Source organism: Manis pentadactyla, chromosome 6 (assembly GCF_030020395.1).
Source record: "Manis pentadactyla isolate mManPen7 chromosome 6, mManPen7.hap1, whole genome shotgun sequence".
Taxonomy (NCBI): domain Eukaryota; kingdom Metazoa; phylum Chordata; class Mammalia; order Pholidota; family Manidae; genus Manis; species Manis pentadactyla.
Genome location: NC_080024.1, coordinates 39,516,352 through 39,660,530, shown reverse-complemented (window position 1 = coordinate 39,660,530; position 144,179 = coordinate 39,516,352). Strand labels below are relative to the sequence as shown.

Below are 144,179 nucleotides of genomic sequence, written 5' to 3'. Positions count from 1 at the left end.
GTGGACTTAAATTCATTTTCCTAAGGCAGGTTTTTGACCAATTTATAAATCAGTATGACTTTTAAAATTTTGTTGTCTCCTTCCTACTCCACTCTAAGTATAGACATATATTTTAACTAAAAAAATAAAAACAGATAAGGATTAACTCAACAACTGGCCATGTTTGTTAGTTATAAATTAAAAAAAAAATAATGCCCATATAAATCTATGAGATAAATAGAACAATGGATTTTTGAATATTTTTAAAAACCAGGTTTTATTATCTCATTTTTATAAATTTACATTACATGCCATATTATTCCTGGGTTTTGCAAATATTGCTATATATTTATTTACCTGCTACTTGGCTTTATCACTATCTTCAGGAAAAAAAATAGGCTTGCTCACAATTCAAAATATCTTGATAATTTAAATTGTTACCTTTATGGATTAATTGGTTATCGATCTCCTAACCTTATTGGGTCTATAAAACATATCATTGTGAGGGCAAGAGGTGGCTTCTGTGTTTCTGATCATCAGCATTTCAACATAATATATTTTGACCTGGGGACAGGGGGGGGTCTTACATGCTACAAAACATACTAGGTATTTCCAAAGTAAATAAAATCAGATATGAAAATTTAAATCCTCAGTTATAAAATCATATTTTTTTCAACCCTATAGACATGTAATTCTGTCTGCTAGAAGCAAACTAAATCTTTGGAGAAAGATAACATCAGCTAGAGTTATTATAATTTTCCATAAACAATGTCCAGAATGTAGTAAAAATCACCAGGCATTCCAAAAAACAAGAACAATTAAAAAAAGAGAGAGAGAGAGAGTGAAAGAGAAAAATAGGCAGTAGAATGAAAGTCACAGAGATGCAGATACTGGACTTCTGTAAGTAGTTTAAAATAAATATGATGATGCAATTAAGCAGAGAAAATAATGAGCAATTTTACCACAGAGAGGCTATCAATGAAAAATAATCCAATGGAAAATCTAGAAATGAAAGAAAAACAATGGAATGAAGAATTATATAGGGATGTTAAAATATCCAATTAAATGCATGGCAGTAGAAAAGATTAGTCAGTTGGAAAATAGGTCATTAAAAAAAAATCCAGATTGAATTACAGAGGAAAAAAGAATGTTATACATGGAAGATTATAAGAGCACTTTTAAAAAAAATCTAACTTGTATGTTATTGAAATCTGAAATGGAGAGAAAGATAGTAAAGCAAAGAAATAACTGAAACAAAATTTGGCAATACATTTTCTATAACTGATAAAAGACATCAAGCCAGAGATTGAAGATCCACGGACTCCAGTCATGAAGAATACAAAATGAACCATGTATAGATACATCATAGGAAATCCACTGAAAAATTCAGTCAGAAAACATCTTAAAAGCAGCCAGAGGGTTGATGGGTGGGGGTGGTGGACATACATCACCTCTACATGAACAAGTACCTATGGTAGCTGGTTTTTCATAAGCCAGAAACAATGGAATATCAGAAAAGTTATGGAAGAAAATAATAGCTAACTTAGAATTCTATGCCAAGAAAAAATTATCTTTGAAAAATTAAAGTGAAGTAAAGACATTTTCAGAGAAGCAAAAAACAGATACAATTTGTTATCAGTCAACTGGCACTAAAAAGAATACTAATAAAATAGTCTTCAGAAAGAAGGGAAATGATCTTCAATAGAAGCACAGTAATAAAGAATAGACTGAAGAGCCCCAGAAAGAGTATAAATTAGCAGACACAAATGAACAATGACTGTTCAAAACAATAATAATTAGAGTAAATGAATATTAAAATATATGTGGAAGCAAATCATAAGATAATAGCATGGATGTCCAGAGATATTAAATTATTTGAAATGTTATAAAATTTTGCATTATCCAGAAATAATAAAAGAAATATATTTTATTAATATATTTTATTATTTGTTTTAATTTATTATTAATTATATTGATATAACAATATATTATATGCACATAATTTTAACAATATAAATATATTCATATAAAATATAATTGTATTTAAACTATTTTAATATAAATATGTTTACATTGAAATATGTATTTACAATAATATAAATATATTAATTTGAAAGTATATTTTATTAATTTTAGGATTAATGTTGTAAAACTCTAAGGTAACCATTCGAAGAATTCAAAATGAATATGTAATGAAATAATGGATGAGTGAAATACTAACATGGAGAAATGATAAATCCAAGAAAAACAATAAAAAATTTAAAAAATGGGAAAAAGAGATGAGACAAATAGAAAATAATCAAATTTATCAGGAATTACATTTAATACAAATTCACTCCTTCCCAAAAAAGACAAATACTACTTACAAGACTAAGATTACTACTTAAAAGAGGCCTACCCAAAAGGTATAGAATGAGAAAGATTGATGTTAAGATGAAAAAATAACTATAATATAAAAGCAACTAAGGAAGCTATTGCATTTGTATCAGACAAAATTTACTTTAAGCTATGAAACATTGTTAGATATAAGGGAACTTATTTCATAATGATAGCATAGTCAATTTGAAAGAAGAAAAAGCAGGCCTAAATATTTATGCATCTAATAAAAAGGATTGAAAAGTAATTAAAAGTTGACATAATTCAAGGGCAGATTAACAAATTTATAATCATATGTCATTTTTAACTAATTTCTCTCATTGATAAAGCAATCAAACCAAATATTAGTAAATATACAGATCACTTCAGCCACAAGAGAAAAATTGTTATAATTGTCATATAAAAACAATATGTTTAGAGACTAGAAAACACATTCTTATAAAGTGTATCTTGAACAATTATTGAATATATACATGATTGAAATAAATCATGTCTTGGGCTATAAAGCAAGCATCAACAAATTTGAAAGAATACACTCATGCAAATTTTTTTATGACCACAATAGAACTTAGCTAGATAACATCTTATGAAAGATAACAAAATCTCCAAGTAACTAAAAATTAAGCACTACATTTCTAAATACCAATTTGCTATAAATGAAATTATAGTGGAAATATGAAAAATTTTAACTGTATGCAAATGAAAATATGACAGAAAATTTCTGAGATTAAATAGAATTTTAGCATTAAATGCATAGATTACAAAAGCAGAAGGAGCAATAATCCATCATATAAATTTTGATCTCAAGAACTAAAGAACACTATACTACACCCTGAAAAAAAGAAATAATAAAGAGTGAGCAGATCAATAAATTTTAAAAAACACAAAGAAAGTTGACAAAGTTGTAAATTACTCCTTAGAAAAGATTAATAAAATTGGTAATCCTTTAGTAAGACTATCAATCAATCAATCACTAAAACAGGAGTGAGAGAAATTGAGAGACAATAAATTACCAGTGACACTGGAAATTAAGAGGACTGTCAATATAAATACTAATGAATGGCATCAATGAAGTTGAAGTATACAAATCAATATACAGAAATCTGTTTAATTTGTATATACTAGTAATGGACTACCAAAAGAGAAATCAAGAAAATAATTCCATTTACAATTGAATCAAAAAGAATAAAATACCTAGGAATAAACCTAACCAAGGAGGTGAAAGACCTGTACTCTGAAAACTATAATATTTGATGAAGGAACTGTAGATGCAAATAAATGGAAGCCTACCCTATGTTCATGCATAGGAAGGATTACTGTTGTCAACATGGGCATCCTGCCAAAGCAATTTGCAAATGCAATGAAATCTCCATGAAAACATGAATGGCATTTTTCAATAAAGTAGAGCAGATACTATGGACATTTTAAGAAAGGAAAAGCAATATTAACATATTGTCCACACATAACACTGATAAACTTGAAAATTTAGATTAAAGTGCTCAAAAACAACTTAGCAAAACTTATCAAATAATAAGTAAAAAGTCTCAATAGCTCTATATCTATTAAATAAATTTAATCAGTAACATTACCAAATCAGTAAAATTACCAAAGGGAAAATTTTCAACCCAGCTGCTTTCCCAAGTATTTCCAAATATGTAAGAAATAACATCAAACTTACATAAAAACTTCAGATAATTGAAAAAGAAAGAACATTTTATACTAACCACAGGGTAACATAACATGGTATTTTAAAAAGCAAAATTAAAGACCTTTCTATCAATACCATAGACGAACAACACTGCATAAAACATTAACAAATTAGTGATATGTAAACAGGAAAATTATAATGACCAAATGAGCTTTATTCCAATTATACAGTTCATCTAATATTCAAAATTCAACCAATATTAGGTCATATAACACCAGAGTAAAACATATGATCTCCTCAATTTATGTAAGAAAACTGATAAAATTGAGACATTTATGGTTTTTAAAAATCTCAGCAAACTTAGAATTATGTTATATTCTCCTTGTCATCATTATGAATATTTACCAGAAAACATACCAAACAATATTTAATAGTGAAATATTGAATGCTTCTTTCCTAAAATCTGGAATGAGACTACAATTACTGGCCCATTTTATATTCAACATTGTACTGGATGTACTATGTAATAGAATAAGCCCCTCACTCAAAAAAAATCAACAAAACAGTAATAATTGAAAAGAAAAGAGTAATTATTCTATGATAAAATAAGTGTGCAAGTAGGTAATGAAAAATAATTGATAAGCTATTAATTAATAAATAAATTTAGCAAGATCACAGATCAATGTAAAACAAATCTTGTATTTTTATAAACATGCCATAAATATAAATATGAAATTTAAGAACAATATCATTTTGTGATATTGTTAAACCAACATTAAAAAATGTCAGTCTAAGAGTGTCTGCACTGAAAATAAATAAAATAAAAAGATCTTTTTCTCACAGAGTAATAGACCATATTTATAGATTGACAGACTCAGTGTTATGATAGTATTTTCTCAAATTGACCTATAGATTTACTGCAGTACCTATCAAAATCCAAAAGATTCCTTTTGTGGAAAATTATAAGATGATTCTAATCATTTATCAGAAGTCTAAGACCTTAAACAGCCAAAGCTATCTTTAAAAAAGAAAAGTTGAAGGCATGCTGATTAAGAACTCTGATTTTCCATAAAGTCACAGTAATTAAGACATATGGTAATAACAAGAAAATTTACAAGGACAGACAAATACAACAGCAGAAGAGTCCAGATAAACCCATACATATGTGGTTACGTGGTTCGAGATAAGGCTACCAATGTAATCTAGTGGTCTTTTTAAAATGAAGTCATGACATTTCTATATACACATGGAAAGCATAAATTTTGTCCCTACCTAACACTGTAAATGAAAATTAACTCAAGATGAATAATAGGCATATATGTAAAGGGCAAAACAATAAATCTCTGGAAGAAAACATGAAACCATTTTCATTACTATGAGGTAGAAAAACTTTTCTTTAAAAGAGTACAAAATAATTCATCATAAGGAAAAAACTGACAAATTGGACTTTATTTAAACTTATAATTACCTCATCAGAATACATCAATAAGAGAGTAAAAGGTAAATTTCAGTCCCTAATATAAGAAAAGAAGTTCTAAAAATCAATAAAAAGTGTATCAAAATTTAAACTGAAACTTCATGAAGGAAAATACTGAAGTATCCCTAGACACATACACATGTACTCAGAGTTCTTGAACAGGAAAATGCAAACTAAATCCACAATAAATCCATATCACACCCACTGGAATGGCTACAGTGAAAAAAAAAGTTTTTTTTAAAAGAACCTATTAATACCAAATGTAAACAAGGATATAGAGCCTTTGAAGCTCTCATACACAGCTACCAGGAATGAAAATTGGCATAAATATTATGAAATCTGTTTTGTGGTATACTCCAAAGCAGAGCATAAGTAATCCCTCTGATGCAGAAATTTAATTTGTAGGTGTATGGCTAAGGTAAATGAGAACACATGTAGTTTTAAAGATATTCACAGAACTTTTAAAATTGTTTTTAAGATTTTATTTTTTATCAAAGTATAATTGATACAATATTACATTAAGTTCAGGTCTACAAAACAATGATTTGATATTTGAAAATAATGCACAATGATCACAGCAGTAAGTCTAGCTGACATACATCACCATACATAATTACAGATTTTTTTCTTGTGATGAGAACTTTTAAGATTACTCTCTTAGCAACTTGCAAACATGCAATACTATATTACTAATTATAATTTCCATGCTGTACTTTACATCCCCAGGACTTAATTGTTTTATAACTGAAAGGGTATACATTTTGACTTCCTTGCCCATCTGTTCTCTGTATCTATGAACTTTCTTCTTATTTTTTTAAGATTCTACATTTAAGTGAGATCATACGGTATTTGTCTTTCTCTTGCTGATTCAAGGTCCACTCATGTTGTCACAGACGGCAAGATTTTATTCCTTTACACAGGGCTAAACAATATACCATTGAATATATATATGACATTTTCCTTATCTGTTCATCTACTGATGGACGTTTAGATTGTTTCTGTATCTTGACTGTTAAAAATAATGCTCCAATGAACATGGGGATGCATATACCTTTTTTGAGTTTGTGTTGTAGTTTCCTTTAGATAAATACACAAACTGAATTGGTGGATAGTTCTATTTTTAATTTCTTGAGGCGTACCCATTCTGTTTCCATAATGATTGCACCAATTTACATGCCCACCAACAGTGCACAAGGAATCCCTTTTCTCCACATCTTCACCAACATTATCTGTTTGTTGTCTTTTTGCTAATAGCCATTCTAACAGGTGTTAGGTGATTTCATTGTGGTTTTGATTTGCATTTCCCTAATGATTACTGATGTTGAGCTCCTATTGGCCATCTGTATGTCTTTTTTTGGAAAAATGTTGATTTGGATCCTCTACCCATTTGTTAATCAGATTGTTGGTTTTATTGCTATTGAGTTATATGAATTCTACATATATTTTGGATATTAACCCCTTATTAGATACATGATTTGCAAATATTTTCTCCCATTGAGTAGACTGCCTTTTCATTTTGTTAATGGTTTCCTTTGGTGTGCAAAAGCTTTTCTGTTGAGTGTAGTCCCACTTGTTTATTTTTGCTTTTGTTGTTAAAGCCAAAAAGTTGTTTCCAAGAAAAATGTCAAGAATCTTACCATCTGTTTTTTTCTTCTAGTAGTTTTATGGTTTTAGGTGTTCTGTTTGTTTAATATATTTTGAGTTAATTTTTGTATATGGTTTAAGTTAGTGGTCCTTTTTTGTGGTAGAGTCTTTAGGGTTTTCTATACATAGTATGTTATATGCAAATAGTAATAGTTTTCTTCTTGCTTTCAATTTGGATAACTTTTATTTCTTGGGTGTGTGGCTGTCCAGTTTTCCCAATATCATTTATCAAAGAGACTTCCCTTTCTCCATTGTATATTCTTGCCTCCTGTGTTGAAAGTTAATTGATGATATATTTGTGAGTTCATTTCTGGACTCTCTATTGTGTTTCATTGATCTATGTGTCTTTTTTCATGCCAATGCTGTACTGTTTTGATTACTACAGATCAACAATATAGTTTGGTATCAAGACTGTGATTCCTCAACTTTCCTTTTCTTTCTTAAGATTGCTTTGGCTATTTGGAGTATTTTGTGGTTCCATACAAATTTTAGGATTGTTTGTTCCAGTTATGTGAAAATGTCATTAGAATTTTGTTTGGGATTGCATTGAATCTATAGATTACTTTGGGTAGTGTGGACATTTTAACAATATTAATTCTTCAAATCCATAAGCATGAAGTATCTTTCTGTCTTCTTCAGTTTTTTTCATTACTGCCCTATAGTTTTAGTGTACAAATCTTTCACCTCTTGGTTAAATTTGTTCCTAGATATTTTATTGTTTTTGATTCAATTGTAAATGGGAGTGTTGTCTTCCTTTCTCTTTCTAATATTTTGTTATTAGTTTATAGAAATGCAACAGATTTCTGTATGTTGATTTTGTATGCTGAAACTTTATTGAATTCATTAATTAGTTCTAAAATTTTTATGGTAGAGTCTTTAGGGTTTTCTATACATAGTATGTTATATGCAAATAGTAATAGTTTTCTTCTTGCTTCCAATTTGGATAACTTTTATTTCTCTTACTTGCCTTATTCCTCTTGCTAATACTTCCAATGCCATAATGAAAAAAGTAATGAGACTGGACATTCTTGTCTTGTTCCTGATATTAGAGGAAAACTTTCAGCTTTTTGCCTTTGAGTATGATATTAGCTGTGGGTTTGTCATATATGGCCTTTATTATGTTAAAGTATTTTCCTTCTATATCCACCTCATTGAGAGTCTTATCATAAATGAATGTTGAGTTTTGTCAGGTGTTCTTTCTGAATCTATTGAGATAACCATATGACTTGTATCCTTCATTTTATTAATATGGTGTATCATATCAGTTAATTTGCAGACCGTGAATCTTCCATGCACCCTTTAAAAAATTCCATTTGATCATGGTGTATGATCCTTTTAATAAGTTGTTGCATTTGGTTGCTAATACTTTGTTGAGGATTTTTGCATCTATGTTCATCAGGGATATTGTCTTGTAATTTTCTTGTGTTGTTGTTGACTGGTTTGGGGATCAGATTAATGCTGGCCTCAGAAAATGAATTTAGAAGTATTCTCTACTCTTCTATTTTTCAGAAGAGCTTGAGAAGAATTGATATTAATTCTTTTTCGAATGTTTGGTGGAATTCACCAGTGAGTCTGTCTGGTTGTAGACAGGAAAAAGAAAAAAAATTTATTTAAAAAGATGACACACACGGACTTAACAAGTCAGAAAGAGAACATAGGAGATGGCACTTGCTGGTCAGAACATAAAAATGGTGCATGCAGAGAGGAAGGAAATACCAAAAACAGACAGCATCTGCAGTTTAGCAAGGTAGAAGGAGAGCAGGAAGATGATATCTACCAGCCTCTGTCCCCAAATAGTATACCAGCAGTCCCCTGCTCCTAAGATTAATGCTTTAAAAATAGCAAATGAGGGTTTTTTTTCCACATAAAATCTGGACACTTTTTAAAGAGTTGCTTCTTTGCTGGACCCTGCGGTCAATGAGTCTGAGCCCTTTGATAACAATTTCTGTTTGCCACAGCCCTACAGGTCTTGTGGACATGAGCCCCATTGGTATTCAAAGCCAGATGTTTTGAGGGCTTGTCTCTCAGATGCTGGTCTTAAAAGTTAGGGTGCCCCATGTAATCTATGACTGCTTCACTCCTCAGGGAGGAACTTTGGGTTCACAAGTTCCCTTTGAATCATGGGTTGAAGTGCCAGGGCTGGGATTTATGGCAAGATTGTGTCTCCATCTTTACCAGCTTTTAGGTGGTTTCCCCCTCTTTTGCCTAATGTGAAAGGATCATTCCACCAGTTTTTAGGTTTTTTTCAGTGGTAATTGTTCCATAAATATCTTTAGATTTGGTGTGTCCATAGTAAGAAGTGAGTTCAGGATCTTCTTATGTCACCATCTTGAACTGGAACCTGTACAGATGTGTTAATAGCACTTTTATGCCCCTACTAGACAAAAACTGTAAACAATTCAAATGTTCATTCACATGAGAATGGGTAAATAAACTGTGGTTATTAATGTAATCATATGTGCAAAGAAAATGAATGAACTATTGGTACATACAATATGGATAAATCTCAAACATTATATTGAGTACAACAAGCCAGAAACAGAAAGAGTACATACTATATGGTTCCATTTATAAAAATCTAAACTACATATACATAATCCAAGGTGATAGAAGTTAGAGGTTACCTCCTGGTTATTTCCTGGCAATGTTCATAAGGAAGATTATTAGCTTCTGCAAAAGTTTTTTATCTTGATCTTGTTGGTTACATTACTATGTACATATAATACATATCTATACACACACACACACACACATATATGAAACACTTCAACAAGCTGTATATTTAAAATTAGTTCACTTTGCTGTATTTGTTATACTGCAAAAAATTGAAAAGGAAAATAATATTTTTTCAATACATTAGCCATGAACATAAAATGAAATTTCAAAAAATGTCATTTAGAAATATTAAAATGATCAAATACCTAGGAACATATCAAATCTATAAAGAAATGAATGAAACTAATGTAATGTAATACTGTGTGTCAACTACCCTTCAATAAAAAAAAATAATTATCTACAAAAAATAAATAAATAAATAAATAAAATAAAATAAAAAGAAATGAAAAAAATGTACAGCACATCTACAAAGAAATCTATAATGCAATACTTAATACAGATATATGTGATGGCCTTGGGTTGAAGGAATTAATATTGTGGGATTACAAAATATTCTCAAGTTAACCTATAAGTAGATTTAACACAATTACAATTACAATTATGGCAGATGTTTCAGTATGTATATATACGTGTATTTGTTTACTAGCTGATTCCAAAATATTTTTATGGAGACTTAATGGACCAAAAATAGCCAATCTAATCCTGAAGAGGAAGTCAAAGTAGGATAAGTCCTATCAAACTCCCAAATCTCAGTGAGATTTAATACACATGTATATATTTACTTTTCAAAATTCAGTAATATGAAAGGAAATCCAGGGACTGTGGCACCTTCCATCTTGTGGCTTTGCCATCCCCTGGAGCCCCCAAATCCCCTGCTGATGTCTCTGTCTCAAATGGGAGATTGGGAAAGACAGAGACAGATCAAACATGATTTCTTTTTAAATGAGCCTTTATCTTGCACACATTATTTCTGCTTACCTTATATAAGCCATAAGTAGATCTCATGGCCTCATCTAATTGTAAATGACAGTTGGAAAGTTACTCTCTTTCAACTCTCTTGAACAGAAGGAGAGCACAAATGTTAGAAATCACCAGCATTTGAGTTCATATAAATTGATGCTATTACAATGATAAAAACAATTTTTTTCTGGGAGAAATGTCATATCTATTAAATTTTACATCCCTTCAGCTTTTATATCACCACCACAGGTTCCTAAAAGTTTCAAAACTGATGCTTCAAAATGAAATAGAGTTGATTAGTTGATTTATCAGTGATTATGTAAAAGTTCTAAGAGCATGGCTATAGCCTGAACACTATGAAATTCAATTTCAGTGTAAGCCTGTTTTGTTTTGGTGATTGTCTACTATTCAGGGGAATCAAGACAAGACATCTTATGCAAAATTTGACAAAGCACTAGTAATACAATCTTTGTGAAAAATGAAGCAAGAGTCCCAAGAAGAGAAATGTTAATGCAAGTAAACTAAGATTTATTAAAAGTCTTGAGCGATTAAAATATTTTGCATATGAAAACCTTTGGAATATTTGCTATCATTATTGTAAGCCTCAAATGCATTTGTCATTCATTTTCTAAACTGGAAAAAGGAAACAAACAAATGAAACCAGCTCCTCTGTGTTTCATGCAGATGTGGAGAGATGCTTAGACTATGTGTTCTGTTTTCCCAAACCAGATGCTTAGGGATATGCCAAGGCTAGATGATTTCTTTTTTATCAAGATGTTGTTCCAGGCAGGCTGATTCTTTATAGACTGTTGTATACAGTAACAGAGAGCCATGTGGTAATGAACAAAAAAGATAGCCAAAGAAGAAAAACAAAGAAGATATCTTCTAATAGGTTCTACATTTTTAGCACTTAAAGAAAAACATACACAGAAACATTATTTAAAAAGGAAAGAGAAAAAGCAACTTATTCAAACCAGAACTGAGCTTATTAAATATATACATAAGTGTTAATTGCATTTTGATGTTAATTTCTTGGACCCTTTGAGTTACAGACTTGTGTTTTGTGTGATTACACAATGTAATATTTGTGCTTAATACTTTCAGGGAAAAATAAGAAACAGACTCAGGGGAGTCTTAGTCTCCAACAACTCAATGATAACAACTCAATGATATAAATATATTTAACAGAATAGAATATAAAAATGCAGTCCACAGAAATATGTCAGCAATTACCATATTCTATAAAGCCTTAAAGACTCCAAAACCAACATTTTCTGTAGTTGTGGCATTATTTTACACGCTCATTAAATCATATGATGTTCTTATTCACACTCAGTGACTTTCACATTTTTCTCAATTAGGCAACAAATGTAATGTTTGTGTAGTGTATGCCAGGAAGAAGATATGTATTTCGGTACACACCAGCTAATTGCAAGTGGGCTTCTGCTATTACTTTGCAAATGTATCTCAGCCATAGCCCAATAATTTTTTTCTTGTGTAAAAAGGTATTCAACAAATGGACTCTTCGGCTAACTAATACTTATTTTCTCTATAAATAGCATTAAGAAAAGTTACATTAATATGTGTTTGGTAAATAAACTATTATCTCATTGTGAACATTTTCCAGTAATCATCATTTCATGTGATGATGAAAATGATGGAAAACTCTATCTTAAATAAATTGAAAAATCCTAGTATTTACAATTCTTAATTTTAAATTTCCAGTGATATTTTTACTATAAAGTGGTTATAGAATTTAGGGAAAAACTATCCACTAATGGGGAATAGAATTAAATAAATTGTAATGCATTTGTAGTTTTTTATGAAACAGAGGTTTTAGAAAGATAAATTAGACATACAAATTCATCCGTAATATATTGCTGTTTGAAAAGAATAAAGGTAGCAGATACCAGTTTTTTGGTATTCACAGTACTTTTTTCTACCCTTTTTCTAAAACATGCCATTTTTTTTTCTTTTGGCTCCAAACAACTCAACCATTTGGATCTAAAGGGTGTGGCCAAGCATAGTTCCCTGACACCAAACAACATAGATCAAGACATTTAACAAAGACTGAGCTAATTAGAGTGCTTCCTTGACATTTATGTATATACGTATGTATGCATGTGTATATAATATTATATTGTATATCATATATTATGTATTATATATGTATAGTTAAGGAAATAGTCTTCCTTGACTGTAGAGAAAGTTTGGTGGATGTGAGCCATCGTGCAGTCCTAAGATAGTGAGACACTGAGGTGAAACAGAGCAGGATACCTTGAGGACATCTGAGACACTTGAGAATGGGTTACCTGTTTATATCTTAGGTATTGCAGAAGTAAATAAGCATATAATGATGAAGAAAATCAATTGCTAGTGGTGGGGGACAGGTCCCAAATGCAGGTAGAGAAAAATACGGCTTTCTGTGAACAGTTCAGGAAAATTTTCTTCAATATCCGGAATTTAAGCACCTATTCAAGCTATACACAGAAGAAAACTGCAAAGCATTAAATACAGTTTAATATAAAAAATGTTGACTCTTTAAGAGTAATTTGGGAAATAAGAAATAAAATATGGACATAAGAAAATTAATTCATTACATGAAGTTGTTTGCATTTACAATGAAATATTGCTATTTTGCATTTGTTCATGTTAGGTATTGTAACTGAATGCTAAGTATTTACACATCCATTTGAATTGCTTTTCAAATTAAAGATCATTAAGACTGGAAACTTGTTTTTTGATTTTTGGGTTTGTATGGGTTTTGTTGTTATTGATTTGAAATTGTTTTATTAAGGAATTTTTCAAACACATACAAAAGTATATAAAATGATATAATGAACCCCAGGTATTTAACTAGATTCAATTGTTATTGCCAATTTTGTTCTGTGTTTAACTGTACCAATTCCCTCTCTCTTTTCTGTCGCGTTATTTTGAAATAGATCTCAGAATGCCTTATAATTTATCTGTAACTTGTTCAGTGTTTCTATCTGTTGAAATTCCAATAAACAGTGACATGTAGGTAGCAATGAGCAAACCTAGCACCCTTATATTAATCTCTAAATGCAATGTCCTGTTTAAAGGATTTAGAACACCTTGGGGGAAGTATAAGCATATGTCGTTTTATTGTCATTTGGTTTATTGTACTTCTCAGATACTGCATTTTTCACAAACTGAAGGTTTGTGGAAGCCCTGTGACAAGCATGTCTATTGGCACCATATTTTCCAGTAGCATTTGCTCACTCCATGTCTCTGTGTCACATTCTGATAATTCTTGGGACACTTCAAACCTTTCATTATTACTATATTTTTTATGGTGATCTGTGATCAGTGATCTTTGATAGAACTATGGTAATTGTTGTGGGGAACACATATGACAGCAAACATAATCTATAACTGCTGTGTGTGTCATGTTTGATCTGACCAGCCATTTTCACATCTCTCTTCTTCTTCTTGGGACTCCCTGTTCCCTCAGGCACAACAATATTGAAATTTGGCCTGTTAATAACTTTACAGTAGCCTCTAAGTGTTCAAGTGAAAGGAAGAGTTGTATGTCTCTTACTTTAAATCAAAAGCTCTAAATGATTAAGCTTAGTGAAGAATGCATGTCAAAAGCTGAGGTAGGCTGAAAGCTAGGCCTTCTGTACCAGTTAGCCAGCTGAGCTGTGAATTCAAAGGAAAGGTTCTTTAAAAAAAACTAAAAGTGCTACTCCAATGGACACAGGAATGATAAGGAAGTGAAATAGTCTTATTATTAATTTGGAGAAAGTTTTAGTATTCTAGATTCATGATCCAATCAGCCACACCTGTTTTGTAAGCCAAAGTTTTATCCAGGGCAAAACCCTAATGCTCTTCGATTCTGTGAAGGCTGAGAGACATGAAGAAGTTGTAGAAGAAAAGTTGGAAGCTAGCAGAAATTGGAGGATCAGGTTTAAGGAAGGTAGCCATCTCCGTAACACAAAAGACAAGGGGAGGCGTACAGTGCTGATGCTGAAGCTGCTGCAAGTTATCCAGAAGATCTAGCTCAGATCATTAATGAAGGGGGCTACACCAAGATTTATGCTCAAGAATTATGCTAAATCTACTTTGTATCTGCTCTACAAATGAAACAATAAAGCCTGATGACAGCACATTGCCCCCAACAATAAATGACCACTACTATTAAAATGCAAATGTCAGTGATATTAAAGGTAAAGAAAAATCTAGGAGAAAATGGAGCACTACCCTCAGAAAACTAGACAGTGTAGTGACACACAGAAAGGCAGATTCTGCTTAGTTCCCACACTTACTGTAAATAGTGAGGCATAAAATTGCAAAACAAGTTCTGCCCCGCTTCTCAGAAGCAAGATTTCCCAGAAAGAGACAGAAATGTGTATCAAGAATTTGTGACAAAAAAAAACTGACTTCACAGTGAAGAAGATTGAATATATCAAGAACAAGGCATAATGGAAAGAAGTCAACAAACTCAGTTTGACACTTGATTAAGCTGAATTAGTGTTATCATGCTAAAGATAATGCTTAACCGCAATATTATGAAATAGGATGTCACATACTAATATGTTTCTTTATGAGTATTAATTAATTTTAGAATTTGACAATGGAGAAGATCATTATTTGAAACAAATGAATGAAGAGAACTACACACACAACACACAGATGAACATGGGACTAATGTTCATACAAGGACTTCTCAAATAAATCATTACAAAGATTTCACTAATAAATTAGTAAAAGGAAAAGAGTGATTCTTCTGATGGACCTTGACAAAGTACATTGAAAAGCTTCTCAAAAGGACTCACCATTGTACATGCCTCTAAGAGTTGGCAGCATCCAAAAATTAAGTAATAAGTAGGTGGACTGGGAATTTCCAATTTGCATATAATAGGAGTTCCATTAGTGGAGACCAAAGAGCATGAGAGCCAAGAGAGGTGACAGCAGAATAATTATTAAAGGAGATTTCCACAAATTGAGGAAATGACCTCCCAAATAGTGAGCAATAATGAGTAAAGAGATCTTATCTAGACTTAATATTAATAAAATGTAAGAACATCAATAATAAAGAAAAATTTTTAAATATAATTTGAAAGAGAGGGAAGGTTATAATCTAAAAAGAGGAAACAAAATTGCTGAACACTGGGGTTTGTAAAAAAGAAAAAAGCTAGCAACATTTTCAAAGCTCTCTCAAAGAACAGCATGCTTACCAATATCAGTTTTAATAATACCCAAGAAGATTCTAAGTCTAAGAGGTCCACCTATCATGTTTTGTCAGTGAAACCCCACCATAGTTAGGTAGTGATTAAGAGTATGAGCACCAGAGACAGATGAAATGGGTTAAAATCCTAGACCAAATGCTTACTAAGCTTAGTAAACTTGGTGGTTACCAATACCTTTTGCCTCAATTTTTTCAACAAAACTGGGTAAATAATAGTAATTATTTCATAGGACTTTTATAAGTACTCAATGAGTTGATAAATATGATGTCAATAGAAAAACTGTTAAGGTTCATAGTCTCTACTTGTAGTCAAGATGTAGTTTATTTTAGTACATAAAATCCTATAGATAGATGTGTCCTACAGAATAGGGTATCTGTTTGTTTTTCATCTAACTCTTTCAAAAATATTGGCTGTATTTGAGAGGTGAAATTTTTATTTAAAATGTTCTGTTTCAAAAAATACAATCTGTGTTCATCTTGAATTCCTAAAACTATTTAATGGGGGAAAGACTAGGAGATTATATAATTAAATAATGCTACAATGAATGACATAAACATTTAGTAGCCATTAAAATGATAAAATGTTGATTTATGATTTTTTAAAACAAGGGAAATTGCATATATAGAATTCTTTGGAGTGTGGCATGTGTGTTAAAACCTGAATGTAATTTATTTTTGAATCTTGTTAATGATATTAATTTCTTCTTATATCATGCAATTTCTAAATTTCATGATATAAGAAAGGTATAGTAATTTCTAAGTAATTCCTTGAACACACAGCCGCATACACAGATACATATATAAATTCTAAGGCTATGTATCTCCTGCTTACCAGTGTCTAATGGAAGTAATAAAATAAAGTCATCTGTGAACCACTGTCAGGAACATGCTTCTGGGGCTTTTACAGTTCTCTGTGAAATTTATTTAAATAATGTATTTTAATGTATTGGATTGTATGGTTATATGCAGTGAAGATATTAAAGTCACCTAAGTGATGTGGATTAATTGAACTAAGTCAGGAACAAGTCATAGTTATAAATATACAGCTAGCTTAGTATTTATATTCTTCCCCACATTTCTGTGGTACAGCATTAGTATTGCAACTCAAAGAGAAATTTAAATTTTGTTTCTGCACAGAATGAATTTCAGATATTTGCATTATATGTTCTACACAAAGTCAAATAATTTTGATTAATCATTAACCCATGTCCCTTGCAGCAAACTTGACTTGTTTTTTAAGATATGTTGCTTAAATGAATAAGATTGTTGGTCAGATATTATAGACAATCAATCTCTGTAATGGTAAACTAGAACGTGAACCAATACTTTAAATGAGTGATTCATGCAAATTCAGTTATCTTTCCTAAAAATAAATCTGTTTCCATTATGAGGTTCACTTTTCTTAGTACCTTTTGAGCATGCAGGAATTAATGTTGGTGGTGGTGACATTTCTGTTATATAATTAATAGAAGTGATTTATATATTTTTTACTCCAAAAGAGTTATGGTTTTATTCAAATTTGCAATAAAATATTATCCATTGTAAGAATTAAGGTGAAAAAAAAACTCAGAAGAGATAAACGTTTCCCTTAGACTCACAAATAGTCTTTATGTCATTATCCATTTATTAATCTGACCTATAAGTACATTCTCAAAGTTCAGATGAATGATCTGCTTGCAGTATTAATCCCCCCTGAATATGTTTAGACCAAAACTTTATGACCTCTATTTATTATGGGAGACAATGCTACCAGAACATATCCGCTTTTAAAATCTTATTACTGTCAAATTCTTTATCGAGACCAGTGACTTGACATTCCCGCATGAGTGAGCATTAAAGCTTTTGCCTTTTTAACCTCATGATCCTGGCACATGAATCATTTATAACAGATACAATTTTCTCTGCCTTTTCAGTGTTATTGGAGTCTTATCTTTCATTCTGGTCTGTTTTCAATGTTTTCAATTTAATGTTTTCCAAGCAGTTTCTTTCTCCCTTCCTCCTTTCATCCCTTCCTTCCTTCCTTCCATCCTTCCTTCCTTCCTTCCTTCCTTCCTTCCTTCCTTCCTTCCTTCCTTCCTTCCTTCCTTCCCTCCTTCTCTCCCTCTTTTTTTCCTCTTTCATCTCTCTCTCTCTTTCTCTTTCTTTTTAGAACAGAAAATGAGGATGTTAACATTTGAGGTGAAATAAATTACATGCGATGTTATTTATTTGGTTTATATTTGAATTTAAGAGGACACATACTGAGTTAGTGTTCATGTTTCTTTTATGTCACAGTGTTTGTGTTATGGGAAAAATAAATTAAAGTCTTTATTTTGTTTCTAGTGCCATAAAATGCCTGAATTTGAGGAAATAAGTATCCCTACACTTGAGAAAATAGACAATCTTACACAAAAGAAATATAAAACAGGGATGAGCCATGGCAGTTTTCAAACTGAGTGGCTAATTCTTAAGTGGAACACTGACACATCCAATTTGACCTTCATTTAAAAAACAGGCTTGCCAAAGAAAATGATTATATTCGAATGATTTAAATATAATCACTAGAAAGTATACATAGTGACTTTACATTTATGCCTTTCTTTACTATATAAATCTACTAAAATGTATTATACCAAAAGTGTTGATTAAAGAAGAAAATATAATTGTGTTAAATATACACTATTATACATTATATTACTATATATCTGTATTATGTATTAAGCTCTATCCTGCTTATATGACATAGTAAAAATGAACCTATTCTCTGATATTTGACTAATATGTGATTCACATTGTTCAAAATAGTAGCTATCTCACTTTTCCAGATAAAACCACTTTTTTTCCTTCTCATTTTTTTCCCATACCATCTATAGGTAGATAGAAATGTGTTGTTACTTTATCTTACATTTCATCTTGTCTATCATTATCATGTTATTTCTTGTCCAGAAATGCATTTTTACAGTGTTTCTCATGCAGACAAGCTCAACAGTTGTACATTCATTTCACAAAAATAAAAATCTTAGATAACGATTTTTCATGAAGTTATTACAGGATACACTTGACTCATTTTTATTTTAAGTTGGGGCTAGGGCTGAAGAGAAGAGTAGTAAAGCAACTGAAGTGCTTTTCTTTCAAACATTTCTCAAGGGATTCATAGAAAAACTTTCTCTTCTCATAATCAGATGTGAGTGGGATTCATAGAAAAACTTTCTCTTCTCATAATCAGATGTGAGTAAAACTATTAAAGAAATGTAACATTTCATGTAATCAGTGTCTCTTTTGATAGCTTTGTGCTGGGTAAAAAGGATACATTCATCAATATTGTAGATATTTGATATCATAACCAATTTTGAAAAATATGACTTGAAGAAGTAAATAACCTCTAAGTGCTCATCTCAAATTATTTTGATCTTGTACACATAAGTTAAACAACACTCAATATTATCCAAAAGCAAAAATTCCAATTTAGTTCAGGTTTTAGTCACAGACTCTTTCTCTCAATATTGATGAATTCAAAATCAATTTTTCTGAGTCAAATGTTTACATCAAAGTTTGCCCTAATATCCCTATGCCTATAGGATAGATACACTTGGCTTCTGTTTAATTAAATTCAACGTAATGTCCTTAATACATCTATTCATCACCCAAATACTTAATGAAAATTGACTTTTGAATAAGATGTTATTCAGACATTTTGATGAGTAAAAAGATGACTACATCACTTTCAAGGCACTCTTAGTGCTTATATCTTGTGGACTATAGAATTCTGACGACAGGAAACAGATGAGATGGGCACTATTGGTGCAACTTCAAAGGCATATTTTTAATTAAAGCTGGATTGTCATCAAGTGTTTTAAAATAATTTTTTCTGTTCTCTTAGCTTTGAGTGTTAATTCCTTCCTGCAACTTTTGGTGTGTATTCCTAATATTTGTATTTCTCTCTCCTTCTCTCCTCTCTCTTTTACACACCACACACACACACACACACACAGACACTAGCCTTGCAAGAAGACTGTCATATTTATTAATATTTTTTTCAAATTTCATATTTTTTAGGTTTGTTGGTTCTTTTTCATTATTTTCACTTCCTAGATCTGTTATTTTTCTTTCATCTAGTTTTTCTGGGTGGGAGTTAAGTTGATTTTTTGTATAGATTCCATAGTTGAGAGTCTCACTTTTTTTTACATCATAATGTTTTACATTGTTTACACTATTTTAGTAGATTTCGAGACTGTATATTTCTATTTCCCAGTTACTTGTTGCTATTAAAATTTATTTTGCTGATTGTTAAATTTCTCCTATTCATTGATGTTAATATTTTCCAATGATGTAAATGTTATTTATTCAGATACCTTGTCAAATTTCATTCTTTTTGGCATGAAAACCTTTGAGAATTTTTTTAGTGAACATTTTCAGAGTCAGGAAAGAGCCCTTCTGCAACGAAGGCACATGCATTCTTTTTCTCTAACACACACAGGCTTCTTAGACTAAACATTTTTCTTTCATGTTTGTTTTGATTAAGAATACATCTTGGAGATTTTTCTACATCAGCTTATACACATGTCTCTCTTTTTTTAAGCTGCATTGTTGTCCACTATAAGAAGTACCATAACAAATTATCTTTCCTCTAACCAATATTTTGACATAGTTGTTAGTACTGAAAAATAAGAGATGAACAACATTGTGTATGTATTTATAAACATGAATGAAACTATATACACTGAGTAAATTACAAGCAGTAAAATTGCCAAATTATCCTGTTAAATGTTTCAAGTTCTACAGCAATATGAGATGCCTAGCTCCAAACTCTGACAGGCACTTAGAATTATCAAGCTTTTAAATTTGTGACTATGAAAAAAAGTCTGTGATTCTATGGCCAATAAAAAAATAGAACTACTTTATTGTTTGAATTTTGAAATTCATCAATTAAGGGTAGAGTTGAGTATTTACATGTTTCATGGATTTTCTATTATTTTTTTTTTGCAAAGCGTCTATTTATAAAATTTATTTTTTAAAGTTAACTTTTTTTTCCAGAAAAGCTATGGAAAAAAATACATGAGTTTCCTATATAATTACTTCCTTTTTTCATTATTTTCAAATATAGCAACTATTGTACCAATTAAGAGAAATCTCAACATTACTTGTTTATTTTTTGGTTATCATGCTTTTAGGTTTGTGCTTTGAATTCACTTTAGACTTTCATAACATAGAGACATAAACAAATGTTTCACCATTTATAGGAAATCATAAGGAGCAATAATTTCAAATTTCCCATCATTATGAAGTAAGATATGATTCTGTCTTTTATACATATTAATCACAAATGCATTTGTTTTAAAGGTGAAATAATTTTAGTAAGCAATTTCCATTCCTTAAGAATTAACAACTTTATTTGTAACATTTTCCCCTCTCTTTGATAAATTGGTTTGTCTGTGACATACCATGTCATCCATAGCCATGGAATAGATGTCTCGTGGAATGACATGGCATATCATAAACAAACTAATTGACCTAAAAGCTTTTATATATACTAGTTAGCAGAAATTTTTCATTAAAAATGGATGACATGGTTAGCTTGAAAATGGAGGTTTTTGTATTTTTCTAGTAGTCAAATCTATATATCTATCCTTCAGTCTGAACTGTCTTTCCCTCTCACTTGAAAGAAATTTAGTATTTTCTTCATCATAAAAACTTCTGAATCTGAATACAGAACATCAATACTTCCCAAATAATTTAATTTTTTCCCATTAATTTTCTACTTAAAGAAATTTGATAGACTTGTGGAATGCTTTGAAAATTTATGAACAAATAGAAATCATTCCTTATGGATGTATCTCCCAATAAAAAATAAAAGGATATCACTCTGTCAATGAAAAAAATAATTTTTATGGTAGCTCGGTATAGGATTTGATCTCTAAAGAGTCCTCTCATCAAACTGCAGAGAGCGCTAAACTAGAGCAAGCCAAACCAAATATTCTAGGATGCACTCTAATTCACTGGTTTTGCTTAATAATAGTGAGCAGTATGATTCAACATCTTTAGAGTGATGAAAAGAATCTGTCAACACACAATTTTATATCTAGTAAAAATATTCATCAAGGATAGAGGTAAGCATCCTCCTAAGTGTTCAACATAGGTGTCCAGGAATGGATGAATCAATAAGGAAAATGTGGTGTATGTATATATGTTTATTATGAATATAATATAAATATATAGTAGAATATTATTCAGTCATGAAAAAGAAGATAATTCTACCATTTGTGACAACATGGATAGACCTTGAAGGCATTATACTATGTGAAATGTTAGACAGAGAAAGGCAAATACTGTATGATCACATTTATGTGTAGAATCTATAAACAAAACAAAACAATGCAACAAACAAAAACAGAAATTGGGAAGTATTTCTGTTGTATATCCATAAACTCAGAAGTTTCTGTGTGATGAAGAAGCTATTAAATTTCTTTCAAGTGAGAAGGAAAGACAGTCTAGACCTATGGATAAGTATATAGATGTGACTACTTGAAAAATGTCAAAATGTCATAGAAACAGAACAGATTAGTGTTTGTCAAAGGGGTGAGAGGTGGGGAAATTGGGTGAAGGTGGCCAAAATGTACAGACTTCCAGTTTTAAGCTAACAAAGTTCTGGGGATGTAATGTACAACATGGTAATTATAGCTGACAATTCTGTATAGCATATTCAAAAGTTGCAGAGAGAATGGATCTTAAAAGTTGCCATAAGAAAAACAATTGTAACTATGTAAGGTGATGAATGTTAACTAAATTTATCTCAGTAATCATTTTGTAATACATACACATGTCAAATCAATATATTGTAGATCTTAAACTTACACAATGTTCTATGCCAATTACATCCCAATGGAACTGGGAAAAACAGCTACAGAAATCAAATCAATGTGGTTTTAGTATATGGAGAGATATGTAGAGAAGTAGAATGGAATCAAGTCCAAAAATAGATCCACACTATATGGTTAATTGATTACACTGTCAACTAAATTAAATGAATAAAAGTCAATCTTTTCAACAGGATGATGGACAATTTGGTATACATACAGGAAAAAAAACCAAAAAAACTCAGTAACTACCAATTATAACCAAATATAAAAACTATATTTGTTATATGTGTAATTTATGTATAATTATTTTTATATAAAATATAAAACATAACTAAAAATTGATCATGGACTTAAACCAAAGAGATACAACTATGAAAAATACATTAGGGAAAATTTTTGTGATATTTATTTGGGCAAAGACCTTTTAATTCAGCAAAATTCATAACCATGAAAGAAAAGCAATGAAATGGACATCCCAAAATTAATGGTAACTTGGAAAGGTAACTTTGAAAGGTAAAAATATGAAACAGAAAGTGGGAAAATTACCTTTTTTTAAACATCAGGAAAATTCAAAAAGTATTAAAGGACATGTGTTTTAGGGAGTCAAATAAAAGAATGGTTAGTGCAAACACATGTGACTGTCCTACTAAGCCAGACATTTGTCCCAGAGCCAGGTGGAAGTGTCAATACCTTAATGGTTAAGCAACCCATAACCATTCACTAATGTGCAGTTAATAGATACATATGCAGACTCTTTACTTCTTCCTTAGGATACTTGAGGTATTTTCTATATTCTTCCCCATAATTCTCCAGTTACCCACAATGGTAACTGGATTAATAATAAACCCTTCATTGCCTTCCTCCATTCCCTTCTCTCACTTGCCCAAACCCAGTTGTGTTTCCCAAGGTAACCATCCAAGTTGTTTGCACTTAGATCCTTGTCTCAGTATCTGTTTCTGGGAGAGTTCAAACCAAACACATATCACTTTCTCTCCAAAGTCACAACGATGGGAATAGTAAATGATAAATTTCAGAGAATAAAATCTAAAGCAAACTCAAACAAACAAAATGTTTCTATCAAAGTGCCAAGGACTGAAACAACATAAGGTACTAAAGCTCCCTGAGGTCTAGAAAATAATGGTGCCATTTCTGAAAAACCCTTGGGGAAAATAATTTCTGCTCCATAATTCAATACTGATTTAAGATATCAGTTAAGTTGCAGGACCAAATGCAAATATTTTTCTCACATGCAAATATTTTCTCACATCCTTTTTCTGGGAAGATAGTCCTTTTTTATAAAGATATGATGCAAATTAGAAAGGACTGTCTTCCCAGAAAAAGAATGGAGAATATTCTTCATAGGAGAACATAAGGAGAAAACTGAGTGGATTTCCCAAAAGAAAAAAAAGTCTGTTAGAGTATTTTCAACAATGTTCATACTAGTGTCCTAAATATCCTACCTGAATCCCTGGTCCCTTTAATACTCATATAGCTATAATAGTGATGGATTATTCAGATATCATGATTTGATAAACTCATCCATTAAAATGATCCAACTACTCTTTTTAATGAAGAGTATGTCAAGTAACCTTTACATTTCCCAGAGAATGTGAGCATTACACTGCTTAAGTGGTTATTTATAAGTAATTATGAGATAATTTCACAATCTGTTTTGTAACAATAGCAAATTTCTTTGCTCTGTCCTTCACACAAGCTAGAGAATAGAGGTCTTTATTCTAGTGTAGCAGGAATTATGAAGTTCTCTCATGACTATTATTCACCTTAAACTCTTATATGCTGATATCATTTGTTTGCATGCTTCAGCTTCCTGATTTCCAACAGAGAAACAAGCTATGAGGTGACAAATGCACTGATTTTTGTGGCACCACTCTCCTCTCAGTTTTGCCTACTAGGTATTTCCTCACTAGTTAGTACAGGACTACAAACACAAATCATCGTTAGAGCACAGCTTGCACAGACGTATACACTGAGTTGTTTATCCTGCACATCGGCATGAAAGTCAGTATTGAGTTCAGAGTTCTTCAATTTCTCTCTAAGTCTAGAGGCAAGGTCAATGTATACAAGTGATTATAAAGGATGCCCCATGTTACTCGGCAGCTTAAGTGTGAAAATTAGAAGTCATAATCTAAGAAATCATGATTTAGAGATAGAGTCTAAGTGAAGATGGGAACTGATGTGAATTTAATAAATGTAATTTTGGCAGCAATTTGGCTATCAAATTGGACTGGGGAGAAATTGGAAGAAAGGAGATAAAAGTCATCAGGAAGTAATCTATTTGGAAGATGATGTGAGCTGAACTATTAATGGTTTTGGAAAGGTGTTTTCTAGATACAGTGTGAAAGCCTTCTTGCTGACTGGCAAGGAGTGCATTAGGAATGGCTGCAGCAGCGAACTGGACTCCTGCAAGGAAGTGACCAGGGACTGAGTCCTGACTTTGATACTTACCAGCTTTAGACTTTGCACAATATTCGTAGTATCTTCAAACCTGAGTTCCTTCCTTCCAAAAATGAAATAATGTTTCATATTTTTTAATGTTATAGGATTTAATAAATAAAATAATGAGTGTCTGGCATTGAACAGACATTCAATAAAGGTTGCTGGAATAATGATCAATAGAGAGGGAAAGAAGCAACTATAGTTCTGAGGTTAGAGGCCATTAGAGTTTTATTTCTGATTATTTGTTATTGGCCCATTTATCGGATCTTCATTAATGGCTTACCACACAGCTCTTCCCATTGACTGCATAAACATATATAGATCAGCCAAATGGTCAGTTCCAGAAATGCTAAGTCTGCACTTCATGTAATCATTTTGTTGTACTTTATGCTGAGGATGCCTCTTCTTTGCTATATGTCTTCATTTTTGGCTCCCATTTTCTTAGACCAAATAGTTTTTGGAATCAATTTCTTGGATTTTGTTCTGCTGTTCCCTTTGACTTTGCTTCTGCTCCCAACAGACGTGGCAACTGGAACTAATTCCTAAGTTGTGGGTAGAACATTTCTACATACCATTTAGCAGAACTATCCTTTCTTCACACATAGCCAAAACAATTGAGGTGGAGATTAGGTGAAAGCCATTTCTGAACTTTTTTCTTGTAGAGCTGGATTAAAAAATTGCAATGGAGAGTACTGAACTGGGTCGGCTTTTGATAAGCACTATCAAACATCTTAGGTGTCAAGCCTTTCATCTACTTCTCCCGTTATATTCTATCAAATGAAACTACTAGCAGAGGACTAGAATTCGCATTAGCATCATTTTATTAGATTAATACATAATGTCAACTCCATGGTGTATGAAGGAGAGGATTAGCCAGGTGCGGTGATGGGGAGAGGAAGAACAGGGTATCCAAACTTTTACTCTTGTTATTAAGTTATGTTCTTTGAAAAAGAAAATATTATTTAGTAACTACTGACCAAATGCAACTAACATTTCTGACAAAGGAAATTTCTTGTATACAAGCAAAAGATATTTTTGGACTGTAATAAATAATGAGGTCCAAATGAATTATAAGATGTTATGTTAACATATAGAACCACACTGTAGCATTCATATTTTCAGAGGAGTTTTGAGTAAGCATAATGGTTATATGTACATGCTTTTCCCCACGTCTCCTTTGTCATGTTTGGAAGCTGTTTTATCTAAGGTATCTCCCTCAATTTAGTTTCCAAGAGATATGTTTTAAATGTTTATTTTCACTTTTCAAATAACGCAACAATATATGTTTATTTTATGTCAAATTACTTTAAATTTGGAATTAAGACCCTTAGCATCTAATTCTAACTGAAATTTCCCTTAAACCTACCAATTCTCCTCATTTAGTCACTGTAAAAAATGATGTAATACTTAATGTATCCAATCATGGAGTTTTGTTCCTCTATAAATCAAACATGCAAACGCAATGAATAAATAAGCAGTCAGTTGGTAGATTCATGGCAATGAAAGGGGTGTAGAACATTTGTTCAGCTTGACAGGTACAAACATTTCTTTACTAATGATTTATATCAATGTCCAAGGTGTATTCATTTTACTGAGAGAAAAAAATTGCAGAAACCATAAAGTGCAAGGGAAAGTGTGTGTTATTGGAAGGTCTGATATTATATATAAGTTATAACATGAATATTTCAGAGTGACTTTCATAGTCCTACAACTGTAGTTTCTCAAAAAGAGAACCTAGAATAGTTTCTGTGATTATTTAAATATAAGTCCAACTCAAGGTTGCAATACATTATTTTTATAGTTTTCTGGTGTTAGAGAGTTTAGTAGAAATATTTCTAAGCCTATCAAATTTCTAAAACCACAATATAAAGCTTACAAAGATCTATGATACAGAGGAAAATATGTGCAGTCAGGTATCCTTGATCAAATCCAGGGAAGAACAAATTATACTTCCAATATATTGACCCCTCAGAGGAAATATCCCAATTTCTTCAATAGAAGTGCAGAAAGTGCTGAAGACAAAAATAGCTTCTAACTATCAAATGTGTTACCTATTCGTATTGTTAATAGAAAGTTTGGTTTCTGTAAAACTAAGAGTAAAAAGATTCCTATTAAACATAAAAACAAAGAAAAATGCACTTTGTGTATATTAGCTTGGGTTCCCTGGAAAGCACAACCTGAGACAAAGGCTTCAAGATATGACAGCAGGACACAGAATTGAGGGAGAGGGGGAGGGTGAAATGAGAAAGGAGAGAGAGAGAAATACAAGGAAGTGATAGTAAGTTGGTCACACTGAAGGAAACTGGTGTTGATTTCTTTTAGGTCCTTATGACGGTTCTCATAAGTCATTTCAGAATTTCCTTTCCCAAAGGGGAAAAGTGTGGGGGATTGTATCCATTGGCTTCAGTCCCTCAAAAGTCAGATGACTTCTGGGTTGTGTAGGTTTGTTTGTGGCTGTAGTGGTTTGGAGTAATGGGAACTAAGTATGATGTTTTCTGCATGCTTCTATGACACCTTTTTTGGGATTCCTCTCTGGTCGTGGGAGAGGGAGAAAGTGTAAATAAAAGGTTAGGTTTACCCATTTACTAGAGTAAGTTACAATCTCCTCTTTGGTTGACCTATGTTTATGGAATAGATGTGGGTAGAAAATGGTTCATTCTTGTATAAACTCTCTAGAAATTGGTTTTCTGTGTGATATCTGACAACCATGTTCAGCTTACCCACACCTATCTGCATGTACACAACACTTTCATACAATACCATACACAAACAAACATTGTTTGAAAAAGATGGAAGTCCCTGATCTCATCTGCTCTCTTCAGTCAATTCTTGAACTCTAGGGCCCATCATTTTTATCATTTTCAGGCCTTAAGAAGTGCTGAGATCAGCAGTAGAAATTCTGCCTTTTCTCTGTGTGGGAGTTCTCCATCACATCTCTTTCCAAGATTTAAAGGGGTAGTGAAAACGGTGCTGTGCTACACTAGCCAGATCACCCTCAGAATGAAGTGCTTATTCCTACTGTTGCTGGGAGTGTTGCTATAAAATGATGCCTACTTATCAGCCTGTTTTGGAATTTTCTGATTAAATGCTTTATCCAAAGCTGTGCTTCCTCCAGGTATAGCCTACTTACAGTACCTTCACCATGTGAGGGCATAAAGGTCTGACCTTTCAACTTAACTCAAGTCAACACTGAAGAACTATCTAAATCTAGAGCCGTCTATAGGGTTGATGTTGATTCGATCATTCATCGTCGCTGCATTGCACTACAACTCAACTTCTCCCTCTACCCATCCTTAATTCCTTGCCCTTACTTCCACAGGTGTTCATCTCCAGGATGCTCTAATAGGTATCCTTCTACCTGCAGAACTTGATTTGAAGAAAATGACAAGGGCCATCTCTTGAGACAGGAAATACCCTCTTTCCAAAACACTGAACACTCTAAAGAGATGGCCTTCTCTCTGGAGGGGGTGTAGACTAGGGACTCACGAATTTAGTGACAGTTCTCTATCTCTTAAGAAGTCTTAAAGAGTGGACTTTGTTACTCATCTCTAGTATCTCTCTGAACGTAGAATTGAGTAATTCACTCCCTGTGTCTTCAGCTTGTGGTTAGCCCCAATTGCTAGATTAGTAGGAAAATATTTTTAACATCTGTTTACATTTAATTTTCTCTTATCTTTTTATGAGGGAACCAATTCTTCAATACAAGTTCAAGCTTTATCTGTTTTTCCTTCTTCAAGACTGTAAAAAAAAGAGAAATACTTTAATTACAATAAAGATATTGCAATAGCTAATTAAGATGAGCATAGCTTATCTAATACATGACATGTATAACATGCTACATTAAAGTGTGTTTATGTAGTTAATGATATCCACTAATGGCACAATTTAATATGCCTTAACTTTCACTAAGTTTGAAAACTAAATCAGTTTCTCATATTTTTCTTTAATAAGCAAATAAAAATACACTATTTTTAAGTGATCTTCCAGATTTTCATTATATTACTGCTCTTTTGCCTCTTTTTTGTATGTTTTATATTACATTGCTTTGTCTTCATTTACCCTTCAGTTACTGAGGTGAAAATTCTGACCTAGAGCATACTAATTATTTGGCTTATTAGCTTCATATTATATCAGTAATGGGGTCATACCAGCATAATTATCATGATTTGAAAATTATTCTTTGCTTTACTATCATGAACTCTGAGATGTTTTCAATTTTTTACAACTCTTCTAAGGTTGTTAAACAGAGTTTTTATGTTTAGCTTTTAAAAAGAGATTTAAGAAGAAATGTCTTTTTGATATTAGAATAAAATCTTTATAGAATAATAAAAGTAATACAATAAGTAACATCATTTCTCTTTTCAACTGTATATATTTCATGTGGTTTAAAATTTTCTCATGTAATAATTTTTTGGTGATCATTAGGATGTTATAAAGCCAATTGATTTTAGAAATAATTTGGATTTTTGCATATTAAATGACATATGTAATACAATGTGAAAGTGACCAACTTGGAACATACTACTACCTATTGATTTCTAGAACTGATCCACCATCTGGCTAGTTTTAATTCATCAATAAACCTCACGTCCCTTCCTAAATCTGCTTGCTTGCTTACTTGAAGGAGATGGGATACATGGTAAAAATTACCATTTTTGCCTTCCTAAAAATACCAAACCATTCCTCCATTTTTGGGAGTGAAATCATAAGTAAGAGGCAGGAATTTAATAAAAACAAATATTCAATTATCTTGGCTGTATGAAACTCATAATATTTACTAGATTCTTAAAGAAAAAGTTGAGAAAAAAATCAGGAATTTAATTTTTCTGATAAGTGTGATGCCTGAATCTCACTGGGGAATAGTTATAGTTTTTGTTTATGAGAACAGGGTTTCATGCATTCTTTCAGTGGCTCATGAAAACCACTCATGTATCCATTTATGTTATTCTAACTGTATAATTAATATGTTGGGTAAAAACAAATCTGATAGCTGCAACAGAATTAATCAAATGAGGAGCAAGGGAGAGTGAGGAATTTAGTTATGAAAAGAACTAAATATTCCATAGAATACAAAAAGTTACCAACATTAATTAACTGATTAATTAAACAAATACTTATTACTTGTCAATTTTGTGCAAGACATTTTTTATGTGTTGGAGATAACGGCAGAAAGCAAAGCAAAATAAGATCCTTGTTCACGTGAAGGCATTATTCCAATTGTGGAGAGGGAGAACTTTATAAAATAAAATATAAATATATATATATATTGCCAAAGAGGTACAAAGAAATCTGGAAAAAGGGAATGATGGGACAAAGTTTGTGAGTAGGAGTTGCTATTTAAAGTAGGGTCATTTGGGAAGGTCTCACTAAGAAGCAATTGCTGCTTAACAAACCACTTCAAAAATTAGTGGCTTAAAACAACAGTTATTATTGTTCATGTGAGTTTGGTCTAGCCAGGTAATTCTGCAGGCCTGTGCCATAGTCCGTTGATACTGGTTAGATTATTCATGCATCTACACTCACATGGCGGGTTGGCTTTGCCAGCTGATTGAAGACAGTCTCTTTCACATACCTGGAAATTTTCAGGCCATTGATCAGGATGACAAAAATGACTGGACCATGTGTCTACCATCTGGAAAGCTAAGTCAAGATTGTTCACTTGGCTGCTTGATTATTTCAAAGGTATAATCAAAGACATGTAAACCTGTTGAAGTTCAGGCTTGAAACTGGCACATAGCCATTTCCATTCATTCTATTGACCATATAAGTCACAAGAACAGCTCAGATTTTAGGGGTATGGGAATAGATTCCTCCAATCAATGGAGGACCTTCATAAAAATATTGCTAAGTGGCATGGATTACAGTCAGAAAAGAACTCATGGCCTTTTCATTTCAATCTGCCACAGTGAAATTAAAGCAAACCCTGGAAGGATTAAGAATACAACTCATTAAGCAATCTACAGATTCAATGAAATCCATATCAAAATACTGACATCATTCTTCAACGAACTGGAACAAATAGTTCTAAAATTCATATGGAACCACAAAAGACCCCAAAAAGTCAAAGCAATCCTGGGAAGGAAGAATAAACCAGGGGGGATTATGCTTCTCACCTTCAAGCTCTACTACAAAGCCACAGTAATCAAGACAATTTGGTACTGGCATAAGAACAGACCCATAGACCAATGGAACAGACTAGAGAGCCCAACCATATATGGTCAATTAATATATGATAAAGGAGCCATGGACATACAATGGGGGAAATGACAGCCTCTTCAACAGCTGGTATTGGCAAAACTGGACAACTACATGCAAGAAAATGAAACTGGATTACTTAAACGAAAGTAAACTTGAAATGGATCAAAGACCTGAATGTAAGTCATGAAACCATAAAACTCCTAGAAGAAAACATAGGCAAAACTCTCTTGAATATAAACATGAGCAACTTTTCATGAATATATCTCCCTAAGAAAGGGAAACAAAAGCAAAAATGAACAAGTAGGACTATATCAAACTAAAAGGCTTCTGTACAGCAAAGGACACTATCAATAGAACAAAAAGGCATCCTACAGTATGGGAGAATATATTCATAAATGACATATCCAATAAGGGGTTGACATCCAAAATATATAAAGAGCTCACATGCCTCAACAACCAAAAAGCAAATAACCCGATTAAAAAATGGGCAGAGGATCTGAACAGACACTTCTCCAAAGAAGAAATTCAGATGGCCAACAGGCACATGAAAAGATGCTCCACATGGCTATTCATCAGAGAAATGCAAATTAAAACCACAATGAGATACGACCTCACAGCAATTAGTATGGCCAACATCCAAAAGACAAACAACAGCAAATGCTGGTGAGGATGTGGAGAAAGAGGAACCCTTCTACACTGCTGATGGGAATGTAAATTAGTTCAACCATGTGGAAAGCAGTACGGAGGTTCCTCAAAAATCTAAAAATAGAAATACCATTTGACCCAGGAATTCCACTCCTCAGAATTTACCCTAAGAATACAGGACGCCAGATTCAAAAAGACGTAAGTACCTCTATGTTTATTACAACACCATTTACAATAGCCAAGAAATGGAAGCAATCTAAGTGTCCATCAGTAGATGAATTGGTAAAGAAGATGTGGTACATATTCACAATGGAATAATGGAATATTATTCAGCCATAAGAAGAAAACAAATGCTTCCATTTGCAACAACATGGATGGAGCTAGAGGGTATTATGCTCAGTGAAATAAGCCAGGCAAAGAAAGCCAAGTACTGAATGATTTCATTCATCTGTGGAGTATAAGAAAAAAGAAAAAAATGAAGGAACAAAACAGCAGCAGACTAACAGAGCCCAAGAATGGATTAACAGTTGCCAAAGAGAAAGGGACTGGGAATGGTGAGTGAGAAGGGTCGGGTAGGGGAATTAAGAGGCATTATTATTAGCACACATAATGTAGTGGGGTGGGGCATGGGGAGGGCTGTGCAACACAGAGAAGACAAGTAGTGACTCTATAGCATCTTAGTATGCTGGTGGACAGTGACTGTATTGGGTTATATGGTGGGGACTTGATAATGAGGGAAATGTAGTAACCACAATGTTGCTCATGTGATCATGTATTAATGATGCCATAATAAAAAAAAATACGACCTGATTTTAGACTTTTAGTTAATAAATGAAAAAGATGAAGTCAATGTGTCATTTATTTCTGAGGTGAATCCAAAATATTCCTCAAATCAAGTCTGATTTATTCAACAACATATTTAATATCATTGAGGTGAGATGGAAGAGGAATCTTACAGGGCATTTTTGTGTACACATTCATTCATTCAAAATTATTCAGTGCATTCCTACTATAGGTCAAGAATTCTGCCATGCAACTGGGGTATAGAGATGAACAGAATAGTGTTCTCATGTAGCAGGTAATTTTATTTACATAATTTTGTTCAAAGTTGGTCAAACACATTTGCTTCATTTTTTGATACCTATGGATTGCCTTTGTCTTGCTTTCAAAGCTTTGTATATTTAATGTAATGAAAGACAAAAAGTAAGTTAATAAAAGTATACTAAGTGACATGCTATTAGATATGTAATACACATAAGCACAGGCAACTAGTCTAGTGAAGATGGTCAAGAAAAATATCTAGAAATAAGTGCTGAGCTGAGTCCTGAGTAATATGATCAGAAGTCATAGAGACACAGACAGTGAGGCAGGAATATTAGTGGCCTCACTCCTGTGTGTTTGTCTTTAAACTGATGCTACCCATTTAAAGGCTATGAGTGACTTTAGGGCTTAAGCTTTAGTAAATATTGCCTTTATGAACTTTCTTACATTTGCATATCATTACACCTTATGTTAGCTTTAGCAATCGCTGGTTACAGAGAAATTAACAAAAACAGGCTTGGGGGAACAGGCAAGTGGCTGCCATGGAAACCTTGGTAAACACAGTCACAGGAGCATCTCTGCCTGGGCTGCAGCAGAAGACCTAGAACCATGTGCTTTTCCCTGAAATTTCAGATGAGAAATCAACTGGGGAAAAAACCTTAAGATCCAGTGAAACCACGATATGATAGGGCAGGAATTTTGTAACAGTGTTTCCTGTTTTTGCTGTGATGCTCATCCCACTCTGCAAGCTACATCTTTAAAGATCAAAACAGCTGAGTTCTACATGAGCTATGGGAGAATAAGGATATTCTGGCTTTAAAATGTTTGTTCAACATGTAGGTAAGTTGTGCTAGGTTAGGCAGTAAAATTCCATCCCTATTAGTGTTTTACATTTCATTTAGTAGAATAGGGTAATCTTAATCATATAGTGAAAAGTCGCTCTAGATTTGTTAATTTTAGAAGTGATGATCATGAGCTTTTATATCAGAGCTTTATGCATGGAAAGATGGTTCATTTTTTTTTAAAAAAATAAAGGCCTATATTATTTTGTATAAGTGTATTCCCTTTTAATGAATTTTGGTACAGAAACAAAGCAATGAAATTTATAAATTACTGCAAGCCCAAAGGCAAAGGACATTATAGCCCTATGCCTTGAAAATTCCATCTTTGGGGATTACATTTATTCAGAAATCAAAAAGGAGCTAAAGCTCTTCAGGAAAAAAATGATTCAGTGTTAAATATTAGAAGTAGTCATTAGCTAGAGAAAGTGAGGAATATTTTCTTTTCAGAGAGGTACAGATCTTAAAAGATAATTTAAAGAGCTATGAAGGAGAAAGTGTGGTCTGGAGACCATAGTAGATGAATGTAAAAAGGAAATGGATATGCACCCAGGGCTTTTCTTAAAGATGGACATTGAAAAAGGTGGAGGAATGTTTGGCTGTTGCCAGATCAGAACTGGTGTCTGGGCCTAACGCATAGAATGAAACAAAATATCAAAGAGTAGAACTGCAGTGACTATACTGGAAGTGAACTAAGATTCAAATTCTCTTGAAGTTGACAAAGAGTTCTTGAAGAGCTATATAGATAACAATCCCTAATTAGGTCAATAGAACCAAGTGGTTAACAATTGTGTTTTATTATTAACCAACCAATAGCTGCCAATTTCAGTCAAGGAAGTGTATGTGACACTCAGGGAGATGTTTCAGAGTGCAAAAAACAGAGTTTACAACAGTGACTCCAAAATTTTCGGTGAGTTTACTGGTTGAAGCACAGTCTAAATGCTTCACTTATTTGATACTTACAACAGACAGTCCTTTGAGATGAGCACTACTATTATGCTATTTTACATAAAAATTTAGTAAGTTTCCTAAACTCATATTGCTTATAAAATGTCAAATTTGAGAGTTAAATCAAGCAATTTAGAGGCACTAGAGCATATACTATTTATTTCATATTCTAGAGAAGGTCCCTGAGCAGAAGTCTAATGAGCACTACATTTAAGGGATTGGAAACGAAAAGGACATGTAGTGACTTTTAATATATGTTGAAGATATAACCCTAAAATCAATTCATGCAAATGCAAAGGGCAAGCATTATGTGATCAAAATACATAGTCTTGGATAATCTAACAAGGAGCTCATGATTTAATTCTAGGTTTAAGTAAAGTGTATAAATAGCATATTTCTTGTGTTAACTTCTCTAAATTTTTCTCTATGTCGTTTTTCATGAGAGTTGTGGATAGAGCAGTAAGATTACATTATATAAGGAGATTCAGCAGGAGTGTAAGCCCGCTCATTAAGGCAGTACTTGTTTTATAAATTAAACAGAAAGGTATTTACATTGGAATTCCATTATGAAAACTAAGTCTTATACCTTAATTTATTATTGATATAGGCATCTCATCTCTATACATAGGTGCTATGCAAGGATATTTAAAGTCCAAACCAGGAATTTTTTCAGGAAAAGGCTTTACATTTGCAAAACTACCAAGTTTATTGCACCTTTTGGAGATAACTTGAGCCTAATATTTGCAAAGGTAAGTGTTAGAGTGATTAAACCTACCATGGTTTGTCCATTTCTAAGCAATATGTCTTTTATTTGTGTGTGCTATATAAACTTATACTGCATTTGTTTTAGAAGTGATCTGAAACCTAATGCCATATAAACATCCTTTCCCCACCTTGAAATATGCATTCTAACCTATCATGCCTGTCAAAGTAGTTGGCAGGTGCTATATAAATATTCAGACACATAGAATCTATGAATATTTATGTGCTAAACTTGTATTTATTTTTACATACCATATAAATAAATAGGCAAGGACCTGCAAAAGAGAACAATTTAGTTATGTCAGGTGGTCTATAAATAAACTCATCTATGTGTGTGATATGAATTCCAAATTAATTCAAAGTAAAATACTGAACATTTTTATCATGAAAAAAATTACATAATTAAATTATTTCTAAAAGCATGAACCTAAGAGTTTACTTGGTTACCTGAACAGAAATGGATATTTTATTTTAAAATTTATGAATCCATGAATTAAGAGATTATTGCTTTTATCTATGCAAATAATTAGAAAAACAAAGTTTTTTGTTTTCTTTTTTACATAAAATTAAACAGTACTTAGACAAAAACCAAATAAATGGAGGTCAGAAGGGAAGAAATTCTGTGGGAATATCACTTATGTGCAAAGATGATTGAATCATTATTCCTGTGCTCCCTTTTCCCACATAAATTGATGGAATTATACACTATCGGCTCATTTGGGTAGAAGATGTTAATGATGATGATGTTCACTTCACTAATAGGATCTCTGTGTGGGATAATGAACATCGCTGTAAAGCTAACATACTTTTGTAATGTTTAAGGACTTTGTTTCACAGTGTTTAAAGACTTTGGGTTTCTAATTTCAAAGAAGACAATGATCAATCTGATTTCAATAACCTGGGAGTCTTTATTTTTCTGAATGGGTCAAAATATCAAGTGGGAAACCGGAAAGGTAACTCCCCAATTCTCAGACTCAAATGTGTCTGTTTCTGATGAAGACAAATATAGGCCCTAAGAAATTCCTCTAAACTTTCCTCTAAATTCTATAATTCAATCTTCATCTGCTTTCATTCTCATCTGAATTCAAACTACCCTCATTAAATGCTGTGGACAGTGAAGGAATGCTAGGGTATGATAGGACTAATCTTGACAAAATGAAACATTGAAACATACATCATTTTTCCAGGGAAACACCTTCCAATAACTTCTTTGATATCCTCTGTGCCTTATAGCAGCTAATCTATAAATTCTACCATATTCTATTAGGTGTTCCAGCAAGTGTTTCCCCTCTCTGTATTAAACATTAATAGATTTCCAAATTATGCACAAAATTATATAGATGTTATTTTATTTTCATATGGAAAAGTGGTGGCTGTAATAAACATTCATTAGAAAATGGTATTCAGATAGCAACTTTTAACAGTGAAGAAACAATTTCTACTTCCAGACATCTTAAGAGAATAGTGCCTAATTTTGGTGAAAATTACACTAACATTAGAGACCTTGAGCACAATTGCCAGCACTTGTGAGTCTCATAAATTATATATAATTTTTTTGGATTTTAATTTTTATTTCTCTGGGCAAATGATCTGCACACTTTAATAGATTTTCAAAAAACATATGGGCCACAGAAAATTAAGAAACAGTAACAAGGATAATATTCACAGCACATGATATTTGGAAAACTAAATTAAAGCCTATTGATATAATTATCATACTTAAGCCAGCATATCTTTATTGTCTAGTTTCATGCACATAGTTTAGAATTTGTTCAACAAGAATTTATTTCAGATTAATTCAGGATATAGTAATTTTGCCACAAACAAGTAGAATACCTGCTCAAAACATTTTAACTTGATTACACAACAATTCATAATAGAAAGATAGAAAGCTGTCTTTATTGATATTTGGCCTAACTTTTACAGTAGAAAACCACTTTATTAAAGGTGATGAGGTGGCCCGATATATTGTTTTTGCCTAGCTGGTGCCAACATCGCTTCTAAAGGAAACTACAATTCTGAGTATAAAATAACTAACTTAAATTGAACTTTCTGAAGAGTCAGTCAGTTCACTGGAAACTGTTTATTTCCCATGACTTAAATGGTGTTCTTATGGATAATAAACCACAGAATGAGAATAGTTTCCCTGAAATGTTTGAGAGGGTCACTGAAACCACATAAGAGATAAATGCATTACCTTAAGAAAATGCTTCGTTTAGTCCTTGAGAAATCTGCAACTTTTAAAAGTACACATTTACTTTAGAGCTTAGAGTATGGAAGCTTTTGTTTGGTAGATTCTAACAGGACACTTTATTGCAAGTGGTATTTACTTTCGTTTTAGCAACAGGAAAGTCAGGACAAACCTGTAAGGATTCCTGAGTCGTGAAACCATGTCCCCCCTTCAGTCTTGCTCATAACATCAGATCGAAGTTAGTATTTACTCTTTGCTCAAAATGTTATATATTTATAATAAGTAAACAGTTTCTTAAAATGCCTTTTAATGTATTAAATATGGGTTATGCTCCAAAATGTATTTTGAGCTTTGAAAACTATTTTATTCGGACATGGTAAATTCTAGGTTTATCAGGATGATCTGTGTCAAGTATAGATTAGTTCAGTAATCTTTCAACTGTGTTCTTGGAATTCTTAAGATATATGTTAAAAGATCTTATGCAGAAATAATATTCCCAGTAAACAAAATTTGAGAAAAACTAAGATAAACAAGATTAAATGAATGCTATTTTTTCAGTCTTTTAAATTTATATATATATATATATATATATTTATGCAACGTATGCAATACATACTATATATATTATGTATTATATACATACATATATTGTGATATACAGTGTTGTATTTACATTCAGGTGGGAACTTCTAACAATGTAGAAAACATTTTCAATTCCTGTTGTTTTAAGGGAATAGCCCCAAATTTTGGTGAAAATCACACTAATACTAGAAGTCATGAGCACAATTTTCAGACTGATGAGTCTCCTAATTTAAAGTATATTTGTTTTGAATTTCGAAATTTATTTTTCTTGAATATGAACAGAAACTTTGACTTTCTAAGACATTTTTGTCACAGGTCACTTATTAGCATTTATTAGAACCAGGTTTCCTTTGGACTTTATTTGTGAGCTTTACTTTGCACCTAAAAAGATATTTTTGACAGTTTTTATTGTTGGATATGGGAAGTGATTCCTTAGAAACATGGGGATGGACATCAGATACTTTCTGTAATCCAGTAAGTCTTCAAAATTTACCTGTGGGGAGATAAATTTGTAAAATAATTAAGAAGATTAAGAATTGGTTTAATTTAGAGTATGCCGAGTGAAAAAGAAATTTCAAAATCACAATTATTTTGTAATAATCATTAAAAGTAAAAATAGGTAAAATGAGTAGGCAAGAAGGAATATCTTTGTTATTGAAACTATACGATACTATATGAACTGTGACTAGGCTATGCACAGAATATATTTTTAGAGACCAAGAAGCAAAAAGTTATCTTAGTGGTAAATTAAATCTAGCAGAGAATTAAGGAGACCTGTCTTGGGAAAAAAATGATGAGAAACAAATATGTATTGTGTATTAATATGTCTTTTTTATCATTTTAAAAAATAGAGCATGATAGCTTATATTTAAATGTATGGTAACAATCTTTTTGAAACTCAATTAGTTATTATTTTTGATGAAAATCAAATTAAGTATTGAACAATAGATGTGGTAGAAATGTGTACATATTATTACACATAAATAAATAAAAACTGTGCACATTAATGAACAATGTGTCTTCTCACCTTCAAAAGTGGAGAAGATACATATAGATTAGTGAGAGATACAGAATTACATATAAGCTACTTTGTTAGGAGTCAATGTTGTACTGGAAATTAAACCTTAGTTATTAATCACATCAAAATAATCTCTTTAACTAAGTAAGATCTAAGATTTCTCTGTTAATTTTAACTTCGCTAAGACCATGTGCTAAGCTACTATTCAGTTTCTTTTGATAGGTTGAATTGCCACTTCAGACTTGGTATATAATTCAGATTGAGCACAACAGCCAACAATAAAAGTTGAAATTTAATTGTTGACTTGAGAATGTGAGATGGTAGCTTATCTTTGTATATCCAGGATCCTTGAACCAAATTCAAGCAATAAAAATATACCAGTTTGTTCTCAGGGAACATAAAAGCACCGATTCAAAATGAATATGATTGATAAAGATGACTTATGGCTCAAGTTAATGGAAAAAAGTAGACTTACTTTTTAAAAGTACTGAAATCCATTGTTGCATTCATACTATTCATTGCAAAAATAAATAAAACCACTTTAAGTGTCAAGTGTATGTTGTTATGCTTCTATGAGTCTTAAATTTGATAGAATAAAAAGTTTCTGCAAAAGCCTAGTAGATCTCAATAGAGCAAGAATAAATGGCATTTTCAAGTACCAATATTTACATTCGATAAGGTGCCATTGTCACATTTTGATCTTTTTATAAATTTAAATTTTCATAGCATATAGAATATTAAAATGTTTGTTAAAATTTTTAAAGTTTGTATAAGTATGAAACATTCAGGAATTGTTTAAAAATAAACTACATTTTTTTTGTAATTTGTGAAATGTATGTTGTGGATAGTTTTTCTTTTAAATGTACTTTTTAAACTTGACTACTCTTTGGTTTCAAACATCCAGCTGGTACATTTCTCATGCCTAGTGATTTTTTTTTTAAAGAAATGCATTCCCAGAGTAAAGTTAATTAATACAATATACTGGATTTAACATAAATGCCAAATTACAAAGGAAAAAGATCACTATACTGAAATTACATTTGTTATCTTATAAATACTGTAGGCAAATTGTGAGGAGACCATGTAAGGAGATGCAGTCCTTGAATAAGTTGGAAATAAGAGAAATTGGGTTGCTCTTTGAGCTAACTCATAAAATAATCTATGATAAAATCATTCCAAGCCTTCTTGAGAGAGAAAGAGTACTGATGTAGAAGAAAACCTAATGGTAACATATATAAGTAATATGTTGGTCAAAAGTGTGGTTTCATAAACTAGAAAAAACAAAATTCATAGAGGACATTTTGACAGTGCTTCTTTGACTTGGATATAAACAACAAACTTCATAACAAGCTGTCCAATTTTTAAGAAATTTATAAGAAACAAAGTCACTTGAATAGCATGGAGAAGACGGTTTTGTTTAAAGGATGTAGCTGTGAGTACAAACTCTCTTACTTTACCCCTCTGAGTAGCATGACTTCATTCTCCTCACTGTACTAACATAATCTCTACTTTTATCCTTTATATTTACATTGGCCTATATATGGTTTCATTTTCCTTAAAATTTCAAATTCACCATTCCAAAGTAATGACATTATTCCTGCTCTCATTCAGAATCCTGGGACAGAAAACTGACCAACTCATCATTTTGAACTAGGGCATAAAGTTTGATCAGAGATGGCCAACCAGCCTGGAGGTAAGTTGTTAAGGGTGAGGTGCTCACTTTGGGTCCAAAATAACTGAGGCCAGTGATGGGTGCAGAGACATAACCACATGGCAACAGGAGATGTGGTCAAGGCAGATATCCTTCAGATTTATGAGGGCATGGTAGACAAAGATCAACATTTCTAGTTTAGTTTCAATTCAAGTCCTGTCCTGGGGAAAGTGTACTCTGTCTAAGATCATGTCCCTTTGATCTGAAAGGCAAGAATAATTCATGTAATTGGAAGTCTGTGATTAAGAATATCAAATCTAGAGGAAGAACTGGTAACAAGTCCTGGGTAAATGACTTAGTATCTGCGTGACCTTAAATAAGTTCTCCAAGCTTCATTTTCCATATCACAAAATCAGGAGAGTAACGATATGAACCTTGTAGAATAAAATATGAGGGACAAATGAGATAAAACATGTAATTACTTAACATTGGGTTAAGTAATATTAAGACTTTAATAAATGTTAACTATTTTTTTTTTTTAAAGTTCCCTGTTTTTTGGTGAGAATGTTTAAGTTCTACTCTTATCAAATTGCAATTATACAATACTGTGTTATTAACTATATTATACATTAGATCCTTAGTCCTTATTCTTTTAAAGTTGAAAAATTTTACTGTTTTACCAATGTCTCCCCATTTCCCCATCTTCCAAGCCTCTGGAAACCACTTTTCTCTGTTTCTATGAGTTTAACTTGGTTTTTAGATTCCATGTATTTATCTTTCCTTATCTGGCTTATTTCACTTAATGTAATGCCTCAAGGTCCATCCATGTTGTAATAAATGACAAAATTTCCTTCTTTATCATGGCTGGATTATATGCCACTGTATCTATCATCTATCTATCTGTCTATCTATCTATCTATCTATCTATGTCTATCATCTATCTGTATCTATCTATCATCTATCTATCATCTGTCTATCTATCCGTCTATCTATCCATCTATCTATATCTATCTATCTATCTGCCTATCTATTTATTCTTTATCCATTCTTCTGTTCATGGACACTTAGGTTGTTTCCATATCTTGGCTGTTGTGAATAATGCTTCAATGTACGGAGTGCAGATATCTCTTTGATACCCTGTTTTTTCCTTTCTGTATATAAACAGTAATGGGATAGTTGTATCAGAATAGTAATTCTATTTTTAATTTTGGGGGGAACCTCCACAATATTACTAGTGGTAGCAGTTATTTCTAAAACCACAAATACCACTTCCCATCTTCTAAAACAAATAATAATATAAAAGTGTAAGAAATTCTGTGAGGAAGTAATCTTCCAGATGAGCTGTGAATCCTTAACTTCAAGGTTGTTTCATCTAACGCATATGCTGTGCAGATGTTTCTGCAAAAGTGGTAATCAAATGCTAAGGCATGAAAATAATCTAAGGAATCTGCTCAGTCTTGCATAGCATAGTAACTGAGACCTTGTTGTGTGTAGATTATTATTCTAAGTGGTTGTGGTATGAAAAGTGTGTTCTGGGGATGTCATAAGTAAAAATAAAGAATGAGTTTGCCTAGGACATGTTCAAATTGTAATAAATATTTAGTTTTTACCATAACCAAGAATGTGTAGACACTGTGATTGAGAACAAGACTGGGAAAGGATTTGCGGATCATGCTCAATAGTCAGCTGGCTGTTAACTCAGCCAACATCTTACTGCCTGACTGACCTACATCAAGAACTGTCTAGCTAAGCTCGGTCAATTCAGTGTCATGAGAGAGAATAACATATCGTTGCTCTAAGGCCCTGAATTTAGGGTGGTTCATTACAAAACAGTAGATAACTAGAGCACCAAATGATCTTTTGATTTGTTTCTTTGCAGCAGAAAATAAGCACAAGTCAGTAACCATGGTGGTATTAATATCAACAGCAGTGATAAGACGATTTACTTTTTGTTGAACCTAAATGTATTTCCACCAAATTTTATTGAAATAAAGCCAATAAACCTTTTTAAAAAATTTTTTTTAGTTTTTTTATTTTGGTATCATTAATCTACAATTACATGAAAAACATTATGTTTACTAGGCTCCCCCCTTCACCAAGTCCCCCCCACATACTGTCCATCAGCGTAGTAACATGCTGTAAAATTACTACTTGTCTTCTCTGTGTTGCACAGCCCTCCCCGTGCCCCACCACCACTATATATGTTAATCGTAATGCCCTCTTTCTTGTTCCCCGCCGTTATCCCTCCCTTCCCACCCATCCTCCCCAGTCCCTTTCCCTTTGGTAACTGTTAGTCCATTCTTGGGTTCTGTGATTCTGCTGCTGTTTTGTTCCTTCAGTTTTCCTTTATTCTTATACTCCACATATGAGTGAAATCATTTGGTACTTGTCTTTCTCTGCCTGGCTTATTTCAATGAGCATAATAAACTTTTTAGGAATAAAGTTTTTGTTAAAATATCCACTTGAGCAAGTAACCATCAATTTAACTTGCCAAGAAGTTCTGTTTCCGTTTTCTATTCATTTAAATTCATTTGTGGGACAGATTAAGAAAATCTCACTTGGAGGTTCTCTACCCAATTTGTTGTCTGTCACATGTTGCTACAACCTAGGCACCTGCTTGATGTGGAAACTTGTGAATGGATTTCCACTCAAGAGTGTCAATTTCTATATTTGGTTAGTCTGCCCCACACCATGTCTATAAGAGATGCACGCAGTTAGCCTCTCAGTGTCTGCCTCTCCCCACAGACCTCCTGATAATACAGCCAGGGGATGTCCCTGATGAAGTGATGTTTTCCCCCAAATAGCTCATTACATCAGGGAAACATAACAATCCAGAAATAAGAAGAAATTATTTGTATTAAATGTAGCTTTAAGAATTTTAAAAGTATAATTGGAGTCCAGGGACTGTCTGGAGGAATTTTTGAGTAACGAGGGTGTTTTGTTTTAAACTGTGAAAATTTTCTATGTTCTCTGAGGTAATAACAATACACTGTATAGAGCTCTCTTTCTCTTTTTTCTTTGTCTCTGTGTATACAAACACACACACAAATACATTTCTAACCATTTATCTTATTGGACATAATATATTTTTAAAAACAAAAATCATAAAAGAGAAAACTTGATTAGACTGCTAATGGAGAATATTTTTCTTTATTTTAACTATGTACAGGCTCACTAGCTGATACCAGTGACAGTTATTTTGTGCAAAGTTTGTGATATTTTGAAAGTCAAAGCAGGATTTGAAACTATAGAGTTTTACAAAGAAAAAAGACAGTTTTATGTTAGGTGTGTCAAGGTGAACACCTAACACAGGTGAATGAACTTGGATGTATTTATTTCTTCCCTGATTTTGGGGAGCGAATCTTATTTCCAATGGTTCTGCTTCTCTTTCTTAGCTTCTATATTTTATGTTGAATTATTAAGGAATGTTTGCTAACTTTGATATTTCATTATAGAAAGCTTTGCTTTTTTTCTAACTAAATGTATAAAAACTTCTAAACAACCTTCTGACTGATGTGCTAAATAAGGGTAACAAGAGTGTTTTTTAGTAAAGTAATGAAGTACAAATGCATAGATGGTCTTGAAGACTTTAGTTCTGTGTTTCTCTCGCTCTCTTTCCCTATTATTTTTCTTCTCCCACCCCATCTCTACCTCCCTGTGTAAGAAATAGGGTGCAAATCTTTCCAGGTAATTTGTTTTTTTTTTTGTACTAAGTAACAGTTATGATAAAGTTCCATAGTGCATTAATAATGGTATATATTTTCTGTATTAACACTATTAGACATTTATGGCAAGTTTACTTTCCATGGTGAACTTTAGTTTTCTCATGCTAGAATAAGGAGGAGAAAATCAGTTTCTCATAGATACTGTGCTTTACTCTCTTCCTCCTGGCATCAAGAAAGGATTAGGGAAACCATTACAATGAGAAGAATGAGTAGAAGAGTTAAAAGAAAAGATCTTAACTCAGAATACTTAGGATTAAATACCCCATTTTATTTTTCCCTTATACTAGCTCTTTAGAAAACTGGGCTGAACTAGAACCTCCCACTGTTCACACCATATCTGTGTAGAAATACATATGTATACAGACAGAAATGTAATAATATATAGAAATAATACATGTGAAAAGAAAGATTTCTTTTTGACCAAAAAACTAAATTTCCTTAGAACTTCCTATTCAGCTCAAGAACAAAAAGCATAATCTTATTGCCTCCAGGAAATGTGTTAGCCAGATCAAGAAGCATTTTGGCTTGGATATTACAAATATGATTAGTCCTTTGAATTCTAGTTCAAAGTTTGTTCTTTGAAATCTCTCCTCTTCCCTCCCACCAGGTGAGTGACAAATGTTGAGGCTGCTGTGTGGTATGATCACGTACCTAGTTTGCCTCTGTGCCTGGGTGAAGTACGGAGACAGGACCTCTTCCCCTAATGTTTACTTCTAGCAAATGTTCTACTCTGTTTGTAACACTGGGTGGTTACTGGAGTCCATAGCTAGCCTTAAGAAATACTTGCCTAGAACATCTCCTGAATATAAGAATGAGCAACCTCTCCCTGAACCCATCTTCTCGAGAAAGGGAAACAAAAGCAAAAATGAACTCATGGGACTACATCAAACTAAAAAGTTTTTGTATGACAAAGGACATCATCAACAAAACAAAAAGGCATCCTACTGTATGGGAGAATATACTTGTAAATGACATATCTGACAAGGGATTAACATCCAAATTATATAAAGAATGTACATGCCTCAACACCCAAAAAGCAAATAACCTGATTAACAAATGGGCAGAGGATATGAAGATACAGTTCTCCAAAGAAGAAATTCAGATGGCCAACAGACACATGAAAAAATGCTCCACATCACTAATCATCAGGGAAATGCAAATTAAAAACACAATGAGATATCACCTCACACCAGTAAGGATGGCCAGCATCGAAAAGACTAAGAACAACAAATACTGGTGAGGATGCAGAGAAAGGGGAACCCTCCTACACTGCTGGTGGGAATGTAAGCTAGTTCAACCATTGTGGAAAGCAATACGGAAGTTCCTCAAAAAACTAAAAATACAAATACCATTTGACCCTGGAATCCCACCCCTTGGAATTTACCCAAAGAACAACTTCTCAGATTCAAAAAGACATATGCACCCCTATGTTTATCGCAGCACTTTTTACAATAGCCAAAATATGGAAGCAACCTAAGTGTCCTTCAGTAGATGAATGGATAAAGAATATGTGGTACATATACACAATGGAATGCTATTCAGCCATAAGAAAGAAACAAATCCTACCATTTGCAACAACACAGATGGAGCTGGAGGACATTATGCTCAGTGAAATAAGCCAGGTGGAGAAAGAAAAGTGCCAAATGATTTACCTCATCTATGGAGTATAACAATGAATCAAAACTGAAGGAACAAAATGGCAGCAGGCTCAGAGACTCCAAGAATGAACTAGTGGTTACCAAAGGGGAGGGGTGTGGGTGGGGAGGGTGGGAGAAGGGGACTGAGGGGTATTATGTTTAGTAAACATGGTGTGGGGGATCACAGGGAGAACAGTGTATCACAGAGAAGGGACATAGTGTATCTCTGGCAACTTGCTGCACTGATGGACAGTGACTGCATTGGGGTATGGGTGGGGACTTGATAAAATGGATAAATGTAGGAACCACACTGTTTTTGTATATCAATCTTACCTTAATAAAAAAAAGTTAAAAAAATAAGAAAGAAAAGACTTGCCTAGATAATTTAAGTTCCTTAGATGGGGAAGCTTGGTCTCCTCACTTTGGGCTGAGCCAGTACTCAAGGCTGTCCTCCCTCAAGCCTGAAAGCATCAAATACTTCTGTAGGTAATGCAGGCGACAAACTCCTATTCTGAAAATCAAGACTACTCTCTGTGTTCAGGAATGATCTTCTATTGTCTTGACAGCCTTCCACACCCCCGCTACCTAGGGAGACCACAGGGCAAGCATTTTTATTCTTATTATTCACTCTGCAGTTTTTACTTTTCATTCTTTCTTTAAGACCTCTTTAAATCGGTTCACATTTCTCTTGTCTACTTTGGTCTCTAGTCTCTCAACAGGAAGTTGGAGGTCTGGGGAAAAGGATTTAGAACTACCTGTGGCTTGCACATATCCTCAAATACTTTTGTTTTCTATGTGGCAAATCTCTAGTGAATCTTGCAATTTATTGTCTTGACTCTTTATCTTCATTGGTTTATCTGTGCAGTGAATGTGTGAGTGAAGTGGGGGTGGAGGGACCCCAGGGGATTTTGAAACAAAAATCTTTGTGCTTCTCATTCCATATCTAACTTATTGCTGCTAGTAAACATTTTCTCTCCTATTGCTACAAAAATATTCTACTTGGTAATAAATATGCTCTGGTGGTACACCTGAAAGCAAAATATGTCACAGATATTTCACTTCTAGACCACCTATAATTACTTGAGCAAGGTGAACTGTGTTTGGTATTCTTTTAGATGACTATTTATTGTACTATTCCCCCAAAAAATGTGGTTCCCATAGCAACCTTGTCTGCAGATAGTTTCAGAATAGCCTTTTACAGCTTCAGAATCATGAATATATTTTATCCACTTGGAAAAAAAAGGAAGCAAGGCAGGTTTTACAATTAATTTGTATTCAATATCAGGGAGAACTGTTTCTCCCCAAGCTACCTTTCACATACACAAAATATCATTAACAATAATGTTTGCAGTTTGTGTGTATGTGTGTGTGTGAGAAAGAGAGAGAGAGAGAGAAACAGAGAGATTCTTTCCATTTCTCCCAAAAGATGGTAGATGCTTTCTGATGAGGAATTAGAATTTCTTTGTCTATTTCCTTAAAAAGCACACTGTATCTGATTGAAGTATATTGAAAAAAAGATTGTGATATCTCAAGTCAGTGTTCTGAGTATATGCTTATATGTGGGCATGTCTGAGAGATTAACATTTTATTTATTTTCCTTTTGCTTAATGAAGATGTATTAAGCATCTTCTAATAACAAGCACCTGTGGGTCCTGGAAGTAAAAAGATACATATGATATGATTACTGCCCTCTTACAACAAAAAACCTGGGAGTGGAGTAGGCAGTTTGTGGAAAGGTAAGATAACATGGTGAGTGCTAACAAGACAGGATTCAATGGGAACAGAGAGAAGGAATAGCATTCAGTCTGAGTGCGGAGGGAAAGCTTCTTGGGAGGAAGAGCACTATAGCTGAGTAAGGATGAGTCAGAATATTTCATCCATGAGAAAGAGGATAGGCAAGATGTTTCAAGTTGAGGGAATAGTATGAGACAAGAGAGGATACGTAGGGGAAACTAAACAGGAAAGTATATACTACTACTGTAACATGAGATGTCAGTGAATTAGCAGATAGGGCAGAAGGAAGGTTTGGAAAGGTAAAGACAAGTGCATATTAATGTGTTATAATTGAACATATATAAGTACCTTTATAGGTTTTTTTGAATTGTTGCTGGAAACACAAATTTAGTTACATAATTTAAGGACATGCCAAAGGAAATTGTTTTAGATTCAATGAACCATTTCTGTGAGACTCCTTTTAAGTTGACATAAAAATATTGAATATGATAGTTCAGGCATCCTTTAGGCAAAACATCATAAGAAAGTAGAAACATTACTTTAGTACCCAAGGCCCCCATAGACTTCCAAGGTGAACATGTGATGCACTTTCCCAGCATTAATGTCAAATTCCACCAGTAAGTGAGATTGTGGGGTGTCCCTTTCAGTTTGAAGCCTCTCCTAACTTGCTGAAATATGCAGCAATAAGAAGCTTTGATGTTTATGGTGAGAAGTTTTGTATGTGTGTATTCCTTGACATTATCTCAATAGAGGTAAAAATACAAAGCACAAAATACTAAACAAATAAATAAGAACTTGCCATACAGCTCTACTCAGGACTGTGACTTGAAGGACAACTGCCTATCATCTCTAAGACTATCACTGCCCAGGTCCATTATAGTTAAGCCTGAGTTCTTCACTAAGACTCTGTGATGTCTCAAGACTGTGCCAATTTTTTCCATCTGAACTACAGGGTAAATCTTTTTATTTAATCAATATTTATTTAGTTCTTATTGAATGGATTTGGGGATTTGAATCGCCAAATTGTTAAACTTTTGCTTCACTAGCTTCATTTGTGAAAGGAGGAGTTAAAAAAGATAATTTACAAATTACACAGAGGGTAATGAAAGATCTGAAGTTCTTATAATTCGCGGTAATTCAAATGTCTTACCAGTGCATTCCATTTCTTGAGGCCATTTTTATTGTGTGCCCTCATTCATTCTTTCTTAAGAAAACATTTTGGCCTTTCTTTTACCTTCGTGACAACCATGTTTCTCATTACTTTAAGACATCAAGACCCATCAATGGTTTCTCTTTTCCTTTGACTTTTTAATTAGTTCATTCAATCTTTGAACCATCTCCCTAGAGCTCAGAAATTTCTGCCTCTCTAGTTTAACGTTTCTTTGTCAATTACTTGCTATCACCTTTATTAGAGTGTCAGTCTTTGGGTGCCTTAAGTCTAGTAATGCTCATTACTAGAAACAACAAATGTTATCCCTAAATTTATTCCTAGTAACTACATTTGAAATATTTTATTAGTTAGGACACAGAGAATAGCGAACAAGATAAAAGAAAGATACTCTAGATAAATAACTCACAATTATCTCTTTGGAAAGTCTGTGTCAAATAACATCTCTGGATATCCTGAAAATCAGGCATTCATACACACATAACATAGAGCAACAAATGTGTAGATACTTTGCATGTCACGTATGTTATAAGTAATCCTCAAAATATTGCTGGTGATATTAAGTGCAATCTAAGTTTCTTGTTTTGTTTTGTTTTGTTTTTAAGGAATGAAGAAACTGCAATTCACAGAGAGTGACTAACTTACCCTATCTTGTATATCTAATAGGTGGCCAAGCAAAGATTCAAATAAAAAGATAATTCAAACTATAAAGCTTAAATTTACACTTTTTACTATTTTCACAGCTGCATTACAACAGTGAGGAAATTTTGCATGATAAAATTTTAGTGGGTTTCTCTGTCTCCTTACGAGATTTTGCTTTAATGAATGCCCATATGTTTACTACAAGAATTGAGAAAAACAGAATTTTTCATGGGAGATTCATCCTTAGGCTCTGAAATGATCTGTGGCCACACGATTCTCCTTCAGGGTTTGGTTCAAGAGCCATTCCCATGGTAACACACTTTGATGTACAATAAATTTATTCTGTTTTTAATGCTGTTTTGTGATTTAACATTTCCACCAGTTCTATTTTAATTAATTGTGTTTAGAGTATTCTCAGGGTTTCTCTAAGTAGGCATCCTCACAAAGTCATGTTACTTTGTAGGTCATCAGTTACAAGGAGGAAGATGTGTATTCTGATCCTGGACTGTTACTAATTAGCTATGTGATCACAACCTTGGAAAGCAAAAATCACTTAACCTCTGAAATTTTCCAGCTTCATTTATGAAATAGTGACTGTATATATACAAATTCCTAGCTTCCTTTCCAACTCTAGTATTATGTAAATCTATTCTATTTTCCTTATACTCAGCCTCCTCTAAATGGTGTCACATAACCTTGGTCTAAGCCTCTGCCAGTATTCTGAGGATTTTCCTCTACAGAGCTCAGTCTTCTTATATCTACAGGAGATAGTCTCAGCATGATTTCACAACCATCAAGCCAGCCCCCTTCTCTCAAAGTTGCTCTTATTCAAAGAGCTGGAACACTGCCAGCAGTAGTTATACTGACTCGTCCTAGTTCAGCAGAATAGTTGTGCCACAGCGGACAAATTGTATTTTCTCAACGAAAGGGATTTGGGGTTGGGATTCAGAGAAAAACATTGAAGTGTAAACATTTTAGATGTTAAGCATCATTTTACTCCTCTCATTTATTCTTAAAGACAAGTCACATCTGTCTTCTCGCTATTTCTTGAACATGCAAAGTATACTAGAGCCTTAGAGCCTTTACACTTGTGAATACCTCTGCCACTAAGGCACTTCCTTCTAGTATGTATGTGGCATACTCCTTTTTTCAGAGAGACATTCCTTCACCATTATTTAAAATATCACTTCATTCTTCAAAAAATCCTTTCCTGTTTCCATGTGTTATTTTTCTTCATAGAACTCATTAGGATATTCTCAGAGTATCTGCCTCCATTCTTTATAATCTAAGCTTCATGAAGGGGGCTAGCTCCAACCCTTGTGGTGTGTGCCTGCATCTTGCCTTCATCTTACTAAATAACAACCCTATAAAAGCCTCTTCAGTACCCACTCAATCTCTACCACAATCCTGACTATGTTTCTGGCCTTTCAATTCCTTTCAGCCTAGACGCCTTTGAATATTTTTAGTCAACAAATAGTGAAAAATATTAGAATTGCTCGAATACTGAATCCAAGAATTCTGGCAAGTGCATCTATATGGAAAGAAAGCAGTACTAATTAAAAACTACATTGTTTTCTTCTAGATTAAGATCCTTTGGCATCTATTGCCACACATATTCTTCATATTTTTGTTGATCTAAATTAACAACTTCACACAATTCTTAGTGAGTAAATGTTTGGTTTCAAATTTGAAAGCAGCATTTTGCTTCTGAAACTGCTCACCTCATAATTGTGGTTTCCTGCAAAAAGAGAAGGAGTTTGAATCTGCAGGCCAAGCAAAGTGGGGAAGACAAATAACCGACTACCAGCTAGAGGAATGCACAGACTTATTCAATTTGACACCCCATACAGCAGCTGAACCATTAATCGTTGGGCTGTCCACATTGCGAGGTAATGAAAGATAGATCTTTCCCCTTTTTCCCACTCTGAAGGACAGGACCCAAGGCAGGAGGTCAGGAGAACTGTGCTTTAAATGTCTCATAAACCAGGGTTGCTGTGACTGGCCTAATATACATTTGATCAAATGATAACTTATTTCTCTTTTCTTTTCTTTCTGAGATTCTAAGTAAATGAGCCAAGATAAAAGTAATATATATATATAGCTAGTCATATGTTAAGAGAGAAAGGATGTGCAAAGCCTCAGGAGCTTTCTAGCATGTATTTGGGATTGAGGGAATGGAGTAAGAAATGGTTAATTATTATCACTTTAATTATTTTATATTTAAATACACACAGTCCTTTCCTTCCCTTGCAGAGTTTTGAAATAAAAAAAAAAAGGTGCTTAATCTTTATGGCTATCCAGGTGGATATTCAAAAGTTGAATATAATTCACCAAAATTACTTTAGTAGTTATTTTGCCATATGCATTATCAATTTGGTTGTTGGCTATATAGTAAAACCACAGTCCTAAGTAAATAATATTTTTATTTAGCATTTCCTCACTCAGCTGATAATCAGTAAACAATAAGGAAAACAATAGAAAAGCTAATACTGGATTTAATAATTTTTGTGGCTAGTAGACACTTTTTCACCAGTAATATACCTATGACATTAGATTAAAACACAAAAAATTACCTATGAATACAGATAATAGTTAAATATTTTAAAGGATTGTGAAAATAATGGAACAGAATTTGAGGTTCATGGAGAATGATATCAGATGTAGTGTAAGTCCTAGCTTGGCCACCTATTTATTCTGTGACTGGACAATCACTTAATGTCTTTATGCAGAGTTTTATCAACTTGAAATGTAAAGGACAGCTAGTAGTACCTACAGCATAGGATTGCTATGAGGAGTAGATGAGAATGTGCACATAAATTCCATATCACCCTGCCTAACCATAGAAGCACTAATTATTTCTATTATTACTGTTTTGTTGTTACTATTGTCTTGGTAACATGTTGGACTTTGAAGATTCCTATATAATAGGTTTACAGAGTCATAGATTTTTCTAGACAATAGATTGAGGGTCGAGTATTTGGTGAGGAAAACAAAGACAATTATTTTATAGAACCTTTTCTAAAATATGACTAAGAGAGAAGTAGAAAGGATAATCACTAGTTACTGTGGTTTTTGAAGGTTTTGCATTGTTTTGCTTTTATTGTCATTTATTTATTATTTCTTTAAAGAGTGATAAGCTTAAATGAAGGAGAGTTTACGCAGAATTTGGAAAATCAATGAATCAATGGATTAGTAGAACAACTTCATTGTATATACTGCAGAAGGTAATTGTATGCAAGTTAAGTGAATAGCCTTAGAAATGAGCAGAGATATATTCATTATCATAAAAGGAAAGTTAAAAGAAAATATGGTTGCCAGTGAGATAAGTTCCTAAGTTAAAAAAAATGCATGTATTTTCATCTTCTCTGTGAAGAAGTAGTAGTAGTTGTCATTTGCATAGACTCTCAAAATAGTAATAACCGGAGCAAAGTGAATGCACATTTCTAATCCACTCTAGGCATATAGGCAAATGATTTTCAGGAGAAAAGCACTAATTCACACCCTTTAGTAGTGTAATCACTGAGTCTTAGCCATTCCCCTACCCTACAGTCAGACAGTATTCAGTAATCATCAACTTACTCAATAAGAATTATGTGTGCCAAATAATGTTTTAGGCAGTGATGAAGGATATAGATGTATTTTCTTCTCTTAAGGGTTGTAAATAGAGTGCAGGAAGAAAGACAATAAACAGGGCACATACAGGGCCCATAATAACCCATAGCCTTTCTCTTTCTTCCTTCCATCTTCCCCCACTCCTTCCTTCGCTCCTTCTCTTTCTCTATCATTGACTTGTCTGTATATCTATCTATCATCTATCTATCTATCTATCTATCTATCTATCTATCTATCTATCTATCTATCTATCATCTATCTATCTATATCTATCATCTATCTATCTATATCTACTTCTAGATAAAAATATGTATAGAAAATAGATATCTATATCTATGTAGTCTATATATACTGTAGATATATGTAAATAGATATATAGAATAGATAGAAGATAGTTGTAGATATCTATCTATATTTATATAGATACAAGTCCAGATATTTTTTACTGCAACAAAGAAAATAAAATACAATGGTTTACTATAGAATGAAAGCCTACTTTGTGAAACAAAATAGGGGGGAGAGGTTTCATCTTTTAATCTCCAAAACCTATGGGAAATAAATGCTATTTACTTGATTGGCATGAGTTTCCTCTCTAGATTCTTTACTGTTGTTTTATGGTAAGAGAAACATATGTAGGTAGACTTTTCCCTGAATCTAACAAGTTGCTTATATAACTATAGTTTGCTAATTTATCAAAAGCTGTTACACCCAAATTAACATTACTTGTTATTTTTAGAAAAATAATTTGTAGCTAGGATAAAGATGAATGATGGAGGATCTGAAAGAGCTGATAGAGCAAGAGGTTTAGCAAGATCTCAAAATTGGAAATAGAAATGATGAAGGACCAAAATAAAGTATAGGATTTGGGAACTGGAAGAGAAGATGAGCTGGAGAAATATTTTGGAGGTAGAAATTATTACTATTAATGCATTTAAATATTTAATTTATTTGTACCTAGTATCTATGAGCAGTCTTTGAAAGCAGTTGTCCAGGCATTGGCTGGGCATGGGGCATGAGCATTATCTTGGGCATACGCGTGGTCACCACTACTCCAGTCTGAGAGCAGTCTTCCTCAGCAGATGCAACAAGTCTATTTCCTTTACAATTCCAAGTTCAGTTCTATTAAATGGGCCCAGGAACTAGGAGCTACAGCTCAGAATTCTTGTTCTAGTTAAGTATGGTTCTATTTAAGAATTAGAACTAAATGATGGACTTTAAACTTTCCAAGAGTTCTATTTAGAAAGTCTGTAGAGAGTTCTGAAATTATCTTCACGTATGTTACCATTGTGATTTGAGTTCTAAATCTCTAAATTACTGAAATTCAGATTCCCTAAAAATACTTTCTCTGCATTTCATTTAAGGTTATAACTTTTCCTTGGACATCTCCTCTATATTAAATTTTCATTTTGAATTACTCTTCAAGGGTGCATATTCATTGGTAAATATCCTGTTACTATTTAACTAAATGAAGAGTATAAAGTAACAGTAGGGTTGTCTATAGAATTGGTAAACTCAAAAATATTTATGAAGTTTCTTTCCTTTTTTGATTTCCATCACAATAAATTTTAAAGTAATTGTTACTCTGTTACTCTAGTATTTATAAGTTTAAAATAAGTTTCCCAAATTTAAGAGTCCCTTATAAACAGGACACAAATCAAATTATTTTCAGTTAGCATATACTTAAATAATTTTTTTCCAATTATAAAATAATATATACTCATTATATAAAATTTTGAAAATAGAAGCATTATTAAAATAATTTTAAAAACATGCATAATACTATACAAAACTATTTTCTTTTAAGCAGCAAAATGTCTGCACAATATGACAGTACCCCAGACGTGGCTGGGGCAGGCAAGTGATAGCTTAAGCATGGGTTAAAGCAGAGCAACACACAAGGACAGAAACAACGGAGAAGCTCCAAGAGCAGAGTTAGTACAGAGGCGTGCAAATCTGACCTTCAAGTATTAGGAATACCTCTTGGGGCCGGGACTCCCATGGAAATATTAAATGAAGTAAAACTTCCAAGAAGCTATGTCAGCCTCAGATGTAGTTTACTAAAGTCTTGAAGAATTTCATATTTTACCAATAAATTGACTTCCCTTTAATCCACATGCTGGGAGATTAATTAATTTGTCTAAGAATGGAATAAACTGGGAAAAGAAGAGATGGCAAACACCTTAGCACCAGTGGGTACCTTCTGATGAAGTTAAATTTGATTCACTCAGAGATGGCCCTGAAATTCAAGTATGGGGTCTGCCAATGCCCACAGTCCTCTGTAATTAAAATAACGATAATGATAACAATAACAACACAAATATAACAATAATTGAACTTCTATTCCACCTATTGTGAAACCTCAATGCCAGGAGAGTTGTTTTCAGGTTCTATAGGTAACGACAGGAATTACCTTTCTACAGCTTCTGGGAGTGAGTGACATTGATTTATAATTCAGTTATTTTTCCTTCTTTCAGGACACCCCTTTATTAGAGGTGACAGACATTTATCTCTTTTGTCAAAGTAGTACATACAGCTTTCTTTTTCAATACTTCACTGTCCCAAACTTCAATTACTTCTCTACTCATTTTTTAACAACTTCTCAAACATGTTTAGATAAAGAAAGAATTCTAGGTATCTAGCTAGCAGGACAGATGTCACCTTATCCTCTTGTACTTGTTCAAATTGTGCTCAAATAGGGAAATGAAGGATTGACCCTTCTCTACTTAATTTGCTTTTGCATTTTCAAATTTACTACCCTTATAAGTAAACTTGTAATAATTTGAGCATGGCCTGTTAGTTTGTGTATGACTGTGGTTTAAAAAATAATTTGTCATTTTAAATTAGTAGTTTGCAATTTATTTATTCATTGAAATGCATCTATATATTATAGGATGGCTATTACTGAAATATCATAATCAACACTGGAGTCCACATTCCTTTTATGATATATAAGACTGATAATTCTCTTTAAATATTCAACATATTCATAAGCAAATAAAAGCTAACAAAATATAAAATATTTAAAATTAAATAAAAACTTTGATTTATTAGAGTGATTACATAAAAGAGTTGTTAAACAATTTGTTTTAAATATGGAATGGAAGAAGAATGTTTGATTACAAAGAAAATACAATGGGGCGATTTCTCTTTTATATCCTTTAAGTTGTTGAAGCATCATTAACTTCATAAAAATCATTGTTGAGCAACTTCTTTGGTTCAATTTGCTAATGGTGCAAGTTCATAAAAATCATTGTTGAGTAGCTTTAATTCAATTTGCAAATGGCACAGGAAAATCCTGTAGCTTGAGTAAAAAAGATTAGAAAAGTGTTTTTCTCCTTTGAAGATCTCTGAATGGATGGTTACTGTGATTCATCTTCTAAATGGTTTCACATATTTAAACAAAAACATGGGACTGGGGCAAATTGCCATGATTAGGAATCTTGTTTGTAATGAAATTGGGTGACACTGAGCAACGTCCCTTTGCTGGGAAGGAGTGTGACAGATAAATGTAGAGAAGGACCTATCAAGCCAAAGATAATGCTTGCGGCTATAATTCATCACCTATATTGTCTATGTTTTAATAAAATCAATATGTTATACCATTCCCACTAGTTTTGTTTTCATGTGATTTGGAAATGTTTGTGATTTTTCGTTTCCAACCATCAGCCAATAGCTTGGCTCAATGAAAGGTGACTACAATTCTCATGATTAGGTCTAGTTCAAAGGCTTGCCAAAGATTTGAAAAACATAAGAATATATATAATGAAAAATACATATTGAAAAATTTACATTGAAAAATTTCTAGAAATCATCAGGCTTCAATGATGAGTTAATATAGGGCTCTGGAAAATACTTTCACAATCACATTCGCAATTCTTCATAGCAGTCTTCAGCATGCTAAAAACTTAGACAACAGCTATTGTGAATTCCAGAAAATACTTATTTTTTTATGTCTGACAGCAGAGGAGTGTGTTACAATGGTGCATGTAAGTCTATTTAAAGTGAAGTTAAAATACCTGGAGGAAATACCTGATTAGATTGATGTAGATTGACCAGTGGAGGTTATTATTTGACAACATAGAAATACTTCAGTTAATATGAGTATGTCTTGCACTACTGGTACCACAAATCCTATGAGCTAGTTCTTTGGGGAAATAAATTAAAAAATAAAATAAATAAAACAATTAATGAGCAGAAGATTTTCAATACTACAGATACAACTGAAAACATCCAATTCAATGGAGAGAAATTGACAACATGAAAGGGTAACTAAGGAAAGAATCAACTTCAAATTACATGCAGTTTTCTTTTTTAAATTTAAAAAGTGCTTGACCATATAATGTCCTTGATGAACAGACAAGTGTACATTTCCTTTTTTGCACCTGAAATTTTATTATTATTTTATATGAAATTCAAAATTTTAAATGTCCATCGTAACAAAAGCCTATCTTCCTATTCTTCCTTTCTCATTCTCTCTCTCTCTCTTCCTATTTTTTTTTTTTTTGATCTGCCAAAAAGTAGAACAAAAAGGTAAATCTGGGAAAGGAAGAAAATTATTTTTTTCTGGAGTCCAGATTCTTATGAAACAATAAGTGAGAATATATTTTTCAGCAGGATTCATTTTGTAAGAACACTATTTCATGGTCATAGACAAAAAACAATAACAAATAGCAAATGAAAGGCTTTGGAGGATGGAATATAAAATTTTCCTACCATTTCTGTAGTAAATTTTAGCATTTCTAATGTGTAAGGTCCCTGTTTGCTAAAACTTCACAAGATAAAGCCAAATCATGATTTAAAAATGAAAAAAACATGAAATGACTTCAGTAATAATTACTAAAGTTTGTTTTATGGAATTGAATCCAGAGAAGTATTACAGATGTTTAGGAGAATATGTTAGGTAATTATCACATAACAACTTTACAACTTATGCATTGTTAATTATAGTCAAATCATTCCAAACATTATTGAACAAAGACTAATAATATAGCAGAATCCTTGATTGGTGAAAATATATTTAGAATTCTTCTAGTTTGCTCCTTACAGGAATATTCAAGATATTTAAATCATATCTACCAATACTGAAAAGCTCCTGAAATTCATCTTGTATTAATTTAAAAATATATACTTATATATAATCTAATGAAGATAATACACATGAGCTGTGCATTACTTTTGACTAATATTGCAAACAATTAGTATGTCATTTGTTGTAAATGGATATGTGAATTGATATGATTATATATGCAAAGAAGTTTACAGATCTGATATTCTTCCTTTTAACATTTTCTTGCTTTTTAAAAATCATGCCTAGAGCAATGTGATGATATATACTTTTTCCCTGAGTTTTTGAGTAAAACCATCAGTCAGTCATTTGAAAGAGATTTTCAGCGTTACTGTCAATGGTATCCCTACTCACTTAAGTTGTAGATAAGCATGTATTCCCTCAAATATATATTTTCTAAGAGATGTGTTATGAATAGATGTGACACTCATAAAGAATTACTATCTTGGTAAGAAACAGCAGGCTACCTGGGTGGAGAAATGAGCTGCCTGGAAGGGACATTTGGCACAGAGATTCCCTGCAACCAACTGCCACAAAGTTGTCTGCAAAGGGTTAATGTGAGGACTCAGGACTTTTACCCTCTGTCCTCTGCCCCAACTCTCACTGGGAAGTAATGGTTACAGAGTAAAATCTAAGTGAAGCCCTCAAAAATTAGTCCCTCAGCATCTGCCTCCAAAGATCTTTCATCTCTTAAGGACATTCTGCAGAACACAGAGGAAACCAGACTCTGGCAGAAGGTAAGGAAATGACAGCCACGGTAGGGAAAATATTTTAGGAAAACAAATAAAAAGGTACTCAATAAAAGAAAATAAAAGAAATGAAGAATCATAAACAAAAGACATGAAAGCAAAACACATTGAACCTAGAATATACAAAGAACTGAGTGAAGGATGAGGGAATAAACACATGGAAGTATAGTGAAAAGTGTGAATTAGAAATAAGATAGGTGACAGTATGTGAAATATAATGAAAATTGTGCACTAGAAATAAGAATGGGTGACAATTATTCATTTACTTTGCATTATTTTGGCAAACCCCACTGCTTTTAAATTATTCTCAGGTAGATATGGATTCAGGAAATATTTACAGTGTAGCACACCATTGTTTTTATCCTGACAAATTTAAAGTTTTTAAATTTATTTCCTTTAATTTTGAGAATAATAATCACTGGCACTTATTGATAACTTACTATAGAATATATGCTGTCGATATGCTTCATATACAATAGCTAAATACTAATGCATGTAGTCATCATTACAACCATCCCATGAAGTGGACATTACTATTATCTGTATCCTACAGATTAGAAAACTAAGGTCTTGATAGGTTAAAAGTTTGTCAAATATCATACAACTTGTAAATGTCTATACCAGTTTTCCTTGACAAACCTGAGTTTAATGACAGGCTGACTTTAAATAAATGGTAATTAGGACACATCTATAATTTTCTTGTCACCATATCATTTTTAAATAGTTAACCAGTTATTCAACAAGTTTAAAATTATTATATTTCCAAATACATATTTTACATTTGTAAAGATTACATGGCTAAAATCAGAGAAAGATATGTGGTATTTTTTACTAAGAAGCATATACAAAGCCTGAAGATTAAGTAATGTTAAATATTAACATGACCTGAGTTGGAATAAATTGATTTTATATGGGCATTTCAGATATTTTCTTATGAAAGTTCATTGTTAATAATAATTCCCATTGGCAAAAAAGAAGATCCTTTTAAAACATTTATAAATAATTCTAAATTAAATTTCATCATATCTGCAAAGGATGGATTTTATTTCTTTAAATTTTCACCAGTTCTGACCAGATTCTAAAGATGAAAGAAAGGATTTTTTTGGTAACTATTATCTGAAAAAATTCATCATCATAGTAAGATCTTCCAAAAAATTTCTCAGTCTATGTGGTGTGTTTAAAATGTTTTGTTTTCTTTAACAAGGAGAAATTTTGAGCTACTGCAATGTGGTGTCAGTTATAAAAACCATCTTTTTATTTTGTAACTCTTCATTTTGATATAAATTTAAACTTATAGGAAATTTTGCAAGCATAATATGAAGAATCCCATCTACTCTTTATCCAGTTAAGTATTGTTTAAATTTTACCTCATTTGCTTTAATATTTTACATACACATATATGTATATATAATGTATACATCTTATTGATACATATATTGTACATGTGTAAAAATATTTTTTCTGAACTTTTTGAGAGAAAGTTGAAAATATTATATTCCTCTATATTTAAAATTTGCAGTGTATATTTACTATGTAAAAGGACATACTTCTACCTAACCACATAATTATCAAAATCAGACAATTTAACAATGATACAGCACTATCTAATCTAAAGTCTGTATGTAAGTTTCATAAAGTTTCCAAGCTCATTATCCAAAACCAGAATCACACTTTTCATTGAGTTGTCATAACTCTTTTGTCTCTTTAAATGAGAAGCAATCTCTCAGCCTTTCTTTGTATTTCTTAAAAATGTCTTTTTTGAAGAGAACAGATCAGTTATTTTATGGAACAGATTTGGGTTATCATATTTCTTCATGGTTAGAATTAGGTCATATACTTTTGGCAAGAATATCACAATGGCCACTGTGTCCCCAATGAATCTTTTCAGAAGGGGCTTGATGTAGGTTTGTCCCAATATGGATGATATTAGTTCAGATCATTTAGATGGTCTAAGTATCCCCTAGATTATTGACATTAAATTTACTGGTAAAAAATCTTGTTTAAATGTTAAAGTTACTGTGTTATTGTTTTCCTTTCTTTTTCAATAGTAAGTATTTTGTTGGGATATAATTTGAAACTATGACTATATCCGGTTCCTATTCAAAATTTACTCTCTAGTTTCAGCATTTAGTTTTTCTTTTCTTTTTTAGTCAATCAAGCCATCAATCCTCCTTTATTAGGTGGAATTGTGTCCTAAGAAAGAACTTTTTTCTTCCCTGTTTATTTATATTATATAAAAAATGAATTCTCATTTTATTTAGTAAGTTGTAATCCCTTATTATCATTATTTATTTTAATGGTCAGATTGTCCTTGATCTGGCCTGTGCCTGCTCCTTTAATTGGCTTCAGTGTCCACTTCACATCTCCCCATGATTCTTTAAGCCTCCCCAACTTGCTGGTACAACAAAATACACCAGGCTCATCTTGTACTTTCCCTGCCTCAGCCCTGGTTATGTTTAATTGTGAATGGTTTTTAGAAAACAAGGTCTGAAAAAAAGTCATCATTCCCAGGAGAAATTAGAGATAGGTTCCAACCTCTACAGCTTCTGATTACAACATTTTTGTCAACCAATTAATTATACACAACCTTGCTTAATGTGGTTTTTGAACAAAGACACCTTATTTACTTTATATTTCTTACAAATAATTAATTTTATTCAGTGTTCATTTAATAAAACACTAGCCAAGAAGGGTTTAACATTTTACCAACCCTGGTAATGTGACCATAACTTTCTTTGGCTTTGAGCCTCACAACAGTGCCATCTACTGCACTGGTTTTATTTGTGTCACCTCAGGAATCCACAGACTTCTCTGCTTTTCTATTTTTTCCATGGCTCCATCACACACTGTTACCTTAGCACTTTGCAGACTGGCTTCACATACAGATCAACAAACTTCTTTTCCCTTTTCTGAATGTCCCGTATTGTCGATTTATTAACATTAAATCCACACCAATAGCAACCCAGATCTGAACAAAGCTTATCTAACACCTGTATTTTCTCCATAAGGCACATCACCACCTCCACGTGCTTATGCACACTAGACAGCACTTCAGCACGACATGTGGGGGCCGTGTTAAGCAGCAAAATCACCAACATAAAGCACACAAAAAGTATGAAAAACATGGCACTAAACACACCACAAAAAGGGCACTTACATACAGTATAAAAGCTGAAACAAGGAGGCAGTGTCCTCTTGTGCATTTCAGAGTGCAACATATGCTTCAGGCAACTCCATTTTCTCACTACTTGGCATGGGTCTTCAATGACTGTGAAAGCACTGTGACTACTGATATTGCGAATATATTTTAGCAAGTAGGCAAATTGACAAATGGGTAATCTATGAATAATAATGATCAATTGCATATTATAAATATAAAACATGATATAAGTGTATATGAAATACACAAAATATAGACACATAAATATCTGATGCATAAATATATAATAATTATATATTATAGAAAATGTGTAATATATTTGGAGAGATGTATAAACACAGATATTTCTTTCTAAATGTGTTTCTCTTTCTGAATTTCCATATACGTATTTAGGTAGATAGTAGATAGACATAAATGTAGATATAGACATAGATGTTGATATCAATACTGATATCCATATAAATGTCATATTGATACTGTCAAGTGCAATCCAACTGGAGGATACATGCCAGGCTTTGTTCTTTCTGTTTGCAACTCTCTCTAAATATATGAAATATGGCTCCCACTATCTTCACTATATTCATTAATTAGCTGAAGTCTAAAATACACAGAAAACAATTTCGATATTGCCAACTTATAACCCTGGAACAAGCAAACCTACTTACTAGTGTTTATGTTCATCTGCAATTCTTTATTACATACATTTATATAAATTCACAAGTACAAACTTGGATATTTAAAATAAATATTCCAAATATGTGGAAAAAAGTAGACATTTTCTAATTCTTAAAAGTTTAGATTACCACTGTTTCCTATAATAAACTACCTAATAGTCTTCTACATCTAAACACTTCTGAAATAAAAATATTAATGTAAAGCTAAATTTGAACAGTAATTCCTAAAAGAGACTTAAAATCTTTTAAAATTGGTGTTGAAATGATAAAATGGGATAATTAAGCTAGTTAATATAAGTGTTAGCACTCAGATTTTAAAAGGTCAACCATTACAATGAGAGAGAAAAAAATCTTGAAACTAATAAAATCCTTATCTTTACAAGCAAAGTTTATGTTTATTTATTTATTTTTTTTTAAAAAGAATATTTGTTTCCTTCTCAAATAAAATGTAATATTTAACCATTAAGGAAAGTTAAAAAAAACTGTTCCTCTGTACCCATCTGTTCTATTCATGTATCCATTGATCTATATGACAAGAATTGGGAAAAATCAATCCAAAAATCCAAGCTCCAATCTGATACTGAATTTTCAGAAGGAGCCAAACATGCAGGAACCCAGGGAAAGAATATTTCTGGTCAAGGAAAAAAATGTGTGTGAATACCTATTGTAAGAAAGTTTGGTGTGTTTCGGAAACCCAAAGAAAGCACATTATGCTCACCAGCATGGCTACTGTTTTATAGTGTCTGAGACACTGTTGTAGGTGATATACGCTCCTCTGACTGCCAAGAACACAGTCAGGCCTTTGCTTGCTTTCAAGATTTCTCAAGCCAGGATTCAGACCCAATGCCACAGTCTGTCTAACTCCAGGAAGTAAATTTTTTTATTCAGGCCTTAGATAAAACATAAACATAACTTTCTTCCCATTGTATTTCAGTCAAGTGAACAACATTCTCCCCTGAATGACCCAACAAGAATCCCTGGATGTCATCCTGATGTTCTTCTCCCCTTTATCCTTCTTCATATTTTTAGTTCAGCCTCTTCGAAACATTCACTGACACCACTGATAATCAAATTCACACCAGCATACTTCCTCCCCCGGATGAAAATAAGAGCTTCCTAATTGTTCTGTTTCTGCCAGTTTTATCCTCATCTAATTCTGTCCTCATCTTTCTTCTATTTGCTCCTGGAATGATTTTCTAAAAAATTCAAATGTATTAGTATAAAATGTCCCTCTATAACACAGGCTTCAGCTTAATTTTCCATACTCATTATCCATCTTCCCCCTCATCACAGACGTCACTCCCACAACCACCCCTTTGTGCTGAATCATCTACACATAGTCCCGTGAGACCAATGCCCTGTATTTGTAAAATAAAACAAAGTTAACTTGTGGCAAAATCCAGTATGTGACATGACAAACAGAGTTTGAATTGGGCATATATGAATTTATATCAAAGCCCTGTCTTCCGGTAGCTCTGTGACTTGGGCCTTGGTTTTTCTCATGTGTGAATAGGGGTAGTCTCCAGTGTTGTTGTGATAATTACATTTACATAAAATATTCAGTCAATCTTGTATTTTTCTTTAAAAAAGCAAAAAGGCAAAAAAAAAACAGGCACAGTTGGAGCCTGCAGGCGCGCTATGTGATTTCAGGTGTGCGGGAAAGTAAGGGAGGTCCCGATGGAGGGGCGGGGCAGAACGGGCTGGGACGTGCAGAAAACACGACGAGCAGCACAGAACAGGTGCGCTCAAGCCGCAGCCCGGACCACGCTTTCCAGGAGCCGGATCTCGCGGGATCGCGGGATTTTTACGGGCGTTCTCAGGGAGTTCCGGGGGAAGAAACGTAGCGGCGGTGCTCCGGGGCTCTAGGCCTGGCCTCCTTCGCTGGTGCATGAGAAGTCTGACGCGCCCAAGCAGTCCCTGTGCGCCTAAACTTGTTGGCCTCTGTGCCCCATCAAGTCAGTTCGCTGCGGGGCCTTCCCCAGAGGCCGGGCGAGGCGTGGGCAGCACGCTCTGGGCCAAACGCCTGTGCGCGGCAGAGACGCGCTCTCCAGCCTCGTGCTCTCCGGTAAGACTAGAAATTACTCTTTGAAACCCAGGTCCATATCACCAACTAGCAGGTGCTTTAATACATATTTCTAAAAAGCTCTTTTTACATGAAACTCAGTTGTGTGTCTATGCACTGGCAACGAATAATCCAAGAGAACAATTTAACTTACAAAAATATCCAAAAGAATAAAAATCTTAGGAATAAATTCAACCAAGTAGGTGAAAGATTTGTGCACTGAAAACTGCAAAGCATTTCTGAAAGAAATTGAAGACCTAAACAAATGGAAAGACCTCCCATATTCATGAATTGGAAGGTTTAAAGTTAAGATGACAGTACTCCCCAAAGAGATCTATAGATTAAGTGTAATATCTATCAAAATTCCAGGAACAAAGATACAGTAACTGAAACAGTTCAGTGCTGGCATAAAAGGGAGGCATACAGCCTAATGTGATAGAATTGAAAATCCAGAAATTAACTTGATCTCATTCTATATACAAAAATGAACAAAAAATAGATCGATGACCTAAATACAAGAGCTAAAGCTATAAAGGTGTTGGGAGAAACAAAGAGGTTAACTATTCATGACTTCAGATTTGACAGTGGATTCTTAGATTTAATACTAAAAGCATGACCAACGAAAGAACAACTAGATAAATGGGACTTCATTCAAATTAATATTTGTGCATCATTGAACATTATCAAGAATGTGAAGAGACAACCTAAATAATTGGTAAAAATATCTGCAAATTATATTTGATAACAATTTAATATTTAATATCCAGAAAATGTAAAGAACACTTACATCCCAACAACAAAAAGACAACCCAATTTAAAAATGAAGGTCTTAAATAAACATTTCTTACAAAAAATATGTATTTACATATAATATCATCAATAAATATTACATATACCTCTGATGAAATACAAGGTCATACTTCTCATTAGCATTTATAAGATTTTGAAGGCAGGAGTTCTTTGCCCTTATGATGTTATCTCCCAAGGCTTCTAAAAAATTAATTGAAAGCAAGAAATACATGGAAGTCTCTGCTTCAGAGTCCCTCAGAATGATTCTTAGCCCCCAAATCCTGCACAAGGTACAATTTTTGCATCAGTAGTAGTGACACTGCCAGTTCTGAGAATATAGATACATGGTGAAAAGTTACAATAAAGTAGTAGGTTTCTGCTTTTTTTACTAGTTTTAAAAACCAACATGATTTCTAAGTCATGAAATAGTACAAATTAGTTTCATAAATGAAAATGAATTTGAATATATGATTATATAGTTTTGTAAAAATCAACATTATCAAATAAAAATATCATTATTGATGATAATATACACACTAAGAGAATCTTGTTTATCTTTTGCCAAGCAAGGAATGTATATGAATTTTTACAAGACCCTATAATTACTCAGGGTGAATGAATGAAAATACCGGTATGTGCTCAAAAATGTCAACACTCTTAATGCTTAAATCTTTAAATTCTACAAAATTGCTAGTGCCTCAGCTCTGACATTAAAAAAAATCACTTTATGAGAATTTAGAAAGTCTGCTTTTTACACTACCTATAATTTTGTATTTACTTGTTAAAATTTTCAGATTCCCTGAGGAACAATTCCAGTACTGGAGACTTCAGATAAGGTCAAGAAGATGTTAGAGAATTAAAAAAAATAAATTGAAGGGTTTCCTAAGCCTTCAAATGTTCCTCATGAAAAATAATACATTAAGCTTATAATTCTGACTCTAGAACCACTGATTTTGGTGTCATGCCAGAATTCATTTTCTTCCCTCAGAATGTATGTCAAAATGCAATATATATTCAGACCCAGGTAACTATAAGGTATAACTGAAAGTAAAGCCAATTAAGGGTTAAGAGAAATACTGGCATTTCAGATTTTGTTCTTTCAAAAACATATTCTTAAGAAACATGTTCTAGAATGTTTTGAACTATATATAAGTATGGAATAAAGAGCTCGTTGTAGCAGATTGTGTGTTAGGAAGGGTTTTTTGTTATGTTTTTGTTTTTTACTCCTTTTATACCACCAATTCTACTGTTTCTCCATTTGGCACTATCTTAATCTGTTCCATTCCACATACCCAAAGCAGGTGTTTTATTTTCAAGGTGTGGCATTCTTACTGTTACACTATATAAATCCTTTCCTCTTTATAAATACAAAACTATCCTTAAAGAGGCATCAGTGTCAAAACAATTTCTAGTTTTTCTGCTTAAAGTCTATACTCTGTCTCACAATACCCTTCACTGTTTGTAATGGGTACCAACCTTTCAAAGTGACAAAGTATTAAACTGATAGAGTGATCTATGTTAACCTAGAAAGCCAGAAAAGATGTAGGTAGTCCACCTACCCTTGCATTGAGCAATAGGTACTTAGAATATTTACAAGATTTTTTGCTTTTTTTCTAATAGTTAAGTTGTGGGCGGGATACATTAACAGAATCAGCAAAGTTTCTGGGCTTGTCCTAAGGTACCCATTTCCACAAATTTAGCTTTATTGCTACAATTTAGGGTTAGCTTGATCTCAGACTCCCATATATACTTAACGAGAAACCTGATTTCAATTTCAGTTTTAAATTGAGGCATAACTGTCAAGTTGACTTCAGTACAAATTTTGTTTGATTAATGATTTTTTTCTTCTTTGTAGTACATATTTAGAACATGTTGAAAAGCAAAGATCACCCATTATCCCCTTCAGGGAGAATCAACTGTTAATATTTTGCTATGTTTGACCCACCTATTTATGCTTTTACTGAAATATTTTAGGTAAGTTTCAATTATAAAATATATCAGACATAAATAATTCAGTTGGCATCTGTACAAAATAAGGTCATTTTCCTAACATGACCTCTATGTTATCAGCCTAACAAAATAAATAATTCCCTAATTATCTAAAGTCTGGTCCTAGTCATATGTTTTTACCCAGTTCACCAAATATCCTTTATTCTGATTTCATTTAATCAGTATTCTTCAAGAAACATGCATTATAATTCATTGGTATATCTTTTTTTAAGTCACTTCAATCTAAAAGACAAATCCATATAAACAAATACACATGATCGGCCACACTAAACACACACACACACACACACACACACACACACACACACACAATTTCCTCCATGGCACTGACTTGTTGAAGAGCTCCTAGAATGTCCCACCTTCTGCATTTGTTGAATGTTTTTATATGGATTACTCATTCATCATATGAATTACTGTAACTGGAAAGATAGATCTAAGAAATTAAATAGATTCAGGTTAATTACTTTTTGTAAACATTTCAGAAGTGGTCCTATGAACTTCACATGAAGGGACATCAAGAGGTATGTAGTATCTAGTTTAGTAAGAATAAGATTTATCACTGAGGTAAGGTAATGAAATTGGCTCTATCCATTATAAACAATCTATAGAGTGATACTTTGGTATAACAAATGCATGGTGTTTCTATTATCTTTCAGCTAAAATGGTTTAGGATCAATAATGATCATTGAATCAGTGGGCATTACAAAATGGCAATTTTCTAATTCTATCATTCATTGTAAATTTAATTGTCATTCTTCTGTTAAAATGATTTTCTCTGATCAACTTGAACTATGCATTTTCTATTGTAAAACAGGGTTTAAGTCCTTCCTTTTAATTTTTAATTTTGTCAGTAAGTAGTAGATGTTATGCTCACTTAAAATTGTGGCAAACAAGCTTGCTTTGTTTTAGCTATTTTGAATTATTACAGACTAATAGATTTCTTCATGTGAAATGTGTTTCCATCAGTAAGTCTTTCTTCTATTTGCTACTTAAGTTAACTCACCTTTTGTCTGTGGACCCAACGTTAAACTGGATTCTTTATCCTTTCAACAAAACTCCATTAATTTCCTAATTTTCTGGTACAACAATGTTTCAGACTCACTTTATAACCTCCTACTCTGATCCTGGAATCAGACATTCTTCCAAGTACCTTTAAGATTGAATGATGATTAGCGGCCAGATTCTTAGAATTAGAAGTATATATCGCTACTAAAGCATCACTGTTTCTCTGGTACCTTAAGAGAAATAGTTTTAAAAAATATATTTATTTATTTATTTATTTATTTATATGTATTTATATTTTTATTTGATACTGATATTTCATATTCAAAATCACTATAATGAATTTTTTACATAGTTTTTCTCTTTGCTAAGAATACTTGTTCTCCACAATGATTTACTTGTTTTATATTAAATATAAATTTTAAGTTCCCTTGTAAACATCTTTACAAGCAAAGGCTACTGACTCTTTAGGGATCCACAGTAAACAATCCTCATAGAATTTATTAGCTTTAGTATGTTAATTTTTTATTAAGCATCCTTAAAACAAGAACTGTAACTGTTCAGATTACTGAGAAAACCAGTTTTTATATGTTCGTTTCTTGTGAGTCTTCTTTATAAAATTGGACAGTGTGGTTTGCATTAATTCCCTTACCATCCTTTTTCTACTTTATTTGAAATGTGAATCATTAGGAGAGAAGATTTTCACATGTCACTGTAAATTCCCTGGCATTCAGTCTTGGGAAAGGCTAATAGTGCATTTACTTAGAATGAATTATGATGGGAGAAGCAGTTGTTAACTTTGTCCCTTTTGAATGTCAGGCAGGCTTTAAGTGGAAGTCCCACTGGGTTCTTAATGACAAGAGATCTTATCTTGTTTCTTCTCACTAACACCACTGAAGACATGGAAATTTTGAGCTGATAAACCTAGAAGAAAATTATAAAATCATATCTCTTTCCTCATAAAAGCAGAAAAAGCTTAATGAGAAAAGGAATTCTACCAGTCTTTTAAACTTTGGTGTCAGACAGCTCTTCTGTTTCTTGTTACTTGGGGTAAATCTCTTAAGTTCTTTCAAGATCTCATGTTCCTTCTCTATAAAATTGGCATAGAAATTCTAGTCTAATTCATATGACTGTTTTAAGGTATTAATGAGATTGAAGCAAACTATTTTGGGACAATGACTAGAACAGTCATTGCAGCAAACACATATGTTCAATACCTGTCTATTGAGAAGAAATTAGGAGGAAAGGAAGAAGATAGAGATGAAATAGACAGTTTTCCCATTCTCAGAGGCTTAAATACACTAGAAGATTCAACAGTCAAACTACAAATTATAAAAGCATTAGGTTTGGAAAGTGTGAGGGAAGTGTCCATTAGAGGACACAGTCTATGTGATCCCTGCAATATCTATGCTAAAACCTAGGTTCAAAATTAAAACTGCAGGGTATTTAATAATATGGGGATGTGAGAAAGTTCAGTCTAATGTATCAGTCCCTGAGGTAACGTTACCTTTCATTGTTTCCTACTGTTCTAAGTTCTTCGTACAATGCTGTTCCAGTCTTAGATAATGGTGGAAGCAATGTGGCTTTCATCAGGGAGAGAAAGCTATCAAATACAAGAGAAGACAAAGTGAAATAGCCTAAGTGATCTTATCCTAAGGTAAATACAAGAATCAATGTAAGAACTACATTTAATGAAATTTAATTACTAAGTATTTTTTATTTCTTATTAAGATCTACATTTTTTTCCTGCATTACTTTAAATGGTGATGAGAAATAACATATATGAGGAACTTTAGAACTGAAACTGAAATTATGTTTCTGTGTCTCATGTTCATTGAACTTTATATATTTACCTTTTTGCCTATGTTTTCATTTGAGATTAGTACTGTTTCCTGATATTTGTAATCAAATGCCATTTGTAAAAATTAGAAACAAATTATTTTTATTATTTATATTTAAGGAATAGGCAGCTGTTTTCTATGTGGGAAAAACATATTAAATACATGTATTCTAATGTACTTTAAAATAACTTTCCTCTGTAATTTCTGTTTCTTGCTCTTATGATCAGGGAGCCTTCTAATATCAAAATCTCTAACATTCTTAAGCTGTCAACTGTGCCTCTTCAAATGAAGTGCTTTAGCAGTAGCATTCCAAATGGTTTATATCTGATTTTCTTTCTTAAAATTACTTAATACATAGCCATTTGTTTAAGTACACCATTTCTATCCACTTACAGTTTAAAAAATAATGATTTTAATCATTTAAAGCTGTGTTAGAAAGATTATAGTAATTATCATTATTGCAGACATCATTATTATGCCTCAGATTGCTCAGTGTCACTTAGTAATCAATAATTCTTAATAGAATAATTAAAATTAAAATGATATAAACTGAATATTTGTAGATGACTGAAGTTTTCTCTGTTTTCCGCTAAATGGCTACTATAGTAAACAACCTATTTAAATATATTTAATGAAGTTAAAAATAGATACTCACAAGTGTTTTTATATTACAGCATGATAATATAAAATATTAAAAATATTTTGTATCAATTATATATACTTATGAATTAACAAAATCCAATTTTTGAGGATTTTAGTTTGTCAATACTGAATTTTTAAATAAAGGAATTTTAAGAGTATAAGTTATAAAAGAAAATAACTACTGTGATTCATTATTTGAAATTATCTTGGGATTTTTTTGTTAATTTTTTATAAATTTGACATTTAGTTGGAGTGTTTCTTCCATTAATTTTTATATAATCAATAAAACTGGATTGAATTCTACATTGATAATTATTTTTGATTGTTGCATCTGCTGTTAGAAATTATTTACCTTTTCTTATCTTCTTTTGAAATAATCCAATGTTTTTATTCTATTTTTCTTCTTTATTAGCTTTTGATTTATATACCTTGTGTGTAATTTTATAGAATGTCCTTTCTTTATCGTTTTGGAACTTTAACTGGTATTAGGAGTGGTCAGACCCTCAAAATGGAATTTTAAGATTCAGTTGTTCACATATTTGAGGAGTGCATAGGTAATGTGTAAAGGGAGATGGGGCACTGGTAATCTGTGGCACAAAGTGGCATCATGATTGGTGATTACAAAGGTTGGACTTAGGAGGCTGGTTTTGCAGACCCTTGAGAATATGCAGAAGTGAAAGGTCAACTTGAAGAATTTAAAATCACTACTCAACACATGGATATAAAATCAGCAAGCCTCTATGCCAGCATAATGGAGTACGTTCTCTTCTAGAATTGCAGGGAAGATATTAGAATCAAGGCCAAGGTCTTATTGTAGAGATCCAGAAGCAGCATACTAAACAGTCTGTATTACTTTCTGCTCGACTTCTTACACCAAGTTAAGGGAAGATATGGGGAAAGAATAGAACCTTGAGACATGGGGTAAGAGTATTTGAACAAACAAAAAAGGTAGAAAGGTGAACCTATAAATCCTCTTGTAGCTAACTGTCTGGGTGAATCATCTTCCCTTCCCACTGAAGGACTCAGTCTTCCTTTGTATAAAAGCCTTTCAGTGATTACAGTTTGCCTTCCAAGGAGATGCCTTTATCCTCTGGATCACCCCTCCCCATGCTCAACCTCCCATTCCTCTGGAGTCTAAGCCTAGAAACACATGGATCTCAAAAGAGCCATGCTCTTCATGGAGGAGGAGTCAGCTGAGACAGGGAAAGAGTGGCTAATTTGTATCACTAGGAATCTGGGAACATAAAAATGTGTGAAAAAGCTGTAGTCCAATGGAGGATGAAAAATCAACTTGATTAGGTGTAATTTTATTAATGAATGTCCCATATCCAAAATTCAGCATGTTGGTTTGATCATAATTGAGTGATTAACTTGTGTTGGTGAATTGAAGCCTTGACTCACAATTATATGCAGTTGATGATGTCACAATGTCTGAATTTCTTTGAAATGTTGAAGGAATCCAAAGACTAGGGAATTGGGAATGTTATGTTCAATATCATCAGATACTCGCCAACCATACTGTTCACAAAGTTCATTAAAATGCATTTTGAGAAGAGAGAGCATCAGAATCCTTGCACAGCTCTTTCGTAGGCTAGAGATGGCTAAGGGAGAGGCTGCAATAGAATTGTTTTTCCTATTCCAATAGAAAAAAATGGAGTTCCTATTTGTGGGCTCCAGAGCAAAATGAAAATGTTCAAAATGCAGGAAAAATGTGCCTTTAATAGTAGAAAATATAAAGCATTTAATTTTCTTTCACGGTCTCACTTGACATGTCATAGATTTTATTTGCTACTTAATGCCATTCTAGGTTTAAAAAATAAAATGAGTAATTAGCAAATGGATGGATTTTAATGTTCATCTTTATAGTGTGCAGTGACAATTTTAAATGCAAATATAAGAGCATTGAACTCACACTCGGAATTATAGAAAGTACACAATTTTTCATAGCTTGTACTTGAATAGTACAAGCTATTTTTGGTCCCAGCTTTGTTGAGGTATAACTGTGTTTAAGGTTATACCCCCGAATCCCTGGCAATCAACATTTTACTCCTCGTCTTTATAAGTTTGGTTTCTTTAGATTCTTCACTTTGTCCCTCAGCCATTAAGGGTAGTAAGTTTCCTTGTTTTTGTTGCCCCCTGGTCACACGTTAGAAATATTATTTTCATTAAATTATCATTAATTATTTTGAGTGTGGCATGTATTTCATGCCAAAATCCCAACTCATTTTCAATATTATTGAATTCAAAGATAAATATGTGATGCAGAACTATTTAATAGGATCATTATTAATTAATCATTTGATTGTCTAAAGAGTAATGTGGCCACTGTAATTATTAATAGTATGTTTTCAAAATGATTAGGTGATAAATTATAGTTGCTCAAGGCAGTTTTTATATGCAACAAATTTTAGTTGCCATTTTTTTGTTTTTCATTATCCACATTAAAGAGTTTACTTTTCATACTACCTATTAATTTATCATTACTTTATTTGAAAAAGGAAAATGAAATAAAAGTTCTTGCAGGATCCTACGACTCACTGCTTTTCTCTGACTTCAGATGAATTAGCTCTTACAATTCTCTGCTCATGAATGGTGTCCAGTGTTAATTGGGTAAAGCTTAATGACAAACACACCCTGAAAAGTAATATAGAGAGGAAACAAGAGGTCATTATTATTTAGCAGGCTTTAAAAGAATGTGTTCCAAAAAAATCAAATTCATATCCATTTGGTTTAGAACAATATTGAACTGCAATATTTTTAAATAATAATAAAAATAAAATAAATGCATGTAAATGAATTTTTAATAACACAAAATATGATTGCAAAAAAAATAACATCTGCAGGATATAAAAAATGACCAAGTAAAACAAAACAAACTAAACAATACATCATTACCCATATTTTCCCTCCCACACATATTCTCAAGCATATTTTTAGAATCAATCCAAGTTTGAAATGTGTGTTTACATTTAATTAATCTATGTTATCCTCTCGGAAGATATGTACTTAAATAATCCTCATGTAAATATGCATGCTATATCACTATATTCCACAGACTGATTATATTCTTTATGATTTTTCTTATCTTTAATTATATTCAGTGAGTATTAACTGAGTGCCCAGTGTATGATTCATTTCTCAGAACATTTGGAAAATGAATAGTTTTTATTATTTTGATCAAGTTAAAATAAAATACACACACACACACACACACACACACACACACACACACACACACACACACACACACACACACACACACACACACACACACACAGATACCAGACTAGGATTTTATACAAGTTCATTTGATTTCACATCTTGTAACTATACAGTCAAAAAATATACCTGTTGGTGACTTGAAATGGATAGTGTGCCAATTTTCTCTTACATTAGTGAGATGAATAAGAATGGTGAAAACCTTTTGCCTTTATCAGCTCAATTTTTTCCTGCCACAAAGGGAATACCTTATCTAATGCAAAATTCACTATTTATTTACATCTGACTTACCTGTAGTAGTTTCTTATACTTTACTCTCAATGACCCTGTGTTTAGGGACTTATCAGTAAAGGGTATTAATTTAGTAATCAGATTTCATAATTTAATAGATAGATATGTCAGTTACAGCCTACCATCCTGACAACTTAAATTTGCTAATTTATGCAAAGAATATGTATGTGATATAACGCCCTATATATTAAGATATGCTCATTACTTAGGTATTCAGAAATGTTACAATAACAGTGCATTTTAATTTAGTAGTTAATATTATTCTAAAAAATGTTAAGATCAGTTGTTTTTCTTTAATTGCTGGAAAACTTAAAACTTTCATGTCCAACATTAAATGACATTTAATCTTCCACAATGTATACTATCAGTTTCTTAGCTTTTGATACATGGTAGGAAATCACTAAGCTTAAAAGTCCATGTACCTAATTAACATTCTCTAACCACTGATCCTCAATTTCACATTTCTGAAATACTTAAATAAATTTTTTACAGTTCTTTAGGGAATTTGTGGTTACTTTTAGGAGGTATAGATTTATCCTGAGTATGTAGAGAGCTGGCAAGCTTTTTTCTTTTACATAGCACACATTTTATTGTTGATGTTTGTTTATTGTTGGTGAAATTTTTTGTATGTTTTGTTTTGTTTTAGCCAAAGACAACTTCTTAACTTAGAGAATGATTACAGTGAACTAAAAATCTAAGGAGGAAGTCTGACAAACTTAAGTATATATTTATTTGGGGTTTATTACTTGAATTAAAATCTTTTTAGGCAGAGATACATGTTTTAAGACTTCTTTAGCAAAGCACATTCGTGATATAAATATGACAAACTATGCTTCTAATGTACATATTTGAAGATTCTCTGAATTTTTAATGTACAAAATGTATACATTTCCACAGGCCAGTCACAAAGAAGTTATTTTGTACTAGAGAAACCATTAAAGGCAGTTCCATACATTGGCAATGAGATGGCAAGAATTGTATTTTAAAAGGAACGTTTTTAAGTTCTATGAGCAAAATAATTGCCATTTTAGGGGGTCCCTAAAGAGTTTAATAAAACAAAAGTTACTGTGCACTTATGTGCCAAGTACTATATAAGCACTCCATGTTTGTTATTTTTGTAATCCTCAAGACAGTTACATTAAATAGTAGCTTTATCCCCTTTTTACAGTTTAAATGTCTAAGGCTGAGTGAAATTAAGTACAATTCTAAAGATCCTAATGGTGCAAAGTGGTAAAAGTGGACTATGCATTGCTGTAAGGATTTTGGAATCCTCAACTGTGTTTTTTGTATGTTTTAAAAACTATTCATCAAAACCTCAGTGAGATATCACCTTACACCTGTCAGAGTGGCTATTATATAAAAATAAAGATGAGTATTGTTGAGGATATAGAGAAATTAAAGTCATTGCACACTGTTGGTGAATATGCAAAATGGTGTAGCCACTATGGAAAACCATATAGATGTTTCTTAAAATATTAAAATAGAACTTCCATAAAATCCAGTAATCCCACTTCCGGGTATTTATCCAAAATAATTGAAATCACAATCTTAAAATGATACTAGTGCTCTTATGTTAATTGCAGCATTTATGCACAATAGCCAAAATGTGGCAACACCTGCAATATTCACCAAAAGGTGAATGGCAAAGAAAATGTGGTATACACATACAAAATGATACAGTTTAGCCTTCAAAAAAGAAATTCTGCAGTACGTGACATGATATGAACTGTAAAGCATTATGCTAAGTGAAATAAGCCAGTCACAGAAATACTGTATCATTTCACTTGTTTAAGTTACTAAAACAGTCAAAGAGTAAAATGGTGCTCACCAGGAACTGGGGGGAGGAGGAAATGAGGAACTACCAATCAACAGGTATGAAGTTCCAGTTAAGCAAGATTTATAACTTCTAGAGATCTGCTGTATTACATTATAATGGTAGTCAACGATAACGTATTGCACACTTAAAAATTTGAGTACATCTCATGTGTTCTTATAACAAAAAAATAAAATTTCAAAAAGATTATTCAGAGATTCACTTTGGTTTTAATATTAAGATTTAAAATATTAAAGTTATAGCAAAAATATTTAAGCCTTTTAAGCTCAGCATACAGATTTTATTATTTTGTTTATATATTTAATAAGTATTAACAATTACTTTTTGGTTGACTTTGAGTGACGTCTGATCCCTTTACAAACTTAGTTAAACATCTTCAAATATTTTAACTGCATTTTAAAATTTAATATATTTGATTCCCTTCATAAGTACTTCAGTTGTGTGATTTATCAAACACAGCTTTTCTGAATAATAAATAGTTCTCAACATTTAATAACTTAAATATGTAAATATAAGGGAATTAAAATTCTCTTAAATGGTCTAATACTGTACAAACTTTGTAGGATTTCAACTTGAAATTAAAAATACAGATCACTTAATTACACTCTTTAAGTTAAAGTTATAGGACTATCCATAGGTAAAATTTATTGCACCCAAATGAAATACCTTAATTGCTTTTTTAAACGAATATGAATACTATGCTGTGATTTTTTGAAACTAGACTCTACACCTAATTCTAAATTTTTCTTAGTTGAAAATGTTCCCTTTCAAAGAAAAGGTTACCATCTTCTTTATCTGATGTTACTGAAGACTATATATTTTTTGCCTTGTGTGAAACTTGGACTGGCAGACATATGGAGCAATTTTTCTCACTATCAATCAAGAGAGTCATTATACCCTCCTGAGTAATTTTGGGAATGACTTTTTCAGTATGCTTGAAGTTAATGCACACCAGGGCTGCTGACTGAAATGCTTACCAGATTTATGTAGGTGTTATTGGTGTATCATGTAACATGTCAGTTAATCTATAGTGCAGAGAGATTCATGTAGCTCAACTCCTGAGATTAGGATTGAACCTGATTATTTTCTAATTACAGAATTTGCCACTCCTACTAATTTCATCACTAAACTGGAATTTGAAATTCTCTGGCTAAGATATATATATTTTTTCTTTCCTGTCATTTTAACAGGTATTTGAACTAGTTGGTATCCTAATATATATATATATATATATATATATATATATATATAGTCTATCCAATGATAAAGACTGAACTTTATGTATTCTTGCATTTTTTCATGTGCATTAGATACAACTCCTCTTACAGATACTGAAAATATAGCTGTTTGCGTTTTGGTATCTTTCTTGGATGTGTCAAACAGTACCCCAATTTATAAAGATAGTGCTACTTTTGCTTACAAGAGGCATGAATTCCTACATATTACCAGAAAATTTTAAATTTCCACTGAATCTCAGAATATTTTTTGATGTGAAAACATGATTCTTTGTACTTAAGGCTGTGCCTGTCTCTAGACAATATTTTCTACAGTTTACTTTGAGGTCACATGCATTCCTTTTTAATTCTGTAAAAGTAACTTACATTTTGTGATATTTCTCTATATTTAACTGATTTGAAGCCCTATATGTGTTCCTCAATTGGATGACTCTAACAGCAAGAACTTTTATAGACCTAGATATAAGCTATCTTCAGATAAATCATTGAAACATAGAATAGTAAGGAAGAGCCAGAAGAGAAAAGGGGAAAGCTGAAGGAATAGATATTTTAAAATAATATTCTCTATGTGTCATGCACTAAACTAGATACTTGATGGATTTATCTCATTTAATTTTCATAGCAGTGCCTCATGGAGGATACTGTGTTACGGATGATAGAGATGAAAAAACTGGGTTAGGTTTGTCTCTATGCAAAAGTGCCTCCCACCGGAGCCACCCTCCTAGCAGCACCACTGTAGAGATGTTCTATGGTCCCAAGTCTTTTTTTTTTAGTAGAGGATTCAATTCAGTCTAGAAAGGTAAGATGTCTTGCACAGATTCATTTTCTTCCAGGTGCATTCCCTAGTGCTCTCAGGATTATATAATACTTTTTGCTCTCTATCACACTGACTTCACCCACTCACCAGATTTTTTTAGTATTAAATTTTAAAAGTTCACATGCTAGGAGTTCCTGCTTTGGTAAGTAGTTCAGCATATACTTAAACCATTCCTTAAACAAGAAGCTTCCCCTACAATCTGAAATAAGTAATTCTGAATCAAATATCAGTTATCTTCAATGAACATCCCAGGGAACTGGGGAAGAGTAAAAATGGCTATGAACAGTCCTCTACACTGAACTCTGCAGTGAGGATAGTGAATGATGGTTTATCTTTGAAAATGTTCTCTTAGGTGTGATGTCTTGATATTTAAATTGTTTTTCTCTAAAATATGGGGAGCATATATGTTCTCACTTAATTTTTTTAACCATCTGTGCTTTATTGAAGACTGCCTATTGAAGTGCAAAAATTAGTTAACTTTTATTAACATGAGCATAATGATGATCTATGATTTAGTCTCATTGCTTCTTTAGAATTCTGGTTCATTTGATTTTTTAATAGTGCACTTAATGGAATTGTGGTTGTTCATATAATACTCTTAAAAATCAGTGTACTATATATAGTCCCTTAAACTATAGATTTTTATAAGTATTTTATAAAGTTATGAAAAAAATACTGTTCTCTGTATTCAAAAGCTCCAACTGATGACAAATTGAATATATTGAGGACAGCATGTGGGATTGAGTATCTAAATTCTTTATATCCCTTATAAAATTTTATTACTTATGAGTACTGAAAAGTTACTGGAAAATCATTCAGCATTGCTGAGCTGTCACTTGATTATCCTGAACTTAGTAATTTTGTAAAAGAAGCATAAAATGGCAAGATAAAAAAAAGGTTAAAAAAAGAGCAATAGTAAAAACTACAGTGCAGGGTATTAATCGTGTTGAATTGCCTGAGTTTCTGACAGATAATAAACCAGTGATAGATGTGATCTTAAAATTGCATGTGTATCATGAGCTGAACCCTTAGTCTAATGCAGGGTCATTGGATTTTACAATCTCATAAGCTTCCAGGACTTTGCCTGGCACATCAAAACAATTGCTTAATGTGTAATAAATTCTACAGCTAGCCATCTGCTTACCCTCTTGACCTTTCAAATTTTATAAAAACCAAAGCCCATAATTTCTCACTTCATGAACCACCAGATTTTCATAGTATGTTATATTCCAGGGTTACTTTATCTTTTTATGCAACCAAGAGACTTAATATATTGGATAATATTTGGCAGCAACATGCCTTTTCCATTGAAATAGTATGAGAGCATTCACTAGAGTTAGTAAGATTTAGGTTATACTACCATGTAGTTCGATATACTCCTTTAAACAAATATGTCCTGACTGTGGGGTTACTTAGTTTGTAATACAAACTACAGTAAGTAACAACCCATAAAAATAGTTAAGAAACTAGAAGAAGTGATTCCAAATATTTATTTTCATTGATGAAATGTAACTTTATATTTCCATGAATAGAATATTATTTGCACATTTGTGATTTAGTTTTTGAAGAGTTTACTTAACCATGTGATAGAGAATTTCCCTTTGAAAAGACATAACAGTATATTATATACTTTATAGAAAAGTTTAAAGAACAACTCTAGTTAGATTAAAAACACTTAGGGCCAGAAGGATCAGAAATCTGAGGCAAAAACAGATAATAAATTTACTTAAGTTCCCATTGCTAGATACTGGCAGAGTTGGGGAAGGTCCCAGAGCTTCTGATTCCTTGTTCAAAACTTCTATTATGTCCTGGGTATGACCCAACTCTTAGAAGATGATGGGGAGAGGGCACGCATATGTCTAGTTCACAGAGATCTAGATACCAAAAGGTCTTGAACCTTTAGTAAGTTGCCCAAGAATCATCTTTCATCAAGCAGTTATGGCTGTCATATATTTTGATAGAAGGTTTGGGGGTCCTGGAAGCATCAAGAAATAGTGCTTACTTAAGACACAGCCCCTTGCCCAGCTTTTTTCTTTATTTTCTCTCATCTTCTTCCAGAAGAACCATGGCACTTACCTTACCTTAAACACTGTAGTTCATCCACATTCTGGCCCCTTCAGAATTTAACTTTTTCTTTAACTAAGCTTGTAAGGAATTTCTTCTAAACAGGTATAATATTTATCTTCAAGGAAGTGCCAATAAAGTAATTAAATCTGAGGGATCTGAAGTCAGTTTGGGTTCAAATCCCAGTTTCACCACTTGCTAGCTCTGTCATAACCTCTATGGTGGCTTGCCTTTGTTCTCAATAAAATTATGATACTTACAGTTTACAAACTTATAAGTCTGTAACTTCATATTTTCCTGTTTCCTCAACATTGCCACAAACAGACTGTGAGCACCCTTCCCAAGTGACCAGGTGCACCAGTATTACAAGGCTGGCTTCTGTTACAAGTTTCCTTTCTTGCCGTCACTTGACCATGTCCTGCTGACATTCAAATGTACCAGTGAAATCCCTTTGCACTTTTGTTTGTGTACACCACCCTCACCTCCAGTAAAGGCACTTGCCCATGGGTCTTGAAGAGCACTTCCTGATTGTGACACCCATGTGAACCCCTAGTGGCATGTAATGACTGTTTTTCTAGGATCTATGAATATAAGAAGCTTTGTTTTTGTGTTCCTCTCATGTGTCCCCTCTTGTGGCTGCACCTGACTGACCATTTCAAAAAAGAATACAGAAGAAACTTTGTAGGGACTTCGTGAGAACTTTGTGTGTGTGTGCATGTGTGTGTGACTCATTTAATCCTTGCAAATCCATAAATGTTGATATTTTATTACTGAAGTCATTTTAATTACTATATTGAAGAATATTATTTGAAACCTGTCTTTACCTCATTACAGAATTGGTGGCTTTTATCCACTCAAAGAATTCCAGGTAGATAAAATGAATATGTGCCATTTTTTGAATGCTTACTATCTGTTTTGCAGGATAGTTTATGTAGATTACCTCACTTAAATTTCACAACTGTTGAAGTTTGCTTTTTTTATGACATTTTCCAAGAGTGGATGCATTGTCACAAGTGAATTATATATATGTAGACCAAAGAATAGACCACCTCATATAACACCTGTATATTTTGAGTTCTGGCTTTGGAGATTAAATATGGAGACGGAGGTTGATAATTAGAAAGTGTTTGCACATTGGTCTAGGCTGATGCATAAAAGGCAAGCAAGATATAACTCAGCAGTTTTTTTATTCACTACTTTATGATCTATCTATATTCTGTATTGAAAAGCCTTCACTGATATTTACAAAGATATAATCATTATTCAGCTCATTCCAAAGAATTTGAAAGTGTGGTCTTTCCCTTCTTCCTTCCTCTTTCTTTCCTTCACTTTCTTCCTATTTAATCAAAATTGCTTTTCTTAGGCTTTGAACAGATTTTGGGATATAGAGAAATAACATAAAGTCCTTTTTTCCTTCTCAAGCAATTCAAATTATGCCAATCATTACATTCATTTAAAAAATTTTAAAGAAAATTCATTAAACACTTAGTAAGCATAAAAGTGAACAACCTTTAGGGAAGATCACATGTTGAATCTTTTATTATAAGATAGCCTCCCATAGAATTTATAAGATATGAGACCTGTTCTGATTGGCATGGTATGTTACTTATCCTTTGAAGAAAATTGTCTTCTTTACAGAACTGTTTGTCAATTGTAGTTCATTCTGGCTTCTAAAATATTGAAAAAAATCCCATAATTGCAAAGTACTTGCAATGAATGATTATTCACAGCAAAGGAAGCAGCATTTAATTGAAGCAGTGGAGCAAAACAAAATCATTCATATTTCAACAGCTGAAGAAATAGGTTAAATTAGTGTTCATAACTATTTTCCCACTAGCTATTGCTAGATATACCCCTCCACACATACTCACACACAGAGCATGCATATATACACATGTACAACAAGTACTGCCTTCCATTTTTGTTAAAATCATGATCCAAAGAATAAAGAATGGATATTATTGGGCAGTGGGCTTGGAGTAATACCATGCATTGTATTACTACTTTCATGTTTAAGTATTTTTTAATTTGATTAAATATTCCCATTATTTCCTTGTAATTCTCAAAGCTAAGGGAAGTGTTAAACCAATTATTCTTGACAGAATTAGCAGTGACCAGGAAATTCATCCACTGTGTACTTGCCAGATACCAAGTTGGAAATCAGAGAATATACCATCTTTTTAGAAAAAAAGAGCCCTGGCCTGTGATAGAGTATCTAGTTGTCTTCAGAGAAACTCAGAAACATCACTGAGAATAGCTTTATTTCATCTTCATGTAAATGAACATGTTCTACTTCTGATTACTTTAATATTCCAAAATTACAGCAAAGCTATGGAGAAAGAGCACTATAATGATCTCTAACTAGGCATAAAATACTTCATTTTCCCATCAAGCTCTACAAGACAGGAAAGTAGAAGGAGGTAAGCAGACATTCTTCTACTTTTTAATTTTTTTTTTTTGGTGTATCAGGTGAAGAATACAATGTAAGATAAATCTATTTACAAATAAATAACCCACATTTATTCATAACATCTCTCGAATGCAGTAATGAAGCCTAATTCTTCATACTGAAAAATTACTTTCCTTTAACATCTCATCAGACAAAGCATTATATGATGTCACCAAATGGTAAAACAGTAAGGTTTATAAGTAACTCCACTTTGTATAATAAACCTGTCTATATGTTTGAACTTAACACTGCAATTTATTAGAATTTGATACACTAAACTTCTGCTTTGACATTTTATGTCTTTCTAATTCAGGCTTTTAAAAAGTATATAATTTTTTCTGCCCTACTACTACTACCAGTAGTTTATGTCAGTTTCATCCATTCATTCATTCAAATTTCCATATTATGAGTGAGAAAGAACAAGAACTATTTCAGATGACTTAAATGTAATTGTATATTGTTTTCGTCTTTCTTGTTTTGAACAGCCTCATCCAAGATGTTCTTAAATATACAGTAGTGATAGTCCAGGAGTTTCCCTCAACTTTAAAAGTTTAAATGAGAACATAATGAACAAAGGGAAGAAAAGAAAATACTGTGTGTGGAACAACATGTTATGTGATTTTAATATGTTATCTCACATAAACATGCCAGCAAACTCCTTAATTAGAGTTTTATTTTTTAAATCAAGAAACTAACCCAACAAAAAATAAAATAATTTTCACAAGTTTACTATGTCTATTTTAGGCATGGCTGCTTATCTGCCACTAACTACCAAAGCTTAGTGCTTCAGGAGAATCTTTGACTAGAACACTGTTTCTCCAGACTTCCTATGGCTTATGCTTTCATGTATTATTTTATATAAGACTCAGGAAATCTCATCTCCTTTCTAACCATCCTATCTGAAATAGCCTTCCCGTTCAGCTTCCTCATTTTGTATATTACTGAATTTATCACTACATTAAATTATAATGTATGCTTGTTGTTTTGTTACTAGCAGTTTTCCACTGGAATATAAGTTTAAAAAGAGTAGAAACTTTCTTTTTTCTTTGTGCCTTGAATCGGATGGAGCATATAAAAGTGCAAAATTCAGAATAAATATTTGGTGAATAAGTGAACAAATAGTAAATCAGTGCTTAGGTTAAATAATAATACCAAAAATGTATAGAAGAGATAATTATTTGGAAAAGTACAACAAAGGAAAATTATGGTTTTGCAAATAAAAGATGATAGACAGGAAGTAAAAGTGCTCAGTAGGTACACGTAGACTTCTCATGCCTTGCTATTTTGAGGCCACAAGATGGTTTCTTTTTCCCTATTGGAGATCTCACATTTCCTGTAAGAGAAGCTGATTGGCTTGACCATAGATCAGGTAGAATACACCTGGATCAGACCACTGTGGCTAGCAGAGCAGTCACACAATATAGGCACTATCACTAGGGTACACTTTTGAATTTTGTTGTCATTCCTGGAGATGACAGAAAGCTGTGAGCTCAGCACACCACTCAGGAGAAGACCATCACTTATTTATCATCATGAGAAGTAAAAGGACTTCTAAGTTCCTCAGTTTGCTATAGTTCTTCTCACATTCTACTGATAAAAGGTTTTATATTTCAGCTTAATATTAATTTTAACTATTTTCTCTATTAGTATAGAGAAATACCATCTTTATTCTAAAATATTTGGGTATCAGTCATTAATTGCTTAGTCACAGTTAATTCAGATTAGTTCAGTCAGATTATTACATCAAAATTTTAGTTAAGTGAATATTACTGAAAGAGTTGAGTATATTTTTAGTACATTTTGTTTCTTGTAAAGAGTAAAACAGCATTAGATAATAGAGGGTAACATAAGAAGTTCAGTGTCAAATAATGTGCTTCATAAGGTAGAAGGGGCATGTGAAGTTTTTAATTTTATTTTTAAATTTATTCAACTGAAATGGTTCATACACTCTTGATATCAAGAGTATTACTTTCTCCATATCCTCTCCAGCATTTCTATACATAAAGTTTAACATACAGCAGAGGAAAACTACTTACTTTGAATTTTTCCATAACTCAACTGGTTTAATTTTACTGTATGGCTCAACCTATAGTTTTACTGTAAAATTGTATAAAATATAAAATGACTTATTGAAGTATTAATGAAAATTCAAAAAGACAGGGCACAATGTTATGTTGAAATGGGTAATGGCATGGAATGGAAATTGGACAGAATAGATTTGAATCTCTGCCCTATGTGTGGGAGATTGGGCCTTGAAAATCCTAGTTCCATATCCAGCTATTATTTAATTCTCTGTCTTAAAATATTCATGTGTAAAATGAGTATAGTGATTAGTTCCCAGCAATATTTTAAATTGTATGAGATAATATACTGAAAATACTAAAATGCTATTGAAATAAACTACGAAAAAGGAAGTTAAAGCACTTATATGTAACAATATCCTACAGCCATTAAAAAGAATGTGGAATGTCCTTATGAACAAATACACTGTTATGTATATAATCATTTAATAAATATATGTGTGTGTGTATTCATGTATATGTTCATTAAAATAGCTTTGGAAAGATATATGAAAATCTGATATTGCTGTTTGCCTCTGGGGAGAACTGAGTGACTTTTACAAGAGTGAGAAAAATAAGTTTTTGTACACCTTTTTATACTCTTTTGATCATGAACCATGGGGATGTATTGCCAATACAAAGATAAATAAATGATATTGAAAGACAAGTGAAATTAATGCCCCCATTCCTATCCTTACTGTTTCTTTAGTGAGGCCACAGGTAAAACAAATTTAACACAAAAGTTAGAAAGTCTTAGCATCTAAGATTCATTAATTTTAAAAAACTTAAGTATTGAATAGAATTAATCATTTTAAATTATAAAAATATATTTTTCTCCCCTATTTAGTCCCTTTAATTTTGGCTTAGGATTAAATTTCTAAGATTAATTGTTACTAAAAATCATATTCAACTGAAAATTATCTTATTTTTTCATGTTTAATACATTAGCCTATCTGAAAAAATAAGAATACTAGGAAAAATTATTTGTACCACATTTAATGCTCATCATATAAATATTGTAACTGCATGTTTTGTTTGTTACATTTAACGAGTCTGTTTAAACTATTTTTATCTAATTTTATCAGCACACATATTCATTCAACATTCAATTTTTTTTTAACAGTTTAGAAAATTAGGTAAAACAGCTATTAAGCAAGTTCTGGTTTATTCTTCAGCAACTACTCAGTACTCTATACCAGTTAAATGTGTGATCTGTGTAGAGACACACTGCTTGTGCAAGTGCCAAATCCTCAGGTTAGTCACTGCCTGTTAAATAACATGCTCTATTCTGCAAAATATTACTTCCTTTGACAAATAATTCAAAAGTAATTATTCAAGATGATGCAGGGAAAATTATTTTCAAATACTGTTAACTGAAGCTTGATAATATTTTTAGTTATAAAATAACATCTAATACTTGGGTAGTGCTTTACATTTTCACGTGTCATCTGATTTGATTTAAGCATCTTATTATGGAGGATAAATCTTTAGCAAAGACAATAGTGATTCATTTTCTTATCATTATTGAATGTAAGGTTGATAAAACGAATGCTGGGTGGGAATGATAAATGAGAAATATACTTATTTTAGTGGAATTTTGCACATGTGAAAATTTTGTTAAATAGGACCTTACAGATCCTAAGGTTTGTTTTTATTGTGGGAAACAAAAATCTTTTGCTAAGATTGGCATTTTAAGGTGATAGAGTTGTCACAGACTTTCTGTGGGGTTGACGTAGCAGCCAAAATATCCTTTACCTGGGGCTTGGGATATGGCTGTTGGCAACACATTTTATGGTGGGGTCATTAATTCAATGATAAAGTTTTAAAACAAGTCAAAATTACAGGTTTCTTTATTTCCACTAAACAGGCATTTAAATACATGGTACAAAAATAAGTGGTAAGATTATTGTAAAATGAAATGAACAAAATAAATATTCAATTTAATTTTCCATCTATGAGAATTTCATAATAAAATCATAGTTTACTTTGTAAAAAAAAACTCATTCAAACAAAAATTAAAAAGAAAAGCAGTAAAACACCATAGGATAAAAATAAAATTTGACATGAACAAAACACATAATCAAGCAGGATGTGGTGTTTAAAACATCTTTCATTTTTTTTCCCTTAAAAATCAATTCTGCCACAGACTTCTTAATGCTCAAAGAATAGTGCTAGAAATGCTATGCAGAGTTAAAGTTATGTTTTGCTGGCACTTATATTCAAGTATAGTTGTCTTATCACATTTCAAAACTGGCAAAATTCCTTTATGACAGATGAACAAAAACAGTAAATGCCAACTTTCAGTGTGGCAGGATCATGTGCAGTAAGCTTGAGTGGAAGGGCAAGAGAACAAACACATTCTAAAATTTATTCTGCTATTAAAAATAAAACATTTCTACTTCAGTTAAGGTTTGAAGCATTTATAATAACTAGTGAATCACACCTTTAGCATTATGGCAATTATGGATAACAATAATTCAAAAATTGCATTAATTTAATAAATCCAGCGATGGAATAAGATGCTTCACAATACATAGGGGATAATACAAAAGAGAGACTAGAAACAACTTGAAAGGGATGTTGAGAAAGGGATCAAAGCATTAAAGGTAATGTTAACGACCCTGGCCTTTAGAGGCTAAATCAATCCTGAGATTCAGAGCCTACATTACTTTTTTTTTTTTCTTTTTTCCTGTGCAGTTGTATAGGCACTGGGTTGAGTGAAATGCTATCTCCATAGAGTCCTTAAAATTATTTGGTATCCTAAAGACACAAATTATAATTTCAATTTGTTTCAGTCTTTTTATTCAAAAGATAGGCACCAGCTGATTTTCTTATTACAAATATGTAGACCTTGGAGGGATTTTTGAAATGGATAAGTTAATGCATTAAAAAGTCACACATTAAGTTAGGTAAATCCTAGGTTGTAGGATTTTTTTACTAAATTACAACACTATTTGATTAAGGATAATAAATCAAGCCTTTCAGCATCCTAGGTGTATTAGTTTTCTGTTTCTATGGCTGCAGTAACAAATTGCTCCAAACTTAATGGTTTAAAAGTAAACAGCAAGAAGGAAATACTATCTTACAGTTCTGAAGGTTAGAAATTGCACACAGATCTCACTGGGCTAATTCAAAATATTGGCAGAGCTGCATTCTTCCCTGGGGGCTACAGGGAAGAATGCATTTCCTTATTTTTTCTCGCTTCTAGAGATTTTCCAAATTAGTTTGGATCATGGCCCCTTCCCCTGTATTCAAAGCCAGCAACTTTGCATCTCTCTGATTCTTCTTTTATAGTCAGACCTCCCTCTGACTTTCCTCTTCTGCCTCCCTCTTACAGTTTTAAGTATCCTGTAATTACATCAAACCTCTCTATATAACCCAGGAAATGTCTCTAATTTAGATGAACTGAATAGCAACCTTAAATCCATCTGTGGGGATTGGATTAAAGATGGCGGTGTGAGAGGAGAGACAGAGGCTTCCTCCTAAAACTGGATACAATTAGAAAATATAGTTGGTGCAACTAATCGTGAGAGAGCAACAGGAAAGAGGATGGCACCAGACTGCACACACCTGGAGAAAAGAGCAGACCTCACAGAACAGGGTAACGTACCAGAGCTGTGGCTCGGTGGGACCCAACTCTTCTCCCACCCGAACTCACCGGCAGGAGGAAGAGAAATGGAATGGAGAGGGAGTGGAAGTCCTGGGGCTGCTGAATACCTAGATCAGGAGATCTTCTCTGGGAGCACAAAATTACATTTCATGGTGCTTTCATGAGACTCACATGACTACCAGGTTGGAAAGTTAATTCAGGCAGAATTCTGGAGAGACTGAGATTCCAGCTGCTTGTGGAAAGCAGGAATCCATATCCAGCTGCTCTTGGACAAAAGCTTATATGTGTATGCTTGGCCCACTGGTTAAGGCAGTGGAGACAGGCACAGAAGCCAGAAAGCAGGGAACAGCTCTTTCCTCCCCCCAAGCACCAATACCACTCCCCTGTGACCTCTGACATTGATTCAGGGGCTGAGCAGCTCCAGAGTAGAGCTTCTGGAGAGGGCGCCATATACAAATATGAAACACCAAAGGAACCTGGTCCAGAATAAAATTAATATAACTCCGGAGAAAGATTTAAATGACATGGACCTAATGACTCTTCCTGAAAGAGAGTTCAAAATAAAAATCATCAACATGCTAATGGAGGTATGGAAAGACATCCAAGAACTCAGGAATGAATTCAGGTTGTAGATCCAATCACTGAAGAGCATGATGGAGGTCATTAAAAGCAGGTTGGATACAGTGGAGGAGACGATAACTGAAATAGAAACTAGAGAAGAGGACTACAAAGAAGCTGAGGCACAGAGAGAGAAAAGGATCTCTAAGAATGAAAGAATATTGAGAGAAGTTTGTGACCAATCCAAACGGAACAATATTCGCATTATAGGGATACCAGAAGAAGAAGAGAAACAGAAAGGGATAGAAAGTGTCTTTGAGGAGGTAGTTGCTGTAAACTTCCCCAGTCTGGGGAAGGAGATAGTCTCTCAGGCCATGGAGATCCACAGATCTCCCAACACAAGGGACCCAAGGAAGAAAACACCAAGACATATAGTAATAAAATTGGCAAAGATCAAGGATAAGGACAGACTGTTAAAAGCAGCCAGAGACAGAAATAAGATCACATACAAAGGAAAGCCCATCAGGCTAACATCAGACTTCTCAGCAGAAACCTTACAGGCCAGAAGGGAGTGGCATGATGTATTTAATGAAATGAAGCAGAATGGCCTGGAACCAAGATTACTTTATCCGGCAAGATTGGTACCATTTAAATTTGAAGGAGGGATTAAACAATTTCCAGAAAAGCAAAAGCTGAGAGAATTTACCTCCCACAAACCATCTCTACAGTCTATTTTGGAGGGACTGCTATAGATGGAAGTGTTCCTAAGGTTTAATAGCTGTCACCAGAAGAAATAAAACCACAGTAAAGAAAGTAGAACAGCTAATTACTAAGCAAATGCAAAATTAAATCAATTATCCCCAAAGTCAATCAAGTGATAGATAAAGAATACAGAATATGATACCTAATATATAAAGAATGGAGGAGGAATAAAAAGGAGGAGAAAAAGAAAAGAACCTTCAGATTGTGTTTGTAACAGCATATTGAGTTAAGTTAGAATCTTAGATAGTAAGGAAATTAACCTTGAACCTTTGGTAACCATGAATCTAAAGACTGCAATTAAAATAAGTACATACCTATCGATAATCACCATAAATGTAAATGGACTGAATGCACCATTCAAAAGACATAGAGTCACTGAATGGATAAAAAAACAAGACCCATCTATATGCTGCCTGCAAGAGACTCACTTTAAATCCAAAGACATACACAAACTAAAAGTGAAGGGATGGAAAAAGATATATCATGCAACTAACAGAAAAAAACAAGAGTTACAATACTTGTATCAGACAAAATAGACTTCAAAACACAGAAAGTAACAAGAGACAAAGAAGGACGTTACATAATGATAAAGGGGTCAATCCAACAAGAAGATATAACCATTATAAATATCTATGCTCCCAACACAGGAGCACACACATATGTGAAACAAATACTAACAGAATTAAAAGGGGAAATAGAATGTAATGCATTCATTGTAGGCGACTTCAACACTCCCCTCACTCTGAAGGATAGATCAAACAGATGGAAGATAGGTAAGGAGACAAGAGGCACTGAACAAAACAATAGAACAGATGGACATCTACAGAACTCTACACCCAAAAGCAACAGGATACACATTCTTCTCAAGTGCACATGGAACATTTTCAAGAATAGATCATATACTAGGCCACAAAAAGAGCTGCAGTAAATTCAAAAATATTGAAATTGTATCAACCAGTTTCTCAGATCACAAAGCTATGAAAATAGAAATAAATTACACAAAGAAAACGAAAAATCCCACAAACACATGGAGGCTTCACAACGTGCTCCTAAATAACCAATGGATCAATGACCAAATAAAAACAGACATCAAGCAATATATGGAGACAAATGACAACAATAATTCAACACTGCAAAATCTGTGGGACGCAGCTAAGGCTGTGCTAAGAGGAAAGTATATTGCAATACAGTCCTACCTCAGGAAAGAAGAACAATCCCATATAAGCAGTCTAAACTCACAATTAATGAAACTAGAAAAAGAACAACAAATGAGGCCCAAAGTCAGTAGAAGGAGGGACATAATTAAGATAAGAGCAGAAATAAATAAAACTGAGAATAAAACAATAGAAAGAATCAATGAAAGCAAGAGCTGGTTCTTTGAGAAAATAAACAACATAGATAAACCCCTAGTGAGACTTCTCAAGAAAAAAAGAGAGTCTACTCACATAAACAGAATCAGAAATGAGAAAGGAAAAATCACTACAGACACCACAGAAATGCAAAGAATTAATAGAGAATACTATGAAAAATTATATGCTAACAAACTGGATAACCTAGAAGAAATGGACAACTTTCTAGAAAAATACAACCTTCCAAGGCTAACCAGGGAAGAAACAGAAAATCTGAACAGACCAATTACCAGCAACAAAATTGAACAGGTAGTCAAAAACCTACCTAAGAACAAAATTCCTGGACCAGATGGCTTCACCAATGAATTCTTTCAAACATTTAGTGAAGACCTAATACCCATTCTCCTTAAAGTTTTCCAAAAAATAGAAGAGGAGGGAATATTTCTGAACTCATTCTATGAGGCCAGCATCACTCTAATACCAAAACCAGGAAAGGACACCACAAAAAAAGAAAATTACAGACCAAGATCTCTGATGAATATAGATGCAAAAATACTCAACAAAATATTAGTACAAAATATTGTAAAAAATATATCACAAAGATCATCCATCATGATCAAGTTGGATTTATGCCAGGGATGCAAGGATGGTACAACATTCGAAATTCCATCATCATCATCCACCACATCAACAAAAAGGACAAAAACCACATCATCATCTCCATAGATGCTGAAAACGCATTTGGCAAAATTCAACATCCAGTCATGATAAAAACTCTCATCAAAATGGGTATAGAGGGCAAGTACCTCAACATAATAAAGGCCATATATGACAAACCCACAGCCAACATTATAATTAACAGCGAGAAGCTGAAAGCTTTTCCTTTAAGATTGGGAACAAGACAAGGATGCCCACTCTCTCCACTTCTATTCAACATAGTACTGGAGGTCCCAGCCATGGCAATCAGAGAACACAAAGAAATAAAAAGCATCCAGATTGGCAAGGAAGAAGTTAAACTGTCCCTTTTTGTGGATAACATGATATTGTACATAAAAAACCCTAAGGAATCCACTCCAAAACTATTAGATCTAATATCTGAATTCAGCAATGTTGCAGGATACAAAATTAATACACAGAAATCTGTGGCATTCCTATACACTAACAATGAACTAGCAGAAAAATCAGGAAAACAATTCCATTCACAATTTCATCAAAAAGAATAAAATACCTAGGAATAAACCTAACCAAGGAACTGAAAGAGCTGTACTCTGAACAGTACAAGACACTCATGAGAGAAATTAAAGAAGATACCAATAAATGGAAACACATCCTGTGCTCATGGATAGGAAGAATTAATATTGTCAAAATGGCCATCCTGCCTAAAGCAATCTATAGATACAATGCAATTCCTATCAAAATACCAACAGCATTCTTCCAAGAACTAGAGAAAATCGTCCTAAAATTCATATGGAACCACAAAAGACCTCGAATAGCCAAAGCAATCCTGAGAAGGAAGAATAAAGCAGGGGGAATTATGCCCCCCAACTTCAAGCTCTAGTACAAAGCCACAGTAATCAAGACAGTTTGGTACTGGCACAAGAACAGACCCACACACCAATGGAACAGACTAGAGAGCCCTGATATAAACTGAACCACATATGGTCAATTAATGTACGATAAAGGAGCCATGGACATACAATGGGGAAATGACAGCCTCTTCAACAGCTGGTGTTGGCAAAACTGGACAGGTACATGCAAGAGAATGAAACTTGATTATTGTTTAACCCCATACACAAAAGTAAACTCGAAATGGATTAAAGACATGAATTTAAGTCATGAAACCATAAAACTTAGAAGACAACATAGGCAAACATCTCCTGAATATAAGCATGAGCAATTTCTTCCTGAAAGCATCTCCTTGAGAAAGGGAAACAAAAGCAAAAATGAATTCATGGGACTAAATACAACTAAAAAGTTTTATGGCAAAGGGCATCATCAACAGAACAAAAAGGCATCCTACAGTATGGGAGAATATATTTGTAAATGACATATCTGACAAGCAGTTGACATCCAAAAAGTATAGAAAACTTACATGCCTCAACACCCAAAGAGCAAGTAACCCAATTAACAAATGGGCAGAGGATATGAACTGGCAGTTTTCCAAAGAAAAATTTCAGATTGCCAACAGACACACAAAAAGATGCTCCACATCACTAATCATCTGGGAAATGCAAATTAAAACCACAATGAGATATCACCTCACACCAGTAAGGATGGCCAGCATCGAAAAGACTAAGAACAACAAATGCTGGCAAGGATGCGGAGAGAGAGGAACCCTCCTACACTGCTGGAGGGAATGTAAGCTAGTTCAACTATTGTGGAAAGCAATACAGAGGTTCCTCAAAAAACTAAAAATAGAAATACCATATGACCCCAGAATCCCACTCCTTGGAATTTACCCAAAGAATACAACTTCTTAGATTCAAAAAGACAAATGCACCCCTATGTTTATTGCAGCAGTTTTTACAATAGCCAAGTTATGGAGGCAACCTTAGTGTCCATCAGTAGATGAATGGATAAAGAAGAGGTGGTACATATACACAATTGAATACCATTCAGCCATAGGCACATAGTGAATCTGTGGCTAACACAACACAAGACAGTGACTGCATTGGGGTATGGGTGGGGACTTGATAATGTGGGTGAATGTAGTAACCACATTGTTTTTTCATGTGAAACTTTCATAAGAGTGTATATCAATCATACCTTAATAAAAAATTCAAAAAAATCCATATGTGTCCTTAATTATTCTTTATCATGTAATTTAGCAAATTCACTTGTTCCATGGATTAGTTAGTATGTGAACATTTCTTGTTGAAATGGGGACATTATTGTACCTATCACAGTTTATCTTCTAGGCTCTAAAAATTTACATCTATACACATGCAAAATATATTTACCTCTCCCTTAAATCTCTAAAAAGTCTCAACCCATTAAACCATCAAGTCAAAGTCAAAAAAAAAAAAAAAAAATCTCACCATAATCTCATCAACTAAAAAAAATCCCAAATTTCTTCTAAATCTTCTAAATTAGATCTGGATAATTCATCCTTGAGCAAAATTACTTTCCACCTGTGTACTTGGGAAACAACAAAACAAGCTATCTGCTCCTAAAATACAGTGGTTTGAAAGGAATAAGTACATTGTTAGAAATTCTCATTCAAAAAGGCAGGAAATTGGAGGAAAAAGGGAATCACAATTTCCATTATTGAAATCAAGCTGTTCAAACTCCTTTAGGTTTCAAAGCCTTTGAATAGGTGCTGCAGCTCTGCCCTCTGGGCTCATGTCTCCACTTTTGGTCCTTTTCATGAAATGTAGCACATTTTTTCAGCTGAGTATTTTTTTCAGACTTTATTGCCTTTACTTTGGTAGTACAACAGCCTTTTTTCATTTCATTCTCTCTGCCCAAGGTTCAAAAGGGCAGTGTTTTTGCTAGTTAAAATTTCTCAAGAATTTTGTGGGTCTCCAGCATATGAGAGAGGAATTCACTCCATTAGAGAAGAGGACCTGCTGCAATTTTTTCTTGAATAAAATTCTGCTTTTCGTATGGTGGGGGTACATTCTTCTAAGTTTTTTATCATTGTATAGCAAGGATCCCCTTTCCTCAAATTTCCAATATACTTCTCCATTTCCTTATGAACATTTTCCAGTAATACTTTTAATGTTTATATTTTTACTGTCAATTCAGAATGGTTTAGATACTCTCTAAGGCAGTGTATGTTTTCTCTACCGTGTTCCTCACTTTGTTTTGAGCCCTCCCTAGTAGAGTTAACACACATATTAACAGTCTATTCACAACAGTCTAATGTTTTCTATCAAGATCCTACAGATTCTTCCAGCTTCCTTCTACTGCCCACTTCCAAACACATTTCTAAATTTTTACATATTTATTACAGTAGCACCCACTTTGAGGTACCAAAATCTTTAATAGTTTCCATAGCTTTGTGAAAAATTACCACTCATTTTGTGCTTAACACAACACAAATTTGTTAAACAGTTACATAGGTCAGAAGTCTGTTGTGTTTCTTACTGGACTAAATTCAAGTTGACAGTCGGACTGCATTTCCTTTTGAAGGGCTCTTGGGGAGGGGGATGATGGTGTGGGGTTTCCATTTGCTTGTCTAGCTTCCACAGCCCACCTGCATTCATTGAATTATGGTCCCCTTCTTTCTCCTTCAAATATAGCAATTCTGCATTTCTCTGACCATTCCTGCATAATCACATCTCTCTCTGATTCTCTCTGCTTCCCAGATTTCTAAAGACTTTTGTGATTACACTGAGTCCACCTAGTTAATCCAGGATAATCTTGCTCATTTTTTATTCAGCTTGTTTAGCTGCTTAAAACTTGTCACAGTTACCATATTATTACCAGTTGCAATTTTCTGTTATTACGTCTATGTCCAAATAAAATAATACATACATATTGTTTTTTTTTTAACCACACATGTATTTTCATGCAAAAGAGAAAAGAAGAAAAGTGTAGCAATAAGTTAAATAACAAAACTAGCACAGAATTTCTGGTAACATTAATTTAATCAGATAATTACATACGTAGATATTTACTAGAAGCCGTTGAGATAAAAATTGTCACAAAAGAAGTATGAAAACCAGAAAACTGACTTTCCATGCAGATGCTATGATTAGTGTATCTTGTATTTCACTGTGGGTGCTTATGGCTTGCACTGTCCACCTCCTTTCCTCCATTAACATTTGAAATGATGCTTGTTCCAGAGGAAGGAAATGTCGAGAAAAAGTAAACCTTCACATTCAGTTTTGGTAATTATTGTAGCCAAATTTGGATGGGATAAGATCCCTTTCAATACATTATTAGAGCCAAATACGGTGCTAAACTTAAAACACCAATACTATAAAATACTTCCTATACTATTTACTTCTGGATTTATATCATTCACAGACATTGAGCATTTTCTAAAAAGTGATATGAATATTAATATATCTTTGTTGTTGCTCCTCTAATATTAGTCAAAAGAGATAGACAGGATCATGTGCAAAGGGATTAAATGGCTTCCAAGATCTCAGAGCGACACAGCAATGAAATAAGTTGAGTCAGTTAAAAACCTTATGTGTTAAAAGACCCCCAGTCCTTGCCTAAAAAAGAAAAAAAAAATCATACAGTCAAATCTTATAGTAGGATATACACAAAAACCTCCGGAAAAGTTATGAGTTCAGAAATTGAAGGAAAAGTAATTGGTTTCTTCTAAACTTCCTTTCAAGCATCACAGGACTAAAACATAATAAAATAGAATGAACTTTGTTTGAACTCTGTAAGCTAACATTTTTTACCATTGTTAATATGTTTCACTTACCTTAACAGGTCTCCATGAGTTCTCTTGTGGCTAATCTAAAATATAAAACACCCCATTTTCTTCATTTACCTATGATGGCACTGCATTAGGGAGATAACACTTCATAACTGCCAGCTATATGAGAGATTTGTGTTTCAGACTCTTTTCTGGAGTAGTTTCTTAAATCTATTGATGATTAAAATACATATTTTATGCCACTGCTGTAAGAACATATTTTTACCAATTATTTTTCCTAGTTATTTCTAAACATATCAGAAGAATTATAAACTGAATTACAACTCAGATATTGTCCTAGAAAATACTTAAAGATTTTCTATGTATGTATAGTATAGAAGCACATGAAACTTTTCTCAGTGAGGAAATACTATTATAGCTCTTTTGTTTTCCATGAATACTGTGGGTACTTAAGATAGCCTGTTTTTTTATGCTTTTGAGCTGTGCTCATGTGTGTCCTCATCTTATAACCACTTTATCTCTTGCATTCATAATGCATGATTTCCTATTTTAGAATACAGTCATTTAGATTCACGTCTAGTTAATCTTTAATAAATTATAATTATCTTGAAAATAAGATTCGGATATGATTTAACTCTACACATTCCCCAAACTTCTGGTGTAGTGGCCTGATATATGGTCAGTAAATAATTTGAATGAAATTATGAATTCTTATAATCATGAAATTGTATTGAATATATATTATATGTAGTTAAGTAATTATGAAAATTGAAAAATATGTAATTTTGATAGAAAAGTTACAAAATAATTTGATAAAATATTTTTTACTTTAAATTTACATAACTGGTGATTGTTATATGCATAGTGCATATAAACCTCAAGATAGATTAGTAATCTGTTGAATTTTCTGCACTTGACTAAATACTGGGCTTTATTACAATAAAACAAACTATAGATCATGACTTAATAATTATAACCAGATAGGATGTTAGCAAGAGCTATGTTGAAAATAAATTAATAAATACATTAATACAACAAAAAGGCTCATAGAACTCAAGAGTGAAGAGCGCTCCCAAGTGAGGCAGTAAGGTCAGAGTTCTCATCTCTGACTGAACACAGTAATTGCCAGGATCCACCCCATGCTCAGAGACCCTATTTAAATCATCTGGGATGGGGCCCTGATATCAAAAGTGATTTTTCTGTATCTGGAAGCCGCTGGTGTAGATTTCAGCCTGATGCAGATGATGCATGAAATTTGCTAGTGTTGCTAAGGGTGTGAAATTCATCCTCAACTACAGGGTTTTAAGCAGGGCAACCATAAATTCTCATTTGGTTGTTGGGTAGAGAGTGAATTATATAGAGCAAACAGTGGAAGCACAAAACCAGTTAAAAAATTTGTCCAAAAGAGAGAGAACACTGGTCTAGAGTAATGTGATGGCAGAGGTCAGAAGGAGAAGTGTGAGTATGAACACAGTGGTTAAGGTACAGACTCCAGTCACTCTTGCTCCATCCTTATTAGTGAATAATCTCAAGTGGTTACTTTCCTCTATAAGCCTGTTTCATTATTTATAAAATGTGAATGATAATGTTGAATTCAATGTGTAGCTATTAGGATTAAATGAGTTAACCTAGTAAAAATGCTTTGCAATATAGAATAAATGCTTATTATATATGAGCTATGTTATTTAAGTGGATTGACTTGAAAGATAATTTGGATAACAATGGTTCATTAATATTCATTAATTTATTAATAATACTGTATGTAAAAGAGAAAAGAGATAAAAGGCTTTCTCCTTTATCTAGGGTGAGCATATTGGTGATATTATTTTGATGATCAGTATTGATAATAAGTGGAAAAGGCAAAGGCTGGGAAAAGATACAAAATAGTAATAGAAGGAAGAACCCTCATGTCACAACCATTAGTAATTTTAGAATTTTAATAATGTAAAATTCAATTACATCACAAATTTCTTCCTGATTTGGAATTTCCTTCACTTCTATAAACGATTTTTAAAAGAGCATATTAAAATAATTTACTGTAAGATTAAAGAAGTAGTATTTCCAGGGAGTATTTTTGTGACCTATTTTCAAAAGATATACCTTCCAAGTCAGGAAATTTTTGAGAGTGAGAGAATGCACTGGGCATGACTGTGCTGGGGCAACAGGTATAAACTGGACTGTTCTAGATGAGCCATTAAACTTTCTATCTGGCTTCTGTCTGCCTTACTCATAACTCTTCTAAGGGCAATTGTCCAACTCTTTGGCTATGCTTATGTTGCAAACTTGGGTCCATAAACATTTACCCTCTAAACAGTTTATCTAATAGGACTGGTCATTGATTTGAAAACAATTCAGCTATAGTTGTGTTGTTAAAAGGCGAGTTAGATTTACCAATCTCTCTTTCTCAATGTGTGTTTCTTGGTCTTTTTCTCTGCCCGTCTCTCCTTCTCTTTCTCTCATCCAATGTGGGAAGTACTTAGTAAATAGATCAGTGAATCCTGAGAAATGAAGCTGAAAAATGCATAAATAGAAAAAGCTGTGAGGTACACTAGAAGACACAGATGGATCCTGATCAAAGTGGTGACATAAAATCAGAAGCTATGTGCAAAAAGAAATGATGGTATAGAAACTATACAGGGTGTTAAAATAATCATTTAGCAATTAAAAGAGAAGAGGTTGAAGAAAATGAGTATACTGGAGAAGATCTGTATCTTCCTTTTTAGAGTTGCCCATCTTTTCCATTGTCCACAAGGCCTTCTTCCATTACTGTTCCTGTTTGTGGTTAGCAGTGAAATTTTTTTCTTCCTTTTACTGATAGATGTTTATATTTACAGTTAATAAAGATAACTCCCTTCCTTTGCTTGGACTAGTTTAGGAGACTTTCTATCCTTACAAACAAGGAGACTAACTAGAACACTGTAATCCAAACTGCAACTAGAGCTGCCGTATTTAAATAATACCAATCACATCATATGTGTTATCACAACGACTTACAAGCACTTCATGATTGAACACAGATTGGATATCAGACCTCATTTCTTAACATTTTCACTGTATATCATAATCATAACTGTATTTCCTCCTCTCCCTTAGCCATCTGCTGTATTCTCATTGATTTGTCAGGTATCAAATTATATGATACCATCTTTGGGAGGTTCTACTTAATTTATGGCAAAATATCTGGATTGTGTATTTCTTTCTTGTGTTCTTGCTTACATGTGCTTTTCCATTTAAAATTCATCACTTTCTAAAAATTGTAGTGTGCAGTTTATTTGTATAAAGGTTTGCAGGTTTTTATGTGTGAGAATTCTAGTAGGAATGTTTCTTAGACTGAGGCAAAAGGTGTCATCAGAACTGACATGCTATACTTCCCTTGAGGTTTTGTGAGCAGCCAGCCCCTTGTCTCAGGATAGCACTTTTGAAGAGGAACACTGAGTGCATAGAGCAAGGAAAAAAGAATTAAAGGCAACATGGCATTAAGGGGTCTGTGTGAAGATAAATGGGGTGGGTTTTAGAAGGCTGCTTAAACATATATTTTATTTATTAGTAAATAGTTGTGATTACTTACTAATGACATAATTTTCTTTTATATTCTCTGTACAACTTTTCTCAAATGGCTGCTAAGTTTTTAGAATATAAATCTTGATGAAGTTGTTTGTACTTAACTACTTAACATAAAATGGCTGCTCTGTGTTTGATTTGTCTTAGGAGCACTGAAAAAAGATTTTACCCAGACACTAAGATAATATGAAATAACAAAGTTTAAGAACTGTTTTTATCTGCTTATGAAGGTTTAGGAATTAATTTACTCTACTTTTACATTTTTTGTGCTTTAGCTTTCTCATTCCCTTCTCCTTATCTCTTTTTTACCCCATTTTATCTTATTTACAACTACTTATTCCTTCTTTTTTTTGGAAAGGTACAGGATATTTGACAAGTCCAAGCCTTCATCTTTTGAGAGATCTTTGCCATTTGTCTCACATGCTTTATCATCTAAATCTTTTCCTAAGCATTCTCCTAGAAACTTTGGATCATGTTTTAATAAAAGACAGCAGAAAGATTAAAATCCATTCAGTTCAAAGCTTTATCAAATGCAACATAAGAACCGTAATTTGTACTCTGGGACTGTATTTAGTCACACTGGGTTTCATTTTGGGTTCTGTTGCTACAATATTTTTTTTCCCTTCAAAACAGTTTAAAAACAAACAGTAAGAGGGAAAGTGTGATGGTCTAGACTATTCATATAAAAAGACTTAAACTGTTAATGAATTACAATTTATTTTCTGAACAACACTTTTTGGAAAAGCATGCACATTTTATTGAACTATTTTAGTGAGTTCACTTAAGTATAATCTCACTCTTTGTTCCTCTTTTTTATGATCTAGGTCACACCACACGGTTTGGAACACATTTTCTGAATTAATTTACATTACCAAGAAATTGAAGACCGCACCTTATAGTAAGTAAAGCATATTATACCAAATATGTTTTTTATTAGAATGCATTGTTTTCTGATACTGTTATTCTTACTTGATATTCTGTGTCATAGACTCACAATCTGTATATTTTATTGAGGGTGTTCCATGCTGTAACTGCCTAACTTTTCAGTAAACCATGATTTCACATGCAAAAATTAAATTTAATATATAATTATTAAACCATAAATAACATTAAGGTTACATCTTGGAAAGAGGCCTGAATTAAAAAGGTTTTTTAATGCATTTCTTCTCCATAATATTAATCTATTTTAAAAGCAATATGCTGACAATGTTGCCATAATAATGAAAGTATCTCCATTTGTGTTGAAGCAATAAGGATTCCTAAGACTATCTTCAGACTCACCAAAATAATGATTCACTCCTGATGCCTATAATGCTAAATATTAATCATTCATATGCTAATCCACTGTTTCTATAAAAAATGTGATTTCCTTGGTGAGAATTTTTAATTTAAATATATTGAAAATAAATGATTTTAAGAGAAATATATGAAAAAATTTTATCCACATAATTCACAGAAAAGTCAACTGCTTAATTGTCTCCACTTGGTTCAAGTTAGACTTTATTGTTAATTCCATTTGTGTTACTAAATTTGGGTGTCTATCTTTTAAAAAGACAATCAGTTGTAAAACATTTCATTAATTTTGACTTGAGTCTAAAAGCAGTTTACCACAAAATTTAATAATGATTTCCAGAAATAATCAGTTTATAAAAAAACATGATAAGCACATTTGGAAAATGTATTAAAAGAGCAGACCTTTGAAGTATAAACCATTTCTTATCATTGTGTTTTTGGAGAAAAATCCTCAGCCATATTGATGAGCAGCATCATACCATGCCCACAGGAACAGTAGGCCCTGATTCAGCTGATGTAGTACCATACTTCCTTTCATCCACATGCAAAGTTGACTTTTTTGTACTCTTCTCCATTCTATTCAGACCCGCAATAAATCATCCTCTATCTTCACTGTTTCAAACAGTAACCTGACTTTCTACTTTATTTTTTGAGAAAATGTAAGCAATCTTGAAAGGTGGATTTATTATTTATTCATATAATACTGAATAGTAGTTGTGAAAGCAAGTATCATTGGCTTGTACCTAAACTCAGTGGGAAATAATTCAGTCCTTCACAATTAAGTATGTTATTAACCTAGGGTTTTCATAGAAGTCCTTTACCAGTCATAAAATTTACTGTTATATATTTATGTTGAGTGTGACTTTTAGAATTTGAAGTTGTTCTTTAAATATTTTGATATATCTTTGATATATTTGGTATTTGGATCTGAATTCTGCCTTCTCTGGTGTCAGAATAGCAACTGCCTCCTTTGTTTTCTTTCTATGATGGTATAATTTTCTCATTCTTTAAATTTTAGTCTTTCAGAGTCTTTTTGCTTTAGAAATGCCTGTTAAATACAGTATTGAAATGTGTTTCACCTACTGAGTCAGTTTGAAGTGTTTTCTTGAATAAATGTCAATTTCATTCACATATATTGATGTAACAGATATGCTTGGTTTTAATTCTATCGTTTTGCTATGATAATTTTGGCCTTTATGTTATATAGACTGTTTTCCTTTATGTGGTTTGTTTCTTTGTCCACTGTTAGTATTTCTCTAGTATTTTCGGGGTTTACATTTTTACTTTAGTGGCTATGTTTGTACTAACAGCATTTGTAGTGGTCTCATCCTTTTTTCCTGCTTAAACTTTCAACATTGGTTTTGTGACTACAAAAAATATCTTTGGTCTCTGTTATGGACTGAATAATGTCCTTCCAAAATGCATATGCTGCAGCCCTGTACCCCAGAGTGATAATTTTTGCACATAGGGTCGTTGAGAAAGAATTTGGTTTCAATGAGGTCATGAGAGTGGTATCTTCATGATGGGATTAAAGCCCTCATAAGAAGATACCAGAGGGCTTTCTCCCTCTGCCATATAGGACAGAGTGAGAAAGCCACTGCCTGCAAGCTAGGAAGAGAGAGCTCTCACCAGGCCTCTACCAGGCAGGCCAACCTCCAGAACTGTGAGAAAATAAATTTCTGTTGTCTAGGTCATCCAGTCAACAGAATTTCATATGACTGCCCACGTTAACAAAGTCACACCCTCATATATCTTTGTAAAAATCTATGAGCTTGCTCTTTTTCTGTTCCTCTTTCTTTTCTTTCCACATTTTTAGTGTATTATACCTTGTTAATATATTTATCAGTTATATATTGGTTATCAGTTTTGTTCCAAATTTTCAGTCTTTCATCTATAATTAAATGTATTCATTGCATACATTTGCTTAAATGTCCAATATCAACTCTTGGTTGGATGAAGTTCATTTTCTAGTAGATTTCTCAGAAGAATTGTAATTACAGTGCCCCTTATGTTCTGGCATGCTCAGTGACTTCCTACAAACTTGATCCTTGAAGGGCAGTTTGGCTAGATATAAAATCTTTGGGTCCCTTTCAAATTTTTTTTGAATTTTTAATTGATCTACATTGCCTATTTTGTGGAGTCAAAAAGTCTGACATCCATCTGATTTTGTTTCCCTTTGTTGGTAAACCTAGTCTTTTTGCCTGAAGGCCCTAAGCACTGCTTCCTTTTTCTTATTGTCTAACAATTTTGATAGGACCCATATTGGAGTTGAAATTGCTAGGTCAGTGTTCATGGATACATAAGCTGTTTCAATATACAGATTAATTTATACTTCATTTCTAGAACATCTTTGATTATAGTGTACACACTTGTCTGTTCCATTGCTTTGTTTTATTTTCAGAGTTGAGATATCTAATGTTTGTTTGCATATGGTTGTGTGGGTGTACAGAAACAAGTGGACAAAAACTTAAAAGAAGTGAAAATAATCTGAGAGTAAATTTTAGATAAAAAGATATTCAAAGTTTTATCATATTTGAAAATTATTGCATAGGTTTTAATTCATATTTTTATTTTTGGAGTCTTGCTTTTTGCTATGTGGTTGTTTTATTTGGTGGGGAGAGTGGAATTTATCCACTGATTTTTTTTAACCATTAGTTCTACAATTCTAATCCAACATCCCAAGATATATTCTAGGCTTCTATTTTATTTCTAAAAAATTAAAAAAAAATTTTTTGTGTGATTTTTTAATTGAAATATAGTTGAATAAAATCTTGCATTGGTTTCAAGTATATAACACAGTGGTTCAACAGTTACCCACATTATTAAATCCTCACCCTAACTAGTACATTTACTATCTGTCATCATAAAGATATTAAATAATCATTCACTATATTCTCAATGCTGTACTGTGACCAACTTATTTTATGTTGAGGAATTTCTGTTCCCCTTTATCCTTTTCATACCTCCTATCTACCTACCTCAACCCTTCCCCATGGTAACCATCAGTCATTTATCTGTGTCCATGAGTCTACTGCTATTTTGTTCATTTTGTGTTTTTTGTTTTTAGATTCCACATGTAGTGAAATCATATCTCTTTCTGGCTGATTTCAGCATAAGACCCTCTAGGTCCATCCATGTAGCAGATGGCAGGATTTCTTTATTTTTTATGGCTGAATGATATTGCATTGGGTATATGTACCACCTCTTTTTTATCCATTCATCTATTGATGGACATTTTAGTTCCTTCCATATCTTAGCTATTGTAAATAATGAATCTATAAACATATAGGTGCCCATCAGGGATTGTGTTTTCTTTGGGTAAATTCCTAGAAGTAGAATTACTGGGTCATATGTTATTTCTGATTTTAGTATTTTGAAGAAACACCATACTGCTTTCCACATTGGCTGCACCAATTTACATTTCCAAGAACAGTGTAGAAGGATTCCCATTTCTCTATATCCTCACCTATACCTGTTATTTCTTGTCTTTTGGATAGTGACCTTTAGGACTGGTGTGAAGTGATATCTCATTGTGGTTTTGATTTGCATTTCCATGATGATTAGCAATATGAGGCATATTTTCATTGCCTGTTCACCATCTGTATTTCTTTGGAGAAATATCTGTTCAGGTCCTACACCCATTTTTAAATCTGTTTATTTGCTTTTTTGGGTGTTGAAGTGTATGAGTTCTATATATGTTTTAGATGTTAACCCCTTATCAGATAAATATTTAACAAATATATTCTCCCATACTGTAGGTTGCTTTTTTGTTCTGTTGTGGTGTCCTTTGCTGCACAGAAACTTTTTAGTTTGATGTAATCTCACTTATTCATTTTTTATTTTGTTGCCCTTGTCTACAGAGATGTGTCCAGAAAATAATTGCTCATACTTATGTTCAAGAGATTTTTTCCTATGTTTTCTTTTAGGAGTTTTATGATGACATGTCTTATATTTAGGTCTTTAATTCATTTTTAGTTTACTTTTGTGCATGGTGTTGAACAGTAATCCAGTCTCATTCTTTTGCATGTAGCTGTCCAGTTTTCCCCGCACAAGTTATTGAGAAGACTGTCTTTTCCCCATTGTATATATTCATGGCTCCTTTATCACACATTAATTGACAACATATGGCTGGTTTTATTTCTGGGCTCACTATTCTGTTCCATGGATCTATGGGTCTGTTTTTGTGCCAGTACTGTACTATTTTGACTATCGCAGCTTTTTAGTATAGCTTGAAATCAGGGAACATAATACCTCCAGCTCTGCTCTTCTTTCTCAAAATTGCTTTGGCTATTTGGGGTCTTTTGTGGTACCGTGTGAGTTTTAAGATTATTTGCTCTAAGATAGGCATTCTATTGAATCTGTAAATTGCTTTGGGCAGGATGGCCATTTTGACAATATTAATTCTTTCTATCTATGAACATGGGATAGATTTCCATTTTGTGTGTTTTCTCTAACTTCTCCCACCAGTGTCTTAACAGTTTTTGAGTACAGGTCTTCCTCCTTGGTTAGGTTTATTCCTAGGTATTTTATTCTTTTTGATGCAATTGTGAATGGAATTGTTTTCCTGATTTCTCTTTCTGCTAGTTCATTGTTAGTATATAGGAACACGAGATCTCTGTGTATTAATCTTGTATCCTGGAACTTTGCTGAATCTACTACTTAGTTCTCATAGTGTTTTGATGGAGTCTTTAGGCTTTTCTATATATAGTATCATGTCATCTTCAAATGGTGACAGTTATACTTCTTCTCTACCAGTCTGGGTGCCTGTTATCTCTTTATCTTGTCTGATTGCTATGGCTAGGACTTTCAGTACTATGTTGAATAAAACTAGTGAGAGTGGACATCCTTGTCTTGTTCCTCATCTTAGAGGAAAAGCTTTCAGCTTTTTGCCATTAAGTATGATGTTAGCTGTGGGTTTGTCATACATGGCCTTTTGATGTTAAGGTATGTTCCCTCTATACCTGTTTTGTTGAGAATTTTTGTCATGAATGTATGTTGAATTTTGTCAGTGCTCTTTCAGTTTCTATTGAGATGGTCATATGGTTTTTATCCTTTCTTTTGTTAATGTGGTATATCACATTGATTGATTTATGAGTATTGTACCATACATGCATCCTTGGAATAAATTCTACTTGGTTGTTATGGATGATCCTTTTGATGTATTTTTGCATTCTGTTTGCTACTGTTTTGTTGAAGATTACTGCATCTGTGTTGTCAGGAATATTTGTCAATAATTTTCTTCTTTTGTAGTGTCTTTGGCTTTGGTATTAGAGTGATGCTGGCCTCATTGGATGAGTTTGGAAGTATTTCCTCCTCTTCTACTTTTTGGAATACCTTAACAAGGATGGTTATTAGCTGTCCTTTAAATCTTTGGTTAGAATACACATGAGAGGATATTTGATCCTGGACCTTGTTTGTTGGGAGGTTTTTATTTACCAATTCAATTTAATTACTGACAATTGGTCTGTTCAGATTTTCTGCTGCTTCCTGAGTCATTCTTGAAAGGTTATACTTTTCTAGGAATTTGTCCATTTTTTCTAGGTTGTCCAATTTGTTGGCATATAATTTTTCATAGAATTCTCTATGTATTTCTGTGGCATCAGTTGTGGCTATTCCTGTTTTGTTCTGATTTTGTTTATTTGTGTCCTCTCTTTTTTTCTTGATAAGTCTGGTTAGGGGTTTGTCTATTTTGTTTATCTTCTCAAAGAATGAGCTCTTGGTTTCATTGATTTTTTTTCTATTGTTTTATTCTTCTCTATTTTATTTATTTGTTTTCTGATCTTTATTATGTTCCCCCTTGTACTAACCTTGGTTTTCCTTTTTTCTTCTTTTTATAGTTTCTTTAGTCGTGAGTGTAGAATATTTATTTGCTGTTTTTCTTGTTTCTTGAGGTACACTTCTCCTGCTGTAGACTTCCTTCTTAGAACCACTTTAGCAATGTCCCACAGATTTTGAACTGTTGTATTTTTGTTTTCATTTGTCACCATATATTGCTTGATTTCTTCTTCAATTTGTTCATTTATCCATTAATTATTTAGAAGCATGTTGTTTAGACTGTGTATTTGTGGGTTTTTTCATTTGTAATTTATTTCTAATTTTCATACCACTATAGTCTGATAAAGTATTAATCTTTTTAAAACTTATTGAGGCTCTTTCTGTGGCTTAGTGTGTGATATTTTCTAGAGAATGTTCCATTTGCACTTGAGAAAAATCCTTCCTTTTGGTGGAATATCCTGTAGATATCTGTTAAGGCCATGTGATATAATATGTTGTTCAGTGTATCTGTTTCCTTATTTATTTTCTATTTGGATGATGTGTCCAGTGATATATGTGGGATGTTAAAGTATCCTAATATGATTGATTTGCAATCTCTTTCTCCCTTTAGTTCTGTTAGTATTTGTTTACATATTTAGGTGCTCCTGTGTTGGGCACATTTATAATGGTTACATCCTCTTGGACTTATCCCTTTGTCATTATGTAATGTCCTTCTTTGTCTCTTGTTACTTTCTTGTTTTGAAATCTGTTTTGTCTGACATAAATACCTCTACTTCTGCTTTTGTCTCATTATTATTTGCATGAAATATGTTTTTCCATCCCTTCACATTCAGTCCATGTGTGTCTTTAGGTCTGAAATGAGTCTCTTATAGGCAGCATGCAAATGGGTCTTTTTTCTTTATCCGTTCTGACACCCTGTGTCTTTTAATTGGTGCATTCAGTCCATTTACATTAAGGTAGTTGATAAGTATGTACTTAGTGCCATTTTGTTAATTGTTTTCTGGTTGTTTTTGTAGTTCCTCTCTGTCCCTTTCTTCTTTTCTTATATTCTTGTTATTTGGTGGTTTTCTTTAGTGTTGTGATTGGATTTCTTTTTAAAAATGTTTTACATGTATATTATAGGCTTTAGGTTTTTGGACACCATAAGGTTCACAGATAGTTTCTTAAATATATAGCAGTGTATATTAAGATGATGGTTGCTCTGTTTCAAACACCATCCCAAAGTACTTCTTTTTTGTTCTTCTTAATTCCTCCATACTTTATATATTAGATGTCATAATCTGCATTTGTTGTGTATCCCTTGACTGATTTTCTGTATTTTTGGTTTTACTACTTTTGTTTTAAGTTTATACTTGCTTGGAAAGTAATTGGTGTACTGCACTTAATGTGGGTTTATTTTTATTGGTGAAATATATTTAGGCTTAAGAACATGTCCCTCTACCCAAGTCCCTTTAACATATCTATCTAATAAGGCTGGTTTAATGGTGGTGAATTCCTTTACTTTTATTTATCTGGGAGACTTTTAATCTCTCCTTCAATTCTGAATGATAACCTTGCTGTGTAGAGGATTCTAGTTTGAAGGTTCTTTTGTTACAATACATTAAATATTTCATGCCACTCTTTTGGCCTGTAAAATTTCTGCTGAGGATTCTCCTGATATCCTTAATATCTTTATGGGTTGCCCTTGTAAGTAATTTTTTGCCTTTCTCTACCCTCTTTGAATAGCCTCTCTTTATCCTTAATCTTTGTATTTTAGTTACTATGTTTCTTGGTTTTGTTCTAATATGTCTGGATTTTCCTTTATGTAAGGGTCTCGCTGTACTTTCAGGATGTTGGTGTCTATTTCCTTCCTCAGCTTGGAGACGTTTTCAGCAGTTATTTCTTCAAAGAGACTTTTACTCCTGTGTCTTTCTCTTCTTTTGGTATCACTATTCAAATATTGTTTCTTTCGGAGTTGTCACACAGCTCTCTTAGTGCCTCTCATTTTAGAAATTCTTTTTTCTCAGCTTTGTTGTGTTCCTGTTCTCTAATTTCCATCTCATTGTCTCCTGTCCTTGCAGCAATCTATTATTCCTTCCGTCTATTGTATAGTTCATTGAATTACTGTATTCTTCATCTTGAGTGGTTCTTTTCCAACTCTTCTCTTTGTTAATGTCCTTCCTGAGATCATCAATACTTTTCTGCAGATCAGTGAGCATGTTTGTGACTGTTACTTTGAAATCTTTATGAATAAGATTGTTTTCACTTAGTCCTCTTCCTGGTGTCTTATCCTTTTGTTTTGTTTGGAATATATGCCTCTGCCTCTTCATTTTGTCTGGGTTTCTGTGTTTCTTTCTTTGTATTAGATCCACTGTGCCTCCTGTTCTAGAGAGTAATGGCTTTAGGGAGAAGGTTCCCTGTGGTGCCAAAAAGTCAAGACTTTTTACTCAACAGTGCCTGGTTCTCTCTTGTGTTGGAGTCCCAGTTGCTGTTGGTGGGCTCTGGGCAGGGCCACCTTTCTGTCTGTCTGCTGGCTGTGACTGATCTCTGTCAGCACAATCCCTGTGTGAACCGAACAGTGGTGCTTCTGCTGGGATAGTTTTGGGCTGGGCACACTGCCTGCCCTACAGGGATGGTGGGAGGGAGGTGTACCCGGGAATGTGGCACAAGGCTGGGCTCCCACCAGGAGGAAGTAACATTCAGAGCTGGCTACTGCAGGTGATTCCCCTGTTGGGCTGATAAAGAGGAGAGAAAGCCAGGAAAGTCTGCTTCTGCCTGCCTGGCAGCAAAGTCTAACAGTTGCTGGACTGTGGGCTAGGCAGGTGGGGATGCAGTGATGCACTGTGGGGCTTAGCCACCAGGGAGCGGATGGAGCATTTGGGGCTGGCTCCTGTGAGCGCTTCCCATTTGGGCTGATGTAGGGTAGGGAAAGCATCATCCACCTGCCCTTTCTTCTGTGGAGAGAGCTCTGTCCAACCCTCATCTCTCTGACACCCTTCTTTCTGCTGGTAAATCTTTCAAACTGCTACCTCTGTGTTGGGTCTCATCAGGACCAATGGAGCATGTCTGTCCTCCACAAGGGGCAGGAGACTCAGCTTCCTAGAGTGCCCCAATTCTCCTTGGTGTCCAGCCCGATTAATCACCAAAGCCCAATACAATGTAGACTCATGTTCCCAGAGCAAATTTCCAGCGCCTTGTGTGCAGAGTCCCTGAGCACTTATCCCTTCGACACTCTGTTCTTCTCCCTCCTGCTTGTGGGTTGGGATGTGGGGAGGGCTTGGGCCCCAGTTGATCTTGACTCTGCCATTTAAACCTTCTCTGTGTGGTCCTCTCTTCTTCACCAGGTGTAGGTGGTCTGTTCTTCAGTCTTCAGATCATTTTCAGGGTTAGCTGTGTTTGCTGTAGTTGCTTCCTGGTGTGTGTCGGGGGGAGGTTTCTGCCTTGCTTTCCTTCTCCACCATATTTTTTTTCACATCTAGGCTTCTATCTTTATTTATAAATCTCCATATCATGAAAAACATGGTTATCATTATATACAATGTATATACTAATTTGATTAAACCTACTATATGTGTTTGCCCATGTACTAGAAATATCAGACATTGATACAGAAACTAGGCTGGTATTTTCAGGAGGTAGAGAGAAGCACTTAAGGCAAGAAGATGATGAGCATGGTAGAAGTGGTGAAAATTGAGCTCAATATTATCTAACCTGATTGTGACTCATTCCATCTCAGGGAAATGGAAACCCAAAGTGTGTTTGGCTCTGCTCCTAGGAGTCAGCATTTGTGTTCACTTCCTTCACATATTTCTGTGGTAGAGTTCCCTGAAGTAATTTCCAGAGAACAGAGGGTTTCTTTTTATATTTTGTTTTGTTTTGTTTTTTAAAATGCTCTATATAAATAAGTGTGATTAAGAAAACATTTAACTTCTTTTCTGTTGTACATTTCTGGAAGTTATTTGACCATCTTTTGCTTTATATAAATCCCACCAAGATGTTTCAGGTAACTTCTATGGAGCACACTTAGGGAAAACATGGACAAATTATAAGCCAATAAGAAATTGTAGATTTATTAACACTTTTTTGAGAGATAAGAAATATTAAAAGGCTTGTTGAGGAGCACAATGCTGTTAGCACCAGGTTTAAATAGGGAAATGCCTTCTTAAGTGGTCTTGGCAAAGATTGGATGTATTCCTCAGTAAAATTTTTCTTCTTTAATGAGAAAACAGACTCAGAATTTGGAGAAGTTAATCTCAAATCTAAAAGGCAGTTTTTTAGAAGGGCATTCATTTTCGTAAATTGGACATAATGTTTCCAAAGATGAACTTCATCAGGAATAGTGTAAGTTCTGAGAATTTCTCCAATGAATCAAAGTTACCAAAGCAGTTGTATTACATAGCTTGTTAGTGGAAGATAAAGAAAATTTGTAACATATTATTGAAATCCTGTTTTTCTAAAAAGAATATCAAACGGGTTATCAAAAGAAAATAGAAATTCTACTTAGATGAGTCCACCCATTTTATCCCCTGCTTTACAGATTTCAATCTTAATTTTCACCCTAAATTGCTTTAATAAGTTTTTGTTTGCAGAATTATATGTTAATATAGGGAATTGTTATATAGAAAGTTCAATATAAAAAAAACTTAATTATTCAAAGTTGCCTTATTTTGTATGCAAATTTTAAGTGACTTCCTGTGACTTATTTACCAAATGAATAACAGTAAAATATGTCCTTATATATAAATTTAGACCTACACAGGTTCAAATGGCATATGGAAATAAATTACATGTTCTCAATAGCTTTCATAGAAAAGAGTAGTCATGTCTGTCCAAGAGTGGCTTAGTAATAGTGTCCAAGTAATTGTCCACATGAACTGAATATTTGAGAGAGGCAGAACAAGAGGAAGGTGGGGAGATTGTTATATATGCCAAGACATCGCACAGCACTATTATGCTTCTTGAGGAACACAAAAGCAACTGACTTACAGCCACATACCATTTAATCACTCATTTTGAATCATTTAAAAACTCCTGTTTAAAACTTATACAGTGAAAATTCAAAACTTGATATAAATATCTGTAAGTATCAATAACATCTCATTATTTACTTCTTATTTGCTTTCAATGAGTCCATATGATTAGATGAGTAGAAAGGCAAACAGCTAATATAAATAAATAATAACTGCAGCAGTACTATTCCTAGAGTCTTCTGTCTAAAAGTCCTTAAGGTTGGTGTCTGTGTGTGTGTGAACATGTATGTGTACAGATCTTGGGTTTTGCAGAAAAAGAGACCTGGAGATTGAAACTTAGCTCTTTCATTATGGCTGCATGCACTTTGTAATTTACCAGTACTTAGCACCACAATTTCCACATCTTTGAAATAGGATGATTATTGCTACCTCAGAGTACCTCCCAAATAAATTTTTTTTTTTTTGCTGGAACCAGCTCACACTGGTGTGCAAAAGCCATATGAGTGCATCTTTTTTCAACTCCCATTTAGTGACATCATATTAGCAGAATGAAAGCTGCCTTGAGGGATTTCCACACCATATAAACCAATAAGACATTATCTCCCCCTATCCAGAAAGTTTTAATAGCACACAACTGTTGGCACATTAAAAGTATATAAAGAGTAACAGTTCCCTTAACTATTATTTAAACCACTTAAATAGTAGTTATATCTGTACTCACTTTTAAATTACGAATCTTTTGAAATATCTAAGACACATTGAGTAAAGGTAACTGTAATTTAAGTGTTGAAGAACAGTAAATATAGTAATAACAATAACAAGAATTTGAAATCTTTGATTTCTAAGTTATGGAGTCTTCAGTGGCTCTCAATATACACATTTATATAGAATTAGACAATTTTCCTAGAATTTTGTGATTAACATCATTATTCTATTGTTGCCTCATTTAAAATGATTTACTTCATTTATCTTTTCTGTTGGAGTTCAGAGCTGTTTATGCTTTCATCTTTCTATGTATATTTTGTTAGGTGTGTGTATCTTCCCTTGGAGTCTATGATTTTATGCCACCCTCAAAATAAAATTCTATACATTCTTAGAAAAACAAAATGTGTTTTGATTTTACATTAGAATGATTTTTTCAAGGTGAAAATATAAAGTGAATCAGTTTCTGTAGTTGCCATTGACAGGACAGTACTCTAGATTCCCATTAAATCCAGTCCTATAATGGTGGTAACAATTTTTTTTTTCTTAGCAAGCTGTGAATTTCAATAGAAAGACTGGTTCCAAATTTCCTTAATGGATTTTTTTTCCTACAGTATGCACATTTAGTTATGAGTGGGTAACTCAATGTACTAGTGTTCAAAAAAGGATAAAATATTGTAAATTACTATTATTATTTCAGTGAAGAATTGCATGAATTATTCCTGGAAGTAGAATCAAGGAGTGCAGTGAAAGCACACAAAAGAAAAAATAAATCAAGTAAAATATATAGGGCTATGCAAAGTAAGTTCCATTCTCATGGAAGAAAAATAAATACCTTTCGCTGGTGATTTTTCTCTGTTAAAACATATTTTGCTGGTATTCATGAATGCTTACCACAAAATGCCTTTCTTATGCATTCTTTCTTTGGGCACTTTTGTTGTTTTTCCTTATTCTTCCCAATATGAAAATCAGTTATTAATTTTAAATGAAAGTTTATAATGGCAATGTAATTTACTTGTCTACTTATGTAAGAGCTTGTATCTGCAATAAAAATCACCTTTACTGCGAATAGGTGGGTGTAATATAAGGGAACACTTTCACTCAGAAAAAGTAATTATAAACCATTTTTGAAAGTATTTTTATTCTATATTGATAACCATGTTTGATCTATTCATAATAAAGTTTTCAAATAGGAGAATAGCTCTATCTCTATGAATACTACTGAAATAAATGTCAAGCTAATTTCAGGCTTTGAAACTATTTCATTTGCTTTGAGTTTTGTAATTTAGTTAATTGTTAAGTAAAGGAGTCATTATATATTTAATCATTTGATCTTGAAAAGACCATATAAAAACTTTTGTCCTCATCCTGCTAGAGAAATTTATACTGGATTAGCCCATCCATTGTAAGCAACTAAGAAATAGACAAATATACAAAAAAAAAAAAAAATCTACTATTTTTACTCATTTTCTAAAAGGAGCACAAGATTATAATTTAAATGTTTAATATAGAAAGGAGATTACCTTTTGCCAATGGCTGGGGGAGAGAGAGAGATGATTAACTTCATCGGAATACAGGGGAATTTTGTAGGGAGTTGAACATGGTCTATCTATATCACTTTGGTTGTTATACACTGTTTACATTAGCCACAACTGATCAAACTATACACACAAAATTGGAAAACTTTATTGTGAGTAAATTATACCTTGATAAAATGCTTTAAAAGAATTGATCATAGGCCTAAACATAAGAAGTCAGACCTATCCAGTATAGAATAATGTATTTGAATAAATCATCTTGGTTATGTAATAACAAATTTTTCTCAGATATCACAAACAGACACAAATATACTCTAAGTAAAAAGGAAAGAAATGTTAAATTGATATCATCAAAAATAAATCTTCCTGCTCTTCAAAAGACTTAAGGAAATGAAAGTATAGTCAACATCTCAAAGAAAATATTCAATATATCTATATCTCTATATATTTATCTCTACATATGATAAAGAACCTAACATCTTTCAAGAAAACTTATACCACAATCAATAAAACAATCTTATTTTAAAAATAGAAAGAATGCAGCAGGTATTTCACAAAAGTAATATGCTAAAAGCCAATAAACAAAATTAAAATTAAATGGCTCAATAATCTAAGTCATTAGGGAAATGTAAATTAAACCTTAATTAGATGTCTATACACCCTCTGGTGTGGCTAAAAAAGGACTGGTAATGCCAAGCAGTCAGAAAATCAAGCTCAAAAAATTATCTTAGCAGCTAAAAATGATAGAACCACATTGGGGAACCTTTAGCAGTTTCTTACTAATTTAAACATAATAATTTCCACATGACCTAGGTATTTACTCAAGACAACTGAAAATCTATATCTACACAAAGACTTTAACTGAAATATTCATAGAAACTTACAATACTCCAAGCCTGGATACAATCCACATATCCTAATATCTTTTTAATATATGTGTTTATGTATGACTATGTTTTTGTCAATAGAATGTGAACAGACATGCTGTCTCTTTCCTCTTGTTGTTGTTAGGAGCCACAGTTCATTGTCTGTCATCTATTTGTCTTTTCATTCCCTCATCGAGGAAGCTTCAAGTTACAGTTCCAACGCAGGAGAAGACTGACTTTCTATACTACCTTACATGGAGCTGTAGTTGCCATTGACAGGACAATACTCTAGATTCCCATTAAATCCAGAATTTTGGTATGAGTTAAGAAATACGTTTATTTGGGTTAACCCTTTGAGTTGGGAATTTTAATTTGTTAGAGCACCTAGACTACTTTAACTAACATAGAATGTCTTTTCTTATGTAAATACTGCAAACACAGCAGATGTTGTCTAATATGGAAAAAATTCCAAAATTAATATTTAAGCATAAGTACATTATGCATACTTTGCTTTCCAAAGACAGGTATCTTGTACTTGAATTCAGTGTTATTTACAGTTCTCAGTCTGCTTTGTCACAAATTCTGAGTTACTAGAAAGCTATTATTGTTCTTACTGTCCAAACAGTGGTTTTCAGAATTAGGAGATAACACATGATAGTGATTACTGAAAAAAGAGAAACAAATTAAATGAGTCCTGTGATTGTTCCATCTTACTTCCTGGGAAGAGTTTGCAGGGTATGTTGCAAAGAGGGAGAACCCAGTTTCAACCTGGTAATCACCCAAGTCAAGGATGTATACCTGAAAGTCCATCAAAGACAGACTGGGTAGAGTTTATAAACAGAGCGATAAAGAGGAGAGGTTTTCATAGAGAATTCCAGAAATCTCCAGATGGCCTTCTTAATCTGAGTACTTATCAGTGCAAGTGTAAAAGAATATCCAAGACCAAAGAAAAAAATAACCCAAAAAGAGCAGAGGAACAATGCGTGAGTTAGTGACTCAATAGTGGGAAAAGAAGCTGTAGAATAAAATCTTTTGTAATTTTGCCATACAAAGCTAAAAAGAAAATCTTGAAAGAATCAAACTCTTTCCACATCCAAGTAAAATTTCAGGGATATTTATACTAATATCCAAATCTCTAGCAAAGAAAGTATGATTGAAAATGTCTGCCTTCTAATAAGAAAAAATATGTAAGCAAAGGAGTAGGAACATATGAACCATAGGAGAAGGAAATCAATCAGTCTAAAAATGATCCAGAGAAAACACACATTAAGATTATGGACAAGAATTATGGGCAATCTTAAAACCTATTATAACAATATTCCATATAATCAAGAAGGTAGGGAAATTACTGAATGTGTTAAGCATGGATATGGCTGATATAAAGAAAGATACTATACTTCCTGAGATGAAAATTTCTATTTCTAAGATGAAAAACTATACTGGATGTGATTAACATGAGAACAGACATAGAAGAAGACAAATTCAGTGAATTGAAGACATTGCAGATAAAACTATGTAAGATAAAATACAGTTAGAAAGAAGGCAGGAAAATATAAAAGTTTTTTGGGCCATAATAAAGCTTCAGACAGCCTAATATATGTATTATATATATAACTGGAACACTCAAAGGAGATAGGTGCGAGTGTTTGAAGAAATAATCATCCCTAAATTTCTTAATTAGATGAAAACTATCAACCCTTATATTTAAGAATCTCAGTAGACTATAAATATGGGAAATGATAAGAATATTAACAACAAAGTAATCATGATTCAATTTCTTAATATGAGTTTAGAGAAAATCTTTAAAAAAATCCAGAGTAAATTAAATGTTTTACAGAGAAGAATGGAGAGTATAATTACAGCAGACTTATCATCAAAAAAGCAAATTAAAAGACAGTGGAGCTAGAATTTTAAACTACTGAAAGGAAAAAAAAATAAAAAGAACCCTATTAATGTTCAAGTCTATAGCTAGAAAAAATATCTTTAAAAAATGATGGAGAAGTAGACTTTTTCAGATATACAGAAGGTGAACAGTTAATGACCAGCATGCCTGAACTACAAGAAATGTGACAGAATTTCCTCAGTAGAAGGCAAAGCCCATTTAGATGGAAGTCTGAATCTACAGAAAGGAATAAAACTCACTGAAAAAAGTGATAAATATGTGGGGATAAGTATAGATGACTTGTTATTTTTAAAATTATATTCAAAAGACAACTGTTAAAACAAAAATATTGATAATATATCGTGAGGTTTATAACATGTAAAAGTAAAATATATGATAATAACTCAAAAGACAGTAAGGGGAAACGTACTTGAAGAACATATGGTTCTGTGTAATATGTAATATGTTTTTAGTTAAAAATAGAATATGGTAAGTTAAAATAATGTAAATGTAAGCTGTAAAACAGCCATTATTACCTAAAATTAAAAGCCATGGAAAAGCTTTTACAAAAGCCATACAAAAGCATAGAAAAGGGAAAAAGAACAGATTGAATTAATAGAAAACAAATAATAAAATAGTTAATTAAAATCAAATATGTCAGTGATTATATTAAGTGTAAATAATCTAAACACCCAAATTAAATGGCAGAGATTTTCAGATTGTGTAAAGAAAGCAAGACACAGAGATACCTTGCCTAAACAATATCCACTTTAAACATAAATATACAAATAAGTTATATACATAAGGATGAGTATAATAGCATCCTAATGCTGAATAAAATAAAGCTAGAATGAATATATTACTATTAGACAAAAAGCCAAAACATATTAGCTAAGATAAGGAGAGAAAATTTATACTTATAAAAGCTCAATTATTTATGATATAACAATCCCAAGTGTTATATACCAAACTGAAAAAGTCACAATACACTAAACAAATACTGATAGAACTGCGAGAAGAAAGACTCATCCACAATGTTGGAGTTTTCAATACTCCTCTGTTTCTATTGACAAGCATATTGATTTTTAAAAACTATTCCATGGGCAAAGAAAAAATGAAATCATCTGTTAGTAGAGTGAGATGTCTATATAATAACTATAAAGTTTGATGACTATAATTGTATAAATCATCTATATTTTCTTTATTGAAGTATACTTGATTTACAATATTATATTGGGTTCAGGTATACAACATAGTGCTTCAACAGTTATATACATCATTATATACTCATCTCAGTGTAGTTACTATCTGTCAACATAGAAAGGTGTTGCAGAACTATTGACTATATTCTCTATGCTGTACTTTCATTCCCATAACTAATTTATATTATGATTAAGATTTTGTCTTTTTAGCCCCTTTACTTTTTTCAACCACTGACCCCAACCCCTTCCCCATGGTAACCACCAGTCACTTCCCAGTGTCTATGAGTCTATTGCTATTTTGTTCATCTTGTTTTGTTTTTGGATTCCACATATAAGTGAAAACATACGGTATTTGTCTTTCTCTGCCTGGCTTATTTCACTTAGCTTAATATCCTCTAGGTTCATTTCTTTATTTCTATATTTTCTGTATTTTTTTCCTGCCAACTTTAGAAGACATATATTAAAATCTAGACCACTGACTAAAATTATCTAGAAAATTAAAAAATTTAGGCAACTGATTAAATTCCTATTAATCAATTTTTAGTATATTCCATCAGGTAAACCTTAAATTGTGAGAATCTTCATGTTTGCAATATTATGAACTAGTTGAGAAATAAGTGACAGCCACATGAAGCTAATACACCACATTTATTACTAACGAAGGGCTAAGGTGAGAGTAGAAAGTCAGATTAGACTGTTACTAGAGCACAACCAGATACAACACTGCACAACAGCAGTGTCAGGCTAGGGAGGATAGCCCTGTACCAAAGCACAAACATATTCCAGGGGGAAGAGAGCAGAAGGTGTGTTTTTTGTAAATAGTGAGAATCCAAGAGGCATGAGGAAGGAGCTGAGCTGAGCATGCCTGTATGCTGTTGCCAAATTTACAAATTAGACAAGCCACAGAACCTTTGCTAAAACAGAATTTCAAAAAAGGGGTAAAAAGAGGTCAGGAGTGTTTCAGTAATAAGCTTCATCAACATGGAGAAAAACATCAACAATAAATGAGAAGTACTGGCTGTTGAATGGATTTTTGCAAAATGTCCACCACTAAAATACCACTCAAATTTGGAACACTCTTCCATTATCAAAATATGAAATATGATGGTATCAGGAATTAGCTAAATAACCCATATCAGATTACCATGCTCAATTTGTGTTTATTCAAGAAAATAGTCTCAAAATTCTTAGGAACATATGTAATTCAAATGAAGTGCTAGAAACACCCATCTAAAAATACAGATGTCAATCAAAGATGTTTATTTTCCATAAAATATTCTGAAGAAGATACACATGTTGAGTACAGACAAATACTTACTAGGAGTCCTTGTAACAGTCTTTTTGTAAATAGTGCATGCTCTGGAAAGTAATAGTTTTAGTGTATTTATCAGGAAAGTGTGGCATTTATTCTGGAATATGTGCATATATCAGAAAGATTCCCCTGGACATACAGAAAAATAGAGCAAATCAAATTTCCCCTTTAACTAAATGTGTTGGCAAATCACATTAAAATGAAATCCCTCTTGAAACCTGAGGTGTGGATATTAAAAAAATGAAAGGGAAACATGAGGGAAACCTTTGTCAAGACAAAAGCATTTTAGCATGAACATACTATGAAATTACATATTTAACCAAAGGTAATACATAGGATCTAAACCAAAGACTGAAGCACAGTCCTGAAGGATTGGCTTTTGCATAATACTGGTTATTGGCATTTGCTCTTTCATTATTATCTTCTCTGTTTTCCACAATGGAGCAATGACTTTTCTTTGAAACTCTCAACCCACCCAAATATCCATGCTTTATGTTTTATTTGTTTTATCAGTTTTCAGAGATGATATTTAACTGTATCAGTGGTCAAACTAAGCATACAAAAAAAAGCATGTCTGTTTTGTTGAAAATAATTGGAAGAGAAAAAGATAGAGATGGAAATGAACCAAGTGTTCAAAACTGATAAGGCTCCGTAGGAAACACAATGACAATCATAAAGAACAAAGAAAGTAAATGAGCTCTTTTGATATGTGAGGCATATATAGTTTGCCTGTGAATTACTTAAGGATGAAGTTGAGGAGGTTAAATCATGCTAAACCTTATACACAGAGAAAAATTAATCACTAACTTAATTATTCATTTGAGAAAAATAAAGAATCCTGCAATTAACTTTTCTTTTTGCCATAACTCCATATAATATATAACTCTATGAGAGAGAATGTGTATACACAGACATTCATTCTTGCACAGTCAAAACTACTGTAGCATGCTTGGCTAATTTCATTTTGTTAACCATTGATACTACTTGAAACCACAGAAATTCTTAATATTCCTTGGCAATTTAATAAAATATTGGTTTTTTAAATCTATGGAAATAACAAAATATTTTGGTAATGTAATTCCTTTCAAAATGATGCATTAAAACTGTTACAGAAATATGAAAATGCAAAATGCCCTCATTTACAAATATCTCAATGCATTTGTTTCCCACAGTATCTGAATTGCAATTAGATAACACAGTATTATCCAGCATTCCCCTTGACTGCACAATATAGATTGAGCAAGAAGTGTCCAGTCATTTCTCTCGCCTTCCCAGATAACTTAAAGCATAGTGTTTTATTTTGAAGCCAGACAAAAGTGGCTGAGGCAAAATTTGATTTGATTACTCAAAATTGAAACAATATGAATTCTTGGGACTTAGCATTATATTCGATGACACTGGGGGGCAGTTGTCAAAGTTTTGATTATAATTTGAAATGGCTATGTTCATGCTGAAGTTAGGTTCTAGGCAGAGGAACTGCAAATTGCTCCACAATATATTTATTCTCAGACATTTATAGCTGTAAATAGAACTTTTATTCATTTGAACATAAATTCATTTTTGCCATTGTGGCCATTATATTATTCTTAATCATGGATCAAATAATTATATATTGATTATGAATAATATTTAATACCTGTTATGGATTGAATTGTGTTCCTTCAAAACGTGTATTTGGAACCCTAACCCTCAATATGACTATATTTGGAGGTTGGGCCTTTAAAGAGGTAATTATGATTCAATGAAGTCTTAAGGGTGATACCCTAAACCTATGTGACTGATGTCCTTATAAGAAGAGGAAGCAATACCAGGGATGTACACACACACAGAAAAGGCCATATGAAGACACAGTGAAACTGGCATCATGCAACCAAGGAGAGGGGCAGGAGAAACCAGATCTACTGACACTTTGATCTTGAAATTCCAGGCTCCAGAAATGGAAGAAAATATCATCTTTATTGTTTAGGCCTTTATTTTGTGGTATTTTGTTAGTGAAGCCCTAGTAAACTAATACAATACTACCTATAGGCCCTTTTATCTGGATTAAATTATTTTAATCTTCACTACATCCATATCAATGGATGTACTAAAATTATCGCTATTGTTAAAAATAGAAGACAGAGAAGTAAATCTCCCTGGTACACACAGCTAAAAAAATGACCTACCTAGTATTTGAATGCAGATAGATTCCAGACTCTTGTGATTACCATTTGACTAAGTCGTCTCTATTGATCTAGCTATCTAGCTATCTGTGTATGTTCCTATTAAACTAATATCCATTATTTCATCCATCCATTCATTAATCTACTTAATCACTTATTTTTATCTGAATATTGAAATCATTTCTAGCCTTTGTTTTGGATTTGTGCTTTGAAACTGCATTCCATGTTAAATAGGATTCAGTAATGCATTTTTAGAAAAAGAATTATGACAAATTCTTATTAAAAAGTCAGTTGAAATATTTTATCCTTATGTGATTTGAAGCATATTAATTGAAAAATCCTGAAAATATGCATTCAACAAGGATTAACAGTGGTGTTCCCAGTTATCCAAGGGATGTGAAATTCTGAAAAACAGCTACTCCAGTGAATGTTTACATAATAATTCACAGTTACCACCCCAGTGGGTTCAACTTTGGAGGGCTTTCTGAAAATTATTTAGAGTCCTTTTTGATAACCACTGCTCCAAATATTCTGTCATTCCATATACTTGTATCACTCCATTGAAACTTGATGAAGAATCATCTAGACAAGTTTGTGCTTGTTTAATATCCCTTGATTCCTTAAAACGGATGGCATCTTTTGGCCACTTTTAAATATGTCTTCAAAATAACCATTTTAAGTTTCAATCTATGTACATTTTCAATATTCAGTTTGAATATTAGAATTCACCATTAGGTTGTAAAATAGTTGGACAATACAAAGGGAATATTGTGTAAGATTCTCTAAGCATTGTGACTGTTCTGAACGTTTTAAACATGACTAAATTTGAATAAAACATTAGTAAATTTGGATCTAGACATATAAATTGGCTGTTCAGCTCTAAAGCAGTAAACATGTATTAACTTAGATTCTGCATTTTACACACATTCATACAATGTGTAAATTAATTATAAATCTGTTAAGCTTAAATGAATCAAGAAAACATGTTGAAATAAAAATACTTTCAATATTTTCCACTAAAAGTACCAAATGGCCATATTTTATTTGGTATATTCTTTAGGGGAAAAAAAAAGGAGTTTTTTTGCTTGGCTAGTAAGACAATGGTATGCATTTAAGTCAGTACATGTAGGAGGTTAGTCCTGACAAATTTGGGGCAACAATAAAGGAATATAGTAAAAAGTAATGGTGACAATAGGCAGATAAGTCTTTATTGAAAACTTCATTTTTATGATTTATATGTTAACCAAAGCTCTAAATACTGTAGGAGAGTAGCTGAAGTTCTTTAAAGTATAAGAGAAATGAGGACCATGATATTAATTCAGAGCAAGTATCTTTTTCAAATGTGGTAATAAAGAGTGCATTGAGTTTGCAGAGGTGGTAACTCAGGTAGATACTCAAGCTCAAGGAGTCAAAGTAATGACCTAAAATCTGACAGCTGAGTCCTGGAAAAACTGTTCCGTACTCCAGAACACCAGAAAGATGGTAGAGGATTTCAGGTTTCTAAAATCAGAAACAAGCTGAAATATGGAAAGCTTGGTGTCAGAAGAAATAAAAATCCTCAATTAGGTGACAGCAATGAAAGAGCAGAAATTGAAGATCTTGCATAATTAAAACAACAATTAGAAATACTGATGTGAACACACTGTGATGCCAGGACATACTGGCCCTCTGGGCACGTGTATACTTTTTGTCACACCATTTTCTCTAGTCCTTGCCATTTGTGTCATTCTAATATACATATATTAAAAATAATGCATATGTTACTGGCTAATGCCATTATACACAGAATGCAAGACTTTAGCCCACTGAAAATATCTTTTTTTCAGCCACATTTTTGGGTTACATGTGCTTATTAACATGTTCATCTTCCTCTTTGCACATACCTTCCTCACATTTTGTTTTCCACTACTGGAGGAGTTTCTTAAAGGCAATACATTCCAACTACATCTTCTCCTGCTGCCCTTTCCCAGTGTTGCTGAATTTGCTCATCTTCTATGTCCAGGTAGTGCTGAAATTCTTAATTCCTTTTGTCAGTTTTTCACTGTTTCACGCTAGCATCTATTTTCTACTTTTCATAATCCAGGATTAATCCCTTTATTCTCTTTCCATGTCTTACTCCCCAACATGTAAGAGGTTAAATGAGTAACCTTTAACTTTTATTTTTTAATTTTAACATGATTTCAACACAGAAAGTTCCAAGAATAGTATAAGAATTATCATGTACTATTCACCCTAACCCCAAATTCCACTTGAAAGTAAGTTACTGATATTATATCCCTTCCTCTGTATCTTCTTCACTGAATATAGCACACTCAGTGGCATTAGGAAATAAACACTGGTACAGTATTACCTAATTTAAAGACAGCATTCAGGTTTAGTAATTGTCCCAATAATGCCATTTATATCAAAAGAAACTCCTGGATCATGCAGTTCATTCTTTTGGGTCTCTTATATTTTGGGATATTAACCTTTTTTTGACAGATCAGTAATTTTCATGAACTGCATCTCTCTTTGGTTGTTTGATGTGTCCAGATTCAGGTTATGGTGTTTTGTCAGGAACACAGCAGAAGCAGTGGTGTGCTACTCTCAGTGCCTATGTCAGTCATCACAGAGTGTTGATATGTTTGATTACTGGTCACATTAACTTGATACTTTATTAAGTTGCTCTTGCCAAATTTTTCCACTATTTTGTGGGGAGTTCTTTTGAGATAATAAAAATATTTTCTGACACCTCAAAATGTCACTCACTACTTTTAGTATCCATTTATGAGTCTTGCCTGAGTAACTGTTGTTATTTGCCAAATGGTGATTTTTTTGGATCTCTTCATTCCTTCCATATATATTACTTGATCCTGTACTGCAAGAAGGGGTTTTCATATAAATACAGACATATAAATTATTAAAAATGATATAATAGTAGCTTAACTTAATCTTTTACTATCATTATTTAATTTGATGCTGAATTGCAACATATTTAGTCATGGGAGTTCCTTCAAGTTGGTTTCTGTGTCCTCCTCATGTGTCTCATTTATGAGTACTTCCTTACAGTCAGAAACAACAAGATTGTCCAGGTTCACCCTTTATTTTTCCTGTTTGAGCCTAGAGCCAGGCATTTCTACAAAAAGTCCTGGTTCCTATTAGTGAAGAGTTAGTATTTAGAAGCCATGCTTGGCTCTCAGTCTAACTATTACTTGTCATTGCTTCTAGAGCCTCTCAAAGGACAGAATCAAGAATTAAGACCTCATGAATGGTTTATTCTTCAGCGAATCTGAATGGATTTTTTTTTTCAGTCTTCTACTTCAACTACTTTTCCTTGGATATCTTTTACTTCTTTATTTCATTTCCATTCTTTTCTGAATATTCCCACTTTTCTTTAAGGCCCTATTAAAAGTTTTCACTCCACTCTTTTCTTCCATGATATTTTGTCTTCATTCCTGATGCATATAAGATAAAGTAAACCTGAATACCCAGGTATATTTGTGGATATTTAGGCATTTGAAAGCTTAGAGTATGAATAAATTACATTATTCCTGCATGAATGATAGGGGATGGGTTTAAACCCAAGTGTTGTGACATACAGTTAAGCATTTTCTTAGTCCGTTAAATAAAAAAATTCAGTGTTGAGGAGGAAGAAATTTCCTCTACCCTTGAGGGTCTTTTAGCTTGTCTAATTGACATGAGACAGATGAACAGGAGAAAAAAACAGTTTAATTATATATCTACACGGAATCCATAGATGTAGATTCCAAAGACAGCAGGGAGAATGAGGTATATGTGTCATTCTGAACCAAAAAGATGGGGGTAGGAGTCTGAGACTTCAAAGGAAAATGAAACATTTCATAGGAATATGAAAGAGTAAATGTTTGAATAAACAATTGTTTGCTGGGCCACACAGAAACAATGGGACACGAAGAGGAATTTTAACAGACTTTGCCATATGCGTCCCTGTCTGTCACCCCTAGGTTTTATTATGATATACTTTTCTATGGTGAAAGCTCTCTTCCTGGAGTGGGTCTTCTATGTAAATTTTTTTTATTCAGTTGAAGTGAGGGGAGGTCAGAGTTGATTATTTTCAGCTCTGAAGTAATCTGCATGTTACAATGGCCCATCTTTTGTCAGCCTGCTCTTTGGACCCTACACCAGTTACTGTTAAGGGTGAAATAACAAAAAGTTGTTGGAGTCCTAAATTCCAGTGCCTGTGAATGTGGCCTTATTTAGAAATAGGGCCTTTGCAGATGATCAAGATGAGTTAATTAGGGAGAGCTCTAATCCAATATGACTGTGGTCTTTAAAAAAGCAGGAGATTTGGATGTAGACACACACAGAACTCCAAGTGAAAGTGAAAGCAGAGGTCAGGGTGGTGTACGCAGAGCCAAGGAACAGCAGAGTGCCTCCAGGCCACCAGAAACTAGGAGAATGACATGAAACAGATTCTTCCTTATAACCCTCAGTGAAAACTACCCCTGTGGACACTTTGATCTTGGACTTCTAGCCTCCAGAAGTGTGAGATAATTTTCTGTTACTTAAGCCACACAGTTTCTGATACACTATTATGGCAGCACAGCATACTAAAAGAACCATAAAAGTAGGATGTTATCAGATTCCACATTATGCTACATATCTGTATAGATCATTAATAGTGTTAGATTTTTCCTTTCTACTTAACTCATTTGAGAGAGAAGAAAAACCAGATGTAATTCATTATGCACTTAATGGTCCAAGCATGTAAAATATCAACCATTAGTACCAGGCATTAGAATAAAAACTAAGTACATCATAAACTAAGAGATTAGAACAGTAGGTCATTATGAGAAAGCAGAACATACTGTGCTTGAGTAAAAATATCTATCTCTGGATTGAACAATTTCTGTTAAGCAAAGAAGAAGGTTTTTAATGACGTGATATAAATGCCTGTCAAACTAATGGGAAAACCTTGGCAAGCAGAGGGTTTAGAGAGAAGTTGCACACCTTGATTATTTTGAAAGTAAGTGTTTCTAAATTTGTATTAGAATTTAATTTGGCTTAATTAAATGAAAGGACTCTCTTGGCTCTCTGGGCATTCAGGTGGGAATCAATGCAAGTTGTTCATCTTTTGGTTCTACACATAATTTTCATGGTGAGGTTGCATCTATATTTTAAAGATGAACACTAAAGTGGAAACCGCTATATTGTAAAAAGGGGGAATAAAATGTTCTTTAAATCCTTAGGGAATTTCTTTCATTTTATTTTTTTCACAGGTTTAATAAAAGGTAACACCATTGGCTTCCAGAATTTTAATCAAAGCTTTTTTGTTGAAAATAAGGAATCTTTTATTAAGTTCACTTGAAGAAACTAACCATTATAAATTTTTTGGGACCCCAGAAACCCTAAAGTACCAATGGATTTGCTGAAAAACTACCAAGGAATGGATTCTGAAGAGATGTAATATATTTATTCACAAAAATTTCTTTCTTAGTCATTTCACTCTGGCAAAAATAAGGCTTAGAAGGATTTAATATTTTCATAAGAAAATTCAACCTAAAATTATTATGCCATTATATGACATCTTTAGGAGTATACATAGTAATTGTTAATGTATGTAAAATGCTTCAATGAACTGTGAAGTGGTTTATAAATATGAGCTGTGTAATTATTTTAGCTAAACTGAGTACCCTCAATTAAACTCTCACAATGTCACCTATGAACAACTGTGCCTGGGTATTTTCTGGTATATTAAGTGATTTACAGACTATGAAATATATATACGATTTCCTTTTAGACCTTGTGCTTCCCTGTCTTCTATTCCCTTACTCAAGACTAAACTTTTCTTTTTCTTAATTACCTGCCAGATATCTATTTTTCCATTGTTATACAGCTCATATTTTACTCCTTTTTGGAGATTTTCTGGTTGCTTCCTCTCCTGCCTCCCCAAGCAGAGCTAAGTAGTCAATCTGCTGAGTGCTTAATACATCCTGCCTGTACCTTACTTGTAATGTTCATGTTGTAACCAGCTAAAAACATGTCTTTCTCCATCAATGAATGTGTCATTTTAGGATAAGGAAATTTTATTCTAGTTATCTTTTTATTCTTAAGTTATGTCATAGCAGTACACAAGAGTCTATAGAAGAATGTTGATTAGCTAAGTCATGTTTTTGTTACGTATTAGCCAAAGGTCATAGGTCATTGTACATACCTCACCCATCCTTCAGTTTTATAATTCCTCATAGCTAGATCATTTATGTGTCTTGGATTTCCTAGCACACTCATGGTTTATGCTTTTTTTCCTAGCATCCTGTCTGGCTTAAAGCTTTTACAAGATTTTTCATTTTTTAAATGACTTACTATTATTAATGGTTACTTTAAAGTAAGTTGGATAGATTGGATAAGGCTTCAATTAGTATTTCCAGTTTTAGCCATGATTTCTTTCAGTTCAAGGCATCGTCTTACCTAGGAGTGTGTGAGACGTAGTGCAGTGAATAATGTTCTTACTTTAACTAATTATTTCATCTGAAAGATGGGCAGCAATAACTCGTTTCTCTCTTCCCATCTTTTAAAACAAAACAACCAAACATCCCTTCAGGACCAACATGCTTATAAAACGATTGTGTTCTAACAGATGCATGTAGAGAGCTAACTCTCCCTGGTGTGTGCAGAGTGGGCATGTCGTTGGCGCAGTTCTGCTGCTGGCCCCTGGGTTTACCAGTAAGGTTCAGTCGGCTGTGTTGTGGCCTTTCATGGCTAGTGCTTTATTAATTGAAAAGTGCCCTGTTAGAAGTGACTTCTGATTAGGTTTGATGGGAGTGGCTTAAACAATATTCCAGGTCTTGATTTCTATCTGACCTTATCTTGGCTTTGTTTTGAGTAAACTGGAACAATTACCTTCAGACTCGCCTTCTGGTAGCAAGATGGCTGCAGCTCCTAAATTCCTAGTTCAGGAGAAAAATAAACATTTCCTATAAATCCCCCAAATTTCTGAGATTCTCTCTGAATAGACAGGCCCTTCACCATTCAGTATACTCTTTGGCTCGGTTATGCATACCCCTCCTCTGCAAGAATCCAGAGGCAAATTCCCGTGGAGACTTCATAAACTGACCTCAAATAATATCTAGAGGAAGGATGGATATACAGTAGCAAATATTTCTACAACATTGAGACTCTAAAATATACTAGATATTCTATAATTATTCATTTTGTTCATAATCAAGGCAAACTATGTAGGCCTGTTCTCAAAAACCCCCCAAAATCAGTTTTAATCTTTCTCACTGAGCTAGTTATATAGGCCAAATTTTCAGAACAGCTTAATTCAAGATCTAATACCGGACTTGTCCTATTTATTAGATCTAACACCCAGCCATCCATAATGCCTTCTGGGGTTCCACAGGCATTATTTTTGGTTAAAAATAACAATGGACCTCTGTGGACATTGGGAATACTGTGTTTTTAACCTGATATTTGAAAGTTTAAAAAAAGAACTTTTGCATATTTATAATCTTTTAAATAAATATTACATATTGAGAGATGAGAATTTGTTGGAACAGGGGAAATAAAAATACTAAATTATTAAGCAATATCTTATTTTACCCACAAATAACAGTTTAATGGCTGAAAAAACAAAATGGAAGAAGCTTTTCAACAGTGTTTGTGTTTTTCTGCAGAAAGATTTAATTGAGAAAGATAACCTCAGTATGATGGTTGGCTGACCCCTAACTCAAGGCCTGACTTCATTTGAAGTTACAGAAAATAAGAGAGATCCGTGGGAAGCAATGAGAAAATGCTACTAGTTATCATTCTATGGTTTCCTTCCTATATACTTTTTTTAATCTTTGGAGAAACATTTGTAATCCTGCTGCCTGCACAAGTGATATTTGAATGTATTCTGCAAAAGTTTCAAAGTTGGTAACTCATAAAATATGCCTGAGGTTGGCAAGTTTCAAGAGATGAAAAGCCCACACAGCTCTAACGAGTAACTAAAAAGGAACTGGTGTAGCGGGCACCAGCACAGCAGTTTAAAGCCCCATGCTGGATATTGGACTGCAGTTTGAATTCTTATTATGGGCCCCACAAGATAACATCCCCACTATGGTTTTCCTTCATTCATGTGTTTAAGCTTAATTGACCTTACTACAAATTATTGAAAATGTGAATAAAACAGTTCTGTTCCTTCTTCCTTTTTTTTCTTAAAAGAAGATGAAAATTTTACTATGAAGAGGATTTTCACATTTATATTTAGCTTATTTTGCTCTAGCTTGAAAAGCAGGTCTCCAGTTTCTGCCAGTACTTGTAACCAGGGAGAATGATTACCACATGCAGGTGGCACTGATTGGTTGGAATTGAAAGCTGCACAGATTGACTTGGAGGCCTGAACCCATCTCTGTTCTCTAATCTCAATTTTCTCTGCCAAATGTCTTTAGAGAGCAGTCATATCTGTTTTGACTGACAGCATAGCTAACAAGTAGGATGAGTGTCAATATATCATTGGTTTGGGTGTGAGGGGCGTTTTATATATATATACAAAATAAACATTTTATGTAAGTCTTATCTCTACAAAATATATATTTTAGAATTTGTTATAAACACATTCTATCCAACTAAATGGACCTGCTGTTGAGAATTGTGTTTTCTATTCTTAATTTTCCAAAATACTTTTTAGTACTGTCTTAAGTAAGGAAAGAATGTATTTGGAAAAACAAGTAAAAATCTCCTATCTAATGAATAGGCACTGAGATTTAAGGCATAAGGCTTTAAAAATATTTTAAATAACTATAAACCCTTGCATATGTATATAAAAGCCTTATTAAGTGGGTTGTTTTCTTCATTTACAAACATAAAAAGCTCTCAATATGTCATTTTATAAATAATCTTTAAGATTAACTGATGGTTTTGTTTTGCTTTTGAAAATGAATCAACTGAACTACCATGGCTAGAAAACACTTCTTTCCTGCTCCACACCTTGTACAGTTCTTACTTCTCCTGATGAAACCGTTGCTAAATATTATAGATGAGGCCTTGGGATGTATCTTTTGTAAAAATGTCGAACACAAATCAGCAAACTAAGTCTCAAAAAAAAAAAAAGACTTTGTCTTTACATCATAAGGTCACAATGTATGTTTTAACTTGAAATAAAAATGTTAAGATATGTGTACATTTTTTGTTTGTTTATGCTTTTGCTTTAATCTGCTTTTTCAATTAACTAACCAAATAATTGTCTCAAACAAGTAAGATGAGGTGTTTCCTACTATAGAACTGGTATGAATCAGCATAAAACATAGATCTTTTTAAATATAACATAGTGCTGGCACTGAGAATTATGTTTATGTATTTAATATATATATTTCTATATTTTAGGAATTCCTCTGACTTAGAAATGAAATATGAAGAAAATCCTAAAATGCAAATAATGAGGGCAGAAGAGACTATATTCGCAAAAATTTTAAAGGGATATTAAAGCCTCTACCTGTAACTGTCCATTACATCAATGTTAACTATCCTCCCCAGAATTTGACTGACAAAAATTCTATTATTAATTCCATTGTTTAAAAATCTTTCCCATATAAATGAAGAATAAATGAATCAGAACTTTGGGTTGGTGAACAAATGAAAGTTCTGGGAGCGTAGTGTGCCCAGAAGGGCATAGAAGCTCCACACCCCACCTTTCCATACCGTGCTGTATGCATGATTTCCCTTTGTCTTTTCTTGAATTGTGTACTTGACAAGGCATGTTGGTTTGCATGTGGGAATCCCAAAAGAGACCTCAGCTCTCACCATTATTATACTCCATGGCTCTACTTTCCAGTCCATTGTGAATGGATGTCAGGAGATTTGTGTTTAAGATACTAAAGTTGTCTTCTGTGGAGGAGCTGAAACATGAGCTGGGCTACCTACCGTGTCAGGAACATGCATTTTAGAACCAATTTTGGATCAGATCTCAAGCTGGAATATTCTTTGTGAGCAGCATTAACAAATCAGCATATCCAATTTCCCATGGGAATTACTGCAGAGAATTTTGCTGCAAAGCATACAGTAAACAGAGAAGAATGTAACAAGTATGTCCCTTAGTCACAGCAGAGGTGGGAAGCTGCTAATGGTGCGGTTACTTTAATAATGAGATGGTACTGCAGAGGTGAAGACAAGGAAAGGAAAACCGTGAGCATGCTCAGTACCAACCAAATCTGGAGCAGTTCTATAAACTTACTCTAGTTCAGTATTCAATAAGGGACTTTCACAGGAGAGGCTTTTATAGCTTGGGAGGATTCTGTTAAAAAAATATATAACTTCATTCCACTGGCAAGAATTGTGAGCTGTTTTGTGTCTGGATATGGTCCCTCCATCATGGATCCTGGTCTTGTCCCTGCTATCAATGCAGCATAAAGAAAACAAGACTGACTCTTAAGGGCATGGATTTGGTAGGGGTGAATGAAGTTTCTGCTTCCCAGTACCGGGCAGTTGAGAAGAGCTGGATTTCAGCCCAAGTAAAACCAATGTGGATGGGAGAGACATTGCTTTGAGTCAGCCATCGGGGGGATCTGGATTAAGAATTACTGCACATGTGTTGTGTGAATTAAGATATAGAGTTGGAAAATATGTTGTTAAGTCAACTATCATTGAGGGTGACCGAGATACATTCTCATCACCCAGAACACAGCAAGGGGAGAGTAAGGATCCCACTGTGGCACTCTGTTACTTTATTTGGCCAGACCACATTAAAACAGGTACAGATGTACTTATCATGAACAAAAGCTCAGGCCAGAAATAAATTATCTCAGATTTGCACCAGTCAAATATGTATTTCTGAACTAAAATCTACTTATAGGCAGTCTTAAAAGAAGTTGTATCCTAGTCCATAACCACCACCCATGCTTTAGATAATATGATAGCAGGGAAGTTGTACATGTGGTTCATTAATTAAAGTATAAAGCTGGAAAATATACTGTTAGATCAACTTGTAATGAAGGGGACTGAGATATCATTGTCATCATTTGGAATGCTCCTTTTTTGCTGCAAACAAGATTAAGCCCATGTGTGTTTCTGGTGGTCTTTGGCTGTAGGGTGCTAACACAAAAAAGAGAAAATAGACTGCAAGTGTTTAAAGACATGATTGGAACGGTGAGACATATAACCAAAATTCTAGAGGAACACTGTGCAGGAACATGGAAATAATAGGCAGTGAAGATAACATTTCTCTGCTCTTAGAATTTTATATAGCACCACACTAGATAGTATTGTGACTTATTGATTAAATTATCCAGTTCAATAAAAGTATGGTGAGTGGATACAGGAAAGCTGTTTCTGTTTGCTCTGCTTAAATTACAATTAAGTTTCCAGCTGGAGATCTCCAAAACATAGTAGAACCCTTGCAGGGATGGTTGTTTGCCTTGTTCTATTTTGGGATTGTTTAGCAATATCACCTTATAGCAACAGCTGTTCAGAGCGCTGGGATTGGTATGAATTTTTCTTCTACTGCTGGCAAGTTGAAAAGCTGTAAAATATTTTCAGTTCATTCCAGGTTCAGGTATCCCTAGGAGCAATTGTCTTCATGCAATCAGAGGTAAGATGCTAAGACTGTTAAACAGAGATTTAGAAACTAAATGCAAACTGCTGATGGTTGGAAGCTCCAACTGGGACTTTATGGCCTAACACCAGACATTCTAAGATCAGTAGCTAAATTAGTCAGAGTAAACATCCTGAGGTGCAAAACTAGTGCCAGCTCACTGAGCTAACAATAAGATGGGTGGGTTGGCAGTGGGGCTGAGGAAAGACCTAAATCAATATAGATAAATTCAGTATCAGTTTCTATATTGAAGGGCACAATTTGAAAACAAAACAAAAAAAAATCTATCAGGAAAACATTCAGCTATAAAGATGTGAAATGGAATTTTTGGAAGATGTATGCTCTTGATTAAGAAATTAATAGTTATATTGGGATTTATATATTATGTAAATTGAGTGCTAATATAAGAACCTCATGAAAATCATTGTTAAGATAAAGTGATCTTGATTTAATCAGCATGCAAAGAAAATTTGGATCTTCTGTGGCATTATTTATTAAAATGAGCATTTATCAGTACATATTTGCCCTTCTCCTTTTTCTTTTCTTTTTATGATACTGTTTTCCTTCTAAACCCCCACTTTTTAAAATGTTTTCTGTTATAATATGCATACCAAAAATTTTAAAACCACAATTTTACAGTTGATGACTTTTCCCAAACTGACCTGAATAACCAGTTTTCAATCAAAAGACATTACCAGCACCACAGCTAACCAACTAGTGACTATTTTAGTGTTCATAATCCAATTACATTTTTTTAAAAGAAAAGAAATGTCACCTCTTTCAAGAGATGGACAACTATAAATGATGGTGGTGGTGTTAATTCTGTTAGCATTAGTGGTGTAGTATGTAAGATTTCTGCTGAATGATCACAGGTATTTAAAGAGTATTGGCTCTTTAAATTGTCAAGTTATTCAAAGACCTCTGTTCTCATAAAATAAACATTAAAAAAGTTGTTTTACCTTTCAACACTTTAAACATCTTGCATCCTAATGAATCACTTACATCTTCTTAGGTATAACTATCTGAAACTTTTTTTCTATTTACTAAAACCAATTATGTTTTATACTATTTAATATAACAACTCACTTCATTGTTTCCTGGATATCTGGGACTGAATATTTGTAGATGACTTTCATTTCCCTCATAATTGCCGGTATTTCTTTGTCTTCTACTGTCTCTCATTTCTCCCACTATATTCACATATTTGCTTATTTTTCTCCCATTATTTTCAGAAATTTAGTGCCCATAGGAAAGGCACTTTTAACTTCCCTTACTAATTTCCCTTATTAATTTTGTTTAGAGACAACTGACTGTTCATTTCATTTGAATCAAAATTAGCACCATTTTAATACACTTAATAACATTAAGGACTATTTCTCTTTGATTAGAATAAGTTCCCACTGCAGATCATCTTTATCAAAATTCTACGACCTGGAAAAACATTTGCTTGTCATGTCTCTTGTGTAACTTGGCATAGTTACTCAGTCTTTCTTAGTCTTTCTGATACTGATTTTTTTGTGTATGTGTGTGAAGCAAAGATCAGTTGTTTTGTAGAATATCCCTCAATATGTATTTATCTTAAAATTTTCATATTAGGTTCACCTTATATATTTCTGGCAGGAATGCTCTAGGAGTGATTTTTTTTTTTAATTGTCAGCAGAAGAATATTTGTCCAGATTAAAGATGGTGGCATGAGAGGTGAGACAGAGGCTTCCTCCAAAAACTGCATATAACACAAAAATATAATTAATACAACTAGTCCTGAAAGAGCAACAGGAAAGAGGGCTGCACCAGACTGCATACATCTGGAGAAAAGAGTGGACCTCACAGAACAGGTAAAGTACCAAACCTGTGATCTGGCAGGACCCAAGCCCTTCCCTCACCCAGCTCACCAGCAGGAGGTAAAGAAACAGAGCGGGGGGAGAAGAGGGAGTGGAGGCCTGGGACTGCTGAACACCTAGCCTCGGAGATCTGCTCTGGGAGGACAAATCTCCATTGCATGGTGCTCTGGTGATTTAGTGTGGTTGGAAAGCTAAGACAGGCAAAATACTTGGAGAGATGGAGATTCCAGCTCCTTGCGGAAAACAGGAATTCATATCCAGCTGAACTGGGCGGCTAGTGTGAGAGACTTCCTAACAGTGAGAGGGCTGCTAAAGAGGCAAGGATTGCACAGAGCTTGCTGCTCAGGAGAAAAGACAGGTAGACAAATTGTCCGGGTGCACTCTGCCCAGCAGGTTGGGAACTTAAACAATCTTCAGGTGCTCCTTCACACTGGCTGACTATGCAGCTCCAAGCCCCCCAACCCACCATGATACTCAACCCTCTGTCTTCCTCCCTGCTAGCTTTCACCTAGCTGGCAAACTGGCAACCCCTGCCCTGGAGTCAGGCCAGCCAGAGGGAAGCCCTGCCTATGGCAGCTACAAAGACAAAGCATAGAGGTTTATACCTGTGTGTTCGGCCCGCTGGTTCTGGCAGTGGAGACAGGCATAAAAGCGGGAAACAGGAAACAGCTCTTTCCTCACGTCAGGCACCAGCAGCATTCACACCCGACATGACTCCAGGATTTTAGTGCCTCTTTATCTCCCTCATCCTTCCCACCGACCTACCAAGCCCCTCCCCCACTGTAACCACCAATCACTTCTCAGTGTTAATGAATCTACTGCTGTTTTGTTCATTTTGTTTTGCTTTGTTTTTAGATTCCACATGTAAGTGAAATAATGTGGTATTGACAGTGTAGGAGGGTTCTGTTTCTTCCACATCCTTGCCAACACATTATTTCTTGTCTTTTGGGTAGTGGCCATTCTAATGGTGTGAGGTGATACCTTATTGTTTTGATTTTTATTTCCCTGATTATTAGTATTGTGGAGGATTTTTTCATGTTCCTGTTGACCATGTATATTTCTTCTTTGTAGAAATTTCTGTTCAGGTTCTCTGTCCATTTTTTAATCAGCTTATTTTTTTGTGGTTGAATCATGAATTCTTTATATATTTTGGATTTTAACTCCTTTTCAGATAAATAATTTATGAATATATTCTCCCATATTGTAGGTTACATTTTTGTTCTGTTAATGGTGTCCTTTGCTGTACAGAAGCTTTTTAATTTGATGTAGTCCCACTTACTCATTTTTTATTTTGTTTCCCTTGCCTGAGGAGATGTGTCCAGAAAATAATTAATTGTGCTTATGTTCAGGAGATTTTTGCCTATGTTTTCTTCTAAGAATTTTATGGTTTCATGTCTTCTTCATAGGTCTTTAATCCATTCCAAGTTTACTTTTGTGTATGGAGATAAACAATAATCCAGTTTAATTCTCTTGCATGTAGCTGTCCAGTTTTCCTAGCACCAGTAATTGAGAAGATGGTCTTTTCCCCATTATATTATTCATGGCTCCTTTATCAGATATTAATTGACCATATATGTGTAGGCTTATTTCTGAGCTCTCTATTTTGTTCCATTGATCTGTAGGTCTTTTCTTGTGCTAGTACCATACTGTTCTGATTACCAGAGCTTTTAAGTATAGCTTGAAGTCAAGGAGTATAATACACCCAGCTTTGTTCTTTCTCAAAATTGCTTTGGCTATTCAAGTCTTTGTAGTTCCATATAAGTTTTAGGATTATTTGCTCTAGTTCATTGAAAAATGCTGTTGGTATTTTGATAGGAATTGCATGGACTTTGTAAATTGCTTTGAGTAGGATGGCCATCTTGACAATATTAATTCTTCCTATCCATGAGCATGGGGTAGATTTCTAATTTGTGTGTCCTCTCTAACTTCTCCCATCAGTGTCATAGTTTTCTGAGTACAGATATTTCACCTCCTTGGTTAGGTTTATGCCTAGGTATTTATTCTTTGATCATATCAATAGATGCTGCATTACATCTATTGCAAATGCAGTTGTTTTCTTGATTTCTCTTTCTGCTAGTGCATTGCTAGTATATAGGAACACAACAGATTTCTGTGTATTAATTTTGTATCCTGGAACTTTGCTGAGTCCAGTTTTTAGTTCTAATAAATTTTGGTGGAGTTTTTAGTGTTTCCTGTGTATAGTATCATATCATCTGAACATAGTGACAGATTTAATTCTTCCTTACCAATTTGGATGCCTTTTTTCTTTTTATCTTGTCTCTGACTGCCATAGCTGGAACTTCCAGTACTATGTTGAATAAAACTGGTGAGAGTGGACATCCTTGTCTTGTTCCTTATCTTAAAGGAAAAGCTTTCAGCTTTTTGCCATTGAGTATGACTTTAGCCATGTGTTTGTTATATATGGCTTTTATTATGTTGAGATACTTATCCTATATACCAATTTTGTTGGGAGTTTTTATCATGAATGGATGTTGAATTTTGTCAAATGCTTTTTCAGCATCTATTGAGATGATCATATGGTTTTTATCCTCCTTTCTTTGTTAGTGTGGTGTATCACATTGATTGATTTATGAGAATTGTACCATCCTTGCATCCCTGGAATGAATCCCCCTTGGTTGTGATGGATGATCCTTCTGATATATTTTTGAATTTGGTTTGCTAATATTGTGTACAGGATTTGTGCATCTATGTTTATCAGGAATATTGCTCTGTAATTTTCTTCTTTTGTACTGTCTTTGGATTTGGTATTAGAATAATGCTGGCTCAGAAAGGGTTAGGGAGTATTTCCTCCTCTTCTTGGAATACTTTAAGAATGGGTATTAGCTCTTCAGTAAATATTCTATAGAATTCAGCTGTGTAGCCATGGTCTTGGACTTTTGTTTGTTGGGAGGTTTTTGATTACCAATTCAATTTCCTTACTGGTATTTGGTTTGTTCATATTTCCTGCTTCTTCCTGTGTTAGTCTTGGTAGCTTGTACTTTTTTAGGAGCTTGGGTATTTCTTCTAGGTTGTCCAACTTATTGGCATATAATTTCTCATAGAATTCTCTAGTAATTCTTTGGGTTTCTGTGGTGTTAATTGTAACTTCCTTTTCATTTCTGATACTGTTTATTTGTGTTCTCTCTTTTTTTCTTGGTAAGTCTGGCTAGGGGTTCGTCTGTTTTGTCTATCCTCTCAAAGAACCAGCTCTTAGTTTCATTGAGTTTTTCTATTGTTCTATTCTTCTCTATTTTATTTGTTTCTGCTCTGAACTTTAGTATGTCCTCCTGCTACTAACTTTGGGTTTCATTTGTTCTTCTTTTTGCAGTTTCTTTAGTTGTCTGTGTTTTATATTGTTTTTGTTTCTTGAGGTAGGCCTGTGTTGCTATGCACTTCTCTCTCAGAACCACTTTTGTGGTGTCCCACAGATTTTGAACTGTTGCATTTTTGTTTTCATTTCTGCTTTGATTTGTTCATTGATTCATTGATTATTTGGGAACATTTGTTTAGCCTCCATGTGTTTTTTTGTTTTCTTCATATAGTTGATTTCTAGTTTCATAGTAGTGTGGTTTGAAAAGGTGCTTGATATAATTTCAGTCTTTTTGAATTTATTGAGACTCTTCGTGTGCTGATACGTTATCTGTTCTGGAGAATGTTCCATGTGTACTTGAGAAAAATGTGTATCCTGTTGCTTTTGGGTGTAATGTTCTACATACATCTGTTAAGTCCATATGGTCTAATGTGTCATTCAGAGCCTCTTTTTCCTTATTTATTTTCTGTCTGGATAATCTGTTGATTTAAGTGGGATGTTAAAGTCATGTAATGTGATTGTATTGCTCTCTATTTCCTCCCTTTAGGTCTGTTATTGTTTGTTTTATATATTTAGGTTCTCCCGTGTTGGGCTCATAGATATTTATAAATATATATCATCTTGTTGGACTGATCCCTCTATCATTATGTAATGTCCTTCTTTGTCTCTTGTTAATTTTGTTTCTTTTGGAGTCTATTTCTTCTGATACAAAAAGCTACTGCTGCTTTTTTCTTCCTTTTATTTGCATGAAATATTTAGTCCCCTCACTTTCATTCTATTTAAGTGTTTAGGTCTGTAATGGGTCTTTTGTAAGCAGCATATAAATGGATTTTGTTTCTTCATCCATTCTAACACCCCTTGTGGTTTGATTGGTAAATTTAGTCCATTTACATTTAAGATAATTATTGACAGGTGTGCACTTATTGCCATTGTATTAATTGTTTTCTGGTTGTTTCGTAGTTCTTCTCTGTTCCTTTTTCCCTCTCTTATACTCTTGTCTTGTTATTTGATGGTTTTCTTTAGTGTTTGATTGGATTCTTTTTTTAAAATTTTTGTGTCCATTGTAACCTTTAGGTGTGGTTTCCATAAGGTTCATAGGCTGTTTTCTATGTATATAACAATCTATATTAAAGTTGATGGCCACTCTATTTTGAACACAATCTGAAAGTTCTACTTTTTTATTTTCTTCCTCCTTCATATTTTATGTGTGAGATATAATCTACATCTTTTGCATATCTCTCTTGAATAATTTTGTGTATAGTTGATTTTACTGCTGCTGTTTGTTAACTTCATACTTGCTTAGTAAGTAATTGGTTGACTACTTTTACTGTAGGATTATTTTCACTGATGAGAAATACTTAGGCTTAAGAGTATTTCCATCTACAGAGGTCCCTTTAATATATCCTGTAAGCATGGTTTAGTGGTGGTGAATCCTTTTAATTTTATCTGGGAAACTTTTAATCTCTTCTTCAGCTTTTAATGATAAACTTGCCTGGGTAATGGATTCTTGGTTTAAGGTCCTTTTGTTTCAATACATTAAAAATTTTGTGCCACTGCCTTTTGCCCTAAGAAATTTCTGCTAAGAAAACTGCTGATAGCCTGCTGGGGTTTCCTGCATAGGTAACTATCTGCCTCTTTTTTGCTGCTTTTAAGATTCCATGTTTGTCTTTAATCTTTGGCATGTTGGTTTTGATGTGCCTTGGTGTTGTCTTCCTAGGTTTCCTTTTGTTAGGGGCTCTCTGCTCTTCCAGGACCTGGGTGGCTATTTCCTTCCCCAGATAGCAGTTATTTCTTCTAAGAGATTTTCTACTCCTTTGTCTCTCTTCTTCTGGTACCCCTTTTCAATTATTATTTTGTTTGGAGTTATCACACAGCTCTTTTAGCATCCTTGTTATTTTTTATAAATTCTGTTTTCTCTGTTCATCAGCTTAGTGGTTTTCCTGTTCTCTATTTTCCATCTCATTGATTATTTCCTCTACTTCCATTATTCTGTTCATTTCCTCTATTAAATTTTTCACTTCACTTATTGTATTCTTCACTTGTGAATGGGTCTTAAAATTTTCTCTCTCTTTGTTGGAGTTCTCACTGAGAACATCAATTCTTTTCTGCAGTCAGTGAGAATCTTTATGACTGTTACTTTGAAATCTTAATAAAGAACATTGGTGATCTCCATTTCATTTAGCCTTATTTCTGGTGTCTTATCCTATTCTTTATTTGGAACATATTCTTCTGCCTCCTCATTTTATCTGGATTTTTGTGTTTCTTCCTTTGCATTAGATAGATACACTATGCCTCCTGGTTTAGAGAAAAATGACTTTATGAACTAGGTGCCCTGTAGTGCCCAGAAGCTGAGACTCTTCGCTCATCAGTGCCTGTTTCTCCTTTGGGGTAAAGCTACAGTTTCTGTAGGTGGGCTGTGGGTGGGGTTGCCTTTCTGCCTGTCTGCTGGCAGTAGCTAATCTCTGTCAGTAGATGCTGACAACTTGCCTCTCATGTCCTTACTATGCTGGGAGGCACTTCTGGCATTTGTTTTGGGTGGAGAAACCCTTGGCTTACAAACTAGTAGGGGTGTCTGTTGCTGGACCAGGAGGCATGGGAAGGTCAGGTGCACAGGGAGAGCTATTGCAGGGTTGATCCATCAATGAGGGAGATAGAGAGTTTACAGCTGGCCCCTGTGAACACCCCACCAGTTGGGCTGAGGGACTGCTAAGGAAATATCATCCACCTGTCCTTTCTCCTCACGACAGAGATCCTTCCAACACCTGCTCCTTTGGCACACTTCCCACTACTGATAAATCTTTCACACTGCTGTCTCCATGTTGGGTCTCAGTGGGACCAACAAAGTGTGCCTGTCCTCCACAAGCTGCAGGAGTCTCAGCCTCCCAGAGTGCCATAACTGTCCCTTGTGTCCAGTGCCATTAATCACCAAAGCACAGTGCAGTGTGGACTCATGTTCCCAGAGCAGATCTCCAGTCTCAGGTGTACAGGATTCCTGAGTGCTTATCCTGTTTCCTCTCTTTTCCTTTCTCTGGCACTTGTGGGCTGGGATGGAGGAAGGTCTTGGGTCCCTATTGATTGTGGCTCTGCCATTTTATCCTTCTTAGTGTGGTCTTTTTTCACCAGGTGTAGATGGTCTGTTCTGCAGTCTTCAGGTAATTTTCAGGTTTTGCTGTGTGCTTCCTTGTCGTGTATATGGGGGGAGGTTTCCACCTTGCTTTCCTACTCCACTGTCTTTTCCACTCACTCTCTTGTATATTAATTTAAATTGCATATAGGGTTAAACTAGCCAGGAAAATCTGTTAATAATGTATAAAGAATATTTAAGATAATATCTATGGAATCCCAAAGATGATTTTTATATTTATGGCTATTTATTTCATATATAAAAGTTTAATTATGATTTACATGTTGTCTAATCAATTGCACCATGATGCAATACAAGTACCATCCTGGGGAATTCATTATTTACATAAGAATATATAAACACATAAAACTTTACAGGTTCATGTACCAAACATTATATGAAAAAATAGCAGCAAAAAAGTAAACCTGAGAATTTTAGATTAAAAACTTACTCTAAGGAATTCTCTCTCCAAAGAGTTTGTAACAAGAAACATAACAATAAAAGTAAAAAGATATACAGAGAACTACATTAGTTAGGCTTTGTGAAACTAATTGCAGGACCCTTTAAAATAGGTTAGTCCCTACTTCAGAGTTAACACTGGATAGCTTCCTCCTTTCCATTTCCTTGCTTTTCAGTGAAGTGAGAGGATGTTGAATAAAACCACTGAAACCACAAGATAAATTGACAAGTTTTGTTGCCAGGGAAACCTCTACCAGGTATTGTATGGTCCTCATGTTGTTCTCACTTTTTTTTCTCAAAGCAACATTCCTTTAATGGTAGAAGAAAAAGATAGGGATTAAAATGTGTTTATATAATGAATCTATATTTCATGTAAAATATCAGCCCCCTAAACCAGTCTATTACTATTTTAATAGTCTTAGTAATATGTAGAATGACTGTTATTAAAAGGAAAAATTAGATCCTTTATCCTTGAATATATTACTTAATTTTTTGTTGCCATCAAGGCTTTTATTAAATGTGTCATGTCTTAAATGTAAGAATTCTGAATTAATAGAGAATTATGATGATTTCTACCTGTTCTGATTTTAATGTCCTACTGTGCCAAAGCATTACAGAAAATAGTCCTTCCACATTACCTTTAATTTATTCCCAGAAAAAAAAGAACACCTACATAGTTTGTCCAAAAGTATTTTTCCCTGGGATTAAAAGTATTGCCATTTTTAACATGCTGTCCTGAAGTGAAAAGGAATAAAAATGAGAGCCATTTTCATTTTCCAGATATGGCCTTTGAAGTCTTCAAAGTGAATCTTGATAGGGAATATGACTAGCTAAAATGGTACTACTGTTCAGCCTTAGGAAGAATATAATCAAAACAGAAATTTCTCATGGTGATTCCCTTTTTGGAGAACTGATCATTAAATCTTCATGCTGTTTGACATACTTTACGGAAGTATAGCATTACCTCTATTGAGCTTCATTTGGGGAATTACCTTTTTAAAACTTTTTTAATCCTGTAACTTTAGAAAGAGTGAAATAAAGACATTCTTCCCATTATGTTCTTACCAAATAAAGACATTATGATGAATGCACTCTTAACACGAAAAAAAGTTATTTTCTCTTAGATCCCTGTGGACTAAATCCGGTTTTGAGACCACCAGGGAGCTGTATACTTAAAAGGCAATGTTTTGGCCCCTAATAGAATTGCCTTTACTGAATTACACTTGGGCATTTTACCACACATTTATTTTCTAGACATTAAACCAAACAATCATAAGAAACTTGTTAGTTTCCTTTTTTGTCAGTGTTATTGATGACATCTGTCAATATATGGAACAGCTTCCTCTTTATGGTATCCCAGAAGAGAAATTTCTCTGAGGCCTCAGTATCTGAAGGAGGTGTATCTTTTGAACACTGCCTCCCTTCCCACCCCACTTTCCTAATCTTATAGACACTATGCCTCAGAATTTTATTCTGATTGCTTTGACCATCAGGA

The 144,179-nt window shown here is 33.3% G+C and overlaps 1 pseudogene; it reads left to right on the top strand.

Annotated features, from left to right (window-relative positions):
* The first annotated feature begins 65,134 nt into the window (after nt 1–65,134).
* On the top strand, nt 65,135–134,402 carry LOC118933583 (3-ketoacyl-CoA thiolase, mitochondrial-like; annotated as a pseudogene).
* The last annotated feature ends 9,777 nt before the right edge of the window (nt 134,403–144,179 follow it).